General features: G+C 40.6%; 1 protein-coding gene across 1 annotated transcript; it reads left to right on the top strand.

Moving 5' to 3' along the window:
* The first annotated feature begins 23,044 nt into the window (after window positions 1-23,044).
* Window positions 23,045-129,762, top strand: TET2 (tet methylcytosine dioxygenase 2). The gene is made up of 10 exons (XM_075860607.1): window positions 23,045-23,907; window positions 96,452-99,437; window positions 100,050-100,140; window positions 102,926-103,019; window positions 103,992-104,200; window positions 104,332-104,482; window positions 123,937-124,026; window positions 124,567-124,704; window positions 126,746-127,103; window positions 127,757-129,762. Exons 2-10 carry the CDS (start codon window positions 96,497-96,499, stop codon window positions 129,130-129,132), a joined length of 5,448 nt encoding a protein of 1,815 aa, XP_075716722.1. The 5' UTR covers window positions 23,045-23,907; window positions 96,452-96,496; the 3' UTR covers window positions 129,133-129,762.
* Window positions 129,763-144,179: the final 14,417 nt, after the last annotated feature.

The following is a 144,179-nucleotide window of genomic DNA, read 5'->3' as shown; positions in this document are numbered from 1 at the left end:
TCAAACGTATGGCAAAAGGACAATCTTTTGGAATGCATTTGGCCCATAGAAAACTATGTGTACTGTAATGTTGTAGGCAGAACATGCAGGTAAATGGACACCAAACACTCTTGCTTAACAGTTATATAAACATAATAGGTACTTCATGGAAAACGTTTAGTTAGTTTTTTCCTCTATCAAAACATACCTTTCTGACGTAGCCTATAAACTTAGTGTGAATAGAGCCTAAAGTAGACAAACCCTTTAACCGCTTCCCGACCGCCCACTGTAAATTCACGTCGGCCCTTGCTGGGCTCTGTGCAGCGCCAACGTGAATTCACGGTGTGTGTTAAAAGCGCAATCCGTTTTTTTCAGAGTAGCGCTGAAACCCGGATCGCGCTGTTAACCCCTGCCTCTGGTCCCGGAGACATGATCTGGACCTGATTGGTTTAGGTCCCGATCATGTGATCGCACGGAAAGTTTGTTGTAGCAACGAATTGGAAAGTTTGTTACTATAACAAACTGGAAAGTTTGTTGCTACAACCAACTTTCCAGTGGGACCGATTGTGGGTGCTGCAGTCGGTTCCATGGCAAAACTGGAGGCCATACAACGGCCTCCGGGTCTGCCATGCACGGCAGCCTATGAGTACCAGCCGTAGGCCGGTCCTCATAGGCTTCCTGTCAGTGTGACTCTCAGCGTCACACTGACAGTTTATAATACGTTACACTACCTAGGTAGTGTAATGTATTATAGCAGCGATCAGTGCTGCAGGTCTTCAAGTAAAACAAGTAAAAAAAATGTTTTCTAAAAGTGTAAAAATAAGTTACAAAAACAAAAAATGCTTTTTTTCCCATAATAAATCTTTTATTATAGGATAAAAATGAAAATGTTAAAAAAAAGAACACACATTTGGTATCACAGCGTTCGTAATGACCCAAACTATAAAACTATAATATTATTTTTCCCGCACGGTGAACACCGCAAAAAAAATAAAATTAAAAAACAATGTCAGAATCACTATTTTGTTGGTGATCAACCCTTCCAAAATATAGAATAAAAAGTGATCAAAAAGTCGCATGTACCCCAAAATAGTACCCATAAAAACTACAACCCGTCCCGCAAAAAACAAGCCCTTTTTTGACTGAAAAATAAAAAATTTCTGTCTCTCAGAATATAGTGACAGAAATTGTGCAGTGTCCAAAAGCGGATAAGATCGGGCGCCATTTATCAGTGCGACACCAGCCACATATCTATGAATTATTATTTATTTACCGCATGATTATACCCTCTTATTATGCCCTGATGTACTCTGCCCATCTTAGATAAACCCCCACATTATAAACTGAAATATCAGAAAAAACACCAAACAGAACTATTACCAAGCAAAATCTGCGCTCCAAAAGATAAAATGGCGCTCCCTCCCTTCTGAGCCCCACAGCGTGCCCAAACACCAGCTTACGTCTACATATATGATATTTTATATCCGGGAGAACCCACTCAACATTGTATGAGGTATTTGTCTTCAGTGGCACAAACTGTGCACAACGTATTGTGCATTAAAAGGGCATATCAGTGGAAAATTTTAATTTTCACTTTGCACCATCCACTGCGCATTAACGCCTTCGTGCACCAAGACTTAATAGCATGTCGCGGTGTGGGGGAGTTATATATGGAGCGGGCTCATGCGCTGCGCCTGCCCCATATTTTGCAGGTATCAGCTGTGTATTACAGCTGACAACCGGGACCAACGAACAGGAACAGCGATCAAGCTGTTACAGGAGCCTGTAAAAATGACATTATGCTGCAATACATTAGTATTGCAGTGTTTTGTGCCAGCGACCAAATGATCGCTCGTTCCAGTCCCCTAAAGGGACTAATAAAATGTGTAAAAAAAACAAAGTAAAAAAAGTTATTATTAGTGAAAAAAATATATAGTATATTTAAAGTCCAAAAATCCCCCTTTACCATGTTTCCTCTAAAGTAATGTAAAAAATAAAAAAAATAAACAAAATTGGTATCGCTGCATCCGTAAAAGTCTGAACTATTACAATATGCCATTATTTAACTTGCACTGGGAACGCCGTAAAAAATAAAGAATTGAAAACGCCAATCGCTGTTTTTTGGTCACCTTAGCTTTTAAAAAAAAAATCATAAAAGTGATCAAAAGGTTGTATGTAAAAAAAATGGTACCAATAAAAACTACAGCTCGTCCCGCAAAAAATAAGCCCTCACACCGCTCAATCGAACAAAAAAATTTAAAAAACTGATGCCTCCCGGAATATGGTGAAACAAAACGTTTTGTTTTTTTTAACAAACAGTTTTTACTTTGTAAAAGTAGTAAAATATAAAAAAATTGTATACATTTGGTATCACCGTAATCGTATTAAGTCTCAGAAAAAATTTAAGTTGTTGTTTTTACCGCACGGTGAAAGCCGTAAAAACAAAACCTAAAAAACAATGGAGGAATCACAGCTTTTTCCAATTTCAACCTGCAAAGAATTTTATTTTCAGTTTCCCAGTACATTAAATGGTACTTTAAATGGTGTCACTAGAAACTACAACTCCTCCCGCAAAAAATAAGCCCTCACACCACTCTATTGACGGAAAAATAAAAAAAGTTATGGCTCTTGGAAAGCGGGGAGGGAAAAACTAAAAGCAAAAAATAAATCAGTCCTGAAAGGGTTAATGAATTTCTACTGAAAAAGCATTTATGACCACGTGGTGTATTGCCGTACTTGCGAGAAATTGCTTTACAAATATTGGGCGGCTTTTTCTCCTTTATCCTTTTTGAAAATGAAAACAATGCAACATTTTTGTGGAAAAAATGTTGATATTCATTTTCACGGCCTAATTCTAATAAATTCTGCAAAAGACCTGTGGGGTCTACATGCTCACTATACCCCTAGACAGATTCCTTAAGGGGTGTAGTTTCCCAAATGAGGTCAGTTTTGTGGTGTTTCCACTGTTTTGGTACCTCAGGGGCTTTGCAAATGCGACATGACACCCGAAAACCATTCCAGCTAAATTTGAACTCCAAAAGCCAAATATTGTTCTTTCCCTTCTGAGTCCTGCCGTGGGTCCAAACAGCAGTTTATTATCACATATGGGGTATTGCTGTAATCAGGACCAATTGCTTTACAAATTTTGGGGTGATTTTTCTCCTTTATTCATTGTAAAAATTAATTATTTCTATGTTTTTACAGAAAAAAGTAGATTTTCATTTTCACAGTCTATTTCCCCTAAATTCAGCAAAAAAACTGTGGGGTCAAAACGATACCCCTAGAAAAATTCCTTCAGGGGTGTAGTCTACAAAATGGGGTCACTTTTGTCGGGTTTCCACTGTTTTGGTCCCTCCAGGGTGTTGCAAACGCGACATGGCACTGAAAACCAATCCAGCAATATCTGTGCTCCAAAATCCAAATGGCGCTCCTTCCCTTCTGAGCTCTGCCGTGGGTCCAAACAGCAGTTTAGTACCACATATGTGGTATTGCCGTAATGGGAGAAGTAGCTTTACAAGTTTTGGGCTGCTTTTTATTCTTTATTCCTTGCAAATATTATTTTTTTTTATATTTTTTCAGAAAAAAAAGTCGATTTTAGCTTTCACAGACAAACTCCAATAAATATAGCAAAAGATCTGTGGGGTCAAGATGCTAACTATACCCATAGATAAATTCCTTGAGGTGTGTAGTTTCCAAAACCTTGTCACTTTTGGGGGATTTCCACTGTTTTGACCCCACAAGACTTCTTCAAACCTGACATGGTGCCTAAAATATATTCTAAAAAAAGAGGAGGCCCCAAAATCCTCTAGGTGATCCTTTGCTTCTGAGGCCTGTGTTTCAGTCCATTACCACACTGGAGCCACATGTGAGATATTTCTAAAAACTGCAGAACCTGTGCAATAAATATTGAGTTGTGTTTCTCTGGTAAAACCTTCTGTGTTACAGAAGAAAATGTATTACAAATGAATTTCAGCAAAAAAAAAAATAATTTGTAAATTTCCCCTCTACTTTGCTTTAATTCCTGTGAAACGCCTAAAGGGTTAAGAAACTTTCTGAATGCTGTTTTGAATGCTTTGAGGGGTGCAGTTTTTAATATGGGGGGATTTATGGGGTCTATCTAGTACATAAGGCCCTCAAAGCCACTTCAGAACTGAACTGGTCCTTGAAAAATAGCCTTTTGAAATTTTCTTGAATATGTGAGAAATTGCTTCTAAAGTTCTAAGCCTTGTAACGTCCTAGAAAAATAAAATAATGTTAAAAAAACTATGCAAATATAAAGTAGAGATATGGAATATGTGAAATAGTAACTATTTTGTGTGGTATTACTATCTGTTTTATAAGCAGATACATTTAAATTTAGAAAAATCATAATTTTTGCAAATTTACTCAAAATTTTGGTGTTTTTTTACAAATAAGCAATGAATTTAGTGATCAAATTTTTCCACTAACATAAAGTATAATATCTATGGTTGTGTTCAGACAGCACCGGTGTCCTCGGGTGCTCGAAATAGGGTCCCAACCCAGATGTAGGTCAAGAATTGTAGTCTGCACACCTTGATTGTGTTCAAAATTATCTTTATTTGTTTCTCAGGATAAATGCCAGAGGATATACGTGCAACGTCAACGTTTCGGTCGTGAGACCTTCGTCGGGGACTGAGCTGTACTGGGGACTCGATCTGCGTGTATATTGCGTAGTAGCGCTGCTATAAATTATATATGGCGGCTTACCGCTCTTAATGGGCGCTCGTTAAGAGCGGAAAGCCACCATATATAATTTATAGCAGCGCTACTACGCAATATACACGCAGATCGAGTCCCCAGTACGACTCAGTGCCCGACGAAGGTCTCACGACCGAAACGTTGACGTTGCACGTATAGCCTCTGCCATTTATCCTGAGAAACAAATAAAGATAATTTTGAACACAATCAAGGTGTGCAGACTAAAATTCTTGACATAAAGTATAATATGTCACGAGAAAACAATCTCAGAATCAATAGATAGGCAAAAGCATTCCAGAGTTATTACCACATAAATTGAAAAAACAAATGCCAGAGGCAGGGAAGCCCTGTTTCCCAGCTACCATAGAAATTGTTAAATTATATAAACTAATCTTTATTATGCTATTTCAGCACACAAACAGACAAACAGACAGACCAACATAAATATTTAAACATTTATGTTGGTCTGTCTGTTTGTCTGTTTGTGTGCTGAAATAGCATAATAAAGATTAGTTTATATAATTTAACAATTTCTATGGTAGCTGGGAAACAGGGCTTCCCTGCCTCTGGCATTTATTTTTTCATTGTTGTATCTGGCCTGCCAGTTACCAAGGGTCCAACCACATTTCTTTGCAATTTATAGGGTTAATCACCCCTCCTTCTCTGGACCCTGTTCACACTGTGGAACAACAAATTAATTACCAATATATTTAGGCTATGGCTGGTTTTCTATCCAAAAAGTCTAATCTAGAGAGCTTTACCGCTGAGGCTGCATATGTGTTTACAAAAGAAAAAATTCCTTTACATCAATTTGATGTTCATACAGCTTTCAACGATCTACAAAAAACTTATTTAAAATTCATTCGATCTAGTTGGGAAATAGCTAGTCTAGAAACTTATATACAGCAAAAAATTGTATATCGAGGCCTGCGTATCAACATTGTACCTAATCTATATCGGAGCGATAGTACTTTCATCAAAGGGTGGGAGGAGCTCCTGACGGATAGCTCTCTCCGCATGCTGAGCTACCTCTTAGAGTTCGAAAAACGCGACCATAATTTAACCGCAGTTCAACTTGAAAAAGAGATTGAGGATATACAGACATTTAAATCCTCTCCTGAGTTTAATATATCTGAAACTAAGCTACAGAAAAATATAGAGAAACTGCAAGGAGAAATAAAGGAACGCAAACATCGCAAATACATTCGCGACTGTAGGGATTTTGATACAGGACAAGTGTATACATATAAAACGCGTTCACAGCCTGTATTCAAACAGACTGCTGTATATACAGACTTTTCAGAATCAGATACCTCGGGTACTGATGACCCTAGACTAACCAGTGATAATCTAAGGTTGGGCACTAAACGCAAAATTAAGGTCAACAAAAATAATAAATTTAATTCATCTAAGAGAACTTCTATTACGCCTAGGTCCTCTATAGTAGACCAGCCTAATCAAAGTGCGATATGTTTTCCTACCAGTTTCAGATCTACATCTTCTACTTCTGTTGCCTCACGACCACCAGGCTTCTCAAATACATCTCAGGTGCCCCAAATACCTGGTGGGGAACAGATAAGCAGTGGGAACAATCTCAGTTTACTGAGCAGTGCAAATACACCTTTGATCCCTACCACTACGTTTCCTTTTTTAGGACCACCCAACTCACGTTGGGGCCTAAAACAATAACATCAACCAGTGCACACGATCCTAGAAATGACAAGATGCAAATTTTTAACCTATCCTCGCTACAGTTAAATCCTTATCAAGAAACCCTATTACGGAGGGGACTGTCGTATACGCCCGCACCCGCCTTTGATGACTTCATCTGGTCAAAGGATATTAATCTTTTTGCCAGGAAACTAGCACTACATAAATATTTTAAAAACATCACTTGGGACGGCACAATATGTAGTTATGAGGAACAAAAGACCTTAAAAGATCTTGAATCACTACTTGAGGAAAATGAATCTGGGGCTGTGGCCGCCACAGGCCCTTTCTCATCTCTACGACCAAAGTCCAAGTTAACCCCACCATTTTCTCAGTTTAGCCATATTGACGTCTTTGTCAAGATGGTGTGTACTGACCTATGTAAAGAAAAAAATGATAAATCGAAGGTCTTCGGTAACCTTAGTAATAGCGAAAAAATGGCATTGGATGACTTGAGTAGGAACAACGAGATAGTTCTAAAACCCTCTGATAAGGGCGGAAATGTAGTTGTCATGGACCGATCGGATTACACCAAAATGGTTCATAAACTATTAGATGACATCACCACCTATGTCATACTGACAGCGAATCCCACCGACCGGTTCTTGGTTGAACTGCACCTCCTCCTCTCAGAGGCACAAGCCAACAATTTATTAACCAAGGATGAATTTAAGCGGCTATACAACCCTAACCCGACCCTGGCAACGTTTTATGCCCTGCCAAAAATTCACAAGGCTGTTCGTCCCCCCCCTGGTAGACCAATCGTGTCAGGAAATGACAACCTCACACAGGGCATCAGTCTTTATGTGGACGAAATCCTTTCACCATTCGTCTCCTCATTACCTTCCTTTCTTAAGGACACTAAAGACACTGTCGCCAGGATCCAGGAGATCAATGTCACTCAAACCACCATTCTTGCCACCATTGATGTAGAATCATTATACACCAACATTCAACACCATTTAGGTTTAAACGCAGTTAAACACTTTCTTAGCACCAAAGGCACTCAATTTCATTTACATAATGATTTTGTTTTATCACTGTTAGGCTATGTTCACACGGGGTCTTTTGCCGAGTTTATTGACGCGGAAACCGCGTCGCAAAACTCGGCAGAAACGGCCCGAGAACGCCTCCCATTGATTTCAATGGGAGGCGTCGGCGTCTTTTTCCCGCGAGCAGTAAAACTGCCTCGCGGGAAAAAGAAGCGACATGCCCTATCTTCGGGCGCTTCCGCGTCCGACCTCCCATTGACTTCAATGGGAGGCAGGAGAAAGCGTGTTTTATGCCCGCGGCGCTCAATGGCCGCGGGCGAAAAACGGCGCGATAATTGCTATTCACACGGAGTGTTTTGGGGGAGGAATATCTGCCTCAAAATTCCGTTTGGAGCTTTGAGGCAGATATTCCTCCCCCAAAATACTCCGTGTGAACATAGCCTTACAATTTCTACTTACACACAATTTCTTTGTTTTTTATAGGAAATATTATAAACAAATAAAAGGCACAGCCATGGGCACTGTTTGTGCACCCACTTATGCAAATTCATTTTTGGGGTGGTGGGAAGACACCATAGTTTTCACAGATGATTTACTTTTGTTTACCTCACACATTTTGTTTTGGGGGAGATTCATTGATGATATTCTCATTTTCTGGGATGGTGATATTAATATATTTAATGATTTTGTTCTGACACTCAATACTAATGAGACACGAAACACACAGGAGTGAAATTAATTTTCCTGACCTCAAGATCTCTCTGGACCCTGACGGCAGTGTACATACAGATATTTTTCGGAAGGCCACTGCCACTAATAGCCTTTTACATTGGCAAAGCCATCACCCACCGGCCCTTAAAAAGGGCATACCGTTAGGACAATATCTCCGAGCCAAGAGAAATTGCTCTGATGAATTAACCTTTCAGATCAAATGTGATGAGCTATACAATAAATTCACGGCACGTGACTACCCAAAAAAATGGCTACATAGGGCTTATGCTAGGGCTAAGGCAACTAATAGACAGCACTTAATTCAGGACACAAGTAAAAACCACGTTGCTACTGAGTCATCCAATGCCATTCGTTGCATTGGTACATATGATGTCTGTTCCTCCCAGGTTATGGATATCCTTAGAAAACACTGGTCAATACTTACCACCGATCCAGACCTTGGAAGCGTAATTTCATCAGCTCCGAGTATTACTTACCGCCGTGGTAAGAATTTACGAGAACTCTTGGTACACAGCCATTATTCCATAAAAGATAATTCCCAACAGACTTGGCTAAGGTCATCAGTTAGAGGCTCCCACCCTTGTGGCCGCTGCTCCTTCTGTCCTCTTATGCCCACGACAAAGACTTTTGCTAATCCACCCGATGGTAAGACCTACACTATCAAGCAGTTTATTAAGTGTCAGAGTAGCGGAGTGATATATATAGCGAAATGTCCTTGTCCTAAACTATATGTGGGTAAGACCATACAGCAATTAAGAAGGAGAATCTCTAAGCATCTGAGTACAATTAATCAGAAAGAGGACACTACTTTGTCCAGACATATGCACCAACTACATGGTGGCGACACCAAGTTACTTCAATTCTGGGGTGTCACCCAGATTAAATTAGGACCTAGAGCTGGAAACCTAGATCAGATTTTATTACAGGAGGAAGCACGATGGATTCATCGTTTGCGCTCCCTCAGCCCCTCTGGTCTGAATGAAGGATTTACATTCGCAGCTTTTCTTTGATATTCATGTATCAGTTTCAGTGTCACGTTAATCGTGTCAATGCTCCATAATCTAATTTATATTTGTATACGTTTTACCTTTAGGTAAATAGGACATAGTATCTACAGACATTGTCCAACTTTGAGTTCTGATGGCCCCATATTCTGTCTGTTCTATCTAGGGTATCTATATCCTCTCGTACCTATATCCTCTTGTAACTCTCAATAGATATTGCTCCTGATGAATGCATGTATATGTCTTAGTAATCTACTGTCAGCATCTGTTATATACGACTACCTACCTGTCCATGACTATGTTTATTTAAAATAAATCCTACAACCTAATATATGATGTCACCCTTATTATTAATTCAGCCTATAGCTGACATACTAGTGTGCACATACATCTAATAACTAGATCTATCCTCTTGAACTTGACTGGCATCTCATTGGCAAACGATACTTGTTGCCATATGACTTACTTCATGCACATAGATATATTTTGATATTTAATATTCTATTTCAACACCAGTGATCTAGGTTCGATTCAATTATAAACACAATATTTTTAATATGACCGCGAAGTGTCCTATGTACAGCTATCGAACTAGCCCTAGAGTGCGAGCGTGAGCCTTCTTGCTCGGCTGCCCGGGCTCTTTACTGCCTCATTGGCAGGTTCACCTGTCATTCCAACTGGCATCGTACTAACATCGACAATGTTGTCATATCATCGATCTTTCCTCATACTCCATAAATTGCTCACATCATGCTTTCTCATTCACTAGAGTATATATCCTGGATCTGTTTCTTAACATCAGTGACTTTCGGTTGCCTTATTGATCTAAATATAGATACAACACTCACCGATTATGAGTGGTTCCGAGTACAAGTATTGATTGTGCCCTAGAGCGCATGCGTGAGCCTTCCTGCTCAGCTGCCCGGGCCTCCTACTGTTTTATTGGCAGTTTCATCTGTCACTCAAACTTGGGCTGGAGCCTCCCGCCCACCCCTAATACTATTGGCTATACACGCACACACACCCGCTAGTACGTCACTGAGGATTCCCATAACAGCCAGAACTCTTCGGCGCGCCGTCAGTAGCCCCGTGAACTCCTGAGGACGCTACATTCGTAGCGAAACATGTCGGGGGGGCTCTCTTTTCAATTTTAATACATGCTGGATACTAGGGTTTAGCAATCTAACAATTCAACAATTTAACTGTTAGGAGTCCATTGGTACAAACCACGCTCTCCGGACTCTGCCGGTCTATAGGATATAGACGGCAAATACATGTGCTCACTGACACAATTATTAATGATTGCTGACCCGTTCCTCGCATAGAGAATTTTAAAGATTTATGTTGGTCTGTCTGTTTGTCTGTTTGTGTGCTGAAATAGCATAATAAAGATTAGTTTATATAATTTAACAATTTCTATGGTAGCTGGGAAACAGGGCTTCCCTGCCTCTGGCATTTGTTTTTTCATTGTTGTATCTGGCCTGCCAGTTACCAAGGGTCCAACCACATTTCATTACCACATAAATTGACACAAGTCAGATTTGAAAAAATGGGGCTGGTCCTGAAGGCCAAAATGAGCTCGGTCCTGAAAGTGTTAAGTAAGTAGTTTTCTATGTGATCAGTTTTTTCAGGCTGCAGTGATGTTAACTGCAGGTTTTGGTTGAAATTACTAGACAGGAAGTATGTTGTATGCATTAAAATATCCACCCCATACAACCGAATACACACAATTACAAAATACATCTCAAATTTCTTCTCTGTCGTTGGGCAGGTTTTTCCATGAAAGATATGGCATATCAATGTAGAAATACTACTATTGAAGATCAAGAACCTACAAATGTAAACGGTGGCAAAAATAGCAATGTTGCCCCACAAAAAAAGATTAGAAGGGCAGGCTACAAGCATTTTCAAGAAAATGTCAAAATCCTTTTTATGAACCAATTTAGTCCTGAAGTTGCTACAAGGGCCTTATATATTAGAAACCCCCTATAAATTACTCCAATTTAAAAACTGCACCCTCAAAGTATTTAAAACAGCATTTAGAAAGTTTCTTTACCCTTTAGGCGTTTCACAGGAATTAAAGCAAAGTGGAAGTGAAATTTTCAAAAATCTTTTGCAGAAAATCTGTTTTATTATTATTATTATTTTTTTATTCATTTTTTTCTGTAACACAGAAGGTTTTACCAGAGAAATGCAACTCAATATTTATTCCTCAGATTCTGAAGTTTGTAGAAATATCCCACATGCGGCCCCAGTGTGGTAATGGACTGAAGCACAGGCTCCAGAAGCAAGTGGATTTTGGGGCCTCCTTTTTATTAGAATATATTTTAGGCACCATGTCAGGTTTGAAGAGGTCTTGTGGTGCCAAAACAGTGGAAACACCCACAAAAAGACACCATTTGGTAAACTACACCTCCCAACGAATTTATCAAGGGGTATAGTGAGAATTTTATGGGCTTGTCCACACGTCCTAAATTGCAAACTGAAAATTCGCAGCTGAATAGAGTAACAGCAAAGTTGGTTAGATTTAACAAATCTCATCCACACGCAGCGTAAAATTTTTCAAACAGAAATTCACCTGCGGTGCGTATTTTTCATACCGCAGCATGTCAATTCCTGCTGCGGAATGTGAACTGAATTGCTGCGTTTTTCAGAGGAGATGTCATTATCTCCCAGCATTGAGAAAAACGCAGCAAAATCTGCACCATTTTCTGCAGTAAAAAACACAGGAAATGGCGCAGTTATTCCACAGCGGAATATCTGCCAGTTTCTGCAAAATTGCTGCAGAAATTTTCTGCAGCAACTTCGTTACGCGTGGACAAGACCTAACCACACAGGAATTTTTTATGAATTTAGTGGAATTAGGACATAAAAATTAGAATCTAAATTTTTCCCAATAATACATAAAAATTTGCAATTTTTACAAGGCATAAAGGAGAAAAAGCACCCCAACATTTGAAAAGCAATTTCTCCCAATTACGGCAATATATTATATGTGGTAATAAACTGCCTGTTGGACACACGACAGGGCTCAGAAGGGAAGGAGCGCCATTTGGCTTTTGGAGCTCAAGTTTTGCTGGAATGGTTTTCGGGTGCCATGTCGCATTTGCAAAGCCCCTGAGGGACTAAAACAGTGGAAATTCCCCAAAAGTCATCCCATTGGGCCAACTACACCCCTCAAGGAATTTATCTAGGGGTAAAGTGAGCATTTTGACCCCCTAGTTTTTTGCTGAATTTAGTGGAATTAGGCAGTGAAAATTAAAATCTACGCTTTTTCTAATAAAATGTAGTTTAAGCGCAGATTTTTCCATTTTCACAATAAAGGGGAAAATCACCCCAAAATTTGTAAAGCAAGCTCTTCTGAGTATGGAAATACCCCACATGTGGTTATTAACTGCTGTTTCAGCACATTGCAGGGCTTACAAATTGCTGAATTTAGTGGAATTAGGCTGTGAAAATTAAAATCTACGTTTTTTGTAATAAAATGTACTTTAGCTAAGATTTTTTCATTTTCACAACAGATAAAGGAAAAAAGCACCCCAACATTTGTAAAGCAAACTCTTCTAAGCATGGCAATACCCCATATGTGGTAATAAACTGCTGTTTGGACACACAGCAGGGCTTAGAAGGGAAGAAGAGCTATTTGGCTTTTGGAGCTCAAATTTTGCTGGAATGGTTTGCGGCGGCATGTCACATTTGCAAAGCCCCTGTGGGACCAAATCAGTGGAAACCCCCTAAAAGTTACCCCATTTGGGATACTAGACCCAAAAAGAAATTTATCGAGGGGTATAGTGAGCATTTTTAACCCACATGTTTTTGCTGAATTTAGTGGAATTTTGGACACACAGCAGGGCTTAGAAGGGAAGAAGAGCTATTTGGCTTTTGTAGCTCAAATTTTGCTGTAATGGTTTGCGGCGCCATGTCGCAATTGCAAAGCCCCAGCGGGACTAAATCAGTGAAAATCCCCCAAAAGTGACCCCATTGGGGAAACTACACTCCTCAAGGAATTTATCCAGGGGTAAAGTGAGCATTTTGACTCCATAGTTTTTTTTTGCTGAATTTAGTGGAATTATGCCCTGAATTTTAAAATTACAATTTTTTCTGATGAAACATGGAAATTTTACATTTTACACGGAATAAAGGAAAAAAAGCACCCCAACATTTGAAAAACAATTTCTCCTGATTACGACAAAACCACACATACGGTCATAAACTGCTGTTTGGACACACGGCAGGGCACATCATGTGTCCTCTGCCACGTCTGGTGCCATCTGCCATGTCAAGCTTCATCTGTGCCACGTACCATCTGTGCCAAAGCATCTGCTACACCTCGTGTCTGTCTGGACTTTTACGGGTACTCTTGTGCTAAAACACTTTTGCATAGACTGTTGTTTGGCCAGCTGCCACTCCAATACGGCAGAGCGGCCTAGTAAGTCCACATACCCCAAGACTGTGACAGTACGCTCAGGCCATGGAACCCGCTGGCCAACCCAAGTCCGCCGTACAAGTTATGCAAACGGACATGCGTGACTTCCGGGCACGTCAGGATCAACTATTACAGGTGGTGAACTCCATCCTAAGTCATTTGGATCATCCTCATGCACCTCTTCTGGCTGTTCCCACTGCTCCACCCACCTGCTATTTCTTCTGCCTACCTTGGTCCTACAATTTCATTACCTCTACCTCCTCGCTATGACAGGATCCCAAGACTTGCAGAGCGTTCATCAATCAGTGTACCATCCATTTCATGTTACTTGCTCACCTCTCTCCCAAAGTTGCGTTCATAATTTAATTCCTCTCCGGCAAAGCCCTGGCATGGGGAAACCCCATCTTGGAACGAGACGGTCCGGAATTTTCTGATCTGTAGCTATTCCTAGAGACTTTTCGTATGGTGTTCGAGGAACCAGGTTGAACATCTTCTGCCGCTGCCTCACTGCTGACCCTCAAGCAAGGGGAATTGACCGTAGGAGAGTACGCCATCTCCTTCCGTACATTGGCGGCGGAGCTAGCATGGAATAATGAGGCCCTGGTGGCGACTTTCCTTTCAAGGACTGTCTACACACATCAAGGATGAGCTTGCAGCTCGCGATCTTCCTTCCAGCTTGATTGCCCTTATCCTGTTGGCGACCCGGATCGACATAAGGATCCAGGAACGTGCTCAGGAGGTTCACCGGGAGAGACGGCCCGATAGACTGGCACCCACGTTCCAGAGACCCCTGCTGCGTTCTCCAGTTGTTCCACCTGAAGAGCCAATGTAGGTGGACAGAATCAAGTTGACCGATCAGGAAATACAGCGCAGACACTCTGGTCTGTATTGTGGTCACAAAGGCCATTTTGTGCGTCGATGCCCACAAAAGCCGGGAAACTCCAGCTCCTAGGGTTGGTTGGAGAGACTACGCCAAATACTCTCCCAAATTATCCATTCCAGTCTATCTGTATTCCAGAGCGGCTGCAAATTTTATTCAGCAGGATCCAATGGATCGTCTCAATCTGGCCACGGTTCCTCGGGAGACACCCCTGGCTGTTGCCTGTGTGAATGGACTACCATTGCCCGATCCTGTTTTGTCCATCACTGAATCGCTGACACTACAAGTTGGAATCCTCCACTCTGAACAGATTGCCTTTCTTGCTCGGCCTGCCTTGGCTTCGTCTACATGCTCCGGTTCTCAACTAGAGTTCCAGAGAGGTCCTCCAATGGCGATCCAAGTGTCTTCCCCACTGCTTGCCACAGGTTCTTCCTGTTTTGCCTCCGCTGCCTCAGTCACTCGTCGATCTACCCACACATTATGTCAGCTTTACGGACATCTTTAGCAAGAAGGATGCAGAGGTTCTTCCGCCACATCGTCCCTACGATTGTCCTGTTGAATTGCTCCCTGACATCTCACCCTCTCGTGGACAAGTCTATCCTCTCTCCTTTTCAGAGACCCAGGCCATGTAGGCTTACGTAAGGGAGAACCTTGAGAGAGGGGTCACCTGGTTCTTCCCCAGGTGGAGCCGGATTCTTCTTCATATAGAAGAGAGATGGATCTCTTCGACCATGTATCGCTTACCTTGGTTTGAACCAAATCACGGTCAAAAGTACCCCTTGCCGCTAATCTCAGAGCTCTTTGACAGAATTTGTGGGGCCAAGATTTTCACAAAGCTGGATCTACACGGGGCCTATAACTTGAACCGTATCTGCAAAAGTGACAAGTGGAAAAAAGCATTCAACACCCGAGACAGTCACTACAAGTATCTCGTGATGCCCTTTGGACTGTAACGCTCCAGCTGTGTTCCGTGAACGACATCTTCCGGGATCTGCTGTATGTCTGTGTGGTGGTCTATCTGGACAACATCCTGATCTACTGACCAGATCTGACAACGCATCAGAAGAATGTTCGCCAAGTCTTGTTGTGGTTAAGGGGAAATTGCATATATGCTAAACTCGAAAAGTGTGTGTTTGAGAGGAACTCTCTGCGCTTCATGAGCTACATTGGATCCATCTTGAGTCCAAGATCGGAGATAGAGAAGGTGAAGTCCGTCTTAGAGTGGCCACGTCCACAGCACTTTCCGGATATACAACGATTTCTAGGATTCGCAAACTTCTACTGCCAATTTATCCCAAACTTCTCATCTCTGACTGCTCCAATCTCTGCTCTCACTAAGAAGGGTGTGGACGCCAAGGTTTGGACTCCGGAGGCAGAGTCAGCATTTACCAGCCTCAAGAGCGCCTTCACCTCAGTCTCAGTTCTTCATTATCCTGACGTGTCTCGACAGTTCTATCTAGAGGTTGATGCATCTTCCGTTGGCTGCTGGAGAACTGCTGTTTCAAACAAACTCCAAGGGTAAGACAGTGGCTTGTGGCTTCTTTTCAAAATTATTCTCTCCTGCAGAGCTCAACTACTCCATCGGGGATCGGTAGTTGCTGGCTGTTAGGTTGGCTTTAGAGGAGTAGAGACACTTTTGGAGGGCACTATTCATCCTATCATTATTTATACGGATCACAAGAACCTCACGTAACTACAGTCTGCACAACGATTAAATCCTCGCCAAGCCAGCTGGTCGCTGTTTTTCGCCTCATTCCAATTCCTGTTCCATTTCCGTCCTGCAGACAAAAATGTGAAGGCTTATGCCCTGTCTCGGTCATTTGAAACTGATAACTCTGAGGTAATTCCTCAAGATATCATAGATCTGCTCTGGGGGCACATTTCCAAACTGGTTGGGCACTCTGGTGTCCGTAAGACACAGGACTTTATATCTCGACACTACTGGTGGCCCACGCTGCCTAGAGATGTTGTGGACTATGTTTCCTCATGTATAAACTGTGCCCCAAACAAGTCTACCCATTCCAAACCTGCTGGTCTGCTCCTACACCTGCCTGTGTCTGATGCCCCTTGGCAACATATAGCTATGGACATTATTACAGACCTTCCTCTTTCGGTTGGATGTACTATGGTCTGAGTAGTGGTGGATTGTTTCTCTAAAATGGCACATTTTGTTCCTTTGACTGGTCTTCCGTCTGCTCCTCATTTGGCAAAATCTGTTCATTCTGAACATCTTTCGCCTGCACGGACTACCTCTGCATATTGTCTCGGATCGGGGTGTACAGTTCACGTCCAAATTCTGGAGAGCTCTGTGCAATCTGCTAGATGCGAAACTGAACTTCTGTTCTGCTTATCACCCACAGTCTAATGGTCAAGTGAAGAGGATCAATCAAATATTGGAGAATTACCTTCGTCATTTTGTTTCTGCCGAACATGGCAATTGGGTGCAACTTCTGCCTTGGATAGAATTCTCTTACAATAATCATACAATTGAGTCCACTGCCTCTACTCTTTTCTACATTGTGTACAGTCAGCATCCACAAGTTCCTCTTCCTTTGCCAGCCATGACTCAAGAACCGGCAGCTAATTCTTAATTTCGGACTTTCATTCACATCTGGCAGCAAACCAAGTCTGCGATCCTTCAGGCATTTCATCGCATAAAAAGGCGTACCGATAGAAAAAGGTTTCTCCTAAATTTTCTCCCGTAGTAAAGGTATGGATATCCTCAAGAAACATTCATCTCACGATGCCTTCTCACAAATTTGCTCCGAAATTCCTCGGCCCTTTCGATGTCTTGCAATGAATAGACCCTGTGTCCTACAAGCTTCGGCTGCCTCCTACTCTCAGGATTCCCAACTTGTTCCATGTGTCCCTTCTTAAGTCAGTGGTTCTGAACTGCTACAGTAAATCTCCTAGTTCTGCAGTTGCTCCCAGCGGTTCTTTTGACATCTTCGAGGTGAAGGAGATTCTGGACTACAAGAGAGTAAGGCCTCATACACACGACCGTAGTGGTGTGCACGGCCGTGATTTGCGGCTCGGAGGGCCAATCCCGTAAATCGTGGCCCGTGTACATGGCCGCGTGAATTCATTTCTATGAGCCTGGACCGCAATACAAGGCCGCAATAAGACATGTCCTATCATTTTGCGGTCCAGGCTCCTGGGCAATGCACGGACCGTGGAAACCACGGTCGTGTGCATGGGCCCATAGAAATGAATGGGACCACAAAAACACGTTCGTGTGCATGGGGCCTTAGAGGAAGGACTTTCTATCTCGTGGACTGGAATGGGTTTGGTCCTAAGTAGAGGTCTTGGGAGCCAGAAGAGAACCTTAATGCCCCTGCCATCATTAAAAAATTATTTTCATGCTCTAGACCCAAGAAGAGGGGGCATAAGGATGAGGTACTGTATCGGCCGCAGTCGTGGACCGCCACCGTCCCTCACCTCCCGACGGCCGCAGACTTCTGGCTTCTTGCCAGCGTCTCCCTCCTCAGAGGAGCCAGCACCTGCGGCCGTTCTGCTCTAGTGTCCTCTAGGGTGCGCGCCTGCACTCGTCCCTGGCCTTAAAAGGCCAGCGTGCGCAAATGCAAAAAGTTATCTAATTATCCCCAGATCACCCTGGACTATAAAAAGGGCTCTGCCTTCCACTCCTTGCCTGAGCATTGTTGTTGTCTTCCCAAGTTCGTATTGCAAATGGTCCCTTAGTTGTTTTCTGCTCCCAGTGTTCTCGTATTCCTGCTTCCCGTATCCTGTCGCTGTGTTTGTTCCTGAGCCTCAGCCTATAGTTGGAATCGTGTGTGCCTCACCTGCCACGTCTTTTGTCATCTGCCAAGTCTGGTGTCATCTGTCGCGTCTGGTATTATATGCCACGTTTGGTCTCATCTGCCACATCTGGTATCATCTACTACGTTTGGTGTCATTTGCCATGTCTGGTGCCATTTGCCACGTCAAGCTACACGTACCATATTTGCTAAATCGTGTGCTACACCTCGTGTCTGTCTGGACTCTTACAGGTACACTTGAGCTAAAAGACTTTTGCATAGACTGTTGTTTGGCCAGCTGCCACTCCGCTACGGCGAAGCGACCTAGTGGGTCCACATACCCCAGGACCATGAAAGCAACGATCAGCCGATCAAGAGCAAATGGCCTAAATCGTAAAAAATTATTACATTTCTACATGTAAACGGTGACTTTTTAATGTAATATTAACTTGTAGCTTTTATACATGTAATTACATTTTCCGGGGGTAACCATGAGCTGGTATTACAGATTCCATGTCTCCCAACTTTTTTACACGGTAAAAAAGGTATCACTTCTACAGACTTGTTAGGTCACATACTGTAGCAAGGCATGGGGTACAAATAGAGTATTTTTCTTGTCTATTCTAGGGATGGTGTTGTAGTGGCTTTTTTAAAAAAAAATTATATATATATATATATATAATAAATGTATGTTTGTTAAATTGATGCATTGAAATGTTTTCACAAGTTATACCTGAAAGGCATAATATTTCTTGGTGAATGCATTTGCAAATTAACTGTCATTTTTACAATAAGAACACAGAGAAGAATGTACAGATATTATTTATTTAGAAAACTTTATTAAAGTTTTTCAAAAGTAACTTACAAAATATACATGGCAATTCCAGAACAGAGATAAACAACATTGAGATTATACATGAAGTCCTATGAACAGCGAGAAGATACATAGACAAAGTACAATACTCACCACAATGGTAAAAGCAGATAAAACAGACACGGCGCCACATAGTGCAAAATAAGAGCGATAAAACCAAGGGGCAATAGAAGAGAAATTTGCTCACCTAGGGTTATGGACACCGGTTAGATTTCACAAACGTATAAGAGCTGCTGCCAGATCCGTGCACAAACAAACCAAGTTTGTTGTCAAGATATACTGCAAATCCACAGAGAAAAAAGGACCAACCGGCGCTGCTCGTGAAGAATGTCAGATGGAATATAAATATATAAATAAATAATAAATTTATTGTGAAGGAGTAGGCTACGCGTTTCGACGCCGGACCGGCGTCTTCATCAGGTCCGGCATCGAAACGCGTAGCCTACTCCTTCACAATAAATGTATTATTTATTTATATATTTATATTCCATCTGACATTCTTCACGAGCAGCGCCGGTTGGTCCTTTTTTCTCTGTGGATTTGCACCACAATGGTAGGCACTCACATAATATTGTTACTGTAATTACATCTTGGTTGGGTTGGCACAAATAGGTCTAAGGGTAAGGTCGTTTGCTATATAAAAACTAAAGTTAAACATATACAGTATTGGAGTATAAAAAGCTAAAAGCAATAATAAAACAAGAACACTGTGAAATTATTACAAAGGATGCTGTATAAGTAATGGACTTCAGACAATGAAGATGTTCTTCATACCTCAAGTATCTCCAACACTCCCATGCTGCAGCAAAAAGTGGGTAAAGAAATGTCAATTATGTTACAACCTCTCCAGCATTTCACAGAAACATTAAGGAACGTCTCAATTTGTATACGATATTATACCATGGAAATAGTACGTTAAAGTAAGATATATGATAGTTGGAGCAGAAGGTGCTGCACATTGAGGGGGCGTGAGCTACAGACTATTGATATTTGGCTAATGTATTTTTAAAGTTTCTTGACCATTTTAGAATATGTGGATGTAGATGAAGTTGTGTATTTCAGAAAATAAGAAGTAAAATGTGCAATTCCACTTTTGGGATCTGCTAACTGTTTTTTTTTTTTTAAGGATGTGCAAGTCCTGAACGGGTGGCTACATGAAGCAAATATGGATAGAGATCACCAGACAATCCCTGTCAGACAGGGCCGGGACGAGGGGTAAGCTCAGGTTGGCGACCGTCTAGTGCGTAACCACCGGAATTTTATTTAAAAAAAATAATCATTCTTGTGGCGTTTAACTTTCTAACCAATGAGCGCTTCTATCAAGAATGGATATGCTGATTGGTACAGAAGGCCCGGGAAGCAGTGAGAATGGTTGGTATAATTTACCACTCCTTGCTTTAGCAATCTGCCTATTGCAACAAAACACCTTGTCCCGGCCCTGCTGCGAGGAGAGACGTGCTGCTTTGTACTGTGTCATTTCTTACCGAACACCTGATTTGAAGTTTGGGTGACTTCTCAGTAAAGGCCTGTTTATATGAGCCAATTGTCATTATGCATTGTACATTTCTGAGCGAATGTAATGTTAAAGGGGTTTTCCACTTTCTGACAACTGACCTATCCATCGGTATATGATTGGTGCATGTCCGACACCCAATCCGCCACTCCGGCTGCCTCCGTGCACCGGATGTTTGGAACGGTATGCAGTAGTTGGAGCTGGAAGCAGATGGCTCCGACCACTGCGTAGCGGTCGTTTGGCAGAACTGCAGCTCTGCCCCTTTTCACTTGAATAGGAGTAGAGCTGCAATACTGCAGCTCGGTCGCTATTCTTTGACCGGAGCCATCTGCTTCCGGCAATATCGTCCGGTGCCCGGGGGCAGTCGAAGTGGCGGATCGGTGTCGGACATGCACTGATCATATACTGATGACCTATCCGGTGGATAAGTCATCAGTTGTCAGAACGTGCAAAACCCCTTTAACTTCCTAGTATAAATGCACAAACCCATCAATAATATATGATGTAATTATTATTGATGCAAATTGTTTGTACGTACATAAAATGTAAACTTTTCTTATAAAACTGTGTTGCTAGTACAATTGAATTAACATTGGTCCTGGTTCAATATGATGTACATGTCGATCTTCTGCTCGTAATGATTTTGTGCATCAGGGATTGTTCGTTGGTGATTTAAAGAAATTGTGTTGTGTAAATGGCCTTGAGTGCTATTACAACCTCTAGATTAGTGTTATTAGGTCATCTAAGAGATGGCTTAATTAAAGACTTATAGGTGTGCTATTACCAGGAGAGAGTATTGTGTTCATGTATTCAGTACTACACATATGCCACTGCAGCATACAATAGCATGTGGGGCAAATTATTTACAAAAAGGGATTTGGCTTCAGCTGGTCACACACGGCTTGATTTTCGCCCATGATGTGATGATTGGGAAAATCACCAGGCCGTGCAGTGAGCTGATAATGATATCTTCTCATCGCCCAAAGGGAATCCCCAACATGTAAAAAATGAAGTCAGTGACCTCTCTTTTTTCTCATAGAAAAGGGATACATCAGATACATACCCACGTGCCAGTGCAGCTGGGGTTCTAATGATTGGTAGTCGATATCAGTGAGACAATGGCCATTTATAGCCAGCTTTAGCTATTTTTGCTATGTATCCTCCCATTAATTGATCAGGTAATAATTTATCATAAAAAATAAAATAAAGGAATATGAGCCATCCTCAAGCATCTTTCACTGACTGAAAAGGCCTTTGATACTTTAAACTTAAATGTATTGTAGGGTAAAGTGACTATATAGGCTGTGTATATGATGGATGTTAAAGTGGCTTTACACGGACAGACAATGCCCGTGTTTACCATGTTTAACGAGCGCTGATCGACAATATAGTTTGTCGACCGGTGCTTGTTTGTTTTATTCACAAGGAAAAATTATTGATAACATTGGGACAAATTATCGCTACTACAATAGTTCGTACCCATGCATTTGAATTATGTCGACAGCACATCTCTCTGTTTACACAGGCAGATGTGCACAGACTAGCGACCATTTTATAGGCCGCATAAAAAATCTGTTTAGAGTAAGGCCACAACCACGCTGGCACCATGTTCTGCACGGCTGTCAAATAACTTATTAATGGCTGCGCGTTGTTGCGACTAAAACAGCCCTTTACCCGGAAAATGGTGCGACCATAAAGAGTGTATGATTTTTCAGGTAAAGGGCCATTTTACCTGCAACAACACGTGGTATTTACAGGCTATTTAACAGAATATGCTGCTGGCGTGCCTGTTGGCCGCATCCCGGCCGAGTCAGTGCCACTCCATGTGGCCTTATCCTTACACAGGGCAATGATCGGGTGAACTAGTTTTCATATGAGCCCGTGTAAAACGGCCTTAAGTCCACTGCACCTATACCTGCTTTTCTCTGCCTCTGTATTTCTTTATATCATACAGACAGGATTCTATCCTAAACTTAGCAAGGAACATCTAAAACAGCAGCACTATGTGAATTATTTATTAACACTTTCAATGCCCCCATTTGCTTACTTCCTCTTGGTCAAAGTCAGGGGCCAGGCCAGCCTAGGGTGTTTGGAAGGTAAGTGGGCAGGGTCAAATTTCTGAAAAGACCATTATAGTAAGTACTACACTCCAGCACCCATCATACTCTGTGGAAATCCTTTGTGTAAAGATACACAGGCTTGGAGGCTATAGCGGTGGAACAGTATTACAATACAATCTCACAATGTGGAGAAGCGATTATTTTATCGATTGAAATGAAAATTCTCTTAATAGTCCTTTATATGGTATAGTATTTTTTCTTTGTCTCGTTTTGAAAAAATGCTCTTAATAAATGCTCTGAATAAAAGATTGCCATGGAAAAAGATAGCTTTGTCCATTCACTGCAGAATAATAGAACGTGTGTCATCACACAATAACGGAAAACAAAGTTTGTCACCAGCGTGCGTCAGCTGTTGTGTCATCGAGGTGGCTGCATCGTAAGACTTAGGGAGCATGTGTCAAGCAGTTCACATGGTCAATGTAAACAAGAGGTTGGCATGGGCTACTCAGAAAACGACCTATTTTGATGGACTTTTACAAGCACCGTGTTTAAATCCTCTAGGAACTAGGAAAACAAAAAGAAAATGAATGCAGATACTAAAAAATGGACTTCCGTAATATTTGATTTGCAGAAAGACGCTAAAAGGAAATGTCGAAACGTGTGTGTAAGAGGAGCTAAAAGGGGGACATGCAAAGGAGGAACTAGAGCAAGAGCACTGTACTGTAATGTGATATTCAGAAAATCAGCTATCTAATCTTGCCTGCAAATTCCTCCCCCCTCTCCGCATGACAGAAGGCAGTTTACTGTGTTGTAGCTGGAGGCAGTGTCTGTGAAGCTGGAGAGCAAGCAAGGAGTCAGCCAGAATACCAGCGCGATCCACTCCACAGCTTCAATGCAACCCAAGCTTCTGCTTACTATTGTACAGCCAAAAAAAATGTGAGGCTTTATGTGGGAAGCCCTGAGTAGGGAACTGATTTACATTACCCAAGCTAGCAGTCAGGCAGAGCTCCTTGTCAGCAGACACTACTTTGGGGTTGGTTCACATGCCAGTCACGTCCACCCTTTGGAACAGTGAACAGCAACACCGGGGCTTCATCAAGTGATGAGAGCAGACGTCAAACTGCCCTATGAATATTGATGTGGAGGCTAGTCTGCTTTCGTAGAGGAGCAGAAGGAAGCAAGATGGCTGCCCTTTAGGATTTGTTAGAAAGGAGACCAGACTGTGTTTGCTGGATTTCTGCAAGGCAGAGGGACATTTAAGAGGTCAGAGTGCTATATTTATGCCCATACGTCCTTCCCTATCTATCGCTTCCCTGTTTCTTTCTCACACTCTTGGAAACACATCTGTTTGTTCTGTGTGTGCAAGAATAAAGAGGAGAAAATACTGATCCTTCTCCAACATGGCTGACAAGTGTAGTTTTTAAATAATAAAGAGGCTTTTCTTTTTATGTTTTTTCCTGTTTTTCCACAATGCTTTCTGCAATCTGTTTTGTGCTTGCTTGTTATTTATAACCTGTAAGTTTTGAATTGTTCATTTGTTTTCACAATATTTCCTGTTCTGTGTATGAAAAAGTAAGGTCTAAACAGTATTAAACTCTGCTGTAATTCACTTCTCATTTACAGTTCCAGGTTTTTATGTGAATTGTTAGAGCTGGTCTTATTTTTCACATTTTTTTTTTAGTTTTTTGCTCTTTTTATGTAAGTTTTTTTTTTTTTTTTTTGCTGTGCGACTAACCCCATACATTTTATATGGTCAGCCTACATGCCATGTGAGTAGATATGAGCATACTTTAGAAAGAGACACACATCTAGCTCTGTTTTTCTATTTGTTGCCCGGCATGTGTCTTTCAACATACCTTGGACATTTTTTAAAGGCTGCATTCTGCCTTTGTGCTGCTGGTGAATCAGCTTTCCATTAGATAGCCGGTGAATGACAAGCAGACACAAAGGCAGGCGCAGTCAAAAGGACATAGACATAAGAGCTATAAGTATACATTTTTGTAAATCTTGTTCATTGTAATTTTAAAAACCTTATTGAACCCTTTAAGAGGATGGAGTTTGTGTTTATATTTCATTTTTTTTTGTGATAAAATATCTAATGTCCTATTCAGAAATGACATTGAATAAGAATGGGATTTGTTGTTGTTGTTGTTGTTTTTGTTAGATTTTATTCTAGGGCTGTAGTTGATCTTTTGGCACCTCTTATCACAGTACAGGTCAGATAAGCACGAGATAATAGTATATGATCACTTGATATGTGTGAACATTTACGCCTGATCATTACAGCGTTACAGTCCATCACAGATAATTTTATGTGTATGGTAGGATGTATGATTTGGAATTCCTAATAGCTATGCAAACCTACAGAAAATGGATAAAGCTATGAAAATGGCCTGTGCCATTTTAGATTGATATATGAAGACATAGGGAACCTCTATCTCACAACCATTGAACTGTTCATTGGGACACCTTAGGAAATTCTTCAATGCCGTTGGTTTCGTCACACTTTGGCTGAACCATATAAAAAGTGAGTTAAGGCATAGCACGGATTCATTCAGAAAACTGCATCCCCGACTCCTCTCCCAACAGTGGCTTTTTCTCCATTGCCTGGGATTAAAAGATCTGTTTCCTGTTGCCTCCTAATGGAGGCTGTTCCATTTGCATTTTAATGGCTGTCTGCAGTGCTGCATAGTGGGGAGGAACTATGCAGATTCAATTGTATATTTACATGTGTATTGCAACATAGGACTTTCTTTTGGTACTGGCAAAGATTGGGATAAAAGGCACAATTATAAACCTTTGATTGTCATTTCAATGGTTTGAGGCAGCTATGTGGGAAACTAGTGACATGTTAGGAAAGTTAATCCCTAATGTCAAGACAATAGCCATGGAAAGGTGTGTAAAATGCATCTGTGTTTACAACCAAGCATCACTAATGTGCCTACAGATGGGTAGTTAGCAACTTGTTTGTGCCTGCTTTTGAAGTGATAATTTGTATCCTAACTGTTACTTAACTGTAGTTAGATATAAAACATTTTATCATATTGTCTTGGATTAGATCAACTAAATGTGGATGACTCAGAACACTAGTTCTGTTTTCTTTTTACTGATGTATGATGAAAAGTTGTGGGTTGTAACCAGGCTGAATTGTGTTTTTGATACCTGTAGCCATAGTCAGCTTGTACAGAGCATTGACATTTGCAATACATGTATGTATGGTCATAGCAATTAAATCTACTCTTGATATTTTATTTTTTTCATAAAATAGAGTATTGGCATTGTTTCTATGACTTTTGGCACATAGCCAGGGCACTGAAATAGTCTTAATGTGGTGCGCATTGAACTCCGGCATGTCAACATTGTTTATAGAGCAGGCAACATGCGCCGGTTCAAAGCTTGTTACGATGGATGGTTGCTTGTCATCCTTAGGGTTGCACTAGGTAACAGCTGAGCTGCATTGACATGACAAAATGCATTGCTGTAAGATATAACTTTGACCAGTATCCCAAAGATCTCCAACCTCGCAAGCATATTAATATATTTTATGAAGTATTTTGGTGTTTAACCTGAGACTGCCTTTCGATGCTTCTTGGTGTCCTTCATTGCCTAAAAAACGCCATCTTCGTCAAACCTTCCTCAAATTTAAGTTAACTCTTATTCTGTGAAGTGTAATCACTATAGTTAATTGTATCCTCAGGTGGTTTCAGAAAAGTTGCTCAAAATTATATGAGTCTTATGTTCATGGAGGAGAGCTGCCAAGTAAACAGGAATGTCAGTGGTTATCTTTGGAAATAATTTTGCAAAACATTACCACAAATTGTTTCGGCAGATTCACAGTATCCCTATGTCTCATTGTGGTGTATAATCACATGGGGGAAATACTTCCAGTAGAGTTCTTTACCATCCACAAACCACTCCTTGCCAGAAATGCACCCTGTAGGCCGTAAAAATGCTTAACTTTAGATATACTAGCAACAGATATGGGACAAAATGAATGTAGACAGTCGTATGCCAGTATAAATACTCTATTGAATAAGAATGAGTAAGAATGAACTATTAATTGACAACAATATGTTGTGGCCATGAACAAAAAATGTATTGCTATTCTTTGTAATGGACAGAAATTCAGCTCATATCAGCAATCTTAGCAGTGCACTGTAGCATCATTTTATTACTAAGAATTTCTATTGAACTATTAATTGGGCATTATATGGCGGTATAATTTTGGGAGTCATCGAGTATCAGTATGTGTATACTGTATAATGGTATTATTTGACCACCCTATTATAGTATTATATGGCCACTATTTCATGAGTAGGAGTGGGCTCCCAAATACAATATTTTGCCCAGGGGGCTTCAGACTTTGCTTTGGCTCTGTCCAGGTCCAGTGATAATGGTATGTTTATTACTTGTAGATTTCACTTTAAATGTCATTTCTCTTGATGGCACATTTACCTCCAATATACACATTTTCTGCTCTTAAACCATCACAGAAATGACTGCAAATTTAAAATTCACTTCACAAATGTTCATGTCTATTGTGTTTTCTTTAAATTTTGAAGTATATTTTTCTTTGGTTTGCATTTTATTTATCTGCGATGGGCTAGTGGAATAAATATTGTTGAATAACCTTTTTTGAAAGATTGTCGGCCTACTGCAGCAGATTTCATTTTTCTATGAGTATGACTTTTCAGTGATTTTTGTAAATCCTTTATGAATTTTTGAGGCGTATTTACTAGATTGGGCTACTTGATTAAATGCTGATACATGAAAGTGCCAACTTGAAAGTCTGCTTAGTCTGCTATGCATTTCAGGAACTCAGTAAAGAGCTTGGTAAGTTTCAAAATGTAAAGAAATCTAGTCTGTTCCTAGGAACCAATGAGATCAGAATACATCATGGCTTCCTTAATTTTTTTTCAAAGTGACACTTAAGCTAGCCGGAAATATAGGCAGATTCAGATAATTGGCAGGATTCCTAAAAATGTTATGTACATGGGGCAGCCAAATGTCCCCCTCATGTCTGCCATTGGGGAAAACATGGATTAGCATTTTGGATGTCAACTTGGGATGGGAGATAAGTGCCACCAGAGGTGTCTGGCAATTACTTATTTTCCTCTTCCTATGGCAGTAAACATCCATAATCTGTCAATCCACACATGCAAGTTTATAGTCAAGTCGAAGGAAATAGCCTGAATGAGTCCTAAAGGAGTTGCCCAGGACTAAAATATTAATATTCTTTTCTCTGCAGCCATTTAATTCCGCTGATCGTTGGGCGGTCTCATAGATTGGACCCCCAGTGATCAAACAAGGATAGACCATCATTATTTGCAGTAAGTCTCAGAAAGCGGGTAATCTCAAATTTGCCATGTCATTAAACTACTTAAAATGCAGGCTGCTGAGGGTTTTCACCCTAAAGATATTATATATACACATATAAGGAAAATTGTAAAAAAAAATACATTAGCACAACTGGACAAAAAATGTTTTTGGAAATAGTCGTCTTAGTGCTAGTGTGTTATTCTAGAAGCAAGAGTTGGAGTCCCGCGTGTGGCTCTTTAAATGTAGCATAATGTTGCTTGACTGGTATTGTGTAATATTTAGAAAATGAGTTATGTAATTCTATTTATTTAAATCCGGGTGTGACTGTCATTACAATATTTAATAAAGTAGTTCGACAAATATTTATATGTTTACACAAAACAAACCAGGGAAAGAAACGCAATTCCCCTTGCGTCAATGACCACTCCTTCAATGTATATAAATGATATTTGTGCATTCTTGTGGCTTATGTATACCAGGTATATATACCAGATTGTGCTGTGTGAGCCATTTACTATTAATATATTATACATGAACGATAATATGAGTATACTGTATATATGGAGAACAGTATTGTCTCTTATAATATGGATCACCTCATGAAGCAGTTTGGTTTGTTTCCAGTTGAAATGTGTGTAAAATAAGGAACTATGTATGCTTGACTTGAAAATGTAAAGTGATATGAAAGTTCTGAGGTCTACATAAAGTCATTCAGACTGTAGATTTATGCTTTAATAAATTCAAATAAACTCAGATTTAGATGTTTTCCTTCTACGCTGCAGCTTGGTTGTGGTGTTGTGAAGATATTGAACCCTACTGTATGTGAGTTGAGTGACTATACACTTTGTATACTAGACTGCTCAAGTATCCAACCATCCATAGGCCAAATTCATTCGTACCAGTTGTACTGGAGTGCAAAGTTGCACCATTATTGTACGCAAAAGACCTAAAAAAACCGACATATTAACACATTTGATTTGCAACTTAAAAAGAAAGCATACCTGACATCATATAAGATGAACTGTGGTGATTCTGGCAACCAATTAACCAGATATCTATGAACTAGATTCTGATTGGTTGCTACAAGGCCTGGGGGCCTATGATAACTCTGATCTTAGTATAGGATCATTGAATGTTTACACGGGGAAGACAATGAGAAAAGCTTTACTCTCAGGTGTCTTAAACGTCAAATAATATTTTTTTGCACCAAATGGGCTGTAGCGTACATCTTCCGGTTAGTATTTATGAAGCATGCTTATTTCAGACTCTAAATGTAAAATATTGCATTAACTCAATAGTGTAATTTCATTTCTGTAAAATAGTTAGTTTGGTAATGTAAGGAATACAATAAAACTTCAATGCAAGGGGACTTTGAAAAATTGTATATAGACCCCATATTCTGCAGGGTTTAGGGTTAGCTCAGCACTCAGCTTTTGGACATATATGTTTGGGTGTTGTGATAAGTGAATGCTCTGCCAAACACAGTACGGATTATTTATATCAACACTACACATAATGCATCCCATTGGTGTTTTTTGTATTGTAAAGTGACTAAATCACCACAGGCCATGTGTGTAAAATCTAAGTCAAACGAGCCGCAAAAGTTTGCATGTGGTTGCCTAAAAAAGTTTTTTGTCGTTGACACCGATTCTTATTTTGTTATGCCGTTATATAAAGGAGGGAAGAGTTAATGTGTTGTGTTACCGGGAGACACGTGGGTGATACGTGCACATGTCTGCTCTGTTTACAAAAAGACGACCCAGAATTCCCAGGGACATTTACGTAACTGTCTCTAGGTGGAAGGGTTCAAAAACATTGTGCTGCTTATATGTGCTCATAGAATACCTGGTCTCTGTGACTAATGTGCTTTCCTAGCTAGGTTGACCCAGCGCAATTTTAGCTTTATTCTGTCTTTGTACAATCATGTGAGCAATATCAAGCACCGTGACTTAGAGAGAGGTCATCTGCGGTGAGCCAAAAATAGATTCTTACCAGTCTCACAAACACAGGTCTGGTGGTTGTTGCGCTACGCACTGGCGATAGAAAACCTTTCTGCCTGGAACCTATAAATAATTTTGGCTGTGCTGTAAGGGAATTGGAAGGCATAGAAACCTTTTTGAGTCTGTAAACAAAACACTCACCATTAAACACAGTTGTTGTGAGCGGATTGCTTGCCTTGTCTCAATCCCAACTTAGAGCAATATGTTTCTGGTGATTTTTCCAAACAGATCATTTGCTGCCTGCACGTCTTTTCTACATCTAAATAAATTAGAAACGGGGACCGGAGACGAAAAAGGAGAAAATAGAACCGAGTGAGTAGCTGGTATTTTGTCATCATAGACTGGCGTTTTCTTCAGCTTCACTCATTGAACTAGTTACACCTGTAGCACAGGCATGAATTTGGAGCAGAATTGCTCCTTATCATTTTTATGTTACCATTAGCTTATTAGAGCAAAAGTTTATTATTGGTAACTCCTTACATTTCCGTAAAAGAATTTCACTGCTGTGTCCTGATGCGCTCTCTTATATACTGCTGACTCAATCTACCGTCAATTGGCAAATCTCCGCTCTTTGATCCTAAGAAGTCAACCAACTTAAAAAAAAGGCAACCTACTCTCATACTAAACCGATGAAAGAGTAATGCACAGATTGTGAGTTATGGCATGATAAAATATCTGTTTATGGAGTTATTACAGTATGCGCGTAATACTTGCATGATACCATCAACGGTATTTCGGATCGTGCAGTAGTAAATGAGTCTAGACGCTGCTCAGATGATCCTACCAACTGCTGAGTCATAACAAGATTGATTAATACAGCTGAGTTTTCAACAAGGTCCCTGAAACAAAAGAGGCCGGCACTAGGCTGACAATGCGTCTGAGGTTCCTCCTTAATGTTAACAGTCCTGCTGCCACTCTTTAGGCTCCAGTGTAGGAATAGACAAGGAGGGAGTGAGTTAAAGATTTCTGGCGCTGTTGAATTAATATTGGTGCCAGAGGTGACTCCACGAATAGGAGATTCCAGGTCACTGTGACGCGTTCTCACGTGGTGACGCGCACATGGCTACAATGTTTACAAACATGATTCCAGAAATACTAGGGGGAAATGGGAAGGTGTGTCAGTCCTAATAAAGGCCACAAGTCCCGAAAATGTGTAGACAAGACCGTGACAGAAAACAAAATCGGACATCTTTCACAATCTCTTATCATGGAAAACGATGAATTTAGAACATTGATATCTGGCAGAATTGTTAGATGTCAATATTGGCAATATTCAGTTCCTATTACCGAAAAGCAATGTAAAGGTTCTCCACAAGACTAAACGTAGTTTTTACGCAATTATCAATATTAACAAATATTAAGAACCAAATCTGACCTGCTGAGATCAACCCTGTTGGAGAGATTTATTACTGCATTCTCGGCCTTTGGCAATGACTAACTATAAATATTGCTGTGTTTTATTTTTGGATTTAGATACTCTTCAGCTCTAAGTAGCAGGAACTTTTTCATGGTCGTCCCCCCCCCCCCCCCCCCCCCGAGTATACAAGGAGGCAAATTAACTGTTCTGTTTGGAAACACTGGTCATAGGATTTGCAGGATGTGAAAAAAACATTGCGCATGTCTTGGGAAGGTCAATCTGGGACACTAGGAAATAAAGCATAAGGAGTAGCATCATACAATGAGTCCTTTCTGTGTGCCTAGGAACAGATTTCTTATATTACCTGCTACAGTACCAGTTACAGAGTTTGTGGGGACACACACCCATGCCTGATTTTGCAGTGAGGTAACTGTACCTCCAGCACATGACACATAACAGATTTATACTGTTATGGTTCATGAATAATTTTGGGCTACTTTATAATGCACTTTCTAGACTTCGAAACACGATTGCAGAAACATATTCTGAACTGCTGATCTGCTTGTTCAAATGGAGCATAAAATATACAGAGCACGTGTTGTATCACAATGTATGTTGTGACCGGGTGTAAGGCACCTTGGCTTGGAGTCTGAATTGTTAATATGCAAATGTAGCCAATGAAGTCTACTTTATGTTCTGATTGTATATATTAATCACATGCTAATAGGTCATAACTACTTAAATGAGTCCAAAATAAAGTAGTTTAGCCATATATATAATTACTCCTCTAGCGTACTAGATATTCTAATAGAAAACCAAAAAATATCAACAAGCATTTTTTTATTATAATAAAAATGCCCAAGGCCTTGTTCACACAATGCAATTTTAACGACTGTTTTATACCTTTGCTCTCTTATGAGCAGCTCCTGGTTTAAAAAAAACAAACATCAAACTGTGTTGTGTGAATCTGGCCTAAGGCTTTATTCACACATTCTGGTTGAGTTGCATTTTTTTTTTTGTTGCAAAAACCATGGCAAAAACCTTGACTCATGCCCTCATGTGTGACTAAGGCCTAAAGCTATGTACCAGCAAACCATTTACCTGCACTTGTGATGCAATGTTTTAAACAGGCTGCACATGCACATGCACATGCTCAAATACTTATTCTGATGTTGGCCCAATATCACAGCATGTCAGATCCATAGTACTAGCTAAAAACCTACTAATCCAATAATAATCAGATTTCTGAATCATGATAATATCTGCAACAGAATATTGCGCAAAAGCAATTTGATGGGCATCCATAGTACTACACTATATAACTAGTCTCATTGACAGATTCTAAGGCCTCATGCACACGACCCTAGCCATGTGCACGCCGTGATTTTCGAGTTGGCCGGGGGCGGAGTGTCACCCGCGAGCCGCCCGCAAAACGCAGGCCGTGCACATGGCCACGGCCATTATTTGCTATGAGCCTGGACCGGGCTCCTGGGCCATGCATGAATGGTGCCGCAATTCTCCCGTGGATTTTCGGGGGAATTGCGGCCGCAAAAGCACGCTCGTGTGCATAGGGCCTAAATCCTTACAAGGTTTATGTTTATGGGTACAGCCCAAATGTTCTCCAATGACTCCCATCAAGGGGAACAGGGATCAGACAGGTTTTGGAATTTGTTTCCCACTAGAAAACATTGCTGAGCTGTATAGGCACATTCATGGTGGAGTTGGAGAAGACAGCTATTGACCAAACGATCACTTGGACTACAGCTCCCTTATTGTTAACATGGAAGCTTATATCTATAGGTAGTGGACACAAGTGGAAGGTACAGCATGAGCTTGGTTCCATTGGTATTAGAATAGAGTTTATCCGTTTATCCTTCTGTCACATGTTAAGCAGCAATATAATGTACCTGGTTCTTTTACGTTATCCATGGCATATTGCATTACCTCAGAGATTGACTCAGAAAGGCTAAAATTAATAGGTTTACAGTATCAAGAAATCCTCTCGAACAAAGCCTAAACAGCAAGTATCCCTACTCCTTTGATATCCTTACAAACCCCTGTCTCTGTGGTTGAAGTAACTTGTGATTAAGGAAAGGTATCAGCCCGCTTAGGAAAATAATACAGCCTTTCATCTTGGGATCTTTCTGCCAAAAGGCCTGCATGCATCTAAACCTTAGAGTTGAAAACATCTGGGAGTCCTTTCAGACATGCAAAACTACCAAGCAACATTACACAAGAGAACTACTATTTGTTTTTCCATAGAATTTTTCCAATTTCCAATAGTTTTTACTAGCAAATATTTTTGTATAGCCTTTATGGGCTTAATGCAACAAAGATATTCCCCTGTATTTATATGGGCTTTTGGACCTGTAGGTTTAACCCGTTAGTGACCGCTAATAAGCCTTTTCACGTCAGTCACTAACGGGCTTTATTCAGATGCATAAGCTTTTTTACGGCACTGCATCAGGATAAATAAACAGAGCAGGGAGCTGTCAAATCTCCCTGCTCTCAGCTGGCAGATGTAGCTGAGGGCTGGGGGCGTCCCTGCTCGAACGTTTGATCGATATCAGTATCGATCTCACCCGTTTAACTCTTCAGATGCGGTGCTCAATAGCGTGCACCGCATCTGAGTGGTTTTGGAGAGAGGGAGGGAGCTCCCACTCATCCCACTGACACCCGGCGATACGATCGCCGAGTGTCTGTGTCTCCGATGGCAGCCGGGTGTCTAATAAAGGCCCCCAGGTCTGCCTGTAGCGAATTCCTGCTAGGTCATGCCTCTGGCATGAGCTAGCAGATGCCTGTCCGTTTTACACGAACAGGCAGTAATACACTGCAATACAAAAGTATTGCAGTGTATTATAATAGCGATCGGAGAATCGCATATTAAAGTCCCCTAGTGGGACTAGTAAAAAAGTAAAAAAAAGTTTAAGAAAGTAAATTTTAAAAAAATTTAAAAAAAAAATGAAAAACCCACTTTTTCCCCTTACAAAATGCTTTACTATTAAAAAACCAAAATAAAGTTACGCATATTTGGTATCGCCGCGTCCGTAACGACCCCGAATATAAATCTATTACATTATTTAACTGCACGGTGAACGCCGTAAAAAAATTAATAAAAAACGATGGAAAAATTGCTGTTTTCTGTGAATCCTGACTTAAAAAAAATGTGATAAAAAGTTATCAAAAAGTCGCATCTACTCCAAAATGGTACCAATAAAAACTACAAGTCTTCCCGCAAAAAAAAAAGCCCTCATGCAACTGCATCGGCGGAACAATAAAAAAGTTATGGCTCTTCAAATATGGAGACACAAAAACAAATAATTTTGAAAAAAAAGCGTTTTTACTGTGTAAAAGTAGTAAAACATACAAAAACGATACAAATTTGGTATCGTTGCAATCGTACCAACCCGCCGAATAAAGTTATTCTGTTATTTATACCACACGGTAAACGGCGTAGATTTAAGATGCGAAAAAGTGTGGCGACATTTCAGGTTTTTTTCTATTCCCCCCCCAAAAAAAGTTAATCAATAAATACGTACCTCAAAATGGTGCTATTAAAAAATACAACTTGTCCTGCAAAAAACAAGACCGTATACAGCTATGTCGACGCAAAAATATAAAAGTTATAGCTCTTGGAATGCGACGACGGAAAAACGTAAAAAATGACTTGGTCATTAAGGTTTAAAATAGGCTGGTCATTAAGGGGTTAACATTACCTTGGGGTTATTTACAATAAAGCTGGCCATACACATTAGATGTTGGATGAGTTGGGTGGAATGGGCGATTTCAACTAATTCCACAGTTCATAATTTTAAAATCTTATGCAAATGACTGCTAACGAATGACCAATGTCGGTCTAAAAGGTGATTGACCATGTTGGCTGAAACTATGTATGTATGGCCTAATCAGCCCATCGGTACCTACTTTTAGCTAACGCATTTTGCAATTTTTTTGCCGTGTATTATCAGCTTAGAGGGGTTGTCTGGTTTAGCATACCCATTTTCAAATACTCTATTACTGTGTTAGTAGAGGGGACTGCTTGGGACTTAACCAGAGTAGAGATTGCCTCCAAAGAATGTCTCTCTTTCTGGAGGTCCCAGAACGTCTGTGCATTACTCAGACAATGCATTTATTACAATAGGAACTGTATAATGCTTATTTTCCCTGTGGTCGCAAACAGAGAAATGAAACACTTGCAGCTGGAATCCCCCACAGATTATGGGCCGATTGCTGGCTGTCACAGCCGCGGAGCTCCCTGTGATCAGGGGGACCTTTCTAAGAAAAAGAGATTGTAAAAAGCAGACAACCCTTAAAATGTTAAAGCCAAGATTGCTATCTTATAATCAGGGCCGATCTTATGTGGGATGGTGGCCAGTGCAGTACTTCTTTGGCGCTCTCTCCATATGGTGTACAGTGCAACACAATTTAAATACTACTATAAATAACACCATCATATAGTGACATTATATCAGCTCCATATATAGCGTAATCTAATAACAGTACTATACAATATCTAAAAAAAATACTGCTAAAATACTGATTCTGTGGTGTCCCCTTGAGCAGGAGCACAAGTTGCATATCCCCAAGGCCAACCCTGCCTATAATGCCGTAACCTTACATGCAAGTATAGGTATAGTTGAAAATGGAAGGATCTTTATTCTTCCCTAGTTCAACATGTTATTTTCTACCCCTCATCAACCTTAATTTTATATTGTTGCAAAGTATAAGCAGAAAATAAAACTTGAATATTTACAACATTCATGTCTTTAAAAAAAATCTACACCTATAATCTAGAATCTTTGTACTAGCATGACTTTTATATGGAATGGATTATTCTAATAAGCCCAATATAAAAAATAAGAATTATTCCATTAATATTGATTGTATATGTTGTAAGCTAATAATTTCAGCCTATAATTACAGATGGTATCCTACTGTCAGTAGTGATTGGAACTCAGGTACACCCCACCTTTCAATGCACAATAAAACTTAGTTGTAGGGAAGAATAGGGGGGAAGCCTACTATTTGTCACTAGAGGTGTGTAGGTGAGATTCCAAAAATGGATTTTTCTATGTAAAAAATAAGATTTGTTTCCCACTACCCCACCCCTATGTTCCAGTTTGTGTAATCTTCTAAGAACCACATGTCACTACATATAGGAGCCATAAGAACATTTGTGGTGTTTCCTGTATACATTTTGGTCACAATGAGCAAAATTTCCTCTAGGGACCCTGACATAAAAGGTCAATGACTTGATTAATACCACAGTAGTAGCTCCTTTGGTAGTCAATAGTATTTTTTCATCTTAACTTTAGTAACAATATACATATTTAAAGAGAAAAACAGTCACCATGTTCAGTCTCCTGAGGACAGGGTGACCTACCTATTGCCTGCAGTGCCGTCAGCACATGCAAATAGTAGTTCCAGAGAACAATTGTGTACAAGTACTGTCAAGGGTTAGTCACCTGAACAGAGAAAATCCTGCTAAGCAAGTTAAACCAAAGACACACCTAGCTTGCCTTGCCCTTTTTAAGTTTTGGTATAATGCTTGTTTTTCCTACAGAGCATAAACACTTTTTCACCTTACGTCAAAGTTCATTTAGACTACTAGATACATGGTCATTCCGAGCATAAGAGCAATCTGATTTTAAAGTACACATCGGATTTGCCCCTTGAAGATCGCATGTTTTTTTTCTTCACTATTACCTAAGAATTTCAGATTAAAACTGAAAGAGAAGACATCGCATTAATTAATGTAATAATAAAAGACATTTTGTATAAACATTTTGATTATTTTAATTTCTGCAGCTTATAAAATAAGGTAATACCAAAAAGGAAAAACAAGCAACTATCAAAATGTTTTTCTTCATCAGTTCAAAGAAAAAAAATTAAGTGGACTTCATTGTTCTGATTCCAAGGCTATACTCCACGTAAAGGATGTCATGTCCGTGACTATGACATAGAGACACTATTATATCAGTCAGGGAAAAGAAAATCACTGATGACCACAGTTTTAACTCTTAGACAGTCAAAGGGACAACTAAAGCGTCTCTACAGGGTACAAACTCCATAGGGGAGTACACTAGATGTCCGCTTCTTGGACTCCTACGAGTATGACATGAGTGGGTGGATGTGTAAATCCTGTAGTTTAGAATATCATTAAAGGGGTTGTCCACTACCGGACAACTGATGACCCCCACCGATCAAAACTTCTGACATGTCATAAGTCAGAAGTTTGTTGAAGGTCTAGTTACACTTTAAAGATACAGAAATAAAGTAGTCCCCTGAGATAAGCATTGCTAAGAGTGTACTTTCCTCCATCAAAATGACATGCAATAAGGCTGTTAATGGGGCTCTGAAAGTTAGCTATTTATCTATGGCCAACTTAACATATCAGTCTGACAGCCAGTCAGTATTAAAGGGATGTCAGGGCATGGACAACTGATGACCTATTCACCGGATAGGCCATCATTATATGATCGATGGGGGTCCGACACCCGGACTCCACACCGATCAGCTTTTCCGGCTGCCTCCTGGAACTGGACGTCCATGCTGGAAGCAGATGGCTCTGGCCATGGAATAGTTGCCGAGCTGCAGCTCTGTTCCTATTCAAGTGAATAGGAGCAGACCTGCAGTTCTGCAGCACGGGTACTATGCAATGTACGGAGCCAACTGCTTCCGGCTCCGCACATTGCATACTGTGCAATGACATCCGGTGCCCACAGGCAACCGAAGCAGCTGATCGGACCCGCACCGATGATATACTGATAACTAGTCCGGTGGATAGGTCATCAGTTGTCCGGTAGTGGACAACCCCTTTAATTAGTCAAATCAGGTCTGGGATACTATATATCTGGATTACTTTAAAATACCATGCCATAATAAAATTATTTTTTTAAACTTGGCTTGAATGGCAAGCATTGTGAGCACCAAATTCTTACATCACAAAACGGAACAGATGTCTTCCTAGTATTCAATTCCATCTTCTCATTTACTGCATAATTGTGTGGACATAGTCATAGACACCTATGTGTCCAAATTGCATAGACACCATTTAATACAAAAACCTACAGAATGCATATTTGGAATTTTAGTTTACGTTTGTAGGACTTGAATATGGACTGTCAATAGGATGATTTCTGAATAGTTACCGATCTCTGATCAAGGTCAGCCAATAATAGTCTTTCTTTTTAAAATACATTGATATGTAAAGATTGTTACACAGGTGACTGAGTGCAAAGGAATGTGTTATCTTATATATGGCACATTAAACAGTGGGAAAAATTCTTCCTGGTACACAGCTATTTCAGTAGTTGTCACATTAATGACTCCAAATTGATAGCGCTGTATGTATACACTTTGACCTACAGTCTGATAAGTCATTAGTTCATTCATTTACCATAGCACCGCTACTGTAAAGCTTGTCCCTATGCGAACTCGGCACAGCTACGGCATTATCCAGCTGCATGGAAATACCTTCCACATCTAGCTGTGTGCTCAGCTATATGTTGCGCCACAATAAATTCTATATTGTCTTTTTGCTTCGATCATCTGGTAGTAAATAGACGTGTAAAATTGCCCATTACGGTTCTTATTTTTATTTCCTTTAGAAATGGAATGTTTCTTCCTCCAGCAATAATGTCATAGTGATACTGGTCATAAGAAGGCCTTGCATGTACTTAGAAGCATTCCACACTTTTCAGTGTTGTTTGTACAGTAGAGCGCACTGATGCAGGTTTAGAGAGCACACCCTTTTGGCAGGATTTTTTCCTTTTTTGGGTTAGTCAAGCTAAATTAGTCAATCCCTAGACCTTGATAATCCCAGTTATGCATGACATTGACTATCTGGCACTTTTCCCTTTAATGAATGACTCAGACATGCTTTGCCTCTCCTGGCTTTATGCCCAAGTGCTGTAATAATGATTCCGTTTTTGAGCAAGAATGTTTTGCCAGACTTGTGATACTGTGCCCATTTGGCATGAAGACCATGTAAACATGTTCCCAAACGGATCTTCCTACATAAACCCCCTACATGGCAGCAGATGTGGTGCAAGTATGTAAAGTATATGATCTATTTTAAAATTAAATGTGAACTTTTTTGCTTCACATTTTGGATCAATTGCCGAGCTCCCATAAATCACTATAAGTCTATGGTCATATTTTATTTTATTGTTTTCATTGATAGTGAGCGGGCATATTCTTGGGGGATGGGTAGATAGATGTCATATGAATGACAGCTATTTTATATCTATTGCCAGTTTAAAGGTCAGTAAGTGGCATGTTTGAGGGACCACTGCATGGCTTTGCAGATTTGATATTTATCAGATTATGAATATCGATTGGAAATGAAAAGTATATAGTATGGCATAATAAATTCATTTACAAATGACTGGCTTTCATATTTATAGATAAAACATAGAGGAGAGCAGAATAGTTATTATCTGCTTGTTTTGTAAACTTTCCAGCTCTATGAAATCTGCAATCTAGTGTAAAATAATTTGCAGATCATTATGCTAGCCTGGGATCCACACAGATTCGGCATGGTCCTTATGGTCTCGGTGTAGAGTCTTGCTGACATTCCTTCTCTTCTCCTTTGTTTACCTGGCAGCTACTATGGGGTCTTCTTTGTCATCTCATGGGCTGCAGAGATGCTATGTTGTGTGGCATAGGAAAAGCGGGCCAGCTAAGTTCAGTGTCTTTTCGGGCCTAGTTTTGAATGCAACTACATTCTATGCCAAAGGCGTCATCGGTTTACATTTCTCTTTTATAAAAAATTGAGCGAAACAAAAGAATGATATTTCTAATGTTATATATGAGTGGCACTTCTAGATCTGGGTGGGCAATGTACAGGCCAATATGCGGGACTTGTGTAATAATTAAAGAATGTATATTAAACCTCATGCACATGGATATATTACTGTATATGGATACGTAATATGACACCCACACATGGAGGCTTTGTACATTACTGAGGTATTCTCCCCTTGAAACATTGCTGTTAGGGGAGACAACGATGTCACCAGTGGCATCATACAGCGGCCCACAGGGGGCCTGCAGCTTCGTAATACAGACTCCTTGTCCAGGCTCTATACACAGAGCGTTGCAATGTGACTGAGGCAGGTATAATCCACCATGTTCTCAGATGTTTGTAATGATCACTTTTTTTCTCTTATGTTTGAAAACATTATCTTACATTGGTATTTCATGAAGCTGGTTATACAAGTAACAAGTTGATCAGCATAACAGATGTTCGTAGATAAAATGCTCGACCACAACTATTCTGGGGATTCACAAATATTTCCTTGTTAGGCATGCCCCTTACAGGTCTGTCACAGAGTGTTTCTAACTTTTAAGGATCATTAGCAATGATTTTATATATATATTTTTAAATACAGAGTATTGTTATGTATTAGGCTCTTTCACATATGCGTTATTCATTTCCGTCGTCCTGCTCCATCATAGGAGCAGATCAATGAAAAAGACGTAAGTGATGGATTCGTCACATGACAGACACCAACTGTGCCTGATAGACCCCATTGACTAAAATGGGGTCAGTTGGGTTTGCATCATGGTGTCTGTCTTTTACCAGACAAAATAGTGCTGTGTGCTGCACCATTTTGACTGGCAATTTTTTACCCCATCTGCGACAAAGGCTCTTAATGGAGCCGCCAACGCAGATGTGAACACAGACTTATACTCGCATTGTAAGCATTTGTAGTGATATATATATAAATATTAGTATAACCGTTGTTTACTAGTGGTGACAGAACTAGTTTTGGTAATACCATGCTCATTACCTTTCTGTTTAATTACTGTATATATGTTTATATCAGCTAGGTGTTCACAATACCCTGCTCTCTCGATTGTGGCTAACTTTATAAGGTAAAAGCATGATGATGGCCTTTACTGGCGTTTTAGGACACATTTTACATCATTTTATCCACACCAGACACTAGCCATGTTTCATATGTTTATACACATAGATAACCTCAAATCAAATACTCCTTGTTTTTTTTTGCCTAGATCATTGCACACTACAATGCACCCTGATTCACTGTCCATGGAATTACAATATATACAAACCATCTGATCACAGTTTTCACACTATCTGATATTGACAGCATCAACATTAGAAAACGGAGATATTCTTAAGCCTCTATATTGTTGTAGTATTGCAATGGTATGTACTATCACTAGATATGACAGTTTCATGATACTTGGTCTTCTGCAGCCACTCAATTATAGTTCTTTCTCATTTAGCAGAGGAATATCTTGGATTTTCTGGGCCCAATGCAAAAATACAATGCCCCTCCGACTAGTACATAAATAGTTGTCATCTCACTGTATCTAAACATGCCATGCTATAAAGAATATATATACATTATAAAACATATTCCTATTTAAATTCATTGCACTACCTTCTTATAATCCCATAGACTCAAGTGTTGAAGCTCAGTAGCGATTATTGCCACAGCCTCTGCAACATAAATAGCTACACCACTGCTTTTTACCACTTTGTTCTGCTTTCTGAGAAAAAAATACAGCAAAGCAGACATTGAGTAGTTACTAAATCCTGTTAGGCCTTCCCCATGCTATGAACGGCATAGCCCTGTATGTACTCCAAAAAGTTTTCCTTCATTAACTCCAAATAACGTTTTTTTACGTAATGCACGATGCCATTGCAAACATCAAAAATTATATAAAACAAACAATTTCATAAATACTAAACTACTGTAACATCTGTTATGGAGTACTATTATCCAGGGGCGACATACCACATGTGCTATCTGTGCAGCTGCACATGGCCCCTATCAGGTAAGGGGGCCCTCTGCTACCTCTAAAACAGCTAGCAAAATCCTACTGTCTATTACATTTACATTACATGTAAGGGACTGATGAATGTCATAGTGCACAATCAGTGGTGGATTGCTGGAGAGAAATAAAAAATAAATTTAGGATAAGAGGGGTGCTCTATGTTTTGAATGCAAGTGGCCCATACATTATTTCGGACGGGGGCCTCTGCTGCCTATGCCCACCCTTGCTATTATCTATAGGCTTGTTTACACGTGCACATTTCTGCCAATAACAAGGGCAATCAGCGATGTAACAAGTCAATCAGCGATCTTTAACAGAGTCTTTTACATGAGCCGATGCTTTCTGTATGGGGACGAACAATCATTCGGTCCTCATCAGTTTGCATCATTGTAGGCAGCACATCCCTTGTTTACACAGAGAGATATGCTGTCAACAATAATGATTTTATAGGCTGCATAAACAAAGTGATCAGCCGACGAATGAGTGATGGCCAAATATTTGCTGCACTGTTTCTATAAGCCAATAATCGAGAACGAGCATTCGTAAGGACGCTCATTCGCCCTTTTGTCGGCCTGTGTAAATGGGCCTTAAAGGGTTTGTCCTGGCACGGACAACTGATGACGTATCCACAGGTTAGGTCATCAGTATATGATCGGTGGGGGTCTGACACCCGGACCCCGCACTGATCAGCTGCCTCCGGGCGCAGGATGTTATTCAGTGTTCAGTGCCGGAAGTAGATGCTCCTGACACTGCATAGCGGCTGCACTGCAGAACTACAACTCTGTTCCTATTCATTTTTCGCTATTCTGTGGCTGGAGCTATCTGCTTCCAGCACAGAAATCCGGAGCAGCTGATCGGTGCTGGGTCCGGGTGTTGGACCCCCACCGATCATATACTGATGACCTATCCTGTAGATAGGTCATCAGTTGTCTGTGCCCAGATAACACCTTTAATACTGACTGTCTGTCAGACTGATATGTTAAAGAGGCTCTGTCACTAGATTTTGCAACCCCTATCTGCTATTGCAGCAGATAGGCGCTGCAATGTAGATTACAGTAACGTTTTTATTTTTAAAAAACGAGCATTTTTGGCCAAGTTATGACCATTTTTGTATTTATGCAAATGAGGCTTGCAAAAGTCATTCACTTCTCTTCAGAACGCCCAGCTTGTGGCAGTGCAGACACAGCCGTGTTCTCGAGAGATCACGCTGTGACGTCACTCACAGGTCCTGCATCGTGTCGGACGAGCGAGGACACATCGGCACCAGAGGCTACAGTTGATTCTGCAGCAGCATCAGCGTTTGCAGGTAAGTCGATGTAGCTACTTACCTGCAAACGCTCATGCTGCTGCAGAATCAACTGTAGCCTCTGGTGCCGATGTGTCCTCGCTCGTCTGACACGATGCAGGACCTGTGAGTGATGTCACAGATCTGCACTGCCAGAAGCTGGGCGTTCTGAAGAGAAGTGGATGATACTTCTCGTCAGAACGCCCAGCTAGTAAAAGTAGTAAAAACGCCCCGATGTACGCATATAATACACGCCCACTTGGACTTTTACTTTAAACACGCCCACTTGGACTTTTGCAAGCCTCATTTGCATAAATACAAAAATGGTCATAACTTGGCCAAAAATGCTCGTTTTTTAAAAATAAAAACGTTACTGTAATCTACATTGCAGCGCCGATCTGCTGCAATAGGAGATAGGGGTTGCAAAATCTGGTGACAGAGCCTCTTTAAGTTGGCCATAGATAAATGACTAACTTCCAGACCCCTATTAACAGCCTTATTGCATGTAATTTTGATAGCGGAAGGGACACTTTTAGCAATGCTTATCTCAGGAAACTACTTCATTTCAGTATCTTTAAGGTATCTAATACTTTTTTGAAAGTCTTATGACATATTGTCCAGATCTATAATGTAAATCCATACTGACCTGTTCTTTTAAAAAGTACTCTCTTTATTTTGGTCATTCCGTATGAAAACCAATAAATGCAAAGCTCATATATGTTCAGCGCACGTTAAACCATTCATTGTCCCCTATCTGAGCAGCCTCTTCCTATGGCAATAAACATCTTCGGTCGACCTATACGAATGTGTTGGTTTTTTTCAGAGCCAATTGGGGAGATAGCTTTTTCAAACACAATCCTTCAGAGACCAGCTGATCATAAGAAATCTTACGGCTGGGATCCTGAGCAATCAGCTGTGACCATGGGGGAACCACACAATAAATGTTCAATCTCCCTGCAGCGCCATGCCGCTGTAATGAATGGTTATCAGTTTAGTTCAATGGATGCCAGAGTTCCTCTACAGCTGAAAGCCATGATGGATGCAGCTCTCTTCTCTGGCTAATAGAGGGATATCCTGGGCAGGGGATCCCCTCTATTATATTACCATGTCCTTATACAAAGGGTTATGTAGTCACCAGTCAGTCATATAATGTAGGAAATGCAATATTTTTATCACCAACATATTATGTAGAGCTGTATAGCGATTAGTACAAATGACCTACCTACTTTCTCTATGACAAACACATGTATTGAGACTTCTGTACTACACGAGTAATATTTTAGCAGTATTTTAAAGCTTCTAAATTTGATTCTATATAGTACATGATGTAATGTAAAATATAACAAATAATAATGTGTATTCTCTTCAATCGGCTCACTTTTTGTTTTGTATTTTTCAATGCTCTTTGCAATGAAAATAATTGAATGGGTCTTTAAAAGCCCTGTACTGGTGTATCTGCTAGTGCAAAGGTTGTAAGAAAAGATCCCATCAGTTGTCTTGTTTCTGCAATGCTGAGGAGGGAGGAGGGGAGAGTGAAAGAAATATGGGTGTTACACAAGTGACATCAGCAGCCAGGAGTAATGTAAGATCTGGACTGGATCGCTGCCAGTGCTGGAGCCGGGGCCTGCAGTTCTCAGGGAGAGTCTCTGCTGCAGAACAGTTGCCTTTCATGCAGTTTTTCTGACTAAATCTTGAAGCTGCTCCGTTTTCATTCAACGTATTGGTTTAATTTGACACATATGTTCTTCCAGTGGTTCTGAGTCTGAGGATTTATATGGAGAACATGTTGATAAGCGTCACTCCTCATCTGCAGACTAATAGCCGTTCCCATTAAATCACTAATGAAGGATGGTAGACTGGGAAATGAGTTATGGCTTGCTAGCTTATCAAACAGGGTGTGAAGAAAGAAAGGAGGAGAGTAGGAGGGCTGAAGGGCTCTCATCTTCTGTCAACCTCTGTGTTTGTTTAAGGCTACTGGGTCACACTGCCTATAAACAAAGCACCAGAGTCAGTTAGCGTGGAATGTAAAGTGTATATATTAAAAAGGACTCGGCCTCCAAGGTTGAAGGCCATCAATTGTATTCTAGCTCACATGATTAAAATGCTAGCAATAAACGAATTTATATTATTCCACCGCCTATGTCTTTAGTTAAACTGTGGAGCCAGAGTAGTAATTCTCTTTATCGTGAATAGAAACACATGCTATGGGGGGTATTAGTAATGCTGAGTTTACCAGCAAAGAGCTGAATATGATGATCCTAAAAGGATTGTTGACACACAGCAGTTTTAGGATGTTTCTCAATTTCTTCCATTTGGGTTTTTTTGAGTCACACAAGCCCAGAAACAAGTTGGAGGTAGCACGAAGCTATAATACGGGACATCTATGCGGCTCTACTGTACCTCTGTATGCTTCTGATTCATACGGAGGCGTACATGGGGTTTTTTCTGGCATGTTCCATCGGACACCATTTTACAGAGGCATTCTGAGAAGAATAATGACGTAATTCAGTACCGTATGGAGGCACACCTGGTCAATTTCTATAATATAGAAATGTTAGGCGAGTGTTTAGCCAATATGCTATTATCGCTTCCCCTCCCTCCATTTTTCTGTGGATGATAGCTGAGCGAGGAGTAATATTTAAGTTCTTTTATTTTTTTAACCCCCTTGGCGACATCTCACATACTATTACGTTGCTGTCGCCAAGGTCTTAAGGCAAAGCAACGTAATAGTACACGATGGTGCGTGCTCAGAAGCTGAGCCCGCAGCATCACCAGCGGGTGTCGGCTGTATATTGCAGCTGACACCCTGCTGCATGGCTGGGACTGGAGCTAGTCTCCGATCCGGCCGATTAACCCCTAAAATGTAGCGCTCAAAAGCGAGCACTACATCTATGGGATTTTACCAGCAGATCGAAACCCAGCGATCTAATCACGAGGTTCCGATGACTGCTCTGGCAGACCGGAGGCCTCCAGTCTGCCACGTACAGCTGGCACCGTACTGTATTGGCAGAGAACGGAGATAGCTCCGATCACTGCCATTAACCCCTTAGATGCCGCGATCACGGCATTTTAGTTGTTTTTAGCCGATCAGCATCGCTGCAGGGCCTAATAGGTGCAGGCCTTCAAGTCCCCTAGCGGGAAAAAAAAAGTTAACAAAAATGTTGAACGAAACTGTAAAAATATAAGTTTCAAGTTAAAAAAAAACAAACCCGGCCTTTTTTTCCTATAATAAGTCTTTTATTATAGGAAAAAACATGACAACTTAAAAAAAAAGTACACATATTTGGTATCACCGCATCCATAACGACACAAACTGTAAAACTATAATGTTATTTTTCCCGCACGGTGAACGCAAAATAAAAAAATAAAAAACTGCCAGAATCGCTATTTTTTGGTCACCACCCCTCACAAAACATAGAATAAAAAGTGATCAAAAAGTCGCCTTTACCCCAAAACAGTACCAATAAAAACTACAACCTGTCCCGCATTAAACAAGCACTTACACAGCTTTTTTGATGAAAAATAAAAAAGTTATGGCTCTCAGAATATGGTGACACAAAAAATACATTATTAAAAAAAAAGTGATTTTATTATGCAAACGCTGTAAACATAAAAAACCTATGTACATAGGGCATCGCTGTAATCGTATCGACCAGCAGAAAAAAGTAAAATGTAATTTATAGCCCATGGTGAACACTGTAAAAAAAAAAAGAATAAAAAAACTGTCAGAATTGCTTGTTTTATGTCACCTTGCTTGCCAAAAAATTGAAGAAAAAGTGTTAAAAAAAATCACATGTACCCAAAAATGGTACCAGTGAAAACTACAGATTGTCCGGTAACAAAAAAGCCCTCACGGCTCCGGTGGGGAAAAAATAAAAAAGTTCTGGCTCTCAGAATATGGCGATGCAAAATGTGCAGTGTTCCAAAAGCGGATAAGATTGGGCGCCATTTATCAGTGCGACACTGGCCACATATCTATGAATTATTATTTATTTACCCCATTATTTTTACCCTCTTATTATGCTCTAATGTAATCCGCACACATTACATATGCTGAAAATACCAGCAACACCCCAAAACAGAAAAACTACCATGCAAAATCTGCGCTCCAAAAGACAAATGGCGCTCCCTCCGTTCTGAACCATACAGCGTACCCAAACAGCAGTTTGCATCTACATATATGGCATCGCCATACTCGGGAGAACCCGCTTAAAATTTTATCAGGTATTTGTCTTCAGTGGCACAAACTGGGCACAACATATTGTGCACTAAAATGGCATAACAGCGGAAAATTTTAATTTTCACTTTGCACCATCCGCTATGCAATAATGAAAAAACACGACGGGTCAAAATGCTCACTACACCCCTTAATATGCCCTACTTTAGTAGTTTCCAAGATAGGGGTCGCTACTTGGGGGTTTGTTTTACTATTTGACCTCAGGGCCCTGCAATTGTGGGCCAATGCTTTGAAAATCACCAAAATAGGCCTCAAATGCGTATGGCGCTGTTCACTTCTGAGCCCTGTCATTTGTCCAGGTAAATGATAAATGTTTGAGGGTGTAGTTTCGAAAATCGGGTCACTTCTTGGGGGCTCTCACTGTACTCTGGTACCTCAGGGTTTTACAAATGCGACATGGCGCCCAAAAATAAAATCTGCTAAATCTGCATTCCAAATAGCGCTCCTACCTTTCTGAGCCCTGCAGTGTGTCCAAACAGCAGTTTATGACCACATGTGGGGTATTGCCATACTCGGGAGAAATTGCTTTACAAATGTTGGGGTGCTTTTTCTTCTTTATCCCTTGTGGAAATGAAAAAATGCTAAATTTTAGTGTAAAATATTCCTTGAGGCCTTCCACGTTTTATCCGAAAAAATGTAATTTTTAATTTCACATTATAATTACAATAAATTCTGCAAAAAAACAGTGGGGTCAAAATGCTCACTATACCCCTCAATAAATTCCTTCAGGGGAGTAGTTTCCCAAATGGGGTCACTTTTGGGGGTTTTCTCTGATTTGGTCCTGCAGGGGCTTTGCAAATGTGACATGGCGCCGCAAACCATTCCAGCAAAATTTGAGCTCCGAATGCCAAATAATGCTCCTTCCCTTCTAAGCCATGCCGTGGGTACGAACAGCAATTTATGTTCACATATGGGGTATTGCCGTGCTCAGGAGAAAGTGCTTTACAAATATTGGGGTGCTTTTTCTCCTTTAGCCCTTGTAAAAATGAAAAAAATCTAAGCTAAAACTAAATTTTATGGGGAAAAATCATTTACACAGCCTATTTCCACTTAATTCTGCAAAAAATCTGTGGGGTTAAAATGCTCACTATACCCCTAGATAAATTCCATAAGGGGTGTAGTTTCCAAAATGGGGTAACTTTTGGGAGTTTCCACTGTTATTGCCCACAGGGGCTTTGCAAATGAACCATGGAACTGAAAACGATTCTAGCAAAATTTGAGCTCCAAAAGCCAAATGGTGCTCCTTCCTTCCTTTTGAGCCCTGCCGTGTGTTAAGTTTATGACCAGATATGGGGTATTTCTGTAATCGGGGGAAATTGCTTTACAAATGTTGGGGTACGTTTTCTCCTTTATTCCTTTTAAAAATGAAAACATTGTATGTTTTATTTGAAAAAAATCTAAATTTTCATTTCGAAATGCTCATTATACACCTAGATTAATTCCTTGGGGGTGTATAATAAAACCATTGCGCAGCATGCTGGGCTATTGTTTCCGGTATTTTCAGCGGAATCTGCATCGGAGTCTCCATCGCAGATGTTGACTAGGCCTTACTTCAGGAGAATTCCTTTGAACACATAGAAACATGTACTTCTAAATAACATCATCATTATTATTATTATTTAGAATGCTAGCCGCTCACAGGCCATAGTATCACTCGGAGAAGCATTACAGTGGTAGATATGGTGTGCAATAATGTCCCTCCTTCTCTGTATCACTCCCTACATAGAAATAGTAACTGTTTGGAATTCTATGAATTGTTAAAATTGCAATATCACATGACCAAAAAAGACACATAGTGAGTGTTAACGTGGGGGTGGGGTGGGGGAACGAGAGTCCGCCTGCAGCTGTAACAAAATAAAAATACAGATCCACAATACAATCTATAATTGATGTATTCTGCAGTTTGACGGTACAATAAATGCTCACCCATCTTCTTAGGACATTAGCTGTGTATATGTTTTATGACCACAGTTGTAATACGATTCCTTGGTTTGTTTACAGTAAGGCATGGCAAAGACGGCAGAGATAGTATACAAACATGCCTTTAGTTTAACCCTCTGTTACACAGCTATGTAAAGTCACATGGAACTCGCACGTTGCATGAGCCTTCAATTATTTCCTTTGGCATTGGACCACAAACTGTCAGGGCATGCTGGGAGTTGCAGTTTTGCAAAAGTTCGAGAGCCACAAGTTGGGGACCGCTGCAGATACCACACATGTAGGTTTTAAGTAGCCTTAACCCCTTCCCTCTTTAGCCACTTTTGACCTTCCTGACCGAGCCTCATTTTTCAAATCTGACATGTTTCACTTTATGTGGTAATAACTCCGGAATGCTTTTACCTATCCAAGCGATTCTGAGATTGTTTTCTCGTGACACATTGGACTTTATGTTACTGGCAAAATTTGCTCGATATGTTCAGTATTTAATTGTGAAAAACACCAAAATGTAGCGAAAAATTGCAAAAATTAGCATTTTTCTCAACTTAAATGTATCTGCTTGTAAGACAGGCAGTTATATAACACACAAAATTGTTGCTAATTAATATCCCCCATATGTCTAAATTAGATTGTTTTCTCGTGACACATTGGACTTTATGTTACTGGCAAAATTTGCTTGATACATTCAGAATTTAATTGTGAAAAACACCAAAATTTTGCAAAATTTAAATGTAACTGCTTGTAAGACAGATAGTAATACCACACAAAATTGTTGGTAATTAACATCCCCTATATGTCTACTTTAGATTGGCATAGTTTTTTGAACATCCTTTTTTTTTCTAGGACGTTACAAGGCTTTGAACTTTAGCAGCAATTTCTGACATTTTCAAGAAAATGTCAAAAGGCTATTTTTACAAGGGCCAGTTCAGTTGTGAAGTGGCTTTGAGGTCCTTATATATTAGAAACCCCCAAAAAGTCACCCCATTTTAAAAACTTCACCCCTCAAAGTATTCAAAACAGCATTTAGAAAGTTTCTTAACCCTTTAGACTTTTCACAGGACTTAAAGCAAAGTAGAGGTGAAATGTACAAATTTCATATTTTTTTGCAGAAATAAATTTTTAATCCAATTTTCTTTATAACACAGAAAGTTTTACCAGGGAAATGCAACTCAATATTTATTGCCCAGGTTCTGCAGTTTTAGGAAATATCCCACATGTGGCCCTAGCGTGCTACTGGACTGAAGCACCGGCCTCAGAAGCAAAGGAGCACCTAGTCGATTTTGGGGCCTTATTTTTATTACAATATATTTTAGGCACCATGTCAGGTTTGAAGGGCTCTTGCGGTGCCAAAACAGTGGAAATCCCCCAAAAGTGACCCCATTTGGGAAACTACACACCTCAAGGAAATTATCTAGGGGTATAGTGAGCATTTTGACTGCACAGGTTCTTTACAGAAATTATTGGCATTAGGCCGTGAAAATTAATATCTACATTTTTTCAAAGAAAATGTAGGTTTAGCAGTTATTTTCTCATTTCCACAAGGACTAAAGGAGAAAAAGCACCACCAAATTTGTAAAGCAATTTCTCCCGAGTAAAACAATACCCCACATGTGGTAATAAACGGCTGTTTGGACACACGGCAGGGCTTAGAAGGCATGGAGCAACATTTGGTTTTTGGAGATCACATTTAGCAGGAATGGTTTGCGGAGGCCATGTCACATTTACAAAGCCCCTGAGGGGACAAAACAGTGGAAACCCCCCACAAGTGACCCCATTTTGGAAACTACACCCATTGAGGAAATTATCTAGGGGTATAGTGAGCATTTTGACCGCACCAGTTTTTTAGAGAAATTATTGGAAGTAGGCCGTGAAAATTAATATCTACATTTTTTCAAAGAAAATTTAGGTTTAGCAGTTATTTTCTCATTTCCACAAGAACTAAAAGAGAAAAAGCACAACCAAATTTGTAAAGCAATTTCTCCCAAGTAAAAGAATGCCCCACATGTGGTAATAAACGGCTGTTTGGACATACGGCAGGGCTTAGAAGGGATGGAGCACCATTTGGCTTTTGGAGTTCACATTTAGCAGGAATGGTTTGTGGAGGCCATGTCACATTTACAATGCCCCTGAGGGGACAAAACAATGAAAACCCCACACAACTGACCCCATTTTGGAAACTACACCCATTGAGGAAATTAACTAGGGGTATAGTGAGCGTTTTGACCCCACAGGTTGTTTGCAGAAATTATTGGAATTAGGCCATGAAAATAAAAATCAAACTTTTTTCAAAGAAAATGTTGGTTTAGCAATTTTTTTCTCATTTCCACAAGGACTGAAGGAGAAAAAGCACCGCAAAATTTGTAAAGCAATTTCTCCTGAGTAAAACAATACCCCACATGTGGTCATAAACGGCTGTTTGGACACACGGCGGGGCTTAGAAGTGAAAGAGCGCTATTTGGCTTTTGGAGATCACATTTAGCAGGAATGGTTTGCGGAGGCCATGTCACAATTGCAAAGCCCCTGAGGGGACAAAACAATGAAAATTCCCAAAAAGTGATTCCATTTAGGAAACTACAACCCTTGAGGAATTCATCTAGGGGTGTAGTAAGCATTTAGACCCCATAGATGTTTCATAGAATTTATTAGAATTGGGCAGTGAAAATAAAAACAATCCTTTTTCTTCAATAAAACGTAGGTTTAGCGCAAAATTTTTCATTTTCTCAACAAATAAAGGAAAAAAAAAGAACCCAACATTTGTAAAGCAATTTCTCCCGAGTACGGCAATACCCCATATGTGGTCAGAAACTGCTATTTGGGCACACGGCAGGGCTCAGAAGGGAAGGAGCGCCATTTGGAGTACAGATTTTGCTGGATTGGTTTCTGGGCGCCTGTGGGACCAAAACAGTGGAAACGCCCCAGAAGTGACCCCATTTTGGAAACTACACCCCTCAATGCATTTACCTAGGGGTGTAGTGAGCATGTTAACCCCGCAGGTGTTTTGTAGAAATTAGTGTGCACTCCATGTTGCAGAGTGAAAATTCGATTTTTTCCATAGATATGCCAATATGTGGTGCCCGGCTTGTGCCACCATAACAAGACAGCCCTCCAATTATTATGCGGTGTTTCACGGTTTTAGAAACACCCTACATGTGGCCCTAATCTTTTGCCTGGACATACGACAGGGCTCAGGAGTGAAGAGTACCATGTGAAATTGAGGCCTAATTTGGCGATTTACAAAGTATTGGTTCACAATTGCAGAGGCTCTGATGTGAAATAATAAAAAGAAACCCCTGAGAAGTGACCCCATTTGGAAACTGCACCCTCAAGGCATTTATTAAGGGGTGTAGTGAGCATTTTCACCCCACACGTCTTTTCCATAAATGAATGCGCTGCGGATGGTGCAAATTAAAAATGTATATTTTTCCCTAGATATGCCAATTCAGTGGCAAATATGTCATGCCCAGCTTATGACACTGGAGACACACACCCCAAAAATTGTTAAAAGGGTTATCCCGGGTATGGCGATGCCATATATGTGGAAGGAAACTGCTGTTTCGGCACGCTGTAGGGTTCAGAGCGGAGGGAGCGCCATTTGGCTTTTGGAGAGCGGATTTTGCTTGGTAGTAGATTTATTTGAGTATTGCTGGTGTTTCCATTTATAATGTGGGGGCACATGTAAGCTGGGCAGAGTACATCAGGGGCATAGTCAGGTGGTATAATAATGGGGTAAAAAAACAATAAAATACTCCATAGATGTGTGTTACGCTGTGAAGCAATCCTTTCTGCACAGGCCGTTGTCGCACTGATAAATGGCGTCCTTTCTTATGCCCCTTGTGGTCCACACTCCGCACCTTTGCAGTTTGGGGAATTTTGCTGGGAAAGTGTTGTCCTGGTATAATATGGGCACCGGCGCTTCCAGCGGACATGTTTGGGCCCTCCCTTTCCTGGTTCCCTAATTTTTGGTCCTTGATAAATCGCCTCTTCAAACAACTGCATATTTTTTATTTCCTGACTTATTGGAGCCATAACTAATTTTATTTTTTCATAGACGTAGTGGTATGAGGGCTTTTTTTTTGCGGGACGAGCTGTAGTTATTATTGGTACCATTTTGGGGTACATGCAACTTTTTGATCACCTTTTACCTTATTTTTTGGGAGGCCAGGTAAACAAAAAAACGCAATTCTGGCATAGTTTTATTTAGTTTTATTATGCAGCGTTCACCAAGCGTTATAAATTACATGTTCACTTTATTCTGCGGGCCAGTACGATTCCGGCGATACCTATTTTATAGGACTTTTTATGTTTTGCAACTTTTTGCACAATAAAACTACTTTTGTAAAAATAATGCATTTTTTCTGTCGCCAAGTTGTGAGAACCATAACTTTTTAATTTTTTTTGTCGACGCAGCTGCTTGAGGGCTTGTTTTTTGTGAGACGAGCTATAGTTTTTATAGGTACCATTTTTGGAATACGTGCGACTTTTTGATCATTTTTTGTTCCAATATTTATAGGTCAAAGTGACCAAAAAACAGAAACTCTGGTATAGTTTTTTACGGTTTTGTTTTTATGCGGTTCACCGCGTGCAATAAATAATATAATATTTTGGTACCTCAAGTCGTTACGGTCGTGGCGATACCAAATACGTATGGTTTATTATTTTTTTTCAATAATAAAAGGACTTGATAGAATGCAATTCCCCTTTTACTCTTATTTTATTACTTGCAACTTTTATTGTTTTCAAAATTTTATTTTTTTCACTTTTTTTTTACACTTTTTTTTATACTTTTTCTCAAGTCACACTAGGGGACTTGAAGGTCCAGCTGTCAGATTTATTTTTTTCTAATACATTGCATTACCTACGTAGTGCAATGTATTAGATCTGTCAGTTATTCACTGACAGCAAGCCGATTAGGCTTCGCCTCCCGGCGGGGCCTAATCAGCTTCCGTAATGGCAGAGCAGGAGACCATTGTGTCTCCTGTTGCCATAGCAGCAGTCGCCAGTACCGATTGCCTGTCAGGACTGGCGATCTGCTAGTAACCGCTACGATGCAGCAATCGCTTTCGATTGCTGCATCGAAGGGGTTAATGGCAGGGATCGGAGCTAGCTCCGGTTCCTGCCGTTACAGGTGGATGTCAGCTGTAACATACAGCTGACTTCCACCGCTGATGACGCCGGATCAGCTCCTGACCCGGCGCCATCTTGCCGGCGGCTACGGAAGCCGATCAGGCTCCGCCGCCGGGTGGATCTTGACCGGTTTCCGTGCTAGGCAGACCGGGAGGCCAGTATTAGACCTCCGGTTGCCATTGCAGCCAACGGAACACCGGCAATTTCATTGCTGGGGTTCCGATGAGCTGCAAACACCTTAAGTGCAGCGATCGCGTTTGATGGCTGCACTTAAGGGGTTAATGACGGGGATCGAAGCTAATTTCGTTCCCCGCCGTTACAGTCGGATGTCAGCTGTAAGATACAGCTGAGATCCGACGATGATGGCACCGGCTCAGCTTCTGAGCAGGTGCCAAACATTTGGCATATGGGTACGGCAAAATGCGGGAAGTCAATGCTTTCCATGGCGTACCCATACGGCAAATGTCGGGAAGGGGTTAAAGGAGTTTCCCGACAACAAACTTTTCTAGCATAACCATAGGATATGTCATTACTATCTGATAGGTGGGGGTTCCACTGCCTGTACCCCCACCTATTGGGAGAACAGGGGTCCTATGTACCACCTTGTTTGTGGTATACTTTCCTATTCAGGTAAATGTCTTTTGGGTGCATGCCTACAAAAGTAGAAAGAGCACTAATTATATTTTATATATTTACTATACATTTTTAGAATGAAATACAAGTAACACATCACGCATTCCATTCATTTGCGAATTTTTGCAGGGAAAAAACATTAAACTTCCTGATGCGTAAAGCCCCTAAAAATAATTTAAACACTACTTTTAAAACATTGCTACAATGTTACAGCCTATTAATGCAGGTTGACCCAAATTTTCAGTGTGTATGGGCTGTTAATAATCCTCCCAGAAGCAAAATGATCTAAATGGTGTTTATTTACGGACGGTCCTGAATTCCTCAATCTACATTGAGTGCCCCCAGGCTCCTATCTGGCGTGTCCCTTTTAACATCTGATGTCAGGCAGCAGGTCGCCTTGTGTGCTATGCCTCTCTGAACTACTAATGATTTTCACAGGATATGTGAAGGACGGCTGGAAATTTATCACATATCCACACACAACCCCTACTTCTCTGCTTCCTTCTGTTTGATTGAAAACCCATCACCTACTACAATGTTGTTCTTATCATCTCATTACCCTAGATTAGCATATTGAATGTTAGTACCCTATCGATTTTGCCACATAGATATATAGCTGTAAACTATTTACGTTCTATGCACCTAAAGAACATTCTGTTCACATTTATGTTGCCTTATATAGACATTATGTTTCTCACTTCTATATATGCTCATTCACGTCTTATCTCAATAGTAAACTATTTCTAAGAAACAAAGAATTTGCTAAAGAGAAGTACTATTAACCCCTTCCCGACATTTGCCGTACATGTACGTCATGGAAAGTACTGACTTCCCGCATCTTGCCGTACATGTACGCCAAATGTTTGGGACCGGCTCAGAAGCTGAGCCGGTCCCATCATCACCGGATCTCAGCTGTATCTTACAGCTGACATCCGGCTGTAACGGCGGGGACCGAAATTAGCTTCGATCCCCGCCATTAACCCCTTAAGTGCAGCGCTCAAACGCGATCGCTGCACTTAAGGTGTTTGCAGCTCATCGGAACCCCAGTAATGAAATTGCCGGGGTTCCGGTGGCTGCAATGGCAACCGGAGGCCTAATACTGGCCTCCCGGTCTGCCTAGCACCGAAGCCGGTCAAGATCCGCCCGGCGGCGGAGCCTGATCGGCTTCCGTAGCTGTCGGCAAGATGGCGCCGGGTCAGGAGCTGATCCGGCGTCATCAGCGGTGGAAGTCAGCTGTACTGTACAGCTGACATCCACCTGTAACTGCAGGAACCGGAGCCAGCTCCGATCCCTGCCATTAACCCCTTCGATGCAGCAATCGAAAGCGATTGCTGCATCGTAGCGGTTACTAGCAGATCGCCAGCCCTGACAGGCAATCGGGACTGGCGACTGCTGTTATGGCAACAGGAGACACAATGGTCTCCTGCTCTGCCATTACGGAAGCCGATTTAGGCCCCGCCGGGAGGCGAAGCCTAATCGGCTTGCTGTCAGTGAATGACTGACAGATCTAATACATTGCACTACATAGGTAGTGCAATGTATTAGAAAAAAAAAAATCTGACAGTTGGAACTTCAAGTCCCCTAGTGGGACTTGAGAAAAAGTGTAAAAAAAGTATAAAAAAGTGTAAAAAAAAGTGCACAAAATAAAAGTTTGAAAACAGTAAAAGTTTCAAGTAATCAAATAAAACACAATCCCCCTTTTACTCTTATCAAGTCCTTTATTATTGAAAAATAATAATAAACCATATGTATTTGGTATCGCCACGACCGTAACGACCGGAGGTATCAAAATATTATATTATTTATTGCACGCGGTGAACAGCGTAAAAAAAAACCGTAAAAAACGTTACCAGAGTTTCTGTTTTTTGGTCACTTTGCCCTACAAATATTAGAATAAAAAGTGATCAAAAAGTCGCACGTATCCAAAAATGGTACCTATAAAAACTATAGCTCGTCCCGCAAAAAACAAGCCCTCATACACCTCCGTCGACAAAAAAATTAAAAAGTTATGGTTCTCACAACTTGGCGACAGAAAAAATACATTCTTTTTACAAAAGTAATTTTATTGTGCAAAAAGTTGTAAAACATGAAAAAGTTCTATAAATTAGGTATCGCCGGAATCGTACTGACCCGCAGAATAAAGTTAACATGTAATTTATAACGCATGGTGAACGCTGTATAAAAAAAAAAACGAAAAAAGCTGTGCCAGAATTGCGTTTTTTTGTTTACCTGGCATCCCAAAAAATAGGATAAAAGGTGATCAAAAAGTCGCATGTACCCCAAAATGGTACCAATAATAACTACAGCTCGTCCCGCAACAAACCAGCCCTCATACCGCTACGTCTATGAAAAATAAAATTAGTTATGGCTCCAATAAGTCAGGAAATAAAAAAATATGCAGTTGTGCCCGAGGGGAACATTTCTTCTGTTTGAAGAGGCGATTTTTCAAGGACCTAAAATTAGGGAACCAGGAAAGGGAGGGCCCAAACATATCCGCTGGAAGCGACGGTGCCCGTATTATACCAGGACAACACTTTCCCAGCAAAATTCCCCAAACTACAAAGGCGCGGAGTGTGGACCAAAAGGGGGATAAGAAATGACACCATTTATCAGTGCGACACCGGCCTGTGCGGAAAGGATTGCTTCACAGCGTAACACACATCTATGGATTATTTTATTGTTTTTTTTTACCCCGTTATTATACCACCTGACTATGCCCCTTATATACTCCGCCCGGCTTACATATGCCCTACATTATAAACGGAAACACCAGTAAGACTCCAAACAAAACTACTACCAAGCAAAATCCACGCTCCAAAAGCCAAATGGCATTTCCTCCCATCTGAACCCTACAGCGTGCCCAAACAGCAGTTTCCTTCCACATATATGGCATCGTCATACTCGGGAGAACCCTTTTAGCAATTTTTGGGGTGTGTGTCTCCAGTGGCATAAGCTGGGCACGACATATTTGCCACTGAATGGCATATCTAGGGAAAAATATAAATTTTTAATTTGCACCATCCACAGCTCATTCATTTATGGAAAAGATCTGTGGGGTGAAAATGCTCACTACACCCCTTAATAAATGCCTTGAGGGGTGCAGTTTCCATAGTGGGGTCACTTCCCAGGGGTTTATTTTTATTATTTCACATCTGAGCCTCTGCAGTTGTGAACCAATACTTTGTAAATCGCCAAATTAGGCCTCAATTTTACATGGTACCCTTTCACTCCTGAGCCTGGTCGACTGTCCAGGCAAGAGATTAGGGCCACATGTAGGGTGTTTCTAAAACCAGGAAACCCAGCATAATAATTAGAGAGCTGTCTTGTTATGGTGGCACAAGCTGGGCACCACATATTGTCCACATATCTGTGGAAAAAATCCCATTTTCACTCTGCAACATCGAGTTCACACTAATTCCTACAAAACACCTGCAGGGTTAACATGCTCACTACACCCGTAGGTAAAAGCATTGAGGGGTGTAGTTTCCAAAATGGGGTCACTTCTGGGGGGTTTCCACTGTTTTGGGCCCACAGGCGCCCAGAAACCAATCCAGAAACATCTGCACTCCAAATGGCGGTCCTTCCCTTCTGAGCCCTGCCGTGTGCCCAAACAGCAGTTTATGACCACATATGGGGTATTGCCGTACTCGGTAGAAATTGCTTTACAAATGTTGGGTTCTTTTTTTCCTTTATTTGTTGCGAAAATGAAAAAATTTGCGCTAAAGCTACGTCTTATTGAAGAAAAAGGATTGTTTTTATTTTCACTGCCCAATTCTAATAAATTCTATGAAACATCTGTGGGGTCAAAATGCTCACTACGCCCCTAGATGAATTCCTCAAGAGGTGTAGTTTCCTAAATGGTGTCACTTTTTGGGCGTTTTCATTGTTTTTTCCCCTCAGGGGCTTTGCAAATGTGACATGGCCGCCGCAAACCATTCCTGCTCAATGTGATCTCCAAAAGCCAAATAGCGCTCTTTCCATTCTAAGCCAAGCCGTGTCTCCAAACAGCCGTTTATTACCACATGTGGGGCATTGTTTTACTCGGGAGAAATTGCTTTACAAATTTTGTGGTGCTTTTTCTCCTTCAGTCCTTGTGGAAATGAGTAAAAATAAGCTAAACCTACATTTTCTTTGAAAAAATGTTGATTTTTATTTTCAGGGCCTACTTCCAATAATTTCTGCAAAAAACCTGTGGGGTCAAAGAGCTCACTATACCCCTAGATAATTTCCTCAATGGGTGTAGTCTCCAAAATGGGGTCACTTGTGGGGGGTTTCCACTGTTTTGTCTCCTCAGGGACTTCGTAAATGTGACCTGGCCTCCGCAAACCATTCCTGCTAAACTTGAGCTCCAAAAGCCAAATAGCGCTCTTTCCCTTCTCAGCCCTGCCGTGTCTCCAAACAACCGTTTATTACCACATGTGGGGCATTGTTTTACTCGGGAGAGATTGGTTTACAAATTTTACGGTGCTTTTTCTCCTTCAGTCCTTGTGGAAATGAGAAAAAATTAGCTAAACCTACATTTTCTTTGAAAAAATTTAGATTGTCATTTTCAGGGCCTATTTCCAATAATTTATGCAAAAAACCTGTTGGGTCAAAACGCTCACTATACCCCTAGATAATTTCCTCAATGGGCGTAGTTTCCGAAATGGGGTCACTTGTGGGGGGTTTCCACTGTTTTGTCCCCTCAGGGGCTTTGTAAATGTGACATGGCCTCCACAAACCATTCCTGCTAAACTTGAGCTCCAAAAGCCAAATAGCGCTCTTTCCCTTCTCAGCCTCGCCGTGTCTCCAAACAACCGGTTATTACCACATGTGGGGTATTGTTTTACTCGGGAGAAATTGCTTTACAAATTTTACGGTGCTTTTTCTCCTTTAGTCTTTGTGAAAATGAGAAAAAAAATCGCTAAACCTACATTTTCTTTGAAGAAATGTTGATTTTAATTTTCACGTCCTACTTCTAATAATTTCTGTAAAAAAGCTGTGCGGTCAAAATGCTCACTGTACCCCTAGATAATTTCCTTGAGGTGTGTAGTTTCCCAGATGGGGTCACTTTTGGGGGATTTTGACTGTTTTGGCACCGCAAGAGCCCTTCAAACCTGACATGGTGCCTAAAATTTATTCTAACAAAAATAAGGCCCCAAAATCCACTAGGTGTTCCTTTGCTTCTGAGGCCGGTGCTTCATTCCAGTAGCACGCTACGGCCACATGTGGGATATTTCCTAAAACTGCAGAAACTGGGCAACAAATATTGAGTTGCATTTCTCTGGTAAAACCTTCTGTGTTATAAAAAAAATTGTACTAAAAATTTATTTCTGCAAAAAAATATGAAATTTGTAAAATTCACCTCTACATTGCTTTAATTCCTGTGACATGTGTAAAGGGTTAAGACATTTTCTAAATGCTGTTTTGAATACTTTGAGGGGTGAAGTTTTTAAAATGGGGTGACTTTTTGGGTGTTTCTAATATATAAGGCCCTCAAAGCCACTTCACAACTGAACTGGCCCCTGTAAAAATGGCCTTTTGAAATTTTCTTGAAAATGTGAGAAATTGCTGCTAATGTTCTAAGCCTTGTGAGGTCATAGAAAAATAAAAGGATGTTCAAAAAACGATGCCAAACTAAAGTAGACATATGGGTGATGTTAATTAGAAACAATTTTGGGTGGTATAACTGCCTGTCTTACAAGCAGATACATTTAAATTGAGAAAAATGCTAATTTTTGCAATTTTTCGCTAAATTTTGGTGTTTTTCACAATTAAATACTGAACATATCGAGCAAATTTTGCCAGTAACATAAAGTCCAATGTGTCACGAGAAAACAATCTCAGAATCGCTTGGATAGGTGAAAGCATTCCGGAGTTATTACCACATAAAGTGACACATGTCAGATTTGAAAAATGAGGCTCGGTCAGGAAGGTCAAAAGTGGCTAAAGAGGGAAGGGGTTAAGAGGATCTATAGTAAAGTCCTGTTCACACTGGTCATTTATTGTTATGAATCGGACGCTTTTGAGCGGTGTTAATGTTAATTGTCTACTGTGTATGAAAAAGGTCAACGATAAACAATAAAACGATTGTTTATCATTGAACCTTATCAAAAAATTTATTGTAAAAATTATCCTTATCGACGTCACAAGCTGTAAATGTAAATACTGCTCATATCGACATTTACAACAGGAGTCATCAATAGGCAACAATGACTATCATTGCCCGGCAGCATGTGTTTCTTCAGGCCAAGAGCGAGGATTGTCCTGATGAAAATGACCATCAGATCCTCGGCTATGACTTTTCAAAGGTGGTTTGAAAATTTGTTTTGTGTAAAGAGATGCTAAGCTTGATAGAAAAGGAGGTAAAAAAGTTACTGTCAACCGCTTGCACTATTCTATGTGTCACTTGCTACATTGCCCTATTGGCTGCTCTGTTAGATCTCTTATGATTTCGCCATCTAAATGTCTACTTAAAAGACATTTATCCACTCGCTTAACTTTTGCGTCAGGCAGAGAGGTCTAATCTCCTTTACTGATTTTACCCATTGTCACATTATGCAAATATCGTCCCCCTTTTCTGTTTGTAAGAATAGCTGAAAGTCGGATCATAATGATTAACAATTGTGTAATCTTACGAAAGGATGCAAACGATTCCTTTATAACATTAATTGCAGTCTTGCATTGGAAGGCCATTAATTCAATGCTGACAACTGATAAAGACTTTTTACATATGGCGGTAACTCCAAGATGACTTGCCTGATGACACAGTGATTAATACTCAAAATCGTATACCGTACATCGACCCCTAAGTTTTTGCACACAGGTGTGGTTATGGCTATTTATAATGATTCTGTAATGTACACTCAACGGAAAAACTCAAACGATAATGTAAACTCAATCCCCATTGCAAAATAAGTAAACAAAGTATTTACTTTGACATTGCAAGATTTCATGTCTCACACCGGAGGCCTAACTATAACGTGGACCCTCTGCCAAGTATGAGGACACAAATACTATAAATGGCACATGATAGTATTGGACCCTGTTACATATTTCGCATAGGGGTCCAAGAGCTTCAAGTTATGCCTCTATTTCACAGTGTGATGGATGGAAATGCAGTATAGACTAAATATGTGCCTGTACACCCCTTACATGTTTTCTAATGGTGATTTTACTATTTGTTACCTTGAGGCCCCCATTTCCAAGATATACACCACTCTCCTGCCACTTCACCTCAGCTGCCTAACTACCAAGCAGCACTGCCTGAGCTGCCCAGGATTCTTCCTGGGAAATATTCTGTTGGATGGTGCATAAACCAGTACCGGATCTGGCCTAGCTGAGTAATAGAATAAGCATTGAAAACAGTGGTTATAAAGCGGACTGGTTAATTCAATTAGGCTGTAATTATTATTGACAGCTTTTGCGGTTTGTGCCAGTGGCGGAGGCCACCAAAGAAGACAGCTGTCCGCCAAATGCTCATTTGGCTAACAGCAATCCCCCCAGAGACCAAGTTGGTACTTTTTACCTAAAATAAACAAAACCTTGGAAAGTCCTCTAGGCCGCCCTATTGTCATTGTTGTTGGTTCTGTCACTGAACCACTTTCTCAATACATAGCTTGGCTACTACGCCACTTGCTAAGGGATATCCCCTCGTATCTAAAATATACTAACGGCTGTGGGCATTGAGAGACATAGAATGGAAGTAAGACTTTAAACTTGCATCACTTATTGTAAAAAAAAAAAAAGGAAAAAAGTTGTCACATCACATCAGACAGGTACACAAAGGTAACCCTGATGTTCTACGGTTTGCAGGAATTGAACGAGTTCAGAAACTGGAAGTGGGTGGGTATCACCACAGAGTCCTTTTGTAAAGAGAAGCTAGATGGCCTTGGACTACATCTATTGGTCAACTTGGTTTTAATGATAAAAGTGTCTTGACTCTAATGTGACTTGAGTGTCTTTCTGTAATGTTTTTTGATAATATGATATTTGTTTATATATGTTTATATTTTTACCATGATCACAGTTTACAGTGCACATAAATGTGACATGCTTACGCCATGACACTGTCAGGCCCGAAGAAGCTCTAATGCGAAATAGCCATTGCCTTGTGTGCAGCACTGTATCCTTCCCCATTGTGATATCTGGATATTTCAATCACAATAAAAGATAAGAAAATGACCCATTGGTGTCTGCCGCATCTTTTATCTCTGGATACTTGCCTTACGAAGTTGTGTTTATGCTACTGAGCACCACCATGGTCCTTCATGTAGGTCCTGACCCTGTCCTCTAGCCATTGTGGATGTTAGGTTTACGGAGTAGTGTCAACCGTTTATCTACCTTGCTGTAGCAATATCCTCTGACTTAAAAAAAAAAAAAAACATGCATGTGTGAGTCAGCTAAGCATGCATGTTTATTCCAGGGGAGGAACCACTGCCAGACACTTTTTGACAGGTATTATCTCCTGGGAGAACAATGGGTCGGGTATGTTGAAATCTCCATACACATTAGATCGCCCGGGGATTCCGCTGAAATTAATGGGATACATTAACATTACTTTAGAGTAGATGCTTCGCTTTAGAGCATGGAGTACCCTAGCCAGGATTTACAATGTAAGAATTTACTAAATTCTACTATGACATATCTATCTTCTCATTGGGATTACACCTATCACTATGCTGCCCTCAGATGGGGAAGCCTAATAGTTTCTCTTTACGACATATAAATGACTGACTTGTAGAGGGACCTGCAGTATTTACCTGGAGAATTTCAATCATCATATTGGGCCAAGAGGCAGATGGTGTGTAGGGAACAATCCAGCAATTCTGATTATTAAAATTGTATATAGCACAAATAGAGATTTTCCAACCTTATGGGAAAACTTGCAATTATACAATCCTTTTCTGAAAGATATGGCAAGGATTAGACAACTGCTTTGTTTGGTGTGACATATGGTCGGCTGTAGATAAAAAAAACAACAATTTATCAAGTCATAAAAATGCTTATTCATGACTTTCTCCAATAAGATGACAATTTGTGAGCTAAATTATAATTTACTATTTACCTAAAAAAGGCATCACTGCACTGTATTTTTAATGTTTTGCCATCTATTTTTTTTTTTATACAGCATGAAATAAGTTTAGTTTAGCACTCAATAAACACAATCCAAATTTCTGTCCAGTCAGATGTCCATGTAGATTAAAACATTCCCCTTCAGCTGGTTCTACAGCAGTTGACAGTTCAAGATTAGTGAAACACAAGAGGAGGGTGTGTACGACAGTAAATAACAGTTATCTATAGATTCATCCTCAAACAACGGTACATCCAAATTGTCCTGCAAATGTTTAGAAATTCCTTATAAGGCTTTGTTCACATCTGCGTCAGGGCTCTGTTCCGACGGAATCAATACCATAGACGACTACGCCATTGATTCTGTCAAAACAACGGAACCCTTGCACAATGGAGACAAACTGAAACCAATGGCATCGGATCTGTCACCATTGAAATCAATGGTGATGGAAACCTATGGTTTCCGTTTGTGTCAGTCAGGGCTCTGTTCCGACGGAAAGCTCAGACGGAACGAAGCCCTGACGCAGATGTTAACGAAGCCTAAGGCTCACATCTATAAATCAGAAACATACAATACTAAAGTCATAAGGCAATTTTTGAAATAGATGGCAGTGAATGTGGGGGTGTGCACCTTAATGTTCTTGGAGTGGACTAAGGCTGGATTCAAATGAGCGTGTTCGGTCCGTGATATAGAGTCCGTACGTTGGCCGCATTTCCCGGACCGAACACACTGCAGGGAGCCGGGCTCCTAGCATCATATTTATGACGCTAGGTGTCCATGCCTCTCCGCGGAACTACTGTCGGGCACTGAAAACATGATTACAGTATGGGACAGTTGTCCCGCAGCGAGGCAGTGACACCTAGCGTCAAAGATAACTGTGATATTAGGAGCCTGGCTCCCTGCAGCGTGTTTGGTCCGGGAAACGCGTCCGACATACTGACCCTATATCACGGACTGAACACGCTCATGTGAATCCGGCCTAAAGCTTTCCTTAATAAATGCTGAGAAAGTACACTCAGGCTCCATATGTAGCATCTGTATGAAATGATGTATTGTGCAACAATAGCTTAATAACAAGTTCCAACCCCATTGTACAACAACTGTACAACAATCAAGAATTAACTGGGTGGGCAAAAAGTGATAGGATTCAGGACTTCCAACTAAGATAAAGTTTCCCACGCCTGCCTACTTCAACCCCCATCAACTGTCAATGAAGAGAGGAGATGACAAGCCTCAAAGTTAAAGCTATGAAGCTTATGACTGCTGTCTTATGACTGAACACCTATATCCCTTACCTACTTTATGTAGTTATATATTGGCACTGTTCTTTTTTTATAGCCAAAAAGCCACTCACGACCCTATTTTACCTAAAGGGAATTAATATCTTCTGATTGCTTTCTATGAAAGAACAATAAAAATGTCATTACTTATAATATAATACTATATATATATATATATATATATATATATATATTAGTCTTTACATGATAATGTTATATCCAAGAAAGGTTAAAATAACATTTAAAATCAAAATAAAGTAAAGCATTACATATATAAACCCTTTCATGACCAAGGGTAATTTATACCCCTGTGTCCAGGTCACATTTTCCATTTCTGATATGCACTTCTTTAAACGATAAAATCTTTGCAACCGCTTTGAATATCACAACTATTATTACCTTGATTTTTTTTACAAGACTTATGAGGCTTTCAGGTTCTAGATGAGTTTAATTAATTCCATGTTTTTAATTTTTATCATGAGCAGACAAATCACTAAAAATGTGAAAAAAAAACCACTATTTTGTAATTTTTCATACATATATTTCTCTACACACACACACACACACACACACACACACACACACACACACACACACACACACACACACACTGACCCTGGATCGCTGTGGGCGGATAAAAGGGATATAGGGCTATATTCAGACGACGTAAAAAAAGGGCAGTTAACAACGGATCAACTGTCAGTTTTTCACCGACATTTGCCATCCATTTTTCATGGACGTAAAAAAAAATGGATGAATTTTATTTGTTAGGGTTTTTTTTGTCGCAGCCACCTGAAAACACCACAGTGCCCATGTAGATAGTGACGCAATACTACTGTAGATAGTGCCACATTACCCACTGTAGATATGGCTAGTGCCCATATAGATAGTGCCACGGTGCCCACATAGTGCCAAAGTTCCCACTGTAGATAGTGCCCACATAGTGCCACACTCAGTGCCCATGTAGCTAGCGCCACATTGTCCCCTGTAGGTAGTGCCCATATAATGCCACAGTGCCCATGTAAATAGTGCCACACCCCCTGTATATAGCACCCCCTGTAGACAGCACCACACCCCCTGTAGATAGTGCCACCCCCTGAAGATTGCGCAACCCCCTGTAGATAGCACCATCCCCCATGCAGATAGTGCTACCCCCTGCAGATAGCACCTCCCCCTGCATATTGCACCATCCCCCTGCAGATAGCAACATCCCCTCTGTAGATAGCGCCAACCCCTGCAGATAGCGCCACTCCCCCTGTATGTATCAGCACCACTGTAGCTCCCTGTAGGAGCGGAATCCATCTGGCCGGGGATTCCGCTCCTAGTGGGAGCCCCTGATGTCTATGTCCATATATGGACAGTGACGTTAGGGACTAACCCTAAAAGTAGAATCCCCTGCCTCAGCGTCAGCAGCACTGTGGCCGGGGATTCCGCTCCAGGAGTAGCCTCTGACGTCACTGTCCATATATGGATAGTGATGCCAGGGGCTTCTCCAGTAGCGGAATCCCTGGCACAGAGCGATCTGACACTGGAGATTCCGCTCCTACAGAGAGCCGCTGACATCACTGTCCATATATGGATAGTGACGCCAGGGGCTTCTCCAGTAGCGGAATCCCCGGTCAGAGTGTCGGCCGGAGATTCCGCTCCTAAAGAGAGCGACTGACGTCACTGTCCATATATGGATAGTGACGCCAGGGGCTTCTCCAGTAGTGGAATTTCCGGTCAGAGTGTCGGCCGGGGATTCTGCTCCTAGAGACAGCCCCTGACGGTGGACAGTGACGTCAGGGGCTCTCTCTAGAAGCGGAATCCCCGGAACAGAGCGATCTGACATCGGGGATTGCTTATAGTGGGAGCTTAGGTGGCGCTATCTACAGGGAGGGTTGCTATATACAGGGGGGGTTACTATTTACATTGGGGATGGAGAGATGGCAGGGGCTGCCTCTAGGAGGGGAATCCCCGGCCAGGGAGTTCCGCTCATAGAGGGAGCTTAGGTAGCGCTATCTACAGTGGGGGGTGTAGTCTGGGGCTCTTAAAGCCCCAGCAGACATGAGAGTGCAGCGCTGCCCACACTAAAGCAGCACTGCACTCATTAAACCCCGTTCAAGGCTGTCAACGTTTATACACATGGCAACTGCACGGGGCATCGGCAGTTGGAATGTATATAGTCGTAGGGCAGTCGTGAAGGGGTTAATAAATCAGAAGCTAGAGCAGAAGCCAAAGTTTGGTAATTAGGTTTCTGTATGGCTTCATTCACATCTGCGTTGAAAGCTCCGTTAGGGGCCTCTGTCGCAGATCTGGCAGGGATTACCGGAGACAATAGCGCAGCATTCTGTGCTAATGTGTCCAGTAAAATCCCGGACACCCTGACCGAACCTATTGAAGTCAATGGGTTCCGTCGGCCGCTGGCGGTGTCCGTTGTGCAACGGAAAGTTGCTTGCCGTTATACCCTTGACAACGGAATGTCACAACTCAGGAGTGAACATAGCCTTACTTTTAGAGATATTGGTATTTTTTTCTATTTTGTAGAGGTGGCCCTTTTTATTAAGTGGCAATAGTAAGTGAATCCATAGGGTAGGTGATTAATGTCAGATTGACCGGGGCTAAAAATGCTCCATACAACTCTATAGGAGATACGGAAACAACTGTTTGAGCATGCTTGGCTGTTTCCATATCTTCTACAGAGTTAGGCCTCATGCACACAAACGTATTTTTTTCCTCCCGTAAATACTGGCGTAAATACGGGTCCTTGGTCACAAGTATTCGATCCGTATTGCACCAGTATTTACGAACCCGTGCCCGTAAATACGGGTCCGGTGTCACCAGTATTCCACTCCGTATTTACAGGGCACGTTTTCGCTGCAAAATTGCACTGCACTAATCGGCAGCCCCTTCTCTCTCTCAGTGCAGGATAAAGAGAAGGGGCAGCCCTTTCCGTAGTAAAAGTAAAAGAAATTCATACTTACCCGGCCGTTGTCTTGGTGACGCGTCCCTCTTTCGACTCCAGCCCGACCTCCCTGGATGACGCGGCAGTCCATGTGACCGCTGCAGCCTGTGATTGGCTGCAGCGGTCACATGGGCTGAAACGTCATCCCGGGAGGCCGGACTGGAGGAAGAAGCAGGGAGTTCTGGGTAAGTATGAACGTCTATTTTTTTTTTACATGTTGATCTATATTGGGATTGGTAGTCACTGTCCCAGGTGCTGAAAGAGTTACTGCCGATCGTTTAACTCTTTCAGCACCCTGGACAGTGACTATCCCCTGACGTTGCCTAGCATCGCTCCCGTAATTACGGGTGCACACACGTAGTCACCCGTAATTACGAGAGCCCCATAGACTTCTATGGGCCTGCCCGTGCCGTTATTACGGCCTGAAATAGGACATGTTCTATATTTTTCAACGGCACGGGCACCTTCCCGTAAGCATACGGGGAGGTACCCGTGGCCAATAGAAGTTTATGGGTTCGTAATTACGGGCCGTGATTACGGCCTGTGATTAGGGGCGTTTTTACTTTCGTGTGCATGGGGCCTTATATGGAGCAGCAGCGTATCCACAGCCACTGCTCCATATGACTCCTCATCATGGCCATCCTGGTCACCCCCCCCTCTATCTGATATATATAACCTATCCTGTGGAAATGTGATGTTATTGGTTGGAAAGCCTCTATAACAGCCTGAATTCTGACAACTCCACTAGACCCAGTACAGCTCTTCCACTAGAAGAATATACGGTCACACACTGAAAACACTACACACTGCATGGACATACATTGATTTAAAGGGGTTTTCCCATGAAGGACATTTACGACATATCCACAGGTTATGTCATAAATGTCAGATAGTTGCGGGTACCACCTCGGGGATCCGCACCTATCTCTAGAACAGGGCCCCCTAAACCCCGTTCTAGGTTTTTGTGCTCACGCTACCTCCCGGCCGCTTACTGATTACATGGTCGGGAGTTACTAGTGGATTTTGGGGCCTTTTTTTTTATTACATTATATTTTAGGTCCACAAGTGTTTTGCAAAAATAAGTACACAGTGGATGTTCCAGATTGAAAATTGCCATTTTTCCACTGATATGCCATTTCTGTGCCCAATGTGTTGTGCCCAGTTTGTACCACTGGAGACACACTCCCCATAAATTGTTAAGCAGGTTCTCCAGAGTACAGTAATACCAAATATGTGGTCATAAACTGCTGTTTGGGCACACTGCCAGGCTCAGCAGGACCGCCCTTTGGCTTTTGGAGCACATATTTTGCTTTGTAGTAGTTTTGTTTGGGGTTTTACTGGTATTTCAGCTTATAATGTGGGGGCATATGTAAGCTAGGCGGAGTACATCAGGGTATATGTAAGCTGGGCAGAGAACCTCAGGGTATATGTAAGCTGTGCGGAATACATCAGGGTATATGTAAGCTGTGCGGAGTACATCAGGGTATATGTAAGCTGGGCGGAACACATCAGGGTATATGTAAGCTATGTGGAGTACATCGGGGTATATGTAAGCTGGGCGGAGTACATCAGGGTATATGTAAGCTGTGCGGAGTACATCAGGGTATATGTAAGCTGTGCGGAGTACATCAGGGTATATGTAAGCTGGGCGGAACACATCAGGGTATATGTAAGCTATGTGGAGTACATCGGGGTATATGTAAGCTGCGCGGAGTACATCAGGGTATATGTAAGCTGTGCGGAGTACATCAGGGTATATGTAAGCTGTGCGGAGTACATCAGGGTATATGTAAGCTGTGCGGAGTACATCAGGGTATATGTAAACTGGGCGGAATACATCAAGGCATAATAGGATGATGTAATAACAGGGTGAATGAATAATAAAATTAATAATCCATGGATTGGTGTGGTACGATTTGAACCAATCCTTTATGCACAGGCCAGGTTTTTGGGGTATTATATACAGTATATCTGCGATCCAGTATTGCCTAATCTTTGACTTCTTCACTAGCCCTATAAGCAGCACAAGGCCCTAAAGTTTCCTCATCTCAGCTGCATCTACAGGGTCCACCTGTGGGGTCCAGCAAATGATGATGTGGGGTTTTGAGTCATAACGTTTTAGTTTTCCATTGACGGACGGAGCTGTGTGAGGGCTGTTTTCTTTGTGGAATGAGCTCTAAATTTTTATTGGTTCCATTTTGTGGTACATGTGATTTTGTTTATCACTATTCCATTTTTTGGGAGACGAGGAAACCAAAAACACCAATTCTCGCGCTGTTTTGTTTTTTCTTTTTTACAGTGTTCACCGTGCTTTATAAACAACATATTAACTTTATTCTGCGGATTGATACGATTAAAGCGATACCAAATTTATATTGTTTTTTTTACGTTGTACTACTTTCCAACAATAAAAATTCTCTTTTCTAAAAAAAATCATGTTTTAGTGCCGCCATTTTCTGACAGCCATAACGTTTTTATTTTTCAGTTCATATCGATGTGGGAGGGCTTGTTTTTTGCGTAACGAACTGTAGTTTTTGGGGTACTTGCGACTTTTTGATCACTTAAATTCTTACATTTTATTTTAGACAATGTGACCAAAAAAAATAAATGCTGTCATTGTTTTTTATTGAATTCACCGTGCGGAAAAAATAACATGACATTTTTATAGATCACAAAACCGAACGTAGCTAGGGTATGTTCACACGGCTGAAATTACGGGGCTATTTTCAGGAGAAAACAGCTCCGTAATTTCAGCTGTCATGGCATGTTGAGGCGCTTTTTCGCTGCGTCAATTACGGACGTAACTGGAGCTGATTTTCCATGGAGTCCATGGAAAACGGCTCCATTTACGTCTGAAGAAGTGACATGACACTTCTTTGGCGCGGGCGTCTATTTACGCGCCGTCTTTTGACAGCGACGCGTAAATATACGCCTCGTGTGAACAGACAAACGTCAGCCCATTGCTTTCAATGGGCAGATGTTTGTCAACGCTTTCAAGCCGTATTTTCGGACGTAATTCCAGGCGTAAAACGGCCGAATTACGTCCGTAAATAAGCCGTGTGAACATACCCCTATACCTATTATGTATAGTTTTTTTCATTTTTTTTAATTATAAAGGACTTGATCAGGGAAACAGGGCGATTATTGTTTTTATTACTTAAAACGTTTTATTTATTTTTCTTAAACATTTTTTTTTTTTCCACTTACTTTGGGATTTGAAGACCTGATCTTCTGATCCCCTGTACAATACACTGCACCACTTATGTAGTGCAGTGTATTGTAACTATCATTCTTTAACTGACAGTTAGCTTATTAGGTCCTGCCTTGGGCAGTTCATAATAGGCTTCCATACCTGACCGATCAGGAAGACGTTGCTAGGCTTCCTGGTTGCCACAGCATCCTTCGGCACCCGCGATCTCTCGCAGGGGGATTGGTGAGGTATAGCTATTGCTATATTGACTGCCGCATTTAAGGGGTTAAACGGCGGCGATCGGTGGTAACTAGGGATGCACGATGCATGGAAACTTCGATACTGTTTCGATACTGTGCATCCCCAAACGGTTCGATACCGCTATTTCCTGTATTTCTATACTTAGCTGCGCAGCCGCACAGCTAAATATAGTAACACATGACTGTATGAGAGCGGGACTGCTGCTGTGTAATACAGTCACTGCCCCGCTCCTGAGTCCTGACAAGTGCGCGCCGTCAGGATGATGAGATGCAGCCAGCGCTGCACTAATGAGCGGCGGCACTGAAAACAGAACATGGCGGGCGCACTGCAAAACACCCCCATGTTCTGTCTTCAGTGCCTAAACCGCTGCTCATTAGTGCAGCGCCGGCCACATCACCTCCTGCTGACCGCGCGCGCACTTAATGTCAGGAGCGGGGCGATGACTGTATTACACAGCCGCAGCCCCGCTCTATAACGGCGGAGATCAGAGAAACCTCTCATCTCCGCCGCTATTCCCCTGAATGCTGCCATCAAAGCTGACTGCAGCATTCAGGGGAAAATGAGAAGGGGGGATGCCCCTGGATCGCGTCACAGGGAATTCCATATATGGGCAGACAGCCCAGGGTCTATTGACGGACCCCAGGGCTGTCTTACCATATTTCTTGTTGTTAGGGCATACTTAGGTATGTGCTAACAACTGTCTGTGTGCTATACGTCCACAAGCTAATGTACTGCCACATATCTGATATATGTCAGTACATTAAAGTTTAAAAATAAAGTAAATACAAAGTAATGTTAAATTTAAAAAAATACACATAAACCTTTTTTACAATAAACATTAAAATAAGTCTCAATACATAAAATATACACATATTCGGTATTGGCGCGGGCGTAATAACCTGCACAACAATTTTTTTGCATCATTTATGATGTGTACGCTGTAATAAAATAAAATAAACACTGCTTTCTATCACTTAGGGCAGATTCACACGAACGTTGCGTTTTTGCGCGCGCAAACAACGCAGCGTTTTGCGCGCGCAAAAACCATTTGACAGCTGCGTGTGTCATCCGTGTATGATGCGCGGCTGCGTGATTTTCGCGCAGCCGCCATCATAGAGATGAGGCTAGTCGACGGCCGTCACTGTCCAAGGTGCTGAAAGAGCTAACTGATCGGCAGTAACTCTTTCAGCATCCTCGACAGTGAATGCCGAACACAATATCGAGCAACCTGTTCAAAAAAAAGAAAAAGTTCGTACTTACCGAGAACTTCCCGGCCGTTGCCTTGGTGACGCGTCCTTGGTGACACGCCTCTCTTGACATCGGGCCCCACCTCCCTGGATGCGGCAGTCCATGTGACCGCTGCAGCCTGTGCTTGGCCTGTGATTGGCTGGAGCTGTCACTTGGACTGAATTGTCATCCCGGGAGGTCAGACTGGAGGAAGAAGTCGGGAGTTATCGGTAAGTCAGAACTTCGTTTTTTTTTACAGGTTCATGTTTTTTGGGATCGGTAGTCACTGTCCATGGTGCTGAAACAGTTTAACTCTTTCAGCACCCTGGACAGTGACTATCTCGTGACGTCGCGTACTGGACATTTTTTTTGCCGGGTTCGGCCAAAACGAGTTCGGCCGAACCCGGTGAAGTTCGGTTCGCTTGTCCGGGTTCGCTCATCTCAAAGACACTCCGTTTGGATGTTCGGAAACAGAAAAGCACGTGGTGCTTTTCTGTTTACATTCATCCTTTTGACAGCTGGTGCGCTGTTTCAGTCGGTTCGCACGGAAGTGCTTCCGTGCAACCTGCGTGGTTTTCACGCACCCATTGACTTCAATGGGTGCGTGATGCGCGAAATACGCAGAGTTATTGAACCTGTCGCGTTTTGTACGCAGCAAACAAACGCTGCGCAAAAAGCACGGACTGTCTGTACTGCCCCATAGACTTGTATTGGTCTATGCGTGGCGCGTGAAAACCACGCGGCCCGCACGGACCGAATACACGCTCGTGTGAATCCCCCCTTATTGTGAGGCACGAGTTGCGATGAATTTAACCTCCATGTGCCTCACATTAATAGTAATTAACCCCATCATGTACCTCACACATTAACCCATTATGACTGAGAATTATGATAGGATTAATTACTATTAATGTGAGGCACATTCAAAATTCATCACACCTCACGCCTCACATCAGAAAATGGAAGAACTTTTTTTTTTTATTACTGTTGGCAAAGTATCGAATTGGTATCGAAATCGCAATACTAAACGAAGTATCGGTATTGAAGTCCAAATTCTGGTATCGTGACATCCCTAGCGGTAACTGTGATCACCGTCGTTGCAGCGGGATGTCAGCTGTATATTACAGCTGACACCCGCTGAAGATTAAGCGAGCTTAGCTCGCTCCTGTGCCCATTTCATCTACAGGACGCGCTTGGTACGTCGGATTGTTTTAAGTTACTTGCAATGCCGACGTACCAGACACGTCATTTTGCGGTAAGGGGTTAAAGCAAGAATCACACTTTGCAACAGCCTTTTGGGTTGTATAAAACAAGCAACCCCTTAAATTGGTTGTCGATCTTTAAAAACCTTTTTAGCAAATAAGCCCAACACCTTTTAACCCCTTCCCGCCGCAGCCCTTTTTCAGATTTTCATTTTCATTTTTTCCTCCCCACATTCCAGAAGCCATAGCGTCTTTATTTTTCCGTCTATATAGTACTATGAGGGCTTGATTTTTACGGGACGAGTTGTAGTTTTTCGTAGCACCATTTATTTTGCCGTATAATGTACTAGGAAACGGGCAAAAAATGATTTATGGGGTAGAAAATGAAAAAAACAGCGATTCCTCCATGGTTTTTCACCCACCGTTTTTACTGAATTCACTGTTCAATTAAAACAACATGTTAACTTTATTCTGCGGGTCAATAAGATTATGGCGATACCAAATATGTATAGTTTTTTCTATATTTTACTACTTTTGCAATTTTGCCAAATTCCGAGAGCCATAACTTTTTGATTTTTCTGTTGATTAAGTGGTATGAGGGCTTATTTTTTGCGGGATAAGCTGTAGTTTTTAATAATACAATTTTTGTGTAAATGCAACAGTTTGATCACTTTTTATTTCATTTTTTGCGGGAGATAGGGTGACCAAAAAATAGACATTCTGGCGTTTACAATTTTTTTTTTTTTTACGGCGTTCACCGTGCGGGTTAAATAATGATATATTGTAATAGTTCAGACTTTTACGGACGCGGCGATACCAATTATGTTTATTTATTTCTTTTTTTAATATGCTCTAGGGGGAAAATGGCAAAAGGGGGGTTTTTTGAACTTTGAATTTAAAAAATTTTTTTTTACACAAAAAAAAACTTTATTTAACTCATTTTTACTTTTTTTATTAGTCCCCCTAGGGGACTTCAACCAGCGATCGTTAGATCGCTTGCACGATATACTGCAATACTAATGTATTGCAGTATATCGTGATTCTGACAGTCATCTATTAAGCGGCAGGGCTTAATAGGTGTACAAAGATGGCGGATCTGGGGGCGTTCATTAAGCCCCCAGGCAGCCATAGCAACTATCGCCCCCCCCCCCGCGCGATTGCGTTGCGGGGGGCGCGATGAGCTGTTAGAGGGGGTCGCCCCCCTCTTTCTGATGATTTAAATGCTGCGGTCGGTATTGACTGCGGCATTTAACTAGTTAAACTAGCGGGATCGCGCTTGAGCGCGATGCCGCTAGTTACTCTGAAGTGTCGGCTGTATCATACAGCCGACACCGGCATCGTATGGAACGAGCTCACTGCGTGAGCCCGCTCCATACTTCGCCTACCCGACTTTGGCGTTTGGATACGTCAAATGTCGGGAAGGGGTTAAAGCTTCCGCCGCTCCAGCAGCAAGTGGTCCTCCCTTGGTCTATATTTACATTGCAGCAGCAATGACGTGCCATAACTACACAGTATGTGCTGTATATACTGGTGTCACGTGTCAGTGCATTTCTGCAGCGATGTATACAGAGACCGGCGGGGTGGCCGCGTGGGGGTGGTTCTGTCAGCGCTGGAAGATTTAAAGGGTATGTATGGGCATATTTGGTATTTTAGCCCATGTGCAGCTGCCAAACATTTAAAGCTGGACAACCCCTTTATGTTGTCTGGATGTTTGATTATTTTTATACCTAGTTCTGGCAGAAAATTGTGAAAAAGCTGAAAAAATATAAATAAATATAGATATTTCCCCGGCCCCCGACTGCATGGATAAATAAAAAACATGTGTTGCAGTTATGTTCTTAATGTGGGAATCTCTTCTAATATCTGTCTAATGTGTATAACTAACGACAGTAACTACTTTACCATAATCTGAACCTCAGCTTGTCAGTTAACATAACTTGAAAAGTTGAGTAAATTTGCCAGCACGTTGTTTTACATATATTGCACTGGTCCTGAGTTAGGCTATGTTCACACGGAGTATTTTGCAGGAGGAATATCTGCCTCAAAATTCCGTTTGGAACTTTGAGGCAGATTTTCCTCTCCCTGCACGCCGATTTTCGCGCCGTTTTTCGCCCGCGGCCATTGAGCGCCGCGGGCATAAAACACCGTGAAATACGCTTTCTCTGCCTCCCATTGAAGTCAATGGGAGGTCAGAGGCGTAAACGCCCGAAGATAGGGCATGTCGCTTCTTTTTCCCGCGAGGTAGTTTTACTGCTCGCGGGAAAAAGACGCCGACGCCTCCCATTGAAGTCAATGGGAGGTGTTTTCGAGCCGTTTTTGCCGAGTTTTGCGACGCGGTTTCCGCGTCAAAAAACTCGGCAAAATACTCAGTGTGAACTTAGAGTTTGTATTATGCTCACCTCTAAAACTTAACAGAGCTCCAATAATTCTGTGCTCTCTGCTGTACTGGATTTGGGGAGAGCAATTTTTAGTTATCACATTACTGCATAGTGCCTACCATAATATCTACACTTCAAACAATGTAAATTACCAAAGCAGAAAATGAACTAGCAGGAAATGCTGGGAGATTTGAGCTCAGCAGACTGTAGAAATAGAAATCTAGCCGCAGAGGAGAATCTGCTGTGCTACATGCTGCAATGTATTGTCACTACCGGGGAAATGTAGTATTACATGGTGGCCATTCAGATGAACGTTGTTATACATTTAACGCTCGAGTCAACAAGAGCGGGAGCTGCTATTAGAGATTAATACAACTAACTAGCCCAACTAGAGGGAGTGAAACGGGAAATGAATTAATTTAAATAAATTTTAACTTTTAATCGTATTGATAGTGAATTAACCTGGAGTAAAGTAATACTCAGCTGATAATTAAAGATAGCAGTATGTTTTAACTTGCTAATGCAGACAGCTGGTCACTCTAGCAACATCAACCTTGTAGAATAGGTAATGTTTGTGCTCAATCACTATTTATGCTGCTCCAAAGGATCACTATTTAAAACAACAAACTAAGCCAGCCCCCCTGACATGTTTACTTTAACTACTTGCCGACACAGGACGATAATGCTCGTCCTGAGCGGTGGGTACTTTGCGCATTAGGACGAGTATTCTCGTCCTGTGTGACAGCCGTGTCCATGCGCAATCAGGAGCGGGCTGTAATACACAGCCGCAGCACCGCTCTAACGGTGGAGAGAAGAGAAACCTCTTCTCTCCGCCACTAACCGCTTGAATGCCGCAATTTCAAAGCTGATCGCGGCATTCAAAGTAAATAAGAGGGGGGGGGGGACTGCCTGTGATCGAATCACAGAAAATCCCTGTGACGTGATCAAAGCCCATAAAAATCTCTCACCCCACCGGCACCCCAAATTGCAATCGCGGGGTGCCGTTGGTTTCTATGGCAGCCGGGGCCCTAACAAAGTAAATGCCTGTTAGGAGATTGATCCAGTGTAGGGAAAAAAATCGGGGAAATCCAAGGGCGCAGCCGTATCCAGATAAAATTGTTTTTATTTTGTACATAAAACAACAACAAAAAGGATTGTGTTTCGAAGCCGTACCGGCCTCTTCGTCAGGTCAGAGTACAAGTGATTGTCCTACGAAAGCACACAGTTTATATAATCCAAAAAACAGATGACTACCGGGTTAAGTGAGAGGTCAGATTAAAAGGCGGGTTCAAACAGATCGTTCTCATCGGAATAGGCCTGTTAACCCCTTAAAAACTTGTGTATATATATATATATATATATATATAAACACATATATATATTGATAATATCAGCCAAGTTTATATAGAATTAAAAAATAGTAATAAAAGTGTATATATATACATAGAAAAATTACATTAGAAAATGTTAAAACAATTGCATTCGAAAGGATATATCTAAAAGACATGGAGCATATACATATATATACACACACACATACATCTATCTTAAAAAACACGTGAAAAGACTATCCAAAAAGATGTAACTTCCTATATGCGCTAATTGGAAATATACAAATAAATAAATAAATAAATGAATGCCTGGACATAAAAACAAATTAGTGCAGAAGATAAAAATGACATTAGGAATGATCACATCATATATCTATATCCACTATATATAAAACCGACAAAACGTGTTATATAATGGTCTACTTGAATTCATTCAGAAATGTCGGTTTTTGTGTTTTTAGTTTGAAGATGGTTTTATTATATTCATTCAGACCTGTCGGTTTTAGTGTTTTTAATTTGTGGATAGAAAAATATATTATAACAAACTGAGTGACTAAGGTCTAATCAATAGGGATAATGACTAGAAACAGCTCTCTTAAAATCACGGGAAAAGACCATCCAAAAAGGGATATGAATAAGATACTCCATATATACGCTGGATGAGAACATATAAGCACCTAAATGAATACATACATGTTAGGAGATTGGGCATTACTAAACTAGTGACAGATCCTTTTTAAGAATTCGCATGTATTTCAAAACAGAAGTAATATATAAAGAAAGGTCTTATACAGTAGTTCTGCTCTCCAGGATCAAATTCTGTTTTTGGCTTAAAAATGCGTGAACAAGGCCTAATACAATTAATGAAGTAAGCTCTAATTGTGCCCTTCTAGGTCATCCCTAATAACCTGTATAGATATATTTTCTTTTGACAGCAATTTTTAATGTCTGTTTAATAAAATCATAAAAAGAATTTAATTGTGGAAGTCTTTCTTTTATCTTTTACATGATCCTACTGCTATTCTAGAGAATTTCTGCATCTAAGTTCCAGAATTTAAATGTCCTCATCACATGTTGAGCTTGTGACCAAACCATATTGAATTAGTAACTATGGTTTCTTGTAAGACTGTGTGATACCAAGCTAACCATGAAATGTGTGTTCCTGCCTATTCAGTATTACACAGAGATCCATTTCATATGAACTATTATTTTTTGTTTATTTTAGCCTTAATAGCATTCACTACCATTAGGGTCTATTCATACTGTGTATGCAGAGTATGTTGGACATTTACGTCTGGAATATTTGCCGACATATGCCTCCGACGGATGCCTTCGATGCGATGGGGCTAATGTATCTGTCTCTCATGGGCTACCATGTTACAAAAACGTATAAGGTGCAGTATTTGTTTTTTTTTGGCGAGATGACTCTGAATTTTTTTTTTACCGACATATACGTATAATTGAGGGCCTATAGATATATGTGGGACACTATATACAGGGGTGGGTTACCTGTGGGGCACTAGCAACAGTACTGTATTTATGTACTGAGCTTGGTTGTGGTACTGTATATATGTCAGAGCTTGGTTCTGGATCTGTAGTTATATAGGATATATTTATAATAACAAAATTGCAGGGCAGATGGAATTGTTCTCAATTCATTGTATATTTAATGGGAATCTGTCAGGTAGTTTTAACCCCTTGAACCAGAACAAATACAGCTCAATTTAGTGCAACCCCTGCTGTATAGATTTGTACGGTATAAAACTACAGCTCCCAGCATGGCCCGAACAATGGTGAGGATATGCTGGGAGATGCTGTTTCACAAAAAAAAATCATATCATAATCATCTCGCTGCAGATCATACAGTGACTACAAGTGCTGATTAGAGGCAGAATAAACATTTACATTAAGTGACTCACCGGTAACGTCTCAGATTCTAGTTCTTTTCTTCTCCCTCCGTTCCAGATATCTATGATGGATTTCTACCGGCCATGACCCATTTCTGCAGTTTTCCGCTCAGATGTCTTCAGCTTCTCACTTTTAAAAAATTTCTGCACCTATAAACAAAGTTACAATTCTCAACACCTCTTGCACCTCTAACTATATTTGCGCCATACACTGTGTCCCTGATTATAATAGTACCATACACTGTCACACACACCGTGCCCCCTGTAGCTGGTGCCCCCACAGCCACCGTGATGCCCTACATATAGCTTCCCCTATAGGTAGTGCTCCACGTATAGCCCACCTCTGTAGACAGTGCCCTACATATAGCCACCCTGTTGCTAGTGCCCCACAGGTAACCCACCCCTGTATATAGTGTCCCACATATAGCCCACCCCTATAGAAAGTGCCCTAAAAAATAGCTCCCCTGTAGATAGTGCTCTACATATAGCCCACCCCTGTATAGTGTCTCACATATAGCTCCCCCTGTATATAGTGCCCCACATATAGAGCACCCTGTAGATAGTGCCCCACATATAGATCCCCCTGTAGATAGTGGCCCACATATAGACCCCCCCTGTAGATTTTGCCCCACATCCCCACATACAGACCACCCCCGTAGCTAGTGCCCCACATCCCTACATATAGAACCCCCCTGAATTTAGTGGCCCACATATAGATGACTCCCCTGTAGATAGCGCCCCCACTATAGATAATGCCACATGATATTCACATGATCCCGTTCTTGTTCGCTGGCGATGCAGATCTGCTCTCTTCTGAGGGGGTCTGCTGGAGCTGAACGAGCGTTGTCCAATGACGCTGATGGGCGGGGCAGAATGACTTGCCCCGTCAATCAGCCCCTTTCAAGCTTGGAAGCAGCGTCATTGCAAGGCGCTGAATGGTCGGGCACGTAACATGTTTGGCCATTCAGCGCTAATGCATGTATTTGGCTGTCGCTAGCCCCAGGGCCCCCTCCGGTGCTAGCGACGCCTACAGGCATTAGAGGGCCTGTGTCGTCCGACCAATACTTGTTGGAGTCTCGACGGCGCGGGCCCCATAGTAGCGGCGCTACTGCTGTAGCAGCCATATCGGCTGCTAGCGGCGCCACCGAGCATATGGGGGGGCGTGTCGGCCGGCGGCATGGGCCCCCTCAAGCCGCGGGCCCTGTAGTTGCCACCACGGCTGCTACCGCGGTAGTTACACCACTCTATATGTGTCATGTACTGCTATAATTATATCTAAATAGTCTATAAATTGTTTCAAATCTCTAGACACTTAATACTATACTCTGATCTCATATGGGCTTTTTTGCTAAGGCTCCATGCATAGCAGGGCCATGTACATGGAGCCTATATCGAAGTAGGCACTCCATGTGCCATTGTATGCGTGCAGAATGTTATAGGGCAGAAGGAGCTGAGCAGATTGATACATATTTTTGTTTTAAAAGATTCAGTATAACTTCATTTAAATCTCTGCTCCTTCTGGGCTTAGGAGTCTCAATAAATGATGGACAGCCCTCCCTGTATGTGTGCCCACAAAACTTTATATTAATCTACTCACCTCCTGCTTCTCTAAAATATGCTGCCCACAGATGAGACTGCATTTTCATTGTAATTCCTTTTAAAGTCCATACAAAACGGAATAAGTCATTATCTTCTGGTCTCCATTTTTCCATATGGAGCTGAAAGTATCATAAAGCTAGGTACTTTTCATATGATAATAATCATAATCATCCAATTTAACCAGAGGGTTCATGACATGTCCAAGAAGATATAACAGCATAGGATTTCACAGTCTCAAGTAACTGCTCAAAGAATGTTTAAATAATAATTTCCATCTAGGAAAAGAACCCAACAATGGAAACGTGATTGGTATTTTTGTCTACTATACTTGAGCAGCAACCTTCACAGTATACGTTCCTTTCATTGGTTGACTATTAGCTGCTTAATCCATGTTTACTAAAAATCCAATTGATTTTGCCTGTAGTGATATCAGACCTATATTAGCATAACATGCTAACTATTGTGAAAGTTCTCTAATAGTTTAACCACATGGTGCCCGTACTTTACTTCATGGATTGCCATGCCCAGAGGCTCCATGGCCTATAGTTATGTCAGGATTGACAGCCGCACCCCACTATGACAGCCGGGATCAAAGAAACCTCAGATTATGACCATTTGGCTAGTTTGACACCGCAACCAATACTAATTATTAACATGGGGGGCTCTCTTTGTTTGACCCCTGTGAGTCCCAGCATTGCCATCGCCAGGGCTGACAATGTTAACCCCTTCCCGCCATAGCCATTTTTCAGATTTTAATTTTTTCTTCCCCACATTTTAACCCCTTCCCGCAAAATAACGTACAGTTGCGTGATGGAAACTGGTGTTTTAACGCATTTCCACGTAACTGTATGTAAAGGAGATGGAGCTAGCTCAGGTAATGAGCCAGCGCCATCACCACCGGGTGCCAGCTGTATGTTACAGTTGGCACCCTGAGGTATCGGCCAGGACCGGAGCTAGCCTCCGATCCAACCAATTAACCTGTCTCATGCTGCGTTCAATAGAGATCGCAGCATGTGAGGAGTTTTTTGCCACCGGCACCCCAGCAACGTGATCGCTGGATTGCCGGTAGCTGCAAAGGCGATCGGAGGCTTAATACTTACCTCCTGTTCTGCCAGCAATGAAAGCCTCCTATGCCCCGCTCGTCGGCGGGGCCTAAAAGGCTTCCGGTACCATCGGCAAGATTGCTCCGGTTCAGAAGCTGAGCCGGCATCATCAGCAGTAGGTGTCGGCTGTATGTTACAGCGCACACCCCAGGGTATCGGTAGGAACTGGAGCTAGCTCCGATTCCTGCCATTAACCCCTTCGGTGCAGCGATCCAATGCGATCGCTGCATCTTAGCGGTATGTAGCAAATCGGCAGCCTGCCATGCGATGTCAAGGCTGGCGACTGCTACTATGGCAACAGGAGGCCTAATAATGGCTTCCTATCTGCCATTACGGAAGCCGATTAGGCCCCGTCCGGAGGCGGAGCCTGATCGGCTTGCTGTCAGTGAACAACTGACAGTTCTAATACATTGCACTACATAGGTAGTGCAATGTATAAGAAAATCAAACAAACAGTTAGAGCTTCAAGTCCCCTAGTGGGACTAAAGAAAAGTGTAAAAAAAGTGTAAAAAATGTCCGTAACATCCCGAACTATAAAAATATTATGTTATTTATCCCGCACAGTGAACGCTGGGAAAAAAAACCTAAAAAATACTGCCATAATTGTTGTTTTTCTGGTCACTTTGTCTTCCAAAAATTTAAATAAAAAGTGGTCAAAAAGTCGCATGTATCCAAAAATGGTACCTATAAAAACGATAACTCGTCTCGCAATAAACAAGCCCTCATACAGCTCCGTCGACTAAAAAATGTAAAAGTTATGGCTCTCACAACTTGGCGACAGAAAAAATACATTCTCTTTACAATAGTAATTTTATTGTGCAAAAAGTTGTAAAACATAAAAAAGTGCCATAAATTAGGTATCGCCGGAATCGGACTGACCCGCAGAATAAACTTAACATGTAATTTATGATGCGTGGTGTATAAAAATAACTAAAAAAATATGCCAGAATTGCAGTTTTTTTGTCACCTGGCCTCCCAAAAAAAAAAGGATAACAAGTGATCAAAAAGTCGCATGTACCCCAAAATGGTACCAATAAAAACTACAGCTCGTCCCGCAAAAAAACAGCCGTCATACCACTACATCTATGAAAAAATAAAATTAGTTAAGGCTCCAATAAGTCAGGAAAGAAAAAATATGCAACTGTGCAGGACCATGGGGAACATTTCTTCTGTTTCAAGTGGTGAATTATCAAGGCCCCTAAAATTAGAGAACCAGGAAGGGTAGGGCCCAAACATATCTGCTGGAAGCGAGGGTGCCTGTATTATACCAGGACAACACTTTCCAGCAAAATTCCCCAAACTGCAAAGGTGCAGGGTGTGTACCAAAAGGGGGATAAGAAAGGACATTTATCAGCGCCACACCGGCCTGTGCAGAAAGGATTGCTTCACAGCGTAACACACATCTATGGATTATTTTATTTTTTTACCCTATTATTATACCACATGACTATGCCCCTGATGTACTCTACCCCGTTTACACATGCCCCCACATTATAAACGGAAACACCAGTAAAACTCCACACAAAACTACTACCAAGCAAAATCTGCGCTTCAAAAGCAAAATGGCACTCCCTCCCTTCTGAACCCTACAGCGTGCCCAAACAGCAGTTTACTTCCACATATATGGCGTCGCCATACCCGGGAGAACCCTTTTTAACAATTTTTGGGATGTGTGTCTCCAGTGGCACAAGCTGGGCACCACATATTTGCCACTGAAATGTCATATCTAGGGGAAAAAAAATTACTTTGCACCTACCGCAGCGCAATCATTCATGGAAAAGACCTGTGGGTGAAAATGCTCACTACACCTCTTAATAAATGCCTTGAGGGGTGCAGTTTCCAAAATTGGGTCACTTCTCAGGGGTTTCTTTTAATACTTCACATCAGTGCCCTGCAATTGTGAACCAATACTTTGTAAATTGCCAAATTAGGCCTCAATTTCACATGGTACTCTTTCACTCCTGAGCCTGCTCGAATGTCCAGGAAAAAGATTAGGGCCACATGTAGGGTGTTTCTAAAACCGGGAAACACAGCATAATAGTTAGAGAGCTGTCTTGTTATGGTGGCGCAAGCTGGGCACCATATATTGGCATATCTATGGAAAAAAATCCCATTTTCACTCTGCAACATCAAGTGCACACCAATTTCTGCCAATCACCTGCGGGGTTCATATGCTCACTACACCCCTAGGTGAATACCTTGAGGGCTGTTGTTTCTAAAATGGTGCCACTTCTGGGGGGGATCCACTCTTTTGTTCCCACAGGGACTTTGCAAATACGACATAGTGCCCAGAAACCAATCCAGCAAAATCTGTACTCCAAAAGCAAATGGCACTCCTTCCCTTCAGAGCCCTACTCTGTGCCCAAACAGCAGTTTATGACCACATATGAGAGAAATTGCTTTACAAATGTTGGGGTTCTTTCTTTCCTTTATTTTTTGAGAAAATGAAAAATTTTGAGCTAAAACGACGTCTTATTGAAGAAAAAGGATTTTGTTTTATTTTCACTGCCCAATTCTAATAAAATCTATGAAATACCTGTGGGGTCAAAATGCTCACAACATCCCTAGATGAATTCTTCAAATGGTGTAGTTTCGTGAATGGAGTCACTTTTGGGGAGTCTCCACTGTACTGACTCCTTAGGGGCTTTGCAAAAGCGACATGGTGTCAAGAAACCAATCCAGCAAAATCTGTGCTCCAAAAGCCAAATGGCGCTCCTTCCCTTCTGATCCTTGCCGTGTGCCCAAACAGCAGTTTATGACCACATATGGGGTATTTCTGTACTCCAGACAAGTTACTTTACAAATGTTGGGGTTCTTTTATTCCTTTATTTGTTGAGAAAATGAAAAATTTTGAGCTAAAGCTACATCTTATTGGAAAAAAATGATTTTTTTTATCTTCACTGCCCAATTCTAATAAAATCTATGAAACATCTGTGGGGTCAAAATGCTCACTACACCCCTAGATGCATTCTTCAAGGGGTGTCGTTTACAAAATGGAGTCACTTTTTTGGCGTTTTCACTGTTTTGGTCCCTCAGGGGCTTTGCAAATGTGACGTCAAACCATCCCCAAATCATTCCTGCTAAATTTGAGCTCCAAAAGGCAAATGGCGCTCTTTCCCTTCTGAACCCTGTCGTGTGTCCAAACAGCCGTTTATTACCACATGTGGGGTATTGTTTTACTCGGGAGAAATTGCTTTACAAATGTTGTGGTGCTTTTTCTCCTTTTAGTCCCTGTGGAAATTAGAAAAAATTCGCTAAACCTACATTTTCTTTGAAAGAATGTAGATTTTCATTTTCATGGCCTACTTCCAACCACTTCTGCAAAAAACCTGAGGGGTCAAAATGCTCACTATACCCATAGATATATACCCATCCTCAAGGGGTGTAGTTTCCAAAATGGGGTCACTTTTTGGGGGTTTCGACTGTTTAGGTACCATAAGACCTCTTGAAACCTGACATGGTGCCTAAAATAATTTCTAATAAAAAGTAGGCCCCAAAATCCTCTAGATGCTCCTTTGCTTCTGAGGCCGGTGCTTCAGTCTATAAGCATGCTGGGCCACATGTGGGATATTTCTAAAAACTGCAGAATCTGGGCAATAGATATTGAGTTGCATTTCTCTGGTAAAATCTTCTGTGTTACAAAAAAAAAATAGATTAAAAATGAATTTCTGCAAAAAAATATGAAATTTGAAAATTTCACCTCTACATTGCTTTAATTCCTGTGAAACATCTAAAGGGTTAAGAATCTTTTTAAATGCTGTTTTGAATACTTTGAGGGGTGGAGTTTTTAAAATGGGGTGACTTATCGGGGGTTTCTAATATATAAGGCCCTAAAAGTCACTTCACAACTGAACTGGCCCCTGTAAAAATAGCCTTTTAAAATTTTCTTGAAAATGTGAGAAATTGCTGCTAAAGTCCTAAGCCTTGTAACGTCCTAGAAAAAAAAAGGATGTTCAAAAAACTATGCCCATCTAAAGTAGACATATAGGGGATGTTAATTAGCAACAATTTTGTGTGGTATTACTATCTGTCTTACAAGCAGATACATTTAAATTTTGCTAAATTTTGGTGTTTTTCACAATTAAATACTGAATGTATCGAGCAAATTTTGCCAGTAACATAAAGTCCAATGTGTCACGAGAAAACAATCTCAGAATCGCTTGGATACATAATAGCATTCCAGAATTATTACCACATAAAGTGACACGTCAGATTTTTAAAAAATTGGCTGTGTCCTTAAAGAGGCTCTGTCACCACATTATAAGTGCCCTGCTGTAAGTACCACAGAAACAGTAACGAAGTGCAGAGATTGTGAATAGACATCCCGTGGAATGTCTATTCACTGTCTAAACACTTCAGTATTGTTAATGTGTTAGTATAAGACCGCACATACCGATCTAAAAGGACTAAATGAATGGAGAGGAGTGCATGACGCTGATTGGTCAGCGTCATACACTCCTCTGTACAACGCCCACTTAGTCTAAAGTAAAAACACGCCCACTTTGGCATTAAGCAACTCATTAGCATAAATCTAAAATCGCTAATAAAGTGGTGAAAATAGATCGTTATTTTAAATAAAAAGAACTGCTGTCACCTACATTATAGCGCCAATCTCCTTATTTAGGAGATAGGGCACTTACAATGTGGTGACAGAGCCTCTTTAAGGCCAAAACAGGCTGTGTCCTTAAGGGGTTAAAAGCCAAAACTTTTTTATTTTTCCGTCATATAGCCCTATGAGTGCTTGATTTTTGTGGGACAAATGTAGTCGCTTTTCATGTCCTAGAAAATAGGAATAAATTCTTTGTGGGGTGGAAAATGAAAAAAAAAAACAGCATTTCCTCCATTGTTTTTTGTGCTTTTTTTTTTATGGCGTTCACCGTGCAATTAAAATGACATATTAACTTTATTTTGTGGATCAGTACGACGATACCAAATTTATAATTATTACTTTTACAGAGAAAAAACGAACTGTAAAAAATAAAATTTTCGCGGGACCAGCTGTAGTTTTTAATGGTACCATTTAGGGTACATGTGGGTTTTTGATCACTTTTTATTCCATCTTTGGTTGCAGATGAAGTGATAAAAAAAACAGTGATTCTGGTATTTAACTTTTTTTTACAGTGTTTACCGTGCACGATAAATAATGATATATTGTAATAGTTCAGACTTTTATGGATGCGGCGATACCAATTCTGTTTATTTTTTTTACAATGCTTTAGGGGGAAAGTGGGGAAAGGTTTTTTTTTTTAACTTTAAGTATTTTTTTGTACATAAAAAAAAACTTTAACTGATTTTTACTCATGGGGACTTGAACAAGTGATCGTTGGATCGTTTGCATGATATACTGCAATATTAATGTACTGCAGTATATCGCTACTGTAATGTATTGACTGTTATGCCTGTCCAGTGTCACTAGATGACATTGTAACTGGGAGGCTTTTAAAAAAAGTAATGTCAGTTATTTGTATGTTCGTTCTCATATATGTAGACTTGTTGGTATTTATTCTCATTCTCCATTTTGTTAACCAGTAAGGATATGCTCACATGCAGTATCAAAATACGTCTGAAATTACGGAGCTGTTTTCGCCTGAAAACAGCTCCTGATTTTCAGACGTTTTTGTAACTACTCGCGCTTTTCGCTGCGTATTTTACGGACGTTATTGGAGCTGTTTTTCAATGGAGTCAATGAAAAACGGCTCTAAAAACGTCCCAAGAAGTGACATGCACTTCTTTGACGCGGGCGTCTTTTTACGCGCTGTCTTTTGACAGCGACGTGTAAAAATACACCCCGTGGGAACAGAACATCGTAAAACCCATTAAAAGCAATGGTCAGATGTTTGTAGGCGTATTAGAGCCGTTTTTTCAGGCGTAATTTGCGGTGTAAAACGCCTGAATTACGTCTGAAAATAGGCCGTGTGAACATACCCTAAATAGAACATGTTGTTGTTGCATCGTTGTCATTTTCAATCATAATTCATTACTAAGCATAACAATTGGCTTCGAGGATATTCCAGTTACTATACTGCTCAGCTTATACAATACTACAACTATAAAATGGCTACCATCGGCCAAATAAAGGAATTTGATGTCTCAAACCCATCTTTATGGAATTCATATGCTGAAAGATTCATGTTTTACCTAGAAGCAAATAAAGTATCTGATGCTGTTCAGAAACAAACCGTGCTGCTGAGTGTCTTAGGCCCCAATACATTTCATATTGCTCGTTCTCTGGTGTCCCCTGCTAAACCCAGTGACTATTCTTTTGAGGAGATAATTACAGTGTTAAAAAAAAATCATTTTGCTCCTACCCCATCTGAAACTGTGAGCTGTTTCAATTCTAATAAATGGAATCAGCTTCCAGGTGAAAGTACTGCGGCTTACATTGCTGAACCGGGAAGATTGTCAGAAAACTGAAATTTTAACAACAGTTTAGAATCCCTATTAAGAGACAGACTTGTGTGTGGTGTCAGAGATGAGGCGCTTCAGAGGAAATTATTAGCCAAGCCAATCTTAACCTTCGCTATGGCTCAAGAGGAGGCACTGGCTTATGAGGCGGCATTTTTTCATTCAAGAGAAATAGACATTTTCTGATAATCTACATAATCCAAATGTAAATATGCTGCATAATAGAGAGCGCAATGCTACATTACAGTCTGGACAAAGCGGCACATCAAGCCCACAAAAGGGTTATTGCTACAGCTGTGGTGGAAATCACACACGAGATCAATGCCATATTAGAAATGCTGTCTGCCACCAATGTAAACGGCACGGTCGCATACCAAGACACAAGCAAGTAAAAGAGAACTCCTCACACAAATCAGCCCATAAGGTTAATATATCAAGTGCTGTTCCTGAATTAGATGACAGTGAATATGCCTCAGAATTTGTCAACATAATAGAAACTCACAAAAAGGGACATAAGCAGCATCCTGAGGTAACACTGAATGGAGTAGAATGCAAAATGGAGGTGGATTCTAAATGTCAATATTCATTGATCTCTGAGGAAACTTTTCATACCTTATGGCCAACAAATTGTCCCCCTATAGTCCCAGGTGATGTTAGACTCCCAGATTATAATAAACAGGTAGTGGAAATATTGGGTGCATGTTTTGTCAATGTGTACTATGGAAAAGACAGAGGCAATCTGCGACTAATCATCACTAAAGGCCATCGTGCAAGTTTACTAGGAGTAGATAGGTTTGAACATCTAGGTATTCAGTTAACGGGAATACACCATGTGAAAATGGATGATCTGCAGGATGTCATTAAAGACTTTTCTGTTGTGTTTGAAGAAGGTCTTGTAAAATTCGCAGGACCACCAATATCTTTTAAATTAGATTTAAATGTAGCGCCAATACGCATGAAATCACGACCTGTTCCACTTGTTATCCATGCAAAAATAGACGCAGAAATTGATGGCTTAGTGGAACAAGGTTCATTAATTGCAGTCACACACCCGACCTGGGCTACACCTATTGCTCCTGTTATGAAATCAAATGGTGAAGTCAGAATTTGTGCCGATTATAAATTCACAATTAATAAAGCACTACACGATCATCCATATCAGATTCCTGTTGTCAGTCAAATACTTAGTACCTTAGATAAAGGAAGATTTTTTTGCTGAATTAGATCTAGCACAAGCTTACCAGCACTTAGTTGTCGATGATGCAGATGCACAAACTATTACACACAAAGGATCATTTAAGGCCACCCACTTGCAGTATGGAGTATGCATTGCTCCAGGACTTTTTCAAATTTGATGGATGACCTACTAGCTGGACTGTCAGGAGTTGTTCCCTATTTTGATGATGTCCCCATTGCAGCAGACTCGATAAAGGTATTAGCTGATCGATTAAGGAAAGTGTTACATAAATTTAAAGATGTTGATTTGAAACTTAAAAAAGAAAAATGTGTGTTTGGATTGCCCAGTGTTGAATTCCTTGGGTACAGGGGTTGATGAGTTAGGAATTCATCCAACAGACGAAAAAGTAAAAGCAATTCATGGAGCACCAGTTCCAAGAAATAAATCAGAATAAGGCTTCGTTCACATCTGTGCTAGGGCCTCGCTCCGATATAGCTTTTCGTCAGAATGGAGCCCTGACAGACACAAACCATAGGTTTCCATCACCATTGATTTAAATGATGACGGATCCGATGCCAATTCTTTCTGTTTATCTCCGTTGTGCAAGGGTTCCGTCGTTTTGACGGAATCAATAGCGTAGTCGACTACGCAATTGAATCCGTCAAAACGACAGAACCCTTGCACAAAGGGGACAAACGGAAACCATTGGCACCGGATCCGTCACCATTGAAATCAATGGTGATGGAAATGGAAACCTATGGTTTCCGTTTGTGTCTGTCAAGCACTATCCAATCCTCCATTGCAATCTACTGATATTGCTCGCATGACTGCCATGGATCCAATTTTAGCAAGAGTATTAAACTGGGTTTGGAAAGGGTGGCCACATTCAAAATTAATAAATTATTTTAAACGTTTTGATCGAAAGAAGGCATGAACTCTCTGCCTACAAAGGTTGTCTACTCTGGGGTAACAGAGTGGTAATTCCCAAAGCTGGTCAATCTCAAGTTCTTGTGCACGAAGGACATCCTGGAATTGTTAACATAAAAGCTCTTGCTAGAAGTTATTTATGGTGGCCTAAAATTGATGAACATATAGAGCAATGGGTAAACAAGTGTACTCTTTGTCAAACCACGCGTCACTCTCCAACAAAAGCCGTGTCACGTTCTTGGGAAGTAACCAGAAACCCGTGGTCTAGACTGCATATAGAATTTGCAGGTCCAGTTCCAGGACCGACATTTTTCCTCGTTGTTGACTCCTTTTCCAAGTGGTTAGTTGTACCAGTATAATCTGCCACAACAAGTCCTGTCATACAACAAATGGATTACCTGATATAATTGTGTCAGACAATGAACCAGAATGTACATCCACAGAGTTCAAAGTGTTTATGGAAAATAATCTTATTCACCATGTTACATCAGATCCATTTCATCCATCTTCAAATGGACAAGCCGAGCGCATGGTTCAGACTACTAAAGATGCTTTAACCCTTTAATGACCGGGCCTGAAAAGGTCTTAATGACCAGCTACATTTGACAGTTTTTACCTCTCTGCATTTCGGCAGCCATAACTTTTTTATTTTTTCATTGAAGTGGCCGGATGAGACCTTGTTTTATGTGGGAGAAATTGTATTATTATTTTTTTATAGTTTGGAGGTAGAAAAAAATATTTTTTACAGAGTGAATATAAGAAAAAGCGATTCTCTGCATCGTTTTTCTTGTTTATTTTTTACTCTGTTCACGTTTCACGCTAAATAACCCATTAGATTAATTCTTCAGGTTATTACGGTCGTTTAGAGACCTAATATGTGTATGTTTTTTTGTTTTTATTTAGTGTAGGCGCAATAAAATCTATTTTATGAAAAATAATGACTTTTTTTATTTATTTATTTTTGTTACTTTTTTTTAAATCCCATTAAGGAATAACTTTATTTATAACTTTATTTTTTACTTCTAATACTTCTGTATTCTAATACATTACACTGTGTCACTATGACGCAGGCTGCTGTTAGGGGAGCACATAGTGTGCCCGAACAGCAGGCAAACGGAATAGACAGCCCTGGGATCCTTTGTAGGATTCCCAGGTGTTTGATCACGTCACCGGGTTTCCGATGATGAGATCAAAGCGGGGAGTTTCCCTTTAAACCGCGGCGATCAAAGTGTTAAACAGCTGGGGTATGAATGTTTTCCGACCCCAGCTGTATTCAGCAGGCTGCTCTAAGATCAGGAGCTGTAAGTTACAGGTCCTGCTTAGAGTGTTCACAGGAGCGCTCATCAGTCTCTTCCACAGTGATGGCAAAAGACGTCGCTGTAAACTAAGCACCTGCACCGCCTGCCATCAAAAGACGGTAGGCGGTCGTTAAGAAGTTAAAGGGAATGTGTCACTAGAAATTATTTTTTAAGTTTTTCTAGTTAAACAATTATTATTTAAATGATTACACATGGTTTTCATTTTTTTTATATTTTTCCACAAGTCACGAAATATTATAAATTAGATTCTAATTTATAACATTTCCATGTGTCACTAGAGGGAGCAGTTCCCAAAATTGCAGCATGGTCAATGTGGTAAAGCAACCTCATTGCTTTATGCTGCAAATTTGGGGTATACACACTCGCTCTAGTGTCCTCACACAATCCCCCCTCCCTTATTCTAGCTAGTGCCAGGAGAAGGAGGGGTTTGAATCTTCAAACCTCCTACACTGTGTGCCGCCATTTTCTGAGCGACTGCACAGTGTAGGAGGATTAGATACAGTGCTAAGCAGACAGTATAACACGAACATACACGAACATAATGCACACATCACATACACAAACATGTGCCATTCCCACACAGACGGCGTACGCTGCAGAGAATGGAACGGCTCCCGTTCGCATTCTCTATGGGGATGTATGTGCCGTATTCCATCTCTGTATGTGTCGTTAATCGACACATACAGAGATGAAAAAAATAATTGGCAGCCCCCATAGAGAAGTAAAAGTAAGAAAAAAGTTAAAAGTAGAGCACAAGAACACAAATAAATAAAAAAAAATAATACCATACTAAAAGCAATATTATAAAAAAATAATAATAATTCATGACACCTTCCCTTTAAAGAGATTTGTTGAAGGAGATTGTAATCACAGACTGGCAAATTTTCTGCTTTAACAACATGTGACACCATGCTCTAGTACAGGCTTCAGCCCTGCAGAACTGCTGATGAACAGGAGGATCAAGACCTGTTTGGACAGACTTCAACCTGATCTCACATCTGAATTGCAAATTAAACAGGAAGTCAGACGGTCTAAAAAATATAACTCCTCATCCACAAGGCATTTTCAGGAGGGTGAAAGTGTGTATGCTAGAAATTATGCAATGGGACCAAGATGGATACCAGAAACTGTAGTGGAAACTGCAGGATCTGTGTCTTACAAAGTAACAACTACTGATGGTCATCTTCTAAGGAGGCATATAGACCAACTAAGAAGCAGAGTAGAGGAATGCATATCACTTGCTATTGAAAGTGATCCTGACTCTAAGGTACCAACAGTTCAGAGTGATGCCTTACATCCCACTGACCCTCCTCTAATCTTCTCCACCATCAGAAGTGCCTCAGGATAATAAACCACATGTAAAGGACACTTCAAATTGTACTATTCCTTCAAATTCATCACACCGTCCAAAATGGGTTAGCGCTTATGCACACGACACGGTTTCCCGGCCGTGTGACGGCTGCAGTAGGAACAATAGACCCCTAATGGGGCTATTCACACGACCGATTTTTTGACGGCCCGGGAAACCCAGCCATCAAAAAATGGGACATGCCCTATTTTCGGCCGTTCTCCCAGCCCCCATAGAAGTCTATGGGACTGGGTAATACATATATGGACACAGTGAAGTAAGGGACTTGCGATGTGGCCGGGGATTCCGCTCCAGGAGAAGTCCCTGGCTTCACTGTCCATAAATGGACACAGTGACGTCAGGCACTTCTGAAGCGGAATCCCTGACCCTGTGGCCAGTGTCTCCGCTCTAGGAGAAGTCCCTGACTTCTACCTACAGGGGGCTGTGTGGCACTACCTACAGGGGGCTGTGTGGCACTACCTACAGGGAGCTGTGTGGCACTACCTACAGGGGGCTGTGTGGCACTACCTACAGGGGGCTGTGTGGCACAATCTACAGGGGGCTGTGTGGCATTACCTACAGGAGGCTGTGTGGCATTACCTACAGGGAGCTGTGTGGCACTACCTACAGGGGGGAAGTGGCAGTATCTACAGAGGGCAGTGTGTGGCATTATCTATAGAGGGAAGTGTGTAGAAAAATTTACAAATTAAATTCATCCGATTTTAAAACGGACAGGGAAAAAAACAGATGCAAAATGGGTCAAAATCGGCCGTTAAAAACGGCAACACGGCCCGGAACGGAATCGGAACAGATGCAAAACGGATGCAAACCGGCCAGGAAAAACGGTCGATTTTATCAGCCGACACTTGGACCCTGTCGTGTGAATAAGGCCTTTTTCATCGCCCCAGTTATTTAGATAATTATGTAGGAGGATTGTAATGTATTGACTGTTATGTCTGTCCAGTGTCACTAGATGACACTGTAACTGGGAGGCTTTTTACAAAAAGAAATGTTAGTTATTTGTATGTTCGTTCTTATATATGTACACTTGTTGGTATTTATTCTCACTCTCCATTTTGTTAACCAGTAAAAAGAACTATATTGTTGTTGTCGCATCGTTGTCATTTTCAATCCTAATTCATAACTAAACATAACAGCTACCCTGAGGGCCTTCATTAGGCCCCTAGACTGCCATAACAACCATTGGGGCGGGGGTGATAGGCTGTCAGAGGGGGTCGCTCCCCCCTCTTTCTAACGCTTTAAATCCCACGGTCGTAATTGACTGCAGCTTTACAGTGAAGTGTCAGCTGTATCATACATCCGACACCCGCGTTGCATGGAGCCCGCTTCGTACTTCCCCTACCCAGCTATGACGTAAGTACATGTCATACATCGGGAAGGAGTTAAACTGGGCTATTACACCATAAAAACGTATATCACCTATCCAGAGGATAGGTGATAATTGTTTGACACAAAAAAATACAATATGGCTATTGGAATGAAGGGAAACAAAAAAAAAAGTGGTTTGGAAAGCCTTAAGGGGTTAATAGATATTACTTAAAATACAACAATGATGCTGTTCCACTGAGGTATTTACATAGACAGATTGTTATTAGTGATATTTGAAACAATATTTCAAGCCATTTGACTTGATCATTCAGTATATGCATACTATACCAAGCTCCATGTTTACTATGAACTAAGAGTAAAAAAAAACAATAATGATATAGTAAAATATACTTACTACTTATTATTTTCTTTTTCAGAGAGTTTGTGTGGTTGGAGTTAATGTGATTCTTTGAGAGTCTATTCCTTCTTTTAGAATTGTTCTAATTTTTTTATTTCATGCGGATACTACGTGTTGGACATAGATATGTTAGGAAGAAGAGGCCAGAGTAAAGGACTGTTTACACATAGCAATTTTTCACACCACCAACATAAATTCAGGACAACCTTTTCTCCCATAGTTGTTTACTACATAGGGACTATACAGTAGACATTCAACACTGCCATCTGCCTGTTTAAGATGCCATTGATTGTAAAATAGTGAGGCATCATACTTCCAGAAACAATGGCAGAGAACCTTGTTGCTGGGACAACATCTTAAGCTGTCAGTACATTGCCATGTCTGCCTTGATACATCAGGTACACATGGTGACCACAACCATTTCATGGAATGAATTGTTCAGCCGGTAATACATTATGAAGTAGTAGTAATGACATTACAGAGATAAATAAATCTTCGGACCCAGAAATATCCTTCCATTATGTACAATTTACAGATACGCTTTGAAATGCAAACTTGTCTTTCATAGCAAAATCTTTTATGGGAATTATGTTTATTAATATAGTGGTGTTGATGATTTAAAATAACATAATATGTACCGCATTGCGTTTTACATTTAATTTAGGGTGCAAATTTTAAATGTATCTTTTTATTCTTTTCTAGACTTGTTTGCAGGGCAGTCTTGTGGATGGCCCTGGAGCAGGCCCGATGGAAGAGGAAAGAAGCCACCATGATGAGGGCAGTAGATTGAGTCCATTCCTAATACATCCATCACCTGTTTGCCAAAACAATCCAGCAAAGCTACAGAATGGGAGCCTGCCAACCGAAAAAGCCCAACCCCAATTTAATGGAGACAGCTGTTTACAAACAAAGAGCAGCTATGACATCACACACATGAAGGGAAACCAGGACTGCTCTGACCTCATACATGAAAATAGAGTATATCCAAATTTACATAATGGTGCAATAAAGCGCACGCTTAGTGAACCTTTGCTGTCAGAGTATCTACAGCAGAAAAAAGTCAGAACCGTTGGAGAGGTGAATGGAGAAAATGAGAGTGAAGTCAATGGACAACATGTCCAACCAGGTGTTTCTGACTTTTGTAGCAAAGACAAAGCTGTGAGAACGGAAGAAGATGAAAATACACATGTTCAGGTTCCCAATGAGCAGAACAAAGACCTTAATTCCCACAACAATGACAATGTTCTGTGTCAAAAAGATGAGACAAATCCATTGTCTAATGGTGCTACTGTTTTTGCCTCTTCCTTGAAGCTGACGCATGGTGAATTATTGGAGGAAACATGTTCTCAATATTACCCTGAAAAGGATACCCTTTCAGTGCAGAATATCACACCTCACACAGTTGCCATTAACACTCTAAATGATGCTAGCAATGATTTGTCTACACAGACAAACCATTCACCACATACCTCAGGGCAGATTACTTCCCAACTATCCTTGAACTCGGTGCTGTCTCAAGGGCCTGGTGCTATGGCTGTTGAGGCCCCCAATGATGACAAGTGCAGCGAAGCAGCTGTGAAACCAGAATGCTATTCACTTCAAGAACAGAAACCACTTCCAGAAGAGGTGTCCAACTATAAATCCCAAGATATAAATGAAACAAACTGTGATGCAGGTGAGACTGGGCGACCAATATGCTCAGAACAAGTTGCTGTTTCTGCAGACCCGTCGTACCATGGCCTCAATAACAGACCTATTGACAGCTTTTCTGAGGCTTTCAATAAGGATCCGTTTACGTTTATGCAGTTTAATAAGTTACTGTATGCCCAGGATACTGACAGTTACAGAACCACACAAAGCCTATGTGGTGATAATTTCTTACCCTCACAAAATAATGAAACATGTCAGCCATTTGATCCAAGAATCATTTCTCAGCCGGCTTTTTTGCAGTCACAGAATAGCAAAACATTACCCACTGCCGGGCTGCCATCTCTACACTGTTCAGCAGGAACAGATCCACCACAAGAGCATAATGGGCAGACAAACTGTACAGTTGAAAACTATCCAAAAAAGCTGACGGAGCATAATTCACAAAAAGGGAAAGAACATTGCAATGGCACAGAAAGAGATGCTATGGATATGATGGAGCAAAGAAGACCCTTTCTAAAGTCAAACTTTGGAGATTTTCGACGAAATCACTATCTGAAGGAGAGAAGTTCACAGTCATCAGAGGACTTGCTAAAATTACTTATGGTCTCTCAGTCACAAAGTCAGAAGAAGCTTAAGCAATATACCAGAAAACAGGGTAACACAAATCGGGGACATGCTAGTCAGGACTTAGGTGGAGCCATAACCTCACTTCAACCTCATGGGCAGCAGCTGAATTTCCAAAAGCACTTATCCCAAGCAATGGGCACAGATACACAACTGCAATCCTATGAACTGAAACACAGTGCAAACCTTTTCCAGCAGCCTCACTCAGAGCAGCAAACATTTGACCAAGCTTTAAAACAGCACTTAAACCTACAAACATCTGAGGGCGAACAATTTCCACATAGTGTACAACAAACGTTACACCAACAGGTTATGCATTCAAAACAGGCTGAGAAATCACAGTTTCACCCAAACCAACTATTCCAGCAGAGACAAAATCAAGATTTTAACATGGTCAAAGAGCAGCTACCACACTTTCATCCTCAATCTCTCTACAGTAACACACCACATAGGGCAAGTCCACAGAATCACTTAAAATTGGACGAAAGCACTCAAGGAGCCAATCAATACCAGAATATGCATCAGTACCATCTCTCCGTTCAGGATGTCGAGGGGCAACTGAGACATAGTTCAAACACAAAGGGTCAGTATATATCAGAAAATCTGGAGGCCGCTAAAGATCATGTACAAGTTAAAGCGGAAGCTATGGAACAGTACTATCAAACGAACCGATCCCAGCAACAAGACCAGCATGGTTACCAAGAACAAAAAATCAACAGCAATTTTCCCATTTTAAACCCTAACCACACGACACAGAACAAGGATAGGTCAACCCCACAAAGTACAGTCAACCAAAATAGATACTTGCCACAAAGCAATTCTGCTGCTCAGTCATTGCAAGATCAAACAGGATATCATCCTCAGTTTGGAAATCAGATGAATTGTATTCCAAAGCACGCTGCTCTAAGACATCATTTACTTCAGCGCAGGGAGCAAACCAAACATGAAAGTTCCTCTGCACGCAGATCTGTCAAAGTGGAGAAAAGCTCGCAGTCTGTCTGCATGCGTACAGCCAATGAAAGCAAAACAGGGAGAAAAACAATCAAATCAGAGATTCAGCATTTTGGTCCAGAACACCTACAACAAAGGAGTATTCTTGAAACAATGGAACAACAAATGAAACATTATTCTAGTAAATCGTTGTTTCACCGTCATGTGTCTACCATTAAATCGCCAAAGCACGTGAAGGTGGAGTCTTCAGGCCCTGTTACAATTTTAACTACACATACTAACTCTTCAACACTGGACCAACAGATTGTCCATCCGCAAGAGAAAACTCCAACGAAAAGAGCAGCGGGATCTGCTCTGAGTAATTTTTTAGAATCTCCTTCAAAACTTCTAAGCACCCCTATCAAAAACCTATTGGATACGCCTGTGAAAACTCAGTATGATTTCCCATCGTGTAGCTGTGTAGGTAAGTGATATTACGTACTGCAGAAAGACCTGGTAGTTCTTTTACAGAAAAAATGATGAATTTTGCAATAACCAAATATCTGTTCAATTGCGTAGTAAAAATAGCCAATTGTTAATTTATTGTTCATCTCAACATTGGAAACCCTAAAGGGCCATAGATGCTTTTTGATAAAGTGTTTTTGGTGCATACTAAACACATCTATAAAGAATGTACAAGTTGGAGAGTTCCGAAAATAAAGCAGGAAAGCTGCAGGGAAGTCAAGTTTCCCATCTAGTTATCTGAAAACATCAGCAGAACATAGGTTGCTGTCATGGCAGTCTGTCTTTTACCTATGGAGACAGAGCTCTTGTAAAACATCCTGTATAGGCAAACAAGCTCTAGTAGGGAAGCTGTGGAGAATTTGCGTTTTCCTGGGCTTCCCTGCTTTACTATGGATTGCTTTGTAAGGGGAGCAATTTTGATAACAGAAGTATAGAAATTATGGAATTCGACAGTTTCCATAGATATTTATTGACATCTGACAGTTTATTTTTCATTTACATATGCAAAAACCCAATGCTACAAATTTTGCACAAATAAAATTCATTTTTTAAATATTTTTTTTCTGAACAGATCAAATCATAGAGAAAGATGAAGGACCTTATTACACACATCTTGGTGCTGGACCGAATGTGGCAGCTATTAGAGAGATTATGGAAGAGAGGTAATTAATTCATTTTTAGAACAATAACTATAGCACTTAGGCTGGGTTTACACAGTGTGTTTTTGTTAGTTTTTAACATGCACTTTTTCATTTTGGTAGATAATCTCCCATGTCTCTCAAAGGGAGTTCATAAACCAAAGCAAAAAACACATGTTAAAAACGCAACAAAAACGCATAGTGGAAACCCAGCCTTAACGTAATAAGAAAATAATAGGTGTTACTATAAACAACTAGGTTCTCATGTTTAATTAATATCCCTAATTGCATGTGCATTTAACTCCTTCCGTAAATAGACGCACTATTACATCCTAACTGCGGTCACCTAATTGCAGTAGGACGTAATAGTATGATCACCAAGCGCAGTTTCAAATCTCGCACTGTGACAACAAAAAAGTGAATTTAGGTTTAATAAAGTTAATAAAAATTTTAACAAAAAAATCTTCCCCGCAAATAACAGAAATATATTCAATTTTCCTGAAAGAATATTTATTGCTTTAATAGAGTACTTCATAAAAGCAATAGCTATATAGTATTGCCACAATCTTAGCAACCCGCAGAATAAAGTTAACATATTATTTAAATTGACAATGCATGGAATTAAAAATAATCGCATTAATCAATGGCGGAATTGCTGTTTTTTCCATTCCCCCTGTAAAAAACTTAATAAAAGTTGATAAAAAAATTATAATTTGTTTCCCAAATGGGGCCAATAAAAACTACAAAAATATGTCCTCATGCAGCTTTGTCGATAGGAAAATAAAAAAGTTATGGCTCTTGGAAAAAAAATTGCTTGATCCTGAAAGTCGTAAATAGTCTGGTCCTGAAGCGGTTAAAATATTTGCTAACCCCCTGGCTGCTAAGTCAATACATTCCCTTTTGCCACCTATGCATACACACCACATAAAGCGCTTTCTATACAGCGGCCACCTCACCTTGTACTATAGCCGCTTCCTCTAAAAGATCTGGTGCCCTTGGAACACTGTTTATAATCAGAAAATGATGTGCCAAAAAGTTGTGTCTGTTAAAATAGAATAGAAAAAAAACACTCCAATCCCCACCAGGTTTTTAAATCTGATCTATATATGGATAAAATACTCTATCAATGGAAGTTCCGAAAGCAGTGTAGCATAATGAACTACTTTGTTTAAGTAACTCCTGACTTTCCGAAACAGTGTAGCTCGCTGTGCTACGCTGTTTCTGTAACTCCCATTCACTTCTATGGGAGTTACCGAAACAGCGTAGCTCAGTGGGCTGCACTATTTCTGTACTCTTGGCCACCTCGTAACTCAGTGACAGCAGGACAAGGCAGGAAGGGGGGTCAGATGGGTATCTTAGAGAAAGGTGTGGGGCCCAGAGTTGGGACCCTCATCTATCAGACATTTATGGCATACCATGTGAATATGCCACAAATGTCTGAGATGGGAATACCCCTTTAAATTTATTTTAGTCCTGGTCCTTAAACCCGAGCCAATGTATATATTGATGGGGCAAGTTTAAGCTGGCTGGCTGGGCAATCAGGTAGCCAAATATTGGGCGCCCGGCAGGTCCCTGTACAGGAGACAAACGTGTTTTTCACTTCTCTGATCTCACATACACACTGCTTAATTAATGCCGTGTATGGAATAGAAGCAGTGGCAGTTACAGTGGAAAAGTATAGTTTAATATATATATATATATATATATATATATATATATATATATATATATAAAATGTCCCCTCAATGGTGTTTTCTGATGGAGAAACTATATAAAAAATAATAATAATAATAAACAGAAATACGCAATCAAACCTGACCCCCACCAATCATTGCCTTATTACCACCCCCAACCAAAATACCCTTAATTGAATATGTTATATATCAAAATTAAATGGTATATGATGGTGAATAAAAAGTCTACTTTACAGAAATACTATATAATTACCAAAGAAATGAACTAGAGTTTAAAAAAAGCATATTTTTAAACCATGTTTACATATTAAGCCTAATAATAAAAAAAAAATGAACATTTATGTGTAAAAAAATTAGATATAAAAAAAAGTCGATAGCCCAACAAATAAAAAAGTTATAGGCGTTAAACTAACACATACTAAAAACGACTAAATTGTGTCTCGTCCTGAATACCCAGACCTGAGCCAGGTAATAATTTTGTCCTCAGCTAAGTATTCACAATGAAAAAAGCCATTTTCATATCTGTGTATGAGTTGGTAGATCTTTGCAAACCTGTATTATTATAAGTGTGTCTAAATTGTCCCTTAAAGGGATTTTCCGGGACTTTGATATTGATGACCTATCCTTTAAACAGGCCATCATAATCAGATAGGTGGGGGCTTGACTCCTGGCACCAGCTGATTGAAGGGACTGTGGCACTCTGGTGAGTAATGCGGCCTCTTCATTGCTTACCAGTCACAGTTCTGTACATAGTGTCTGTGTCTGGTACTACAGCCCTTTGCAGCTCTGTCCCATTCAAGTGAATGGGACTGAGCTGCAGTACCAGGCACAGCCACTACATAATGTACAGAACTGTGACTGGTAAGCAATGAAGAGGCCGCATCACTCTCCGGAGCGCCGCAGTACCTTTAATCAGCTGATTGGTGGGGGGTGTCGAGTCTGATCCCCACCAATGTGATATTGATAACCTGTCCTAAGGATAGGTTATCAATATCAAAGGCCACGGAAACCCCTTTAATGTTGATATCATCAGCTATTTTCTATTAAGTATATTCTAAAAATTCTTCCATGCCAAATGTGTAAATACTTGCATTTACTGGAGGATTCATTCTCAGGTTTGGTGAAAAGGGCAAGGCCATCAGGATTGAAAGAGTTTTATATACGGGAAAAGAAGGGAAGAGTTCTCAGGGATGTCCAATTGCAAAATGGGTAAGTGATGCGCACAATAAAGCACATATAATAATATGCTGGGAGACACAAATACATATATACATATGCAAAAAAAGTCAAACACACTATTAGTCAATGACTACGGATCCTCTACAAAGTGGGAGCATACTTTTACAAACTACAGTTATCGCATCATTTAAGTTCCACGTTAAGAGAATAGTTTTGTGATTATAGAAAATAACCTTTACAAACAAACTCTACCTTAAAACTTGGCTCAACACCAGACATATTGCTATTTTTGTTGTTCTAAGTACCACACCAATAAAATTTCAACAAGTTGGATACATGATCTTCTTAAAAAGAAGTGCAATTTTACAATCCTCAGGCATCAACTGGACAGGATCCTCCCACACTTTTTTCTGCAAGACTAAGGCCTAATTCACACGACCGTGTTCGGTCCGTAATATACGGACCGCAATATACGGACCGCGGCATTTTCCGGACCGAACACCGTATGATGCGTTATGTATGACGCTGTGAGTCACTGCCTCCTCGCGGGACTACATGTTTCAGTACGGGACAGTATTCCCGCGGGGAGGCAGGGATACCTAGCGTTATACATAGCTATGATGCTAGGAGCCGACATGCGGTCCATATATCAAGGACAGACAACGGTCATGTCAATAAGGCCTAATGTATATAAAATAAGTAATGAGGGGGGTGTCACAAGAACATTAAAAAGTGTGTACTTTAATCTGATAGTAGTTAGTTCTAGTTCTATTTCTACAGACCATGCCTCATATAATACTCATGACCAGTATAGTAAAATTGGTCCAATGACTCATAAATGTCTAGTTGTACTGCTATATTTATAATGATGTAATGCTACTATTTGTGGTGCTTTATACATTTATATGTGCTACTTAAAAAGCACCAAATCTATTTCTACAAAACACTTATTTTGTATCATGGGCCCCCTTGGGTCATATAAAGATGTCGATTTGTTGACAGGTCATTAGACGAAGTGGCGTTGAGGAGAAAATGCTGTGTTTGGTGCGAGAACGAGCAGGCCACTCCTGTGAAACTGCTGTGATAGTTATTTTGATCCTGGTTTGGGAGGGCATATCAACAACCTTAGCAGACAAGATGTACAATGACCTCACTGAAACGCTACGGAAGTATGGAACCTTGACAAACAGACGTTGTGCTCTCAATGAAGAGTAAGTTGGATGGAATGGTGGAAAGAAACCAACTTAGTTTCTTGCCTAGCTTAGTGGCCTATCCTTATGCCACAGTTGGTGGACTTACTTATCTTATATGATTACTAATATTAACATTTCATATTATTTAGGCGTACCTGTGCATGCCAGGGGCTGGACCCCGATACCTGTGGTGCCTCGTTTTCTTTTGGGTGCTCTTGGAGTATGTACTACAATGGGTGCAAGTTTGCTAGAAGTAAAGTCCCCAGGAAATTCAAACTTCTTTGTGATGACCATAGAGAGGTGAGTGCCTGTTATTTCAATGGGTTACTTGAATGAGCATTCTTCAGCATTTACATTTATTTGTATATTAGAAGGACCTGGTCGAGAAGAACCACCCTGGAGGCTTGTACTTTATCACTATGATAGTAGGAGCTGGCTTTGTATTACATAGTGTCCACATGGCAAAAGAGTTGTCACGTTACACAACAGTATATTTATAGTTTACACACTGTCATATGGAAAAAAAAATCCCATGAAACCTAAGTATCTATAAACAAGTGTTCAGAGTATTCACAGACAGGACAAAGTTCTCCATTGACTTTCCATGCCATCATGTGGTTTACAGTTGTAATGTAATCTCATTGTGCTGGAAATACAGTAACTACATGCATATAGAATTTTAATTCTGCCACAGTTTTGCACAATTATTTCTGGCTTCACAGTCAGTGATGAATTAGCCGCAGGCAGGGGTGCAGAGATAGCAGTCATACACGGGTCCTAGAGCCTGAAGGAGCCCAAAAGACCCTCTGTCACATAAGAAGACGCCAGTATTATAAATGGCACATGGTAGGCAGGAGGCCACTTTGCAGAATTTGCATTGGGGCTCAGTAGCTTAAGTTACGCGTCTGGGTACAGGATTTACAGTATGTCTTTTATGTTATAGAAATATACTTGACTTTGAATTCTGGTTCTTGGAGTAGCAGAGCTTTCTAAAAGTTCCTTAAGAATGTATATATACATATATATATATATATACAGTATATATATATATATTTACCCAGGTATATATATTTGTGCTGCTTCCTCTTTGTCTGCTTCTGGTTTCTATCAGGAGAGGGCTCTATCTAGGGCTCGTCGTCTGCTTGTCATATATATATATATATACATATATATATAATATATATGTATATGCTAGGCAATACAATTTTTGACAGATGTGTCTATAAAAGAATTAGGAAGCGAATTCATGGAAAGCTTTAGGCTCGGGCCACAGGTACTGAAAGTCAATGTTGTCGCTTTGTAATGAGGGCAGGGCGACTCAATGATCTATGGCCGTGTGACCTGGTTTCCAGCCAAACTCGCTGTGTAGCCCTAGCCTTAAAGAGGCTCTGTCACCAGATTTTGCAACCCCTATCTGCTATTGCAGCAGATAGGCGCTGCAATGTAGATTACAGTAACGTTTTTATTTTTAAAAAACGAGCATTTTTGGCCAAGTTATGACCATTTTTGTATTTATGCAAATGAGGCTTGCAAAAGTACAACTGGGCGTGTTTACAGTAAAAGTACAACTGGGCGTGTATTATGTGCGTACATCGGGGCGTTTTTACTTCTTTTACTAGCTGGGCGTTAGGAATGGGAGTGTATGATGCTGACGAATCAGCATCATCCACTTCTGTTCGTTAACACCCAGCTTCTGGCAGTGCAGACACACAGCGTGTTCTCGAGAGATCACGCTGTGACGTCACTCACTTCCTGCCCCAGGTCCTGCATCGTGTCGGCCACATCGGCACCAGAGGCTACAGTTGATTCTGCAGCAGCATCAGCGTTTGCAGGTAAGTAGCTACATCGACTTACCTGCAAACGCCGATGCTGCTGCAGAATCAATTGTAGCCTCTGGTGCCGATGTGTCCTCGCTCGCCCGACACGATGCAGGACCTGGGGCAGGAAGTGAGTGACGACACAGCGTGATCTCTCGAGAACACGCTGTGTCTGCACTGCCAGAAGCTGTGCGTTCTGAAGAGAAGTGGATGATACTTCTCGTCAGAACGCCCAGCTAGTAAAAGTAGTAAACACGCCCAGATGTAACACACATAATACACGCCTAGTTGGACTTTTACTTTAAACACGCCCAGTTGGACTTTAGCAAGCCTCATTTGCATAAATACAAAAATGGTCATAACTTGGCCAAAAATGCTCGTTTTTTTAAAAATAAAAACGTTACTCTTATCTACATTGCAGCGCCGATCTGCTGCAATAGCAGATAGGGGTTGTAAAATCTGGTGACAGAGCCTCTTTAAATAGTGAACGATTGAGGGAACCCTACCTTAAAATGTGTTACTGTACTGTTGGGACAGAAAACTATGCGTACAGTCTAGTATAAATGACATATTCACAGATGGCATTATGCATTTGCCAGATATTGCGTATCTGTCTGTTTACAGTTAGGGCTTGTCTGAAGTGCAATGTGCAATCTACTCTGACGACATGTCAGATTGACGGTTAGTGTTAAACTGTGCCCCCTAAATATTCGGTGGCACCTTATTACTGGTCATGTTCAGCATATTCATAGTTTTGATGACAATTAAAGCTGCTAGCTCCCCGCAGATTGTAATCTACACACTGGTAGAATTGTAGTGTTGGTGTATCATCTTTTCATGTCTATGCGCTATAGTCAGACACTATCAGAGTGACAGGCTCCAGCAGGAATGGCTTAGTGTTTCCGTACTGCTAATTGGTTTAATCTAAGTGACAGATTTCACGGGTAACTGTAGGAACGGTTCCCATTATGACTACTCTCCCCTGTTCTCTGTTTTACAAATAGGTTCCTTTTCTGTTTTCATGCAATCATTTGAGTTGCTAATTTTTCCTTTATCTTTTCAAAAACCAACTCAAAATGAGATATAGCTTCAGTAGACCAATAAATATTTCACTAAAAGAATAATACTCTAAATAAAGAATAATACTCTAAATAAATAAATAAATTGTGTTGCATTTGTAACATATAGTAACATAGTATGTAAAGCTGAAAAGTGACATAAATCCATCCAGTTCAGCCCAGTTCTCCTGCAATTTTGATCCAGAGGAAGGGAGAGGGAAACAAACCTAGTAAGGCAGAAGCCAATTTCCTGAATCTTGGGGAAAAAATTCATTCCTGACTCCAAATATAGCAATCACAATAAATCCCTGGATCAACGACTTTAATTCAATGGGGAGGTAAAACCATCAATAAATAGCAGATGTTGCGACTTGTGCGGCGGAAAAGCTGCGATTCCGCCATACTTACCCAAATCGCTCTGCTCCTGCGTCTGATCGTCAAAGGGACGTGTCATAATGATTACGGATAGGTATGCTGTGTGCTGCATCACGTGCTGTCCTTCGTCAGGACTTTATATGCATCACGGATAGAGTGGACCTGATCTGGTAGCCTAAGAAGATCCGGGCCAGTTACACCATCTGCGACCGTGATCGTTACGCCACTGCTAACTAAAGGGATTTAACTCTCAACCTCTCACTTGCCTACCTACTGTATATTTGCAACTTTGGAAGTATAAGAAACTATATTGACTTCTTAATGAATTATTGAAGCCTAATACACTTTCTTAAAAGCATTGGATATTCTTATTCGACTTTATATGGAAAATGTGGGATTAACACTCTAAAAGATATAACGAGTGGAAAAAGGTTGTCATTTCCTAGAATATTACAGATAAATTTCATATTTTACAGAGGCTTTGAGAAATATTTAAAGTGGATCTGTCTTCATCCTATGCTGTCCTGTTTAACCCCTTAAAGGGAAGGTGTCATTAATTTTTTTTTTTTTTGATCATATTGCTCTTAATATAATATTTACATCAATTTTATTTAATTGTGTTCTCATTTTTTACTTTTTAATGTATTTTTACTTCTCTATGGGGGCTGCCATTTTTTTCATCTCTGTATGTGTCGATTAACGACACATACAGAGATGGAATACTGCACATACAACCCCATAGAGATTGCGAACGGGAGCCATTCCATTCTGAAAAGCGTACGCCGTCTGTGTGGGAACGGCGCTTGCGCCGCTCCCACACAGACCAAAAGGAAGCTCGTTCGTAGAGCGAAATCCGGCGCCATTTTCATGTGGACCGGAAGCCGCTGCCGGACAGTTAGATGACTTCCGGCCGCGGCTTCCGGCCATATGTTCAACGAAGCGAAGGCGCAAGGAATAGGAGCGTAGACCAGCGGAGCCGATGGCAGGAGCAGGTAATTTATGTTCATGTATGTGATGTGTGTATTATGTTTGTGTTATACTGTCTGCTGAGCCCTGTATCTAATCCTCCTACACTGTGCAGTCGCTCATAAAATGGCGGCACACAGTGTAGGAGGTTTGAAGACATTCAAACCCTTACTTCTCCTGGCACTAGCCAGAAGAAGGGAGGGGGGATTGTGTGAGGACACTAGAGAGTGTGTATACCCCAAATTTGCAGCATAAATCAATGCGGTTTCTTTACCACAGTGAACATGCTGCAAATTTGGGAACTGCTCCCTCTAGTGGCCAGCACATGGAAATGTTATAAATTAGAATCTAATTTATAATATTTCCTGACTTGTGAAAAAATTAAAAAAATTAAAACAATGTGTAATCCCTTACTAATTGTTTAACTGCAAAAAAAAAACAACTTCTAGCGACACATTCCCTTTAACTCCTTAACGCCAAAGGACGGATATATCCGTCCTCAGCAGCTGCTAGTTCGCGCAGGAGGACGGATATATCCGTCCTGTGATGGCGCGGGTACTGCCAGTGTACCCACGCGATCAGCGGCAGGAGCACGGCTGTTATACACAGCCTGGCTCCTGCTGCAACTGCCGGAATCGAAGCGCGCTCCGATTCCGGCAGTTTAACCCATTAAATGCCGCTGTCAATAGTGACAGCGGCATCTAATGTGTTTGACAGAGGGAGGGAGCTCCCTCAGTCACCCGATCGGCGCCCCCGCAAACAAATCGCGGGTCGCCGTCGGGTTTCCATGACAGCCGGGGGTCTAATAAAGACCCCCAGGTCTGTCTTCAGCATCTGCCTGTTAGGCGATGCCAGAGGCATGACCTAATAGGTTGCCTGTCAGTTTTACACTGACAGGCAATAATGCTTTGGTATACTAAGTATACCAAAGCATTATATATGCGATCAACAGATCGCATAGTGAAGTGTCCTGATGGGACAATCAGTTAAATAAAGTTTGTGAAAAAAAATAAAATAAAAATTACAGTCAAAGTCAAATAAAACTACTTTTTTGGTCCAAAAAGTGGTTTTATTTAGTAAAGATGTCAAAACAAATAACACATACACATATATGGTATCCCCGCGATCGTAACAACTTGACCAATAAAATGAACACATTAATTAAACCGCCGGATGAACGGCGTCCAAAGAAAACGCAAGAAACAACGGCAAAATTCTCTCTTTTCTCCCATTCCCCCCATAAAAAATAAAATAAAAGTTAATCTATAAGTCCTATGTACCCTAAAATAGTACTAATGAAAACTACACATTGTCCCGCAAAAATCAAGCCCACGTACGGCCACATCGACGGAAAAAAAAAACGTTACGGCTCTTGGAACGCGGCGATGCAAAAACAAGTAATTTTTTTCTAAAAGGCTTTTTATTGTGCAAACGTAGGAAAAACATATAAAACCTATACATATTTGGTATCCCCGTAATCGTGCCGACCCATAGAATAAAGTTAACATGTTATTTACGCTGCATAGTAAACAGCGTAAATTTATAACGTGAAAATTAATGCTGGAATAGCTGCTTATTTTCAATTCTCTCCTAAAATAAAGTTAATAAAAGTTAATCAATATGTTATAAGCATCTAAAAATGGTACAATTACAAAATACAACTCGTCCCGCAAAAAACAAGCCCTTATACGGCTATGTCGACGGAATAAAAAAAAAGTTGCGACTCTTGGAATGCAACCGTGAAAAAACAAAAAATAATCCTTGGTCATTAATGTGCAAAATGGCCCGGTCATTAAGGGGTTAAGGACGCAGCCTTGTTTTGGCCTTAAGGCTCAGAGCCCATTTTTTAAATCTGACATATTTCAGTTTATGTGGTAATAATTTCGGAATGCTTAAACCTAACCAAGCGATTCTGAGACTGTTTTCTCGTGAGACATTGGGCTTTACGTTAGTGGTAAAATTTGGTCAATATAATTAGTGTTTACTTGTGAAAAATTGCAAAATTTAGAGAAAATGTAGAAAAAAATAGCATTTTTCAGAATTTAAATGCATCTGCTTGTAAAACAGACGGTTATACCACCCAAAATAGTTACTAGTTCACATTTCCCATATGTCTACTTTAGATTGGCATCGTTTTTTTGAATATTCTTTTATTTTTCTTTGACGTTACAAGGCTTAGAACATAAACAGCAATTTCTCATATTTTTAAGAAAATTTTGAAAGCCTTTTTTTAAGGTACCTGTTTAGATCTGAAGTGGCTTTGAGGGGCCTATGTATTAGAAACCCCCATAAAGCACCCCATTTTAAAAACTAGACACCTCTAAGTATTCAAAACAGCATTTAGCATTTTTTTAACCCTTTATGCAATTCACAGGAATTAAAGCAAAGTGGAGGTGAAATTTGCAAATTTCATTTTTCTTGCTGAATTTCAAATTTATTCAATTTTTTTCTGTAACACAGAAGGTTTTACCAGAGAAACACTACTAAATATGTATTGTCCGGATTCTGCAGTTTTTAGAAATGTCCCACATGTGGCTCTAGTGTGCTCGTGGACTAAAACACGAGCCCCAGAATCACCTAGTGCATTTTGGGGCCTCTTTTTTTATTAGAATATATTTTAGGCAGCATGCCAGGTTTGAAGAGGTGTTGAGGTGCCAAAACAGTAGGAATCCCCCATTTTGTAAACTACACCCCTAAAGGAATTCATTTATGGTTGTTGTTACCATTTTGACCCCACAGTTTTTTCACAGCTATTGGGCTGTGAAATTAAAAAAAATGACATTGTTTCCAATAAGATGTCATTTTTCATAAAAATTTCTTATTTTCACAGAGAACAAACTGCCCCATTTTGTTGCCCAATTTCTCCTAAGTGCCGCAATACCTCATTTGTGGCGATAAACTGCCATTTGGGCCCATGGGAGACCTCAGAAGGGAAGGAGCGCTGTGTGTTCTTTGGAGTGCAGATTTTGCTGGATAGGTTTTTCGGGTGCCATGTCACATTTGCAGAACCCCAGAGGTATCAAAGCAATGGAAACCCACCAGAAGTGACCCCATTTTTGAAACTACACCCCTCAAGGAATTCATTTATGGGTGTTGTGACCATTTAGACCCCACAGTTTTTTCACATTTCTTTGAATTGGGCTGTGAATTAAAAAAAATTAAAAAAATTCCAATAAGATGTCGTTTTGGCTCAAAATTTCTTATTTTCACAAGGAATAAAATAGCCCATTTCGTTGCCCAATTTGTCCTGAGTGCAGCAATACCTCATTTGTGGTGATAAACTGCCATTTGGGCCCATGGGAGGCCTCAGAAGGGAAGGAGCGCGGTGTGTTCTTTGGAGTGCAGATTTTGCTGGATAGGTTTTTCGGGTGCCATGTCGCATTTGCAGAACCCCAGAGGTATCAAAGCAATGGAAACCCACCAGAAGTTATCTCATTTTGGAAACTAGACCCCTCAAGGAATTCATTTATGGGTGTAGTGACCATTTAGACCCCACAGTTTTTTTTACAGAATTTATTTGAATTGGGCTGTGAATTACATTTTTTTAACATTTTTTCCAATAAGATGTAGTTTTGGCTCAAAATGTCTTATTTTCACAAGAAATAAAATACCCCATTTCGTTGCCCAATTTGTCCTGAGTGCAGCAATACCCCATTTGTGGTGATAAACGTCCGTTTGGGCCCATGGGAGGGCTCAGAACGAGAGGGCCACCATTTGGCCTACTGGGGATTTTCTGGTGCGAAGTCATGTATACAACCAATGCGGAGGACAACCTAAATAACCCTTTAGAATCATACAAAATATATTGTTTCAAATAGTATATTGTATATGGGGGGGAGCGCATAAAACACAATGGATGCCCATGACTACTAGTAACACTAGCGGTGACTCATGCAATACATTAGAACAACTACATATAAAAACCGAACAATGATAAAAAAATTAAATTTTTATTGATACATAACAAGACAAAAATAAATATGACTGCTCACATATTAACCCCTTTAGGACACAGCTTGTTTTGGTATTGTGGACACAGATGATTTTTTCAAATCTGACGTGTCATTTTATGTGGTAATAACTCCGGACTGCTTTTACCTATCCAAGCGATTCTGAGAATGTTTTCTCGTGACATATTGTACTTTATGTTAGTGAAAAAATTTGGTCGATAAATTCAATATTTATTTGTGAAAAACTTCAAATTTTAGCAAACATTTGCAAAAATTTGCATTTTTCTAAATTTAAATGTATTTGCTTGTAAAACAGATAGTAATACCACACAAAATAGTTACTAGTTAACATCCCCCATAAATCACCCCATTTTGAAAACTGCACCCCTCAAGGTATTCAAAACCACATTCAGAAAGTATTTTAACCCTTTAGGCGTTTAACAGGAATTAAGGCAAAGTAGAGGTGAAATTTACAAATTTCATTTTTTTTGCCAAAATTCATTTGTAATAAAAAAAAATCTGTAACACAGAAGATTTTTCCAGAGAAACACAACTCTAAATTTATTGCCCAGATTCTGCAGATTTTAGAAATATCCAACATGTGGCCCTAGTGTCCTAATGGACTGAAACACAGGCCTCAGAAACAAAGGAGCACCTAGTGGATTTTGGGCCCTCCTTTTTTTAGGAATATATTTTAGACACCATGTCAGGTTTCAAGAGGTCTTATGGTACCTAAACAGTCGAAACCCCCAAAAAGTGACCCCATTTTGGAAACGACACCCCTCAAGGCATTTTTCTAGGGGTATAGTTAGCATTTTAACCCCACAGTTGATTTTTTTGCAGAATTTTGTGGAATTAGTCTGTGAAGATGAAAATCACCTATTTTTCGGTGGAAACATAGAATTTTTTCATTTTTACAAGGAATAAAGGAGAAAAAGCACCCCAACATTTGTAAAGCAATTTCTCCCGATTACGGCAATACCCAATATGTGGTCATAAACTGTTGTTTGGACCCACAGCAAGGCTCAGGAGGGAAGGAGCGCCTTTTGGAGCGCGGATTTTGCTGGATTGGTTTTCAGTGCCATGTCGGGTTTGCAACGTCTCGGTGGGACCAAAGCAGTGGAAACCCCCAAAAGTGACCCCATTTTGGAATCTACACCCCTCAAGGAATTTTTCTAGGGGTATAGTGAGCATTTTGACCCCACAGGATCTTTTTTAGAGCTAAAGTGACCAAAAAACAGAGATTTTGGCGCTTTAAATTCTTTATTTCTTACAGCGTTCACCGTGCGCAATAAATTACGTTTTACTTTATTCTGCCGGTCGGAGGTCTTGTTCTTTGTGGGACGGGTTGTAGTTTTTATTGGTACTATTTTGGGGTAAATGCAACTTTTTGATCACTTTTTATTTTATATCTTGGGAGGGGTGGTGACCAAAAAATAGCGATGCTCACAGTTTTCCGTTTATTTTGTTTGCAGCGTTCATTGTGCGGAAAAATTAACATTATAGTTTCATAGCTTGGGTCGTTACGAACACGGTGATACCAAATTTGTGCACTTTTTTTTGTAACGTTTTCATTTTTTCCCTATAATAAATGACTTATTACAGGAAAACAAAACCTTTTATTTTTACACTTTTATAAAACATTTTTATGAACTTTTTTTTTAATTTTGACACTTTATTTTTTTGTTTATTAACTATTTTTTTTACTTTTTACACTTTTTTTTTTTGACCTGCAGCTTTGATCGCTGCTAGAATACATTACACTACCTAGGTAGTGTAACGTATTTCAACTGTCAGTGTGACGTCACAGTCACTCTGACAGTTAGTCTACGAGGGCCAGTCAGAGGCTGATCCTCATAGGCTTCCATACATGGCATTCCCGGAGGCCGTTGCCTGGCCTCCGGATGCCATAACAAGCATCAGTAGCCCCCACGATTGCATGGGGGCTGCTGATGTGCTACAAACCCCCTACATGCGGAGATCGCAATCGAGCCCCACATGTAACGGGTTAATTGCCAAAATCAGCGGCGATGAGCCGCTGATCGGCAATACTGGAGTGTCAGCTGTCGGGGACAGCTGATCTCCAAGTTCCCGATGCACACCTTGTCGCCGACAGTATTTTGATATAATATTATTATGTCGAGATTTTTCTTTTCGGTTTAATAAGCTGGATGAAAGTAGCTTACCCATACAGTATCAAACTGTTGTCTGGTGTCACACCCGACGCGCGTTTCGGCGAATAACGCCTTCGTCCGGGGGTTTATCCTTTTGACAAATATATACCTTCTGATGGTTTCCAGGTGCTAGTAACTCATCTATTTATTTATTTATGCACTTTTGTACCATCCATTTCATGCATATAGTACAATACTAGCCCCAGTATATACATGTGTCTGGTCTCTTTTTCTTCCACACTGTGGTAGTCATCCTTGTCTTTTAATATGTGCAAAGTCGTGTATGCAGGTGCCCCTGAGGTACCAGTACAGTTGAAACCCCCGAGAAGTGACCCCATTTTAAAAACGACACCCCTTAAGGCATTCATCTAGAGGTGTAGTGAGTATTTTGACCAGAGACATACACCCCATAAACTGTAATGTGGGTTCTCCCGGGTATGGCAATACCCTCAATGTGGCTGTTAACAGCTGCCTTGGCACACAGCAGGGCTCAGGAGGGAAAGATGAGGGGGATAAGCTGTGCGGAGTGCATCAGGGTAAGTAAAACTGGGGTAGATTAAAAATCAAGGGATGTATGATACATTTTAAAACTCTTTCATACAGAGCTCTACATTTTCGGGACACGTATCACATTGATAAATTGTGTCCTTCCTTATTCCCCTCTTATAGCAGACTTTGCACCTCTTTTGACTTTTTCCCTTCTTTCCAGTTTGGGGAACTTCTCCTGGAAAGTGTTGCCCTGTTACGATGCGTGTGGCCTCGCTTCCAGAAGTACTCGGTGTCCCCCCTTCTTGGTCCCTATAGATTAGGTTCTTGATAACCACTTCTTGAAATTCCAGGAAAGTTCCCCTTTGGCCTGCACATCGACTTAGCGTGTACGCATTGTACAATGCCATCTGTATGATGTGCACGGCCGGCTTCTTATACCACACCGCATGGCACTGTAGGGCTTCAGGACTTGATCTGACAAGTACACCCCTCCCATGTACATATTGTAGTCCAGGATGCAGTCTGGTTTGGGGGTCTCTACAATGGTACCTCGTACATGTACATGGTTACTGGTGTGGCCATGTATTGTTGTCAATACAAGGACATCTCTCTTGTCCTTGTACTTGACACACAATATGTTGCTGCTGGATTGTGCCCTGCTCTCACCCCTTCTGAGTGTTTGCCCAAGCAGAGTCTTAGGGAGGCCTCTCAGATTTCTTCTAGCAGGGCCGCATGCCGTAACACTTCTGGAAGCGAGGCACTTGAAGAGTGAGACGCTGGTATAAAAATTATCCAGGTAGAGGTGGTAACCCTGGTCCAGCAGTGGGTGCACCAAATCCCACACATTTTTTGCATTAACTCAGAGTAAGGGGGGGCAGTCTGGGGTCTGAATACTGGTAATACTGGTCTCTAGAGATGAGCGAACTTATGAAAAGTTCGGTTCGGCTGGTTCGCCGAATTTCACGAAAAAGTTTGATTCGGACCGAACTAGTTCTGACCGAACCTGTAATTTCCGTGCGCCGAGCATGGTACTGTCCAGGGTGCTGAAAGAGTTAATGGGCTGCACTAACTCTTTCAGCAACCTTGACAGTACCATGCTCGGCGCGCGGAAAATACAATTTTAATGTAATAAAAAAAATACTTACATTCCTCCTGTCCGGCCTCCAGCGATGACGTTTCATCCATGTCGCCGCTGCAGCCAATCACAGGCTGTAGTGGCGGTCACGCACGTCACGTGACCGCCTCTGCAGCCAATCACAGGCAGCTGCGGCCTCTGCAGCCAATCACAGGCAGCCGCTGCAGCCAATCACAGGCTGCCGCGGCCTCTGCAGCCAATCACAGGCTGCCGCGGCCACTGCAGCCAATCACAGCCTGCCGCGGCCTCTGCAGCCAATCACAGGCTGCCGCGTCAGGAAAGAAGGTCGGAGGGACTCGTCACCAGAAAACGACCGGGTACGTATGAAATGCTTTTTATTTTTAATCAGCAGCCTCTTTTCTCTATCAGTGATTGATAGAGACAAGTGGCTGCCGATTAGTATAATATATTATTATATATAATATTTTTGTAATGTTTTTTTTGCCCACCCGGGTTCGGTCAAAACGTGTTCGGCCGAACCCGGTGAAGTTCGGATTCGCTGCAAACCCAACTTTTCGCGATGTTCGGACCGAAACCGGGTTCAGTTGTCCCGGTTCGCTCATCTCTACTGGTGTCCTTCCATTCATATATCCTAAATTTGTAAGTATACCCTGATGCACTCTCGCACAGCTTATAGATCTTCATGCCATACCTTTCCCTCTTACTCGTCAGGTACTGGCGGAATTGAAGCCCCCGTTTAAAATGTACCAAGGACTCATGAATAGAAATATAATTCTCGGGGGTGTATGCTTGGGAAAACCGGGCACTGAAATGGTCTAATAGGGGTCTCCGTTTATACAAACGGTCAAAACTGGGGTCATCTCGGGGTGGGCGCTGCTCATTATCAGTATAATGTAAGAAGCGAAGTATTGCCTAATTTATTTATTTTTTTAGGTTCCAGTTCAGTTCTGAAGTTGCTTTGAGGGGCCTATATATTAGAAACCCCAATAAAACACCCAATTTTAGAAACTAGACCCTCAAAGTATTCACAACAGCATTTAGAAAGTTTATTAACCCTCTAGGTGTTTCACGTGAATTTAAAGTAGAGGTGAAATTTACATATTTCCTTTTTTTGTCAGAAAATCCTTTTTATTCCATTTTTTTCTGTAAAACAGAAGGTTTTACCAGAGAAACGCAAGCCAATACTTATTGCCCAGATTCTGCAGTTTTGAGAAATATCCCACATGTGGCCCTAGTGCGGTAATGGCCTGAAGCCCCGGCCTCAGAAGCAAAGGAGCACCTAGTGGATTTTGAGGCCTCCTTTTTATTACGCACCATGTCCGGTTTATAGAGGTCTTGTATTGCCAAAACAGTGGAAACCCCCCAAAAGTGACCCTATTTTGGAAACTAGACCCCTTGAGGAATTCCTTGTAGTTTTCATGGGGTGAATGCGACTTTTTGATCAGTTTTTATTCTATTTCTAAGAGGCGTGGTGACTAAAAAACAGCAATTCTACTATTGTTTTTTATTCTATTTTTTTTACAGAGTTCACCGTGCGCTATAAATGACATATTCACTTTATTTTGTGGGTCGATACCATATGTTTATAGTTTTTTTATGTCTAGAATATACCCTACCACGGGGAAGGGATGCAGCAGGAATCAGCTCGATAGGGCAGTCATATGCCCGATGTAGAGGCAATGTCTCCGCCTTCCTCTTGCTGAAGACATCCGAAAATGCAGCATAATGACTCGGCAATCCTGCCAATGACTGAGGCAGCGAAGGCTGAGCCGAACGAATCTGCACCGGGCAACGACCTTGACACTCAGGGCCCCACTGGAGAACCTCTCCAGAATTCCAATACAGGACTGGAACATGCAGTCGGAGCCAAGGCAGGCCCAGCAACACAGGGTTAACAGCTTTGGATAGCACATAGAAAGGCAGAAGTTCGGAGTGAAGGGCTCCCACTTGAAGCCTCAGCAGCTTGGTCACAGCTATAACTGGGTCTGGCAGAGGTAGTCCATTCACTGAAGCTACTGTCAACGGGTTCTCCAGAGGGGTGGTGGGTAATTGCAGAGGATCCACCAGGTCTCTACGGATGAAATTAGCAGCGGATCCAGATCCGGCTGAGGTGAGTGGAAGCGAGTGCTGGCGACTCCTGAGGAGGCTGGGGCCAGCGCTTGCCGACACATGGCTGCGGCTGTCAGGAGGGGATTGGAGCCGACAGCCTACAGCCACGTCCATTACACATATGCTCCCGCATTATAAGCTGAAATACCACTAAAACACCAAGCAAAATCTGTGCTTCAAAAGCCAAATGGTGATCCAACTGAGCCTGGCAGTGTGCCCAAACGGCAATTTATGACCACATATGGGGTATTACTGTATTCTGGAGAACCCGCTTAACAATTTATGGGGTGTGTGTCTACGGTGGTACAAGCTGGGCACAAAACATTGGGCACTGAAATGGCATATCTGTGGAAAACTGCAATTTTCAATCTGTAACATCTAATGTGTAAACATTTTTGCAAAACACTTGTGGGGTCAAAATGCTCACTACACCCCTAAATAAATTCTTTGAGGGATCTAGTTTCCAAATATACTATAATACTATAGCTCAATGCAACATGGTGTCAAAAACGAATCTCGTAAAATCTCCACTCCAAATACTAAATGGCGCTCCTTCCCTTTAGAGCCTTGCTGTGTGCCCAAATAGCAGTTTATGACCACGTGTGGGGTGTTGCCTTACTCTGGAGAGAATGTTTTACGAACGTTGACGTGCTTTTCTCCTATAGTCCTTGTAATTCTAATAAATTCAGCAAAAACCTGTGGGGTCAAAATGCTCACTATACCCCTAGATTAATTCCTCAAGGGGTGTAGTTTACCAAATGGAGTCACATTTCAGGGGTTCTTACTGTACTGGTACCTCAGGGGCTTTGTAAATGCAACATGGCGCCCAGGAATCAATCCTGCAAAATCTGTGCTCCAACTGCCAAATGGCGCTCGTTCCCTTGTATCCTGCCGTGTATCCAAACAGCAGTTTATGACCACATATGGGGTATTTCGTACTCGGGAGAAGTTGCTTTACAAATGTTGGGGGGCTTTTTCTACTTTATTTGTTAAGAAAATGAAAACTTTTGAACTAATGCTACGTCTTATTGGAAAATAATGTAATGTTTCATTTTCACTGCCCATTTCTAATAAAATCTATAAGACACCTGTGGGGTCAAAATGCTCACTACACCCCTAGATTAATTCCCCAATGGGTGTAGTTTACCAAATGGAGTCACTTTGGGTAGTTTCCACTGTACTGGTACCTAAGGGGCTTTGCAAAAGCGACATGGTGCAGAAAAACCAATCCAGCAAAATCTGCTCTCCAAAAGCCAAATGGCGCTCCTTCCCTTCTGAGCCCTGATGTGTATTCATACAGTGATTTATTACCACATATGGGGTATTTACGTACTCTGGAGAAGTTGCTTTACAAATGTTGGGGTGCTTTTTCTCCTTTATTTAATGAGAAAATGAAACATTTTGACCTAAAGCTACGTATTAGTGGAAAAAAAATTAATTTTTCATTTTCACTGCCCAATTCTAATGAAATCTATGAAACTCCTATGGGGTTAAAATGCTCACTACACCCGTAGATTAATTCCTCTAGGGGTGTATTTTCCAAAATTGAGTCACTTTTGGGGAGTTTCCACTGTACTGGTACCTTAGGAGCTTTATAAATGCAACATGGTGCAGAGAAATCTATCCAGCAAAATCTGTACTCAAAAAGCCAAATGGTGTGCCTTCCCTTCTGAGTCCTGACGCTTGCCGAAACAGCAGTTTATGACTACATGTTGGGTATTTCCGTACTCTGGAGAACTTGCTTTACAAATGTTGGGGGGCTTTTCCTCATTTATTTGTTGAAAAAAGTAAAGATTCTGAGGTAAAGCTACATCTTATTGAAAAATAATAATACTTTTCATTTTCACTGCCCAATTCTAATGAAATCTATGAAATACCTGTATGGTCAAAATGCCCCCTACATCCCTAAATGAATTCATCAAGGGGTGTAGTTTCCAAAATGGGGTCTTTTCGGGGTGTTTCCTTTGTTTTTGCACCACAAGACCTCTTCTAACCTGACATGGTGCCTGAAATATAATTTAAGATAAGGAAGGCCCTAAAATGCACTAGGTGCTCCTTTGCTTCTGGGGCTTTTGTTTCAGTCCATTGCAAACTAGGGCCACATGTCAGATATTTAAAAAAACTGCAGAATCAGGGCAATAAATATCCAGTTGTGTTTCTCTGGTAAAAAAAACCTTCAGTATTACTGGAAAAATTGATTAAAATGGAATTTCTGCAAAAAAAAAATTAAATTTGCAAATTTCCCTTCCAACTTTGCTTTCATTCCTGTGAAACGCATAAAGGGTTAAGAAACTTTCTAAATGCTGTTTTGAATACTTTAAGGGGTGCAGTTTTTAAAATGGGGTGATTTGGGGGGGTTCCTAATATATAAGGCCCTCAAAGCCACTTCAGATCTGAACTGTTCCCTAAAAAAATAGGCTTCTGAATTTTTCTTGAAAATATGAGAAAATGCTGCTAAACTTATAAGCCTTGTAACGTACTAGAAAAATAAAAGTATGTTCAAAAAATAATGCCAATCTACAGTAGACATGTGGGAAATGTTAGCTAGTAACTATTTTGTGTGGTATAACTATCTGTTTTACAAGCCGATACATTTAAATTTAGAAAATGCTAATTTATTGCAAATTTTCTCTAAATTTTGGTGTTTTTCACACAAAAATATTGAATATATCGACCACATTTTTTCACTAACATAAAGTACAATATGTCACGAGAAAACAATCTCAGAATTGCTTGGATAGGTAAAAGCAATCCCAAGTTATTACCACATATAGTAACACACGTCAGATTTAAAATATGAGGCTGTGTCATTTGGTCCAAAAGTGGCTGCGTCCTTAAGGGGTTAAATAGTGTCTTATTTCAAAGTCAGATTTGTGTAGTCTGGAGGTATATAGGGAGGAGTAGAATTCTTGGAAACATTGTGAGTTCCGTACAGATATGATGGCCAGAGGACCCGAGTGGACCCTAGCTAGAAACGCAAGCAATTTAGCTGACTGATTCCCCAATTCAAATCCCCTCTGCTTCCGAAAAAAACCTCCGCTTTTTCTTAACTGCCAACAACTGTGTATAAGATCTCTGTAGAGAACACCAAGATGCCAAATTAAATGCAGACGGATCTGAAATAAAATGTGCCTCAGCTCTACCCACCGCTTTACATAGATCCTCTTCAGCAGCAACAGTATGTTTTTTTACGAAAGTAACAGGATTTGAGACATTCTCTCAGATATGCTTTAGCCACATCCCATGTGCTAGGGGAGGACGCCTCATCTTGGTTAGATGAGAAAAAAGTAGACAATTGGTCATGAATCCTATCAGGTTCAGGAAACTGAGTCAGCCAGAAAGGATGTATGCGCCACGGCGGGGGTGAAATGGGAGAAACCACCTGTAAAATCAGCAGTTGGGAAGTGACGAAAAATGCCCCTAGGGAGCAATTGGACATCAGACAGACACAACATTGCACGGGGGGAGAGAAAAGTGTTATCAATTCCGGACAGTGAAGCATGGGAAGGTGAGTAACATGTGTAACATCTAGTGTCCGGACTTAAACAACATCAACCCAGCCGGTCCTCTCGATCCACCGACTCAGGAAAGTAAGAAGGAGGAGCCGGAGAGCGGGAGAGGCGATCAAGGGAAGTGTTCATGACTAAATTAAAGTCCCCAGCGCACGCCACCATATAATCAGGGTAATCTAAAGAAAAGGGAAGGCCCGTTTCAGGATCCCAGTGTCCGCAGGAGGTGGATTATAAATAATTAAAAGTAAAACTTTGCAATTATCAATCGTACACGCTAGAAATATAAAGCTCCCCTCTGGGATCGCTCTCACATCCTCCACCCCAAACCTCTGCGTACAAGAATAGACACACTCCTGGAGTATCTGGAGTTTGATGCATGGTGCATCCACCCTACCCACCTGTGCCTGAGGTCAATGTGTTGCTGAGGCATGAGATGCGTCTCTAGGAGGCAGACTATATCAGGGTTGTAGTTTTGACTGAAGGAAAATACCACATTTCTTTTTAGCGGATCATTCATACCCCTTACGTTCCACACGAGACATTTGAGCATTACATTAGCTATAATCAGCGCACAGTGCAATAATTAAACAGGAGCACCTACCAAAGCTAGTATTACACTTCACACACATAAATGCTGAATGTAGAAGATCAGAGACTAACCATAATGCAGGTAAAAAATAGAACATTGTACCCCATATATAAACCTGAGATATTAGCCCGAAGGGCAGAGAACAGTAGCTATTCGTGAAAAGGAAGTCAGATAACAAGGCCTTAGGCCAACAAGTCCCGTACATGTTTCCCACTCCCCCGATACCACCTACACTATACTCCAACATGGCAGGTTTGGATCCCAAACAAGAAAAATGGGTTACACTAACTAGCAGCCATGGAGCATTAGGCCAGTCGTCCGGCTGTCACCAGCATATAATGGTCCTCCACATAGAACTGGAAGCATGTCGACAAGTCCGCCAGGTATGTATTAGGAGACTTTTGGCAAGAGTTTGTGACAGGATAGAAGAAACAGCACATTAATCAGCATCACGACCTCAATGTCATCAACAGGAGACTCAAAAAAGCGTACTTGATTCTCCCAAACTATTCGAAGCCGAGCCGGAAACGCCATGGAGTAGGATATTTCATTCTTACGAAGACGTTTCTTTACAGCGATGAATGTAGCCTTTTTCTTTTGCAGATCGACTGAAAAGTCGGGGAAGAAGGAGACTCAGGTTCCATCAACCGTAATGGGGCCTTTCTGTCTCGCCAGAGAGAGAATCTGGTCGCGGTCTCGGCAGTTGAGGAGGCACAAGAGGAAGTGCCATGGTGGCGCTCTATGAGGAAGAGGTCTCATGGGGACCCGGTGAGCTCACAAAGGCAGATGATAATGGCGCTTCACCAAATTCCTCCCTGAGCCAGTGTTCAGCAAATTTCTTTGGGCGCTGGCCCTCCACATTTTCGGGTAGCCCGATTATTCTGACATTGTTGCAGCGCAGTTTGTTCCCCAAATCATCTGCCTTGGACTGCCAGGCCGCTGCCACTGCAGCCAGGGAATCCACTTTGGCAGCAATAGGAGGTATGCGGTCCTTCACTTCCGAGATGCGCCCCTCCGCATCCGACACGCGGTCCCTGAGGGCCTGAAATTTATGTCGGAGGAAACCTAGGTCAACTTTCACCTCCTCAATTTTCCCCGTCAGGGTAGCTTGGCAGTCAGTTATGGCCCGTAGAAGCTTGGCAGAGACTTGTTGGAGAGTCAGCTCATGTTCCATTTCGATTTCCGGCGGCAGAAGAAGTTTCGAGGAAGCAGCCTACAATGCAGCAGGCGATATGCCGACGCCATTTTGGGCGGGTTGGCGCGCAAAGCGCTCCAGGACTAATGTCGACTGCGATGGGCCAATTTTCACAATTTTCATGCGCGGAGACAAGGACCAGGACTGGTAAGTACTTCAGGCGTAGTGTGCAAAGCGAAGTTAGGCGTAGAGAAGGTAGCAGGATATCGGTAAGGAGTCTGGACAGCCGGAGCTCAGCCGAGATTGCGTGTGCTCACATCGCTGGTCAGTCCACGCCCCCAATAATTAGATATTTATCCATCCACGCATGTGTATAGCTTGGAATATTACATAAACATTTTCCCATTTGTGTAGTCATGTCTTGGAAAAATTTATTTTGAAAGGTTAAAGACAGGATTTATTCATTGTATGTCATCTAATTTAGGAAGAGAAGTTGGAAGACAGTCTCCAGCGCTTATCAACAATGATGGGCCCAATCTACAAGAAGCTTGCACCAGATGCCTATAATAACCAGGTATTTAATATTTTATCATAAATGAGTTAATTAATTAAGATAAGAACTCAAGACCTTTTATTATATCCTTTAATGGCCTTATCACCTAGATATGTACTGCTGGCTTTTGATTTGTTCTGTTTCTACTGCTGTTCATGTATATTTTCTAAGATTTTCAACCAGCTACACACAAGGGTCATGATATGCTTACATTGTAACTAGAATAACATGTCACTACCTGAAGTATGACTTGTACCTGATTTATGACCTGTACCAGATTGTGAATATTTACATTTCTTTTATTTGTTAAAGTTCATGTTCTATGCAAAAACGTAATAAAAATCATTGAAACGAAGATAAGAACTCAAATTCACTCATTTTCTTATATTCTAGCTATACATTTAACTAGAAACACAAATCTGGGCACATATAACTAACGGACAATACAAATTGATAGTAGAATACTGGACTAGTAATATATTAGCTATAATAGGCTCTCTAATTCAGAAGGATGTTGTTGTCTCTCTAGTAGCCTGTACTTTTTCTCTCATTGCCTTGTAGGTTGAGCATGAGCACAGAGCCCCAGATTGCCGACTTGGCATCAAAGAAGGTCGCCCTTTCTCAGGAGTTACTGCTTGCTTGGACTTTTGCGCGCATTCTCACAGAGATCTGCACAATATGCAAAATGGCAGCACACTGGTAAGGCAGATTCTAATTTAATTGTAAAAAAGTGGATAAATGATGGATGAAGGCCATATGTTGGATCTTCACATGGAAAGGCCTCCAATCTAATAGACACTTTTATACCCCAGTCTTAATCTAAAACACTCTGAAGTAAGATGCGCCTAATTCAGTAAGAGGCGCACGCCGTGCGCCAGAAAATCAAATCTACGCAACCTGTGAGCTGGGGTAGAATTGTGCTATAATCAGTTTCCTTGTTTTTTTTTCATATTTTTATTGCAATTTTCGCAAATTTCTCAATCTAACAAAAACATTAAACAGATAAAATGTTTCATTATCTAGAAGCGATGTAATAGCAGTAGTCGCATCAGGTTTTGTATATACATTCTAGTAATACATAAATGTGTCCACAGAATCATTAGATAAGTACCTAACATCGCCGCTATAATTTTGATAGATCGTATAATAAAGAAAACAGTAACACAATAATAAAAAAACAACAATAAAAACATGAATTTAAGTTTCATAAAGTACTTTGAATAAGTAGAAATAGGAGATCCTAGGAGGAACTCAGAGCCAGCCATGCTCCCCATGGCACCGCCAATCACTTATCTTTGTGCACCCTATTCCCTTGCAGGATTTTTAGACTGTTCAGGAGTAGTGAAGTTCGAGAACCGTGGTCCTGCCATCCAGGTTTCAAATGACCACTCCCTGCTTTTACGTTCTTTGTATGTATTATTATCATAATGGTGGAGATCCCATCGATACCCTTTCCTGCTACCAGACAGTGGTCTTGAAACTATTTTGTAGTGCTTCCCTAACCTGTTGCGAGAGAATTGATATAAAACTGACCCATGTGTCAAATAAGGATTCAATAAGCGCCTCCTATCGTATCGAGATCTCTGTACAATCCATTTTATTCAGAAAAGTTATCCAAAAACAGCTTGAATGGTGGTGCCTGCTTTTGTAACCATGTGTGCAAACTGGTGTAAAAAAGTCATAAATTCCCCCTTTAGTGTGTAGAATTTTTCTAGAGATTCAGACATTCTAAAAATTATCATGCGTATATATGTGGCAGAAAATTTTGGCAAAAGATGTTGGCGGTCAATTGTATGGTTGACATCAAGTGTCACGTAGGGTTCGTGGACCCTCAACAGGGCGCATGTCAGTCTATAGTTTATATAGGGTACATGTGGCAGCTCGGACAGTAGCAAGGCAGGCTTGGCAGGAACTAGGAAGCAGGTAGACGTCTGGTGTGGAGAAGCAGGACTGGCGTGGTATACAGCACAGCTACAGCTAAGAATGGCACTAGGATACAGGTTACAGGAACAGGGATCACTGGGAGCAGGAAACACTAGGGGACCATTTACAAGACAGACGTGGAATACGACAACAAAGCTCAGGCATGGGAGGATGGGGCTGGGACCTTCTTATAGCCCAGGGTGCTCTAGAGCAATTAGCTCAATCACCAACATGCGTGCGCTCTGGCATCTTAAATCTGGACTGAGCTAGTGAGCGCACCCTGGTGGTCACTGTGGAGCAGGACGGCCGTATGTTCAGACATCTCTTGAGAAGGGCGTCGACTGGATGGAAGGAGTTCGTGGTCAGTGACCGCGGACGTTACATCAAGGTTGTACATAATATAGAGGCAGACTATGCATCTGCTATAGGGACCTTGGACAGATGGGCTCCAGCCCTGTTGGTTCCGTCCCCTTTGCTACTGGGTGGTGACAATTTGTGGCAGACTTCTCTCTTCAGATGACCTGCATTGTTAGCAAACAAGTGGGTGGGGAATTGGCCCAAGGGTCAAATGCCAGTTCCTTCTGTAATGGCTGGTAAAACTTGGCACAATAATGTATGACAATGGTTGACACATCCTGCCTCTCTAGATATTAGTAAAGCAACCTCCATTCATATGCTTAATTGCCTGGACATTCTTCTTACAAAATCTTTTTTTTGTAATATATTATATAGAGTAGCATCCTTCCGCCTCTTTATAAAAATCACTCTGCAAATAATCCAACAAGGTTAGTAATTTTGTTTTGCCAATGTCCTTCAGGTTTGCACTTTAACCAGAGAAGACAATCGTGAAATTGGGAAAACGCCCAAGGATGAGCAGCTGCACGTTTTACCTCTATATAAAGTCTCCAATGTGGATGAGTTTGGCAGCACAGAGGCGCAGGAGGAGAAGAAAAGAACAGGTGCTATCCAGGTTCTGACTTCTTTTCGCAGGCAAGTAAGAATGCTGGCAGAGCCTGTAAAAACTTGTCGGCAAAAAAAGATGGAAGCCAAGAAAGCAGCAGCAGAAAAACACTCAGCAAATGCAGAAAATGGCTCAAACAAAAGTGAAAAAGAGAAATCTTCCCGTTACAAGAATGCACATTCTGAATTGGCTAACCAGGATAAACAGCTTGCAGGTAAGGAAAACACTCATTCCAGAAACTACATAGCTTGTAGTTGGGTTATCACAGGACACATGAAAAAACTATAAATTCCAGATGATATATATTTGGGTTGTGTTGAAAGCCATGCATAGCTGCATTCTATTCTAGGATGTAATATTTATTGCATATCTATTATATAACCATGTATTATAGTTAATAAAATAATGGTAGATTCCAGTAATGTTTAACCCCTACCCGCAAATGGGTCTATATTTATGTCCTAATTGCGGTCTTCTAATGAAGTAGGATGTATTGGTACATCCAGTGGATGACACGGCACAGGGTTTAATTCCGTGTATTTTATTTTTTTAAATGTTCACTGTAAAAAAATTAAATAAAAAATGTTATTCCCTAAAAAGTGGTTTCATTTTGCAAAAGTGTTAACAAAAACCACATATATGACATCACTGCATTTGCTGCGACCTGTATAATAAAGTTGACATGTCATTTAAACTGCACAGTGAGTGGCATAAAAATTTAGAAAGTAAAATTTGAAAATTACCTCATCACTCAAAAAATTTGGAACAAGATGAGAAAAGTAATTAAAATTGTTTATATCTAATTATGTACATTGAAAATATTCATTTATTTTTATCTACTTATCTTTATGTATTACTTAATTGCAGAACTTTTACGACTTTCGGGACAAGGCATTCAACCAGGCTCCATTCCTAACGTTGGTCACACAAACCCCATGAATTCATTTCCTACAGCAGATCCAAATAACCATTATGCAAGAATTCCTAACCTGGCCGACCCTTATCAAAACGCCTCCTCCAATTTTTCTGGCTCTAATCACATGGATCTTTTTCATGCACCTCCAAACTCAGCAGTTTCCTGTGCCTCCACTCCAGTGAACCCTTACCAAGGATCCTTAAATCAAAGTAGTGTGTGCCCCCCATATCCATGTAATGGAAATGTTCCAATGGATAACTGTCCTCCATATCTCAGTCATTATCCTTCACATCCACAACATATGCTTTACAGGTTTAAAAACCAAGATCCAGTGGCTAATCTTAGTCTGCCTCCAGTTCAGTCATTGTACCAGCAGAGGTTTGCTAATAGTAAGGCCTATGGTCATAAATACATGAATTATGTAAACCAAAGCGCGCAAATTGAGGATTTTAATAACTGCAATCTCACACCAAACTCTAACCCCATGGGATCATTTAACTGTTACCCTGTGCAACAAGGAGATAATCACTTATTGGAATCTGTCTCAAAGGCAAAACCTAACCTTGGTAATTCGGACTACAGTTCTCTGAATAAGAATGGTGATTACCCTCTTCCACACTCCTTCCGGGCTCATGAAAGCAATGCATCCATGGGAGGCAGAGCTGGCCCTCCGCACCTCCATGGTAAAAACAGTGACATGCACTCACATGTAATGAATGGGATACCCGAAATGCTTCCAGGTCTTAATCATGACAGAACTACTATAGGAGGTCTCAGTAGAGATAATGGTGCTAATGTTCAGGAAAAGCTACCACAGGCCTCAGCAACTGTCCAAGAAGACCCAGAAGAAGTGTGGTCAGACAGTGAGCAAAGCTTTCTAGATCCTGAAATAGGAGGAGTGGCAGTGGCCCCAACTCATGGCTCAATCCTCATTGAATGTGCAAAGCGTGAGCTCCACGCTACAACCCCTTTAAAAAATCCAAATAGGAATCACCCTACTAGGATATCACTAGTGTTTTATCAACATAAAAGCATGAACGAGCCAAAGCATGGCTTAGCATTGTGGGAAGCTAAAATGGCAGGCAAAGCCAGGGAAAAAGAAGAGGACTGTGAAAGGTATGGTCCAGATTATGTTGCTCCAAAATCTTACAATAAAAAGGCTAAACGAGAACCTGTTGAACCAATGCACGAGCCTGCTGAACCAACTTATCTACGTTTCATCAAATCACTCACACAGAAGACAATGTCAATGACCACAAACACACAAGTCACCACATCTCCATACGCCTTAACACGGGTTACAGGTCCTTACAACAGATACATATAGTCTGTTGGGTTACCTCACATACATCAGATTGGTGCACCATTTTCTGATAAGCTTTTTCATGTGGTTGTCTGGAATGCTGTGACTGAGAGGGGGATAGTATTTGACTAAACACAAATGTGATCTATGGGAAAGAATACCAGCAAAATCAAGAAAAGGTATCTTCACCATCATATTTCTCTTCTTTGACTAACCGGTCACAGAATATGTCAAAGAAGAGAATACAATCACCCTATGCAATGGTGTTCAACAGATATCAAAACAGGTTTATTGGATGAAGAAAATTTTTATTTTCTATCTTTGACCATACAACATTGTACATCTGTGACCACTTTTATATAATAAAATGTCTAGGTAGGAGCCAGAGATAAATTTGCTGTAGTATTACAACATCAGGAATCTTATAAAGACCTTGCGGTGCTGACTTCTTAACGTGCTAAACGATACTGGAATTGCAACTTTTGTTACCTACGCTATAATAGCTTAATAATAACCTCCAGTGTACTGAAGTAATGTAGATACACAGATCATAATTTTAAAAGAAACACTTAAAATATTTGGACATTTAGATCAGTCGGTGCTATTATGTGCGTCTTTATGAATACTTAATGCCTTGAAAGATAAATACCATTTAATGAGTATACATAAATTAAACACATTTTAAAAATGAAAGAAAAAGTACACTTTTAAATAGTCAATTTTAATTGTGTCTTTTATATACATTCTGTTACAAACTAATTTACAATTCACAACATTTTGTGATCACAAATGTAAGAACCTACTATATAACCTACTATATCCTTCATTGCATAGCTATTTTGTATATACTATGGGTATTTTTTTAATTTATTTTTTAATAGCCCACTAATTGAAGTCAATAGGAATGTTTCTTAAAATATTCTTTGATGCTAACCTAGACCAAATAGACAACAGTAAAAAATTAACTTTTTGTGTCCCAACACTTAGGGGTAATACGAGTTTTTGGGAACACTGTTTATAATCTATTGAATTTTTGACAATTGATGAAAATAACATTTTATGCAGACATCACTTTAAAGATTATTTTGAATAATATTTAACATTATAAATATATTTATTTAATGGTACAAATGTCTGATTTAAGAGTAGTTGTCCTTTTTGGGCATTTTTGTCTATAGTTAAATGTGACAGTTGTTTTTTTTTATTTTTAATTACCCTTACCACCATATTTATATAATTATAGCTAGTTAGATGTGCTCTTCCTGAAATGAAAATAACTATGGTTTTTAGGTGGTGACATATGGGTATTGCACCAGGCTGACTGTACAGTGGATATATTTTAAACATCTTATAAACCATTATGGCTGCAAAAAGAACACAGTTTTACTTTTTTATAAATACTTCTCCGATTTTAATTACATGGCTCTAGGTTTGCATCAAAGCAGAATTATTAATCTACATTCCTCAACATTTTCTACTGTTTTTTGTTTTAACTTCTAAAAACATGTTGATCAGAAAATATAGCTCCCAATATTAAGTTTTTTAAAAGTAAAACTGCCTGTTGCCATTTTCAAACTCTAAAAACCCAGTCTATAACAGTCGCAAGTCAACACTTAAGGTGTTTATTTATATATAATTTCAAGTTGATAGCCCATATACAATTTTTTTTCAGAACATTATCCTACAACGTATATCCAAGGTAATGACTTTCTCAATAACCCTAAAGGCCCTTATACATGGGATAGCCCTTATACATGGGCCAATGATTGGGCAAACGAGGGTTTGTACGAATGCTCATTTCTGATTATTGCCCTGCGTACACAGGGCAGCAATCAGATGACTAACAAGCAAACGCTCCTTCATGGGCTAATCACATCTTTTATGTGGCCAAAAAGATGTTCGTTTGTCGGCTGCACATCTCCATACATTGCCGACCGTTGCTCCATGTAAACAGAGCTAAATGAGCACCAATCATTGCGCTATATTGTTGATTGGTGCCAGGAAATCTTGTCTTGTAAAACCACCATTACTTACTTATACAAAGGCATATTTGTCTTAAAGGGATTGTCTGGGTTCTAGCAACTAAAGTTTACTGTCTTTACAGTAGACAGTAGTCAAAAAGATAAACATTAATATATAATATACCAGTTGATAGACCACTACATGCAGCCTGAAGCACTGTAAAATATTACCTTAAGACATATACAGAAACATATATACTGTATATGCATGTGCGTGAAAAATGTTTTACAATGCCAATAGCTGTTTGCAGTGATCTCCCAACACAGGATTGTGGCACACTAGAACGGGAGGGCAGAGCTGTCAATTACACTTTAGTCCCACCCACATTAATTTGCTCGGCTTTTAAGCTCTGGGCACAACACAGAGGTGAGCTGCGTAACATAACATTTTGTCATAACTTTTATACTTTCAGACAACCCCTTTAACTTAAATTTTTCTAAAAGACATTATTAAAAGTGTTAAATGAGTAGTCATTTTCATTTTGGTTTATTTTGCTTGTCTATAGCTATATTTATTGTGTTCCAGCAGGACTAATTGACTGTCATGTTTAAACTTTTGAATGAAATATTAACTTATGAATTTTGTTAGTTACAGGTAGAAAACAGTGATAAAGTCAGTGCTAATCATGCAAATAAATTAGTAATTCATTTCTAATTTGTAATCGAGATAATCTTGGATGCTGTGGAACTGTTTAGTTTTCATACTATAGTGGAGTAACCGCTAGCAATGTATACTTATTGTGTTTTGCATCAGCACATAATCCATTTGATATCTAACGGGTGATGGTCAATGTCTATTACCGCTTATTAATCCTGCTGGAACAGATCTGGAAGTTTTGATATAAATAGTATGGATGCATGCATCAATATTCTTATGACAATTGGCTATTTCATATAGTGAATTTTGCAGAGTGGACCTGCTCGGGAGAATACATCTTCCTATAACTAATGGTGCAGTTTAGGATATAGTAAAGTTTTTATGTTTTAAAATATTCATAGGTAGTTTTCATTTTTACCTACCAAAGTTTTTTATTTAAAATAATATTTCATTTATGCAATGTTGGATTTTATGTTGCGGTTTACATATGAATACAATAAGCTATAACAGATAGAACTGGTTTAGTAGTACATTTGCATTGAAGCTATAAAGTTTTAGCATATAGACAATGAAACATATAATTAGGTTAAAACTTCATTAATGGTTGTTTACTAACTGCAAAACATGTGGCGGTGTGGATATGTAAGGCTTGATTCACATCTGCGCTAGGGCTCCGTTCCGACGGAGCTTTCCGTCGGAACGGAGCCCTAACAAGACACAAACGGAAACCATAGGTTTCCGTTTCCATCACTATTGATTTCAATGGTGACAGATCCGGTGCCAACGGATCCGGACGTCGACTAGGGTATTGATTCCGTCAAAACAACGGAACCCTTGCACAATGGAGACAAATGGAAACCATTGGCACCGGATCCGTTACCATTGAAATTAATGGTGATCGAAACGGAAACCTATGGTTTCCGTTTGTGTCTGTCAGGGCTCCGTTCCGACGGAAAGCTCAGAAGGAACGGAGCCCTAGCACAGATGTGAACGAAGTATGGTAGTTTCAATTAGTAGAAGGGTTGGAGTCAGCTGTCCCAATGGTCTAGGGTAGTGGAGGAGTTAATGTCTTCTTCCCTGGTGGTATAGGGCAGTAGAAAGGGTTGATGCCACCATTACTGGTGGTCTAGGATAGTTGAGCGTTTGATTCCTGCTTTCTTGGTGTCTAAGCAAGTGAAGGGATTATTGTATTTTTCCCTGGTGGTCTAGGGTAGTGGAGGAGTTAATGCCTTCTGTCCTAGTGGTCTAGGGTAATGTAGCTGTAAATGTCTAGTTTCCTGGTGATCTAGGGTAATTGATAGGGATAATGCTTTCTTATCTGGTTGTTTAGGGTAGTTAAGAGATAAATGCCCACCTCCCTGTTAGTAATAGGGTAATGGAGGAGTTAATACCTGGTGTCTACTGATTTACTCACGTCATACAGATATCAGTGCAGGGAAATAGACAGTACATTTGTGAAAAAACAGGATTATTTTCTGGCTACAAGGTGTCTCAGTCTGAAAAATGCAGTACATTATTCCAATGTAGTTTGGAAATTACTGAAATATGGGCAACAAGACAATTTTCCAACCTTAGGTGTCGCTCCTTTGTACCCTCCAGTGGTTCCAAAATTTATAGTATCACATCTACCGGACTATTTACAATTGTTAATGAATACTGCTCATACTACTACTTACAAGTCGGCGTTACATTTTTGTTAATAGTTTTGTTATGCAGCCAAAAGCCCACATGCTAAAGAAGTAAGACAACTATTAGAATATAATCTCCATCTCTTAAATTTACTTAAGTAGCTCATCCCGCTACACATAATGGGGAAGATTTACTATTCTGAATGTGACAGAATTCTGGTGTACAACATTTACTAACTGTTTTTGACACTTTTACGGCACACTCGACATAGGGATGTGGCTTAGTGGTAAAAGAGGTTTGGTCTAGTGGAAAATGGAGATAAAATTACTCATATCTTAGTATCACAGTGATGCATGCTGTATTATAAAATTGGCACATCTTGCTAGACATGTTAGACACTTTTCTCTTCCTTATGGAAGAGAAAAGTGTCTAACATGTCTAGCAAGATGTGTCAAATTTATAATACAACATGCATCACTGTGATAAATTTGGCGCATCTTCTGACTGCCTGGTCTAAGTTTACACTGTGTAGATCTTAGACAGTATTAGTAGGTCTGCCCCATGTCATTGTTACACAAGAGCAGATGTTTGCATCAATTTCTCACCACAAATTTGACAGCTCCATTAATTGAAAACTGCAGATTTATGACCTTGACATTCTAAGGCCAGTTCACACTGAGTTTTTTTGCCATGATTCTCGCCCGCAGCAATTGAGTGCCGCGGGCAAAAAACGCAGTGAAAAACGCATTCTCTGCCGACCATTGATTTCAATGGGAGGTCAGAAGCGTAACCGCGGCAAGAAAGAGCATGACGATTTTTTTGCGCCTCAGAAAAAAATCAATGGGAGGCGGTTTTGGACATTTTTGGCGCTGATTCCGACATGGTTTCACACGTCAAAATCTGCGTAAAAAAACTGTGTAAACTGGGCCTAAGAACTGTTAAGAAAACATTTGTAGTTGCAGATCTCATAAAACATTTGTGTTGTCTACCACATTTTTTCATCTTTGTAAATGACCTCAGTTAAGAAATAAGAATATAAGAGTTTAATGATTTAAAAAGGTTAAAGTTCCTTTATTAGGCAGCGTGCTTACTTGCAGTCTGGAGTCCGGTTCTCTGGTCTCTTCTTAAGTACCAAAATAATATTCTCCAAAACATCTTTGAATGTTATCCTTAGATGGGTTCTCTTCTCGTTTTTAAGAACGGACAGTAGAATGGAACGCCTGAACACAAGTGTGTATGCAGCCTTTGTAAAATATGTATTCGTTTTCTTAAACTCCTCACAAATGAAGAAAATATGTGTTAAAACCAGTACCGGATTTACATCTCAGGGGCCTGCAAGAACAGATTGCCTGGCACCTTAGACTCCATTGATCAAGTAGACCACACCTTAAGGCCACATGAACACGACTGCAAAAATCGTCTGTAATTGCGGACCGTAATTACGGTCCACAATTACGGACACCTTCCCAGTTTTTACGAGAAGGTGTCCGGGCCCTAAAAGTGTACGGCAATAGATAAAGAACATGTCCTATCTTTTGTGTCTTACGGGCCGTGCTCCCACACTTTGTATGGGAGCATAGGCTGAGAATGCGGGCCGCTGTCCGCGGCCATGCCTCATGGGGCCTTAGTAATGGCTTTACAACATTCTGCTCTGACAAAATAAAACAGAAAGTCGCAGTGCGTAGCTCACAACATCTAGTGCCCCCTGCAGCCATACCCCTTTTCTCTCCTGAGGTGTCCTCCTCTCTCCCTCACAGTACTGTGAGTGCCTAATTAACATATTAATCCACAAAATGTATATATGAATAATAACTGTTCAGTGTATTAATGTGTAATTGTTCACTTCACATGGTGCCCTTCCCCCAGGAATAGGCCTAATGTGGTTATAGGTAAATGCACCTCTGGTAAAAACTGTGATCTACAGTATACTCGTTTTCTTATGAGAACTAGGTTCTTGAAGGACAGTAGAGAGAAAAAGTCTAAAGCTGGCCTTACACATTCAGAAATATATATCTCATATTTATCTAACAATCTTTCTGTCATTGTCTGCTAATTTCTGAGCAGAAAATCTAAATGTATATATGTCCAGCTTACATATGGGAATAGACATCTGTAAATGTTGCAATGTACCTGTTCATTCCCAGATTGGTCATTTAAGAGTTGCTGAAGTGGAACAGGCTACAATATTGTAAAAAACTTAATTTACACCTCATACCTTGTGTTGCACAGGCAAGTTAATGCTCATATTCTAGATTTTACCATATTGTAGGGCAACTACAATATGGTAAAGGGCGATAGGTATTTATACTCCCAGTATACAACACGATAACCTGGAATTAAAGTTTGTATCAGTGGAGGAAATATTACAGAAATGAATCTTGGTGCTCATCTTATAGATTCAAATAAGCTGTAAAACAGCAACTACTCCATGTGAGAAATATTTTCTTGAAAGGTATTAAATGCCAGAAATGAACTGTTTTATTGGACAGGCACAAGCATTCTTAACAATCACAATCGCTTGCCTTGCAGATCAGGCTTATCTCCTACAAGCCCGCTTTCCATTGTTGGGGAAGCAGAGATAACCTGCTTATTGTTACTCCAAGTTGTTCTACACCTTTAGATGTAGCTACAAAAAGTAGGCAGCTGTCTTGGTATACTAATTTTAGAATCATGAATTTGTAGAAGGAAATACAAATAAACTTATAATTAAGACCTGTACAGTAAAAGGATTAAACAAATATTTTTTCTTTTTTTTTTCTTTAGTACTGTATATATATTTTTTGCTTTTAGACTAAAGATACTTCAAGAACCTGGTAATAATTGAGGCTATTTATGATGGTGCTATTCAACCTGCTACCAATTATCACAATGTGAGCTAAGGATACATAATAGGTCTGAGAGCATGTCCTACTTGTCATTTACCTCAGCACTAGTTTGGCAGTAGGGCATTGAACGAAGAGCAGAAGAGTGTGCATGGCATACCATCATCATGACCCAAACACCGAGAGTTAAAATAATTCAAAGAAACTTACATGACAACTCTTCTAAGTACTTGATAACTTAACAAGTATAACTTGAACTTCAGTCTTTTTCTTTTAAAATTCAGGGATATTTCAGCTTGTATTCTTTTCACGCCAATCTATCTGTAAGGCTCTAGTAGGCTGTATCCTATCATTTTCTGTTTTTCCGGTTCAAGGCTGTTCTGATCCCAGTTTTCATTGTATGTGTATGTATTGACACATATAACCGAACCTAATTTTGTAAATGTGCAGGATATTTTTTATTTCTTGAGACTGTAAATAATATGTAAAGTTTGGAATGTTTTAAGTGAAAGTTGAATGCACTGATATAAATTAAAGGGACAAATTGTAAGGCAGGGGTTTGGCAAGTGACAGTCTTATGGCTCATGCACCAAGTTGCATTACTGGTTGATTCCATTGTTAAAGAGGACCTGCCACATCTCTGACATGTCAGTTTTAGTAAATAATTGTGTTCCCCATGAAATAAAGTTTCTAGAGCGTCTTTTTTAGAACTTTACATTGTGTCGTTCCTCTGTTATTTCACCTAGAAATTGATCAGAAAATTGACAACAGGGTGTTGCGGGGGGCGTGTCCCTACACAGACTTACACTGTCCAGTGTGAGACTGTGTAGGGATACACCCCTTTGACAAGTTTAATGGTAACTCCCATTTTTATAATTATTCATAAATTTCTAGGCGGAATAACAGAGGAACGGCACAGCACAGAGTTCTAGATGATAGGTTCCAGAATTGTTATTTCATTAGGTACACAAGTATTTACTAAAATAGACATGTCAAGAGTGATGACTGCCATTGCCATGGTTTTAGCAAGTGTGCAACATTATAGCACTTGGGAACTCATTTTTTATAAATGAGAGAGAAGATGTGCTGAGTCTAGAAAAGAGTCATATACACTGTGGCCCTGTATCTGCTTGGTCTTAAAGTAAGCCTGTCAGGAGTCATCCTGCCCTATATGATGATAGCGTGTGACAGACAAGATGCCACAGAGAAGATTTTAACGTCATTCAGTACAAACTCAACAGTTCAAACATTTTATAACTTATTTCAATCCCGGCTTCCGGCAGGCTCACTTTAAGCTATCATTGGCAGCAGAGACTGGCTTGGATAGCAGTTACAGTATCGTCACAGCTTCTCTACCCCTCATCTAGATGACTAAAATTAAATTAAGACTGGAGGTGCGACTTGCTAGAATGTAATTCAGTACATGGCACCCTTTAGTGTTGATTCTCAACTTCAATGTACATAATTTCAGAATGGTTACCATACATACATCACCGGGCTTCCTTCATCATTCTTCAAAGTCCAAATCCCTTCTTCACAAGTTGTCATACTGTGCAATATGCATCTTCAATTTGATTATGTCTAGTTCTCATTGCAATGAAGTGGGAACCTGTTTTTTTTTAACCAGTCACGTACTGTATATATGTACATTTATTTTTTATGAACATTGTGCCTGTGCACAGTATAATATCTTTAATACTTTTTTTGTAATATTGTGTTTTGTTCAATTTAGAGTCAATTTTGTTGTCATGTAAAATTACGGTGTATCCAAATGAGGTATAAAACTCTTACTTGTACCTAATATGTAGTAGGCTATATTGGAAGAGTGTTGTGCCCCATGAAGAGATGAACTTACTTATGTTATATTTCATGTGACTTTTTATTGTTGTTATTTTATTTGTAAGAAAAAAATCGAATTAAAAAGCAGCAACACACCATTTGCCAAACTGCTTGCAAAAATAACACAAAAGTCGAAAAAGCAAAGTTGGCTTAAAAGATCAGCATATTGTGTAGATTAAATCTGTCATTTTGTGTACAGCTCTGGACACGAAAGAAAACATGAAAACGCTAGTATAGGATTTGCATGGCTGACTATAGCCATACTTGAAAATGCTTTGAATGTTGTCAACTTTACTTGAATGAACCTTTTCATCTTAATAGGTGCACAGTAGTGTGGTCACTTCTAAAGCTACTAGTTAATGTGTATAGGAATCCATGCAGTTTGACACTAAAGTAATGATTTCATGTGTGCATTTTCTCTGCATACTTTATAGAGGCTTTTTTTTTTATCTTTTAGGTTTCTTTTTCTTTTCATGAAATGTTGGTATGTGTATAAAATCTAATGATGGCTATAAATACTGTAAGTATTGTAATGTAATGTAATGAACGCAGGCTATTTGAAAACTGTTTATTATATCATTCCTGATAATTCTGAGATGTGGGTGTTTTTAATAAAATTTATATTTATTTAATGCATCTGGTTTAACGGCTAGTGTATGATTTCAAAGAAACTATGTCATGCATATTTAATTATTCCTATGTATGTAATAAATAGATCACATTCACTTGTTTCTTATTTACAGATCACAATATTTAGAAATGTTATATCTGAAACATACGCAAATTTAATTCTTCTTCAGCCGTTCTCTCAGAAAATACTTTTACTAGCAACTATAAATGTTGAAATCATGTGTTTATAGTGGGTGACTGACTCCATCAAAAAGTTCTAAAACCTTTTCTATTCAGATTCATGAGGGGCATTTTCAGTGATCTAGACAAAGCACCTTCTGGGTAGGTGTCATATCATCTACAATATGTCCAAACATTCATTGTAGTGCAGAATAAAATTTGCACTTCTACATCCATGAACTGCACACAGAGAGATTTTTCTCTGTTGCATGACATCTTGTAACGGTACAGCTTGATATAAAATACCAGCATGTGACGTTGAAGAGTGGCAATGGGAGCACCAAGAAGACTAGAACAACACATGGAGCATCAGGAAGACTAGAAAGATACCCAGGATAGGGAAATTAAATTACTATACCGTACAATGCCTATAAGGGCCTGTTCACATCACCGTTCGCTTTCCGTTCCGGGGTTCCGTCTGAGGTTTCCGTCAGGTGAACCCCGCAACGCAAAGTCAAACTGAAACCACAGCTTCCGTTTCCATCACTATTGGTATCAATGGTGCCGGAAACATTGCTAATGGTTTCCGTTCGTCACTATTCCGGCAGGTTACCGTTTTTCAGACGGAATAAATAGCGCAGTCGACTCCGCTATTGATTCCGTCGTTAAAACGGAAACCATTAGCGATGTTTCAGTCACCATTGATATCAACGGTGACTGAAACAGAAGCTGTGGTTTCAGTTTCACTTTCCGTTGCGGGGTTCACCCGACGGAAACCTCCGACGGAACCCCGGAACAGAAAGCGAACGGTGAACAGGCCCTAAGCCGTTTCAAGAACTGCTTATATGTGAACAATGTAGACAAAAAATATTGTATACATCTTTCATTGCGATTGTTCACCCAATCAAGTCAATGTGTGAAGAACACCGCATTTCCGGGAAAAAATTCCCTTATAGATACGGCTTGTTGCAGGTGTAGAGTTGTTCCGTAGTGTATACATAATTGTTGTGCAACTTTTTATATACTGTTAGAATCTACTTTACTAAACAATTACGATCTGTTTTTTTACTATCTATGTAGCCACAATGGGAGAAGCGGCTATGCTACTGCCTTTATTGGTCTCAGTGATCACATGAATGGCAGGACACCTGTCATATGACAGAGATTTTGGACCTATATAGACCCAGCACAGCCCTGATTTTGACAACTGTCACATGTTTACACACGTTTTCCCTTGTAAAGGCTGCCCCAGCTACATGGGGGTTTTTAGTGTCAAAAAAACATATTATGCACAAAGATCTTTCCTGACCTATTGGGAGTGTTTATTCCCTGTACTGTGGCATTACTGTTTATTATCCTTGTATTGTGACAAACCTTTGTGCTTTATGTCTTAGCTTTATCGCAGTGTTTATAACCCCTGCTCTATGACATCACTGCATTAATTATCCCAGTATTGTAAAATCACTTTGTGCATAATCTTCAGATTATCATGCTTTGTTTATTATCCCTGTGCCTTGACATCACTTTGCCCATTATTCCCATGTTATCATTTAACTGCGTGCCATAAACCTTTCATATGACTTCACAGTACTTATTATTCATACACTGTGATGTCACTTTATGCTGTGACATCATTTTTTTTGCACTATTCCTGTACTATAAAATTACTGTTTGGGATATTTCTTTCCTATGAATTCAGTGTTTATTATCTATGTGCTACACAGTGACCATGATCATTGCATTCAATAACACAGTTATAAATAGTAAATTACATAAATAACAATAATCTATTATGTTCTTATTGAAATAATTGATATAATGCAGTGATGTTCTAGTTATCCCTACCTTAGGCCCCATGGACAAAGCCGTAGCCATGTGTACGGTCCGTGATTACGGCACGGACGGGTCGCGGACTGTCACCCGCATTTGCGGCCCGTGCTCACATTAAATAGAAGCACGGTCAGTAAATGCAAAAAATAGGACATGAAGGTGTGCGTGGCCCATAGAAATGAATGGATCAGTATTTTTATCCACAATTATGATCCGTAATTGTAGATAAGAATTACGGTTGTGTGCATGAGGCCTTACTCTGCATATCGGACAGAAAAACAGACAGAGAGGCAGCACTTCCAAAAATAAATAGCTGCTTTATTCACCCATGCAACGTTTCAGTCCAGCAGGACCTTTCTCAAGCATGTGAAACACATCAAATGTCAGGCATATAAGGACTCACAGAGTCATTAACAAAAAAATACTAATCAATGTAAATATGTGAAATATAACAGTGTAATATACAAAAACAGTATATAAAACCCACATATTATCAGTAAAAGTAATCATACATAAAAATCTGAAACATTATGGGACTAGTATAAGAAATAAGAAGTCCAATATACATATGTAACATAATAGTGTAATAACTCACCCAAGTGTGTGCGTAATAAAACCAATTGCAGTTTAATGTCTGCAGACACAGCCTGGACTAACTCCTCGAGGGCTACGGCGTCGCTGCAGTGTCCACTCCAAGGGACTGTGGATCAGGTCCTGTTGAGGCGTGCACCCACAATTGGTCCGGTGCTGTGGAATCTTTTTGTTTTTACTCTACAGAACTGCACAGTTTATAGCAGACTGTATTTTGTCAATGCACTGCAGATGCGCGCTATCAAACAGATTTTAAAACCGCAAGTATTTTTCTGGGTAATCTGCAGGGCTAAGTTCAAGGAGTCGGACATTTCCTAAAGGTTCCTGCTGCAAATGAATAATAATAATAATCTTTATATAATGCCAACATATTTCACAGCACCTTACAATTTGGGAAGTAACACAAACAAGAAAAATTAAAAATTTTCAAAACAAATGAACATCAATGAGACAAAACCAGAGAAGTCCCTGCCCATACAAACTTGCCATCTAAATGGAATGGGAGGAGTTATACAATAGGTACAAGGTGCTACTTTTGTCCAGGAGAATATAAATAAAGCCGGTACCCAGCCAGTATCTGAGCCAACATGTATATTAAGTGCAGAGTGATGCGACAAGGGTAGCTAGTTGAGGACATAGCAGAGTGAAGATATTTGTAACTAGGTTAGAATGTGTATGGGCCATGGACTATGGTTATGTGGAATAAGTCTCCTTCAAGAAATACATTTTTAAGGCACGCTGCGAATGTTAGGAGCAAGTTTGACAGTCCACAGTGAGTTCCCCAGAATTGGTGTAGCACTGGAGAATTCCTGCAGACGGGAGTAGGAGGATGTAATAACTTGATAGTCTACATCTTGACCCGGACATGATATTAATTGCATGTGACGTTGATTTCTTGTATACCAGACATAAATACATAAAGATGGCCTCCAAGCAGTGTCATAATTCCTGCAACTCGAGGGCACTACAATGCGGGTGACTTGTGCGCCCTCATATGCTAATTAGTTCTTGGAGCTGTTGTTCCTATCAGATTATGATGTCTCAATGGAACCTGTCCTTTTTTGGGCACAAAATTTATGACAATTTTATGATCTGGCAGGGAGACGCAGAACAATTGAATTAGTTTACGATTAAATCAAAACCATTACATGGACTTGCAAATTGGATAAAGTATAGACTCTCTAGATCTCCCTATTAAACGTGATCACTATGGCTTTATCCAAACAGATTTATTTCGGAAGGAGACATCTGTAAATTCTCTTTTACATGCCACCTCCTCTCATTCTACGCAGATTATCCGCGCAATCGACGTAGTACTTTTTAAGGATGAAAAGAATATGTTCTACAGATCAAAATTTCATCAAACCATTGAAGGACTTGAAACAGCGCTTTCTTGATCGAGGATACAGTAAGCGATGTATTAAAAAAGCATACTCAAGAGCAAGAAATGTAGAACGACTTGCATGTCTTCAGACTGTCATCAAAACGAGGAAAGATAGTAAGGTAAGATTTGTGACCACCTATGAGTTATAGGGCTGGGAAGAACTAAAACGGAGTAAGTGCAAATACTGAGCACACTGGCAAACATTGCCTTTATATCATGCGATGGCACCCAGAAGAGCAAAAACACTTGAAAGATCTGTTGTTGCACAGTTTTTTCTTTGTTTTAATGTTTCCATTAAAAAGGTTTTTTTTTACACACTCATCTCACATATATATTTCTATTTACAAGCATTTGTATTATATTTATAATATAATTAATGATTTTTTTGTAATGTTTGATTAGGACATGCATTTTGCACATAACATTTCATTTCTATGTATTTTACACACTTTTCACACAATTCGTGTATTTTAATTTGTTTTTAGCATGCATAAATTAATTATTTATTCATTGTATATAGTAGGCATCTTATACCTTATATACATCCATGCCCATGTAGCTCACATACATTCCATTCACATTATTCATCAATTGCTTTGGAAACAATGGTTTGTTTTATATGTATATTCCTATTCTTATATGTTCACTCAGCACTTTATATTCATGATTCTTTTTATACACTGTATTTATCATACACATTACACTTTACATTAAGCGTGATTTATTACAGTAGTTTGTTTCTTTAAAATTTTACAGGAATAGGGATAAAACTCGGCCATCTTTTTTATTTGTTGACATCCACTGGTTTTCTCTCCCGATGCTTTTCTTACATAGTCTATTTTGCTACTATAGCGCGCATGTCAATGGTAATCACACTCAGGTTTGGTATCAAGTTGCCGTGTGCGGATGCTGGTTATAATGTGATATCTATGCTAGTGAGCGGTAATGTGTACTGGCCTCCGTCGTCGGGTGACGCCAACTGGTGGTTGGATATACATGTGATACACAGCGCCGCTAACAAAGTAGGGTTAATTGGTAACTTACTACTTTTATTCAGCACACAAACTGCAGCTTAAATAGAGGCTTTAGGTATTAGAACGCCACCCCCAGAGAAAGGCTTTTTTACCGAAATGCTCATCAGGGTGGATTCTATCCTTATGGTGTTTCATATGGGTTTATGCTTTTTATTGCATTACTTTTTGACAAGCCTACCGCACTTTACTTATTATCACTAATTATAGACATTACCGTTAAGGGCTCATGTCAAGTAGTTTTTTTTACACATTATATTCCATGTACATGACTCATGGGTTCCCGTCCTATCTGTGCCGTGGAAATAATTTTTAAGTTGTGCGCTATTTATATGTAAATAAAGTTTTAATATTTTAACAATCTCCTTTTTTGTCAGTTTTGATTGACACATTTGAGTGCAGCCTTATTGCAATCTAATAATGTACACTTTATTGCATTTTTTGCGATTTAACGCTGCTATATTCATGTGTATATCTTTTGCTATCATTGGTTTAAAAGAAATGATTAGGGCCTGAATAAATGTCAGTGGTGAGGTA

The sequence above is a fragment of the Rhinoderma darwinii genome, chromosome 1 (assembly GCF_050947455.1).
Source record: "Rhinoderma darwinii isolate aRhiDar2 chromosome 1, aRhiDar2.hap1, whole genome shotgun sequence".
NCBI lineage: Eukaryota > Metazoa > Chordata > Amphibia > Anura > Rhinodermatidae > Rhinoderma > Rhinoderma darwinii.
The sequence above is the reverse complement of the archived record's forward strand: the minus strand, read 5'-3'. Positions and strand labels throughout refer to the sequence as shown.

Coding starts and splice junctions, on each gene's coding strand:
- TET2 (XM_075860607.1), top strand. CDS start 96,497: ATGGAAGAGGAAAGAAGCCACCATGATGAGGGCAGTAGATTGAGTCCA. Junction 104,483..123,936: donor TTTGTGATGACCATAGAGAG/GTGAGTGCCTGT, acceptor CATCTAATTTAG/GAAGAGAAGTTGGAAGACAG. Junction 127,104..127,756: donor CCAGGATAAACAGCTTGCAG/GTAAGGAAAACA, acceptor ACTTAATTGCAG/AACTTTTACGACTTTCGGGA.